Source organism: Polypterus senegalus, chromosome 16, assembly GCF_016835505.1.
Source record: "Polypterus senegalus isolate Bchr_013 chromosome 16, ASM1683550v1, whole genome shotgun sequence".
Taxonomy (NCBI): domain Eukaryota; kingdom Metazoa; phylum Chordata; class Cladistia; order Polypteriformes; family Polypteridae; genus Polypterus; species Polypterus senegalus.
The window spans coordinates 88,898,801-89,042,979 of NC_053169.1; the positions used below are offsets into that span (position 1 = coordinate 88,898,801).

At 41.2% G+C, this 144,179-nt stretch overlaps 1 protein-coding gene across 2 annotated transcripts; it reads right to left on the bottom strand.

The window, feature by feature from the left end:
• Nucleotides 1–16,705: 16,705 nt before the first annotated feature.
• On the bottom strand, nt 16,706–120,623 carry ppm1ba (protein phosphatase, Mg2+/Mn2+ dependent, 1Ba). Of its 2 annotated transcripts, none has more exons than XM_039738345.1 (7): nt 120,250–120,620; nt 83,337–83,450; nt 65,908–66,768; nt 47,500–47,617; nt 37,050–37,161; nt 33,703–33,760; nt 16,706–18,169 (listed from the first exon to the last, which is right to left on the bottom strand). In XM_039738345.1, the coding sequence occupies exons 3-7, from the start codon at nt 66,751–66,753 to the stop codon at nt 18,140–18,142; spliced, it is 1,164 nt and encodes a 387-aa protein (XP_039594279.1). In that variant the 5' UTR covers nt 66,754–66,768; nt 83,337–83,450; nt 120,250–120,620; the 3' UTR covers nt 16,706–18,139. The 2 variants fall into 2 exon arrangements, with proteins under 2 accessions (XP_039594279.1, XP_039594278.1); XM_039738344.1 differs by lacking the exon at nt 16,706–18,169 and adding an exon at nt 20,492–22,153 and having other exon boundaries at nt 120,250–120,623.
• Between the last annotated feature and the right edge of the window lie 23,556 nt (nt 120,624–144,179).

The window sequence follows — 144,179 nt, forward strand, 5'->3', positions numbered from 1 at the left end:
AAGGCCGCGCTTACTGTGATCAAACTGCAGCGAAGCGCGCGTGGCTCGAGTGGCTCTCCTAACGAGGACTTGCTGGCTCAGCCGTCAGTGTTGCACTAAAAGTCGGACGGCCGTGCAAATGTTCACCTTTTATATGCTACATCTGCGTGTTTTTTTTTTTTATGGCTTTTACATTTACATTAACGGTCGCCCGAATACCGTTATGAGTGTTCCCGATCGGGTGGTACTGCATTTGCGCTTGTCGCTACCGCCGTTAACAATATTAATAACTGACTGTTAACGATAATTAAATCCATTGGCTGTGTTGTGCATGGACTGGTTTAAAAGAGCGAGTTCATTGAACGAGCTCATTTTTTAATGAACGGTGAACTTTAACGTCACGTATTTGCAAGTGAAGAACTTGATCGTGAGCTGGTTCAGTTTTAGGTGACAGTCTCGGTCTGGTTTAGCTCCTGATACCCTGTAATGTAGGGATGGAGCCAAATCCCAATAGATTGTGGATTTTTACGAATATTTATTTCATATGAATTTTTTGGACAATTATTTGTATTTGGGGGGAAAAAATAACGTCAATGCTAATCGGCGCTGTCCGTGTCTGCCTGCTTGTGCTTAAGATGCACTCCGGCTGACACGAGCACGCGGTGAAGCTCTGCTTTCGCTTTTAGGAAAACGTTGGACTTCGCGAGGCCACTTTATATATTTTTCTCCGTTGGACATGCAAGATATGACGCGAATTGTGACCGGCAGTGTAATCGGTTAGTTGACCTGCACGCTGGTTACACCGTCACTATTTGTGCCTCACCGTTGGAAATGGAGCGGTAATTTATACGTATACTTGCATCTGTTTCATTTCTTTTTTGACCGGGAGGATATAAGCATGTATGGTTATACGTGTCTGTTGCTGGGTGTAACTCAATGAAGTGTATTTAAATTAAAAAAAAAAACTTCATAATTATTGTATTTTATTCAAGAACACCGAAATTGCCTAATATAAGCCATGTAAAATTGAATAAAAAGTAAACTCATTAGTCATTTGTTTTCACTCCGTAAAAAATACAAAATGAACTGAACACGAACAAGTTCAAATCAAAACGGTGAACTATGAATATGAATGTATTCGTTTTTAATCTGTCTGAGGTGTGAACCTGCGCAATGCTGCCCATCCTGCCCTAAGTAACCCTCACCTGGCCTTTACGAGGTCACGTTAACTTGGTAGCCTTCCGACAGCCCCGTGTTATTCAACCTGTGTTGTCTCGCGAATCAGCAAGAGCGGGGTTTGGGGGTGGCAAGGGGGGCGACCGCCCCAGGCCCCGCGCCTATGGGGGTCCCGCTTTGGAGGTCATGTGTCCCGATCGAACGGATTTGTCAAGTTATATTCTCCAATTATATTTTGATAGAGTCCGCGTGTTATCTTGCGAAAATTTAGCTAAATACTGTAATGAGAAAATCCGATGCATGTTAACTTTATTTTTATTAAATTCGCGCGCAAGTTTATAAGACCCACACATACCGGTAACAGCGTTTGACGTAACCGGCCCCGCGTGTGGTTGGTCAGCCGTAGGCCCCGCACACCCCTAAGGCCGCCTCTGGAATCCGATCCATCTTTTTCGCCTCACCGGTGTCCCACCGACAGCCATTTAAGAGAGCCATGAACCCCCTCCAACCCGCGATTATAAGAGCGATTGCGTATCCCCTCGCGTTTGCGGGTCGCTGTCGATCGTTTCGACGAACTGGGGTGTGTGTTGCGACTGCAGCCCGGGTGGGTGACAAACACTGCGACAGCCGCTCCTCGCTGGCTGCGAAACAGACCTGCAGTGGCCGGCGGTCCGAGCACTTTAAACCATAGCCATACAGGGTGGTCCAGATCGTCTGGATGACTTTAATGTATGCGGGGACGATTCCAGTTCGGTGCAAAGACGATTCTTCATGTCGTCACTTCGCACACTTCTCGATGGTCCGGGGTTTTTCGGATGATTTTCGTAATAAACTTAAGTTATAGCGTAATGAAGACTGCATAATTAGATCTGGACCACCCTATATATTCGAGAGACGCCGCATTCACTGTGTTGCCCAGTCGACACGATACGTCAGCGCGTCCGCCACATTGCGAGTGGTATAAGTGCCATTTAAACTAATATCGGTAGACGTGGAAACTATGGAGGAATATTTCGGACAAAATGAAATAAACAAACAAACAAACAAACAAAAAAAAATAAATAAATAAATAAATGCGTAAATAAATAAAAGTACTGTGAAATGAGAGCCTTAATAAATAAATGTCATTAAATGAGAGCATAAATAAATAAATGCGTCACGAAACATTGTAATTTCTTCCGATAAATCTTCAATTCTCCGAAATACGTAATATCTTCGGCAGAATCCATTTCATCGGCAGTAGTAAGCATTTTCCTAATTAATTCTTGTGCTATCGATTCACCAATCAGTAACTAGAGGGCGTGTTAGAGCCCGCCCTCTCAACTTTGACGAGTGAAAGTGACAGTTTTATTTCAAGCCGTATTTCAGGACGGTTTGCAGGAATGTTACGGACAAAATGAAATAAATAAATAAATAAGCAACGAAAAACATATTTCGTGACACATTTATTTATTTATGCTCTCATTCAGGGCCGTTTCAAGGAATTTGGGGGCCCCAAGCAAAATGGACATGGAGGCCCCCACGCACGCACGCAAAGGAACCACAGCAAAGCCATACAGTTTAAATTCACTCACACTTTATATAAATAAAAAAGGTTTACAGTGCAAATACTGCTGTTGCATATAAAGTGCATAAGATTTGAACATTTTCAACAATTGAACATTGCAAAAAACACCACTGTACCATAAAATCAAATATACATTAAAAAAGTGCACAATAACTAAATCCATGCTATATAAATAAACTTTTTACTGTTAACAATGAAATTATAATTAAATGTTTACTAATTATTAGTAGTGCTGTGAGTCGACTATCAATGCTTAAAAACATCCCAAGCTAATGTTTGATGCACAGAATTTATTTTGTGGTTTTCCTAAATAGATTATCACAGTGGAATAGTTAGTATAGCATGCTATGCCACTTTCATCAAAACCTATTACAAAGCTATAGCAATGTCATGTCATTTATGTATGATACATAAACATATTTCTGCTAGCCTACCTGCTGCAAAATTGCACCATTTGTACCAGACAAGTCGAGCTATTTTATGTGTGTAATTTATCACTTACCACTGTCTTGTTTTTTCTTATCCTCCTCTTCCTTTCTCTTCTTTCTTTTTTGGCTTCCTGAAGCATAATTCCGCTTCATGACTGCCGAGGAAGTTTTGTATTTTGCCGGCAGCAGAGATCGCGTGGTTGGCTGGCTGCTGTCAGCGAGGGGCCCCCTTGAGGGGGATCCCGATAACAGTGTCATTGCACTTTACTGCATTCACTATCAATGGGGCGCTCACACAGTTTGTCGCTGCATTTTATTCTTAACCAGTCGTTGTCTTGGGGCCCCAGGCCAGCTCGGGGCCCCAGCAATTGCTTGGTTTGCCTGCCTTGTCGCGACGGGCCTGCTCTCATTTCATGACATATTTACTTATTAAGGCTCTCATTTCATGACACATTTATTTATTTCTGCTCACATTTCACAGTACTTTTATTTATTTACGCATTTATTTATTTATTTATTTACTTTTGTCCGAAATATTCCTCCATAGGAAACCGGGTTTTCTGATGAAAAATAATAATGTTTATAACAGTATCGTTTACATACAACAGATTTTGGCGAATCGTTTACATATAATTATTTATATCTATTTATACACTAATAATCGCAATTTATTAAATAATAATAATAAATTATTATTAAATAATTCCTCCCATATAAGTAACATTTCTCAGACTGCCTTCTTCCATCTCCGAAACATTTCTAGACTTCATCCTGTTCTTACCCAACACAGTACTAAAGTATCGGTTAATGCCCGAGTCACCTCATGTATAGATTACTGTAATGCTATTCTATCTGGCATCCCACAAAAACGTATCCATCGCTTACAACTTCTTCAAAATTCTGCTGCCAGGATAATAACCTGCTGTTCTAAATCCACTGAACATATCACACCGATTCTCTCTCAACTTCTCTGGCTCCCTTTTAACTACAGAATGCAGTACTAAATACCGCTCTTAACATTTTAAAGCTCTCCACAACCTCACTGAACTCCTACAGACTGACACTCGTCTCGCTCACTCAGATTCTCATCTGCAGCTGGACTTTCTGTACCACACATCAAACTCAGTGCTATGGGAGCTTGAGCGTCTCTCCTTGCGGTCCTCAACTCAGGAATTCTCTTCCCTCTCATATACATCAGCTCGATTCAATAGCACATTTTAAAACTACCCTCAAAACTTATCGTTTCAAACTGGCATACCAATTGTGAATTTTGCAGCGTTACTGTCAGTTATCTTTGTTTGCTATTTATTGATTTATCATTTATCATCCCAAGCTGCACATTATTCATTACACTCCTCAGCAGTGCCACTCGCAACATGGCGGCGACGTTGCCGTACGATGCTACTGGTCATGCGGCGTCTAGTAATTCTATGTCTTTGGTTTAAACAGCCGCAGTGCCCCGCGCACCCGCCCGCTTAGGCCTGCCGTGCAGCGGTTTGTACAAACCTCTACTAAGCGCGTCTCCTTTGGAGGCACCAGCTTTCCGGAAATGTGTTCTTTTGAAATTACGGCATGTTAAGTAACGAGAAATATGATATAAAAGGCGATATCCCTCCCATAGTAATTACGACGGTGCAAAAATCACGAGAGAAAAAGATATACTTTAGCTTTCTTTAATGACAATTTTGCGCAGTATAACAGACGAAAGGAAGCCATAGCAAGACAATATCAAAGTATGATCTTGATCTATAGAGTCTGCCATTTTCGTCACTCCGCTGAAAGGTTTTTCCGGACAGATGACATCATCCATCCATAGGCTCCAAAGTGTATTGGCAGTAGGTCCATCCTTTATATACTGTCTTCTCCACATGCTGGTCCTCTCTGGTCTCCAAACAAGGACAGTAAAAGCTCAAACCCCACCTTCAACAAATACAGGAATAGCACAATGCCTACTTGCAGTTCTCATTCTCCCAACAAGGAGAGAAGATTTTGTGCTGACAGAGGACAGAAGTATACTAGATAGATAGATAGATACTTTATTAATCCCAAGGGGATATTCACATAATCCAGCAGCAATATACTGAAACAAAGAAACAATATTAAATTAAATAGTAATAAAAATAAAAAAGCAGACAATAACTTTGAGTAATGTTAGCATTTACTCCCCCAGGTGGAATTGAAGAGTCGCATAGTGTGGGGTCTCCTCAGTCTGCCACTGAAGCTGCTCCTCTGTCTGGAGATGATCCTGTTCAGTGGATGCAGTGGATTCTTCATGATTGACAGGAGTTTGCTTAGCGCCCGTCACTTTGCCACAGAAGTTAAACTGTCCAACTTTACTCCTACAATAGAGCCTGCCTTCTTAACAAGTTTGTCCAGGCGTGAGGCGTCCTTCATCTTTATGCTGCCACCCCAGCACACCACCGCGTAGAAGAGGGCGCTCGCCACAACCGTCTGGTAGAACATCTGCAGCATCTTATTGCAGATGTTGAAGGATGCCAGTCTTCTAATGAAGTATAGTCGGCTCTGACCTTTCTTACATAGAGCATCAGTATTGGCAGTCCAGTCCAATTGGTCATCCAGCTGCACTCCCAGATATTTATAGGTCTGCACAGTCACCTCTGATGATCACGAGGTCCATGAGGGGCCTGGTCCTCCTAAAATCCACCACCAGTTCCTTAGTTTTGCTGGTGTTCAGATGTAGGTGGTTTGAGTCGCACCATTTAACAAAGTCCTTGATTAGCTTCCTGTACTCCTCCTCCTGCCCACTCCTGATGCAGCCCACGATAGCAGTGTCATCAGTGAACTTTTGCACTTAACAGGACTCCGAGTCATATTGGAAGTCTGATGTATGTTGGCTGAACAGGACCAGAGAAAGTCCAGTCCCCTGCGGCACCCCTGTGCTGCTGACCACAACGTCAGACCTGCAGTTCCCAAGACGCACATACTGAGGTCTGTCTGTAAGATAGACCACGATCCATGCCACCAGGTGTGAGTCTACTCTCATCTCGGTCAGCTTGTCCCTGAGGAGCAGAGGCTGGATGGTGTTGAAGGCGCTAGAGAAGTCCAGAAACATAATTCTTACAGCACCACTGCCTCTGTCCAGGTGGGAGAGAGATCGGTGTAGCATACAGTATAGATGATGGCATCCTCCGCTCCCACCTTCTCCTGGTATGCAAACTGCAGAGGGTGAAAGGTGTGGCGGACCTGTGGTGTCAGGTGGTGAAGCAGCAGCCACTCCGTGGTCTTCATCACATGTGATGTCCAAGCAACAGGCCCGAAGTCGTTCAGCTCACTAGTATTCTGTCTCTTAGGCTGACTAGACAATCCTCCAGTTGTCTTTGGCTATCTAGTGCTATGCTTGGCTGGCAATTCTAAATGCTGAGCCCCTGTGTGCCATACTTGGTCTGCCTGTATGAATGAATCCATAACAGTGTGCACAGACACAGCGACATTAAACTTCATATTATAACAGGCGTCCCATACAACAACAACTGTGAAAATATTTCATAAACGACAGCGATCCATTGCTGCATGCAGCACATTAAAAACATTCACACAAATCAAAAGTTAACTCAGTCCCAGAGCACACCTAAATGTTACACCATGTGTAAGTACCGACAGTACTTACACTCTGTAACCAAAAGTAAGGGGACAACACAAATGACTGAGCTCCTTGTCAGTGGCACCATTGTTAACAGGTGCCTAAAATCAAAGACCTAGCCACGGCATCTCCATTGACAAAGATTGTCGTACTGAAGAGCGCAGTTCCTTTAAACATGGCCCTGTCATGGGATGCCACAATATAGAACATTAGAACACTCTGAACGAGAACAGGCCATTCAGCCCAACAAAGCTCGCCAGTCCTATCCACTTATTTCCTCCAAGAAAACATCAAGTCGAGTTCTGAAAGTCCCTAACGTCTTACTGTCTACCACACTACTTGGTCGCTTATTCCAAGTGTCTATCGTTCTTTGTGTAAAGAAAAACTTCCTAATGTTTGTGCAAAATTTACCCTTAACAAGTTTCCAACTGTGTCCCCGTGTTCTTGATGAACTCAATTTAAAGTCACCATCTTGATCCACTGGACTAATTCCCTTCATAATTTTAAACACTTCAATCATGTCACCTCTTAATCGTCTTTTGCTTAATAAAGGCTCAGCTCTTTTAATCTTTCCTCATAATTCAACCCCTGTAGCCCTGGAATCAGCCTAGTCGCTCTTCTCTGGACCTTTTCTAGCACTGCTATGTCTTTTTTGTAGCCTGGAGACCAAAACTACACACAGTTTTCCAGATGAGGCCTCACCAGTGCATTATAAAGGTTGAGCATAACCTCATGTGACTTGTACTCCACACATCAAGGCGCTATATAACGTAACATTCTGTTAGCCTTCTTAATGGCTTCTGAACACTGTCTGGAAGTTGATAGCTTGGAGTCCACTGCAACTCCTAAATCCTTCTCATAAGGTGGACTCTCGATTTTCCGACCGCCCATTGTGTATTCAAACCTAATATTTTTACTTCCTATGTGTAATACTTTACATTTACTGACATTAAATTTCATTTGCCACAAATCTGCCCAAGCCTGTCTGTTATCCAAGTCCTTCTGTGATGATATAACGGATTCCAAATTATCTGCTAATCCACCTATCTTGGTATCATAATGTGAATCAATATGTGAAATTCCTGTCCTGCTCAACTGTAAGTGTCAGTATTGCGACGTGGCAGTGCCTAGAAGCAACAGCAGCTCAGCCACGAGGTGGACGACCACAGAAACTCGCATTATGAGTAACAATCATCTGCACTCTGGTTTGTCACTCACAACAGCGTTACAAACCGCCTATGAATGCAGCGTCCGCACAAAAACGGTGTGTCGGGAGCTGCTGAGCAGCTGCACACAATCCTAAGATCAACGCCAAGCATCAGCTGGAGTGGAGTAAAGCACGCCGCCATTGGACTCTGGAGTGATGAACTGCACTTCACTACTTTCTGAGCTGCATGACGCCTACTTGTAAGGTTGGAGGAGGAGGGCTACTGGCCTGGGACCGTTTTTACACAGTTTGGCCTTGTGGATCCTTTAGAAGGGCTCTGTTGATGCTACACGGTGCAAAGCCATTTTAGACAATTGCGTGCTTCTAAATTTGGGTCGAGCCCATTACTGTTCCAGCATGATTGTACCGCTGTGAGAGTGTAACGAACTGCTGGCTGGGAGCACAATGATACAGTAATAAAGTGAAGTTCTCCGAGAACCCCGATTAGATGAATGAGTAAAATGCAGAAAACACAGTGACCCGCTGGGCGAGTAGACAGCAGATTGCCCAGTGCTAAGAGGTTCACTATAAAGTCCTCAATTTATGCTGATTTGTGAATGATGGGGGAAAGGTTGGACACTAGAAGATCTGTGCTCTGCTCCCCTTCCAGGGGGACTCCCAGACTGAACTACGAGGGTTCAAAGAACCACCCACTTGGACCAGTTTGATTAAATGGGAGGGGGTCACAGAGATGACGAATAGGACGTTAGGTTGTATATCGCCACGTGGAATACAAGTTGAGGGAAGTTATGCTTTGTGACAGATGGGGGCGCTACTACTCCCTTGAACCCTTGTCCAAGACGCCAGACACCAGATAAAAGTCCAAAAGTAGACTTTATTAAAACACAGTGCACAAAGCACCCTCCTCTCCACAATACTCACTAAATACACAATACAAATACTCAATCCTCCACTCCCAGACGCGTTGCCACCCTTCCTCCCAGCTCAGCTCGTCGTCTGGAGTTCCCCCGAGTCCTTTTATATTTCCTGACCCGGAAGTGTTCCCAATCCTCAGTCCATGCGATTCCTTATCACTTCCGGGTCAGATAAAAAGTTGTCGTCTTCACCTCAGAAGCTCGTCATTCCCCTTGTCCATGCGACTCGGACGTACTTCCGGGGCGTATGGCAAATAAATCATCGTTCCTCCCTGCAGCGTCTCCTAGTAGCCCCCATGGTATCCAGCAGGGCTGTGGATAAAAACTCCATTGTCCAGAATTCCCTGCTGGTCTTTGGGGCATCTCCATGCTGCAGCGAGAGCTCCATCTGGCGGCCTGGGGGTATTGGCTGGGATGAATGGCCGGCCATATTCCACAGCTTATACGGTGGAACCTTGGCTTGCGAGTAACTTGGTCCGCGAGTGTCTTGCAAGACGAGCTAGAATTTTTAATAAATTTTGACTTGCTAAACGAGTAGTACGTATACGCTATGTCTGCCGAGCGTCACGTGATCACAACTGAGTCAATGGTGGTTCTCTCTCACTCACTGCGGGATTGTGGGCAATTGTCAGTTGGCGTGCCTCACTCATATAGTCAACATCTGTACGAGCGTATACTGTTAACTACAGCATTGTGACTGCGTGTGTGTGTGTGCTGTGACGTGTGAGTCCTCATCTTGACCCCCAAAACACGAAGCGGAGTCTCAGTACTTTAGCGACACCATCTTTATTCAGCTTGAAACGGGAACAGCGCGGTTATTTATTGTAGTGGGATCTGCCGCTCTCCTAACACAGACACAGCAGTCGGGCAGGGTCACGGCCAGGTTAGTGCCCAGCAGTACTGTGCCCTGCGCATTTATAATGTTCCTTGTATTACCCATCGACGGCAGGTGCTTATAGCATGTCCGCGATCTTTTCGGATTCGCTTTTACGGCGAACTGCTACAGTGCTGGGAGACTGCGATTGCTTCGGGATGCTCTGCCGCGTGCCCACAAGAGTTTAGAAACTCACTCACACCAGCCATGATTCCTTTTAAAGGTAAATTTGTTTTATGTATTTTTACTTTATATTTTTATATGAATAGTTTTGGCTTGTGGAACGAATCATCCGAGTTTCCATTATTTCTTATGGGGAAGTTCGCTTTGATATACGAGTGCTTTGGATTGTGAGCACATTTCCGGAACAAATTATGTTCGCAAACCGAGGTTCCACTGTATTCCATATCAGACTCGAAAGGCATCACCTGTATGAGGGTGCAGTTTCAGTTTCCGTCTTACGAAACAGAATCCTATCTGTGCTTGGGAATGTCCACAAGAGCGACTGGACTGATTCCAGGACTGAAAGGCAGGGGCTGTTTGGCGGAGTCAGATGACATGATTGAAGTGTGTACGGTTATGAAGTGAATTAGTACAGTAGATCCCAGTTTTTACTTTCATATACAGTGGTGCCTTGGTTTGCGAGCATAATCCGGTCCAGAAACGTGCTTGTAATCCAAGGCACTCGTATATCAAAGCGAATTTCCCACTAAGAAATAATGGAAACTCGGATGATTCGTTCCACAACCCAAAAATATTCATTTAACAAGGATTAATACAAAATATAAAGTAAAAATACAGAAAACCACATGAACCTGCACTTTTACCTTGGAAAAGAATTGTGGCTGGTGTGAGGGAGACGAGTGCGAGGAGAGGAGGAAGAGGAGGGTTATTGTGTAGGACGACTGTCACTCTAACAAACACAATCGCCGCTATCTGTCGGCTCACTGGAATCTTCTTTTTCTTTTGCGACTTTAACAGTGAACCTCTCCAATGACAGTTGCTTTTACCTCCTTTTGAGGATTTCACGGAAATGTGACATTGCATCATCGTTAAACAGATTCATCGCAAACTTATTTGGGTGGTGCTTTTCAAAAAAATATTTTTGTTGCAGTATAACAGTCACTAACTGCACTTGGACACAAAATTAAAAAGTGCTTTCTGCACACAGACGTGTGGTCACAGTGCTGTAGTAAACAGTATACGCTCGTACGGATGTTAACTATACGAGTGAGGCACGCCAACTGAGACCGAGAAGTGGAGACGATTACCCACAATCCCTCAGCAAGAGGGAGAGAAGAACCATTGGCTCAGTTGAGATCACGTGATGCTCGGCAGACAAAGTGTAGCCGTACTACTCGCAATGAAAGTCCTCGCTCGTTTATCAAGTGAAAATTTATAAAAAAATTTTAGCTCGTCTTGCAAAACACTCGCAGACCAAGTTACGTGCAATCGAAGGTTTACTGTCCATGATTTAAACACGTTGGAATGTTGGTATAGGAGCCGATTTGCCCAAATGTTGGAATTTTTTTCTTCAAGCTGAGAGCCACAGACATATGGCATTAAATTATCAAGAACAGTAGGACTTTACGGACCTTCAGATCTCGACTTGATGATATTGCTCTATTGCACTGTCGGGCAAACGGTGCGCCGCGAAACCTTTTTGTAAAATTGCTAGTGTTTTTGAACTTTTGGTTGATTAAAAAGATAATGTTTAAAAAATGTGTATTTTATGTTGGAAAAGCAGATAACGGAACACTTACGGAAATGAAGTCTAAGAAACGCGAGAGACTTCAAATGATCGACAAGGAAGTGCGCGTCTGTCTTTCGAAAATTGATCCTCGCATCAATCTCATATGTGCTGACAAATCAATCTCAACGTTCACATTAATTAAATTTAAGATTTATCCTTCGATTCCTTTATTAATAAAATGTCTTTCAAACTTGTAAAATGAACTGTCTTTATTGGCGATTGTCCATAGATTGTGTCGTCACGACTTTATTTATGGGCAGTCCCTCGGGTGTGCCGCGAAAGAAAATTTTTGGACTGCGGCGCAACTCGAAAAAGGTTGCCTTTCACTGCTCTATTGCCATAAAATACATTTGAGCAAATAAATCCAATAAAGTAAATGAAGCTGGCAAAGAGTCGATGAAATCAAAAAGAATCCTGAAAGAGTGAAGCGAAAATCATTCCCAAAAATGAGCAGCGGGTGAACGTCGGCGCAGAGGTGCACTAAATCTAAAAGAGGGAATGAGGTGATGGCAAGAAAACCAATAAAGTGAGTCCTACAAGGCGTACTTACTGTAGGCGGGCGAAGGACTGACAATGAGGACCAGTGAGGGGTGGGCACATGTCGTGGTTCAACTTAGTAAATGTGTTTGTAAAGAACTTTACAGGACGCAAGACAAAAAATAACTTTGGGATGACAAGTGCATAGAGGAGAGTGTGAGCCAAAATGTGGGATGGTGAGGAATCAAGTCTTGAAATGTTATTGAGGCCGCAAAAGGATGGGAATGAAGAGTCTGACCGATTAGGAAAAACGCCAGTAAAACCAAACAGGTTTTACTTTTCAGTACAGCACCCCTGAACACTAATGCACGCTGTAATATTCACAAAGCCTTTCTATGCCACTCACAATAAAACATCGTCCTGCTTATGCAATCAGTCTTGATGGCCCTCCCAAAATGCAAAAAGCCAATGAGCATACAATGGACCAGTTCAGTGGGGCCTTTAGGGAGGGATCGGTATGGACACCCCCACTGTCATAAAGTGCACATTACTGGGGCTTGGCGGACTTTTTTTTTAGGGAATGTATCCATTGTTTCGACTGTTGTTTGAGGCGCAACATATCAAAAAGTCATCCCAGTGTTCAGACAGTTCTTAAATTTCTCTTAATCCAAAATAATTGGCTTGGGATTCTTCTTGGAACACTGATGACGTTTCACTTAAGGAGTCAACATTTTGGGCACCCAAGTGTTTAATGAAATAAATCAATTCAGTTGATCCATAACTAGCTCCCATAATGTCTGCAGTCTCTCGTTCCTCAAATTTTTTTTTCATTACAAATTACTTTGCTGCGGTGGGCTGGCGCCCCGCCCGGGGTTTGTTTCCTGCCTTGCGCCCTGCGTTGGCTGCCCTTCCTTGGACTATGAAAGGAGCTGGTGCTGGTGAAGTATGTGAACACGAATCTTTAAAGGTGTACTGCCATTTAGGAAATGTAATGATTAGAGATGCACGATATATCGGCAACTGTACCGATGTTCATTAAAAATGACGACATCGAAATCGGTCAGATGTGTACATTTTAACCCATTATAATTCAGGCTTGTCAACAAGAATGCCCTTTATATGACCCAAATCATTCTGCATCAAGCCTTCAACATCACAAGTTTTTATTAATGGCTGTGGTTGGTGCAGGTGGTTGTCCTCTGTTTTTCTTTACCACAAATCTGGTCAACCTAATTATTTTTTTTATTATAAATAAAGGTAAACGTCTTCCAAGCTGAATAACTATCTCGGCGAGCCCCCATCTCCAGAAATAACTGTGCCTCCAGTACTGGAATATGCAATGCAGCCCGTTTCCCAGCCTTGGCCAAGGCAGTGATCGAGTATCTATCGGCACCTTTGTACCAGTGTAGACAGTCGACACCCTTTTTCATTTGTGTCAAATATAGTAAATGAAAAGAGAAACAGACATGCTGGTGAAAAGGCAGAAATGCTTCTTTTTGTTAAGAAAAACCCACCATTTGTACTTTTAAAGAAGCCAGGGTTACTGGCCTCATTGTACCCTTTAAGTTTTACTTCAAGTAATACATAGCACAAAGAATATACATTCATTTTTTTGTTAATATACTCAATGCCATGTTATGTGATGACATGGTGTCTTGATGTGCTCAAGCTACTCAGAAGTGTATGCCAAGCAGATTTCTGTACGAGACCTGGAGTATTTTTTTCTATAGAGATGAACCATATCTTGCTCTCCCCCCCACATAAAGTACTAGCAAAGAAGAGCATAAAAATCAGCAAGTTAATAAAAAGTTAATCTGTTTCACATGCTACTGTTGTTTCTTTAATAATGCATAATATATTTTCAGCATACCTAAAACATTCATACCTGAATTTAAAAAATATATCGGCCACCAGTTATCGGTATTGGCAAAGATGGACAAAAACATATCGGTTGTCGGTATTGCCCAGAATTTCCATATCGGTGCATCACTAGTAATGATCATACAGTTCTTGCTTTTACACTTTTCAGCATCTTCTGGACTTTGTTCTAAAACATACACGACAAAACTGAAATGCCATAAACTTCTGCTCATCATTTGGAAAAGCTGCAGTGTGTAGTACACCTTTTATAGTTTAGGCACACAAAACCTTTGAATCGCCCCTCTTTGACACATCTGCTATTCTCAACAGGTAAACCAGCACTACCGTCTGCTAGATCTGTTTTCACTCCCAGTTTAATGTTTTCCCGGTCACAGCTAGACAGTGGAAATCAGCAATGAGTTAAGAAAAGTTCCGAGAACTGGCATCACAATAATCTGAAAGCTGATCTTGCAGTAGGTATACGCTGACCAGAAGACGTGATGCCAATCAGGAAGTGGTTGTTGTACATGAAAAGTTTTAGGAGGTGGCATTTACTCCCAAGAAATAAACAATTTTCTAACCAGGGTTAATTAAGTTTGTTGAAGTAATCATTTACATGTTAAAAAAAAAAAAATCAGACTTTACACCAGCCCATAAACGCTAGGACGGGGGTCCTCAATCACAGTCCTGGAGGGCCGCAGTGTCCTAATTAGAACTCAGTCCTTGCCAATAATGGTAGTTGGTCTTTAACTCTATACCTTGTTTGTGCTTTCATTCATCAAAGACAAATTTGAGTTCCTTTGTAGATCAGAGGTCCTCACTTACAGCCCTGGAGGTCCGCTATGGCTGCAGGTTTTCACTTTAACCAATTTCTTAATTAGAGTCCTTTTATTTTCTACTAAAGTAATGTTTTTTGGGCTTCATTTTAGTTCTCTTGCCTGTTACCATTCAGACGCCTTAATTGCCCATTTTAGCAGCTGCATTTCAGTTTGAATTGTTGCCCGTTTTCTTAACCACACCGCGGCTCTACGTTTGTCTGTCTACGATTTTAGAATCACCTGAAGCTCACAAACCATTTGACCGACTGACCTGAAATTTGGTAGACATATCGTTACATTACATTAGAACAATCTAGACGAGAACAGGCCATTCAGCCCAACAAAGCTCGCCAGTCCTATCCACTTGTTTCCTCCAAGAAAACATCAAGTCGAGTTTTGAAAGTCCCTAACGTCTTACTGTCTACCACACTACTTGGTCGCTTATTCCAAGTGTCTATCGTTCTTTGTGTAAAGAAAAACTTCCTAATGTTTGTGCGAAATTTACCCTCAACAAGTTTCCAACTGTGTCCCCGTGTTCTTGATGAACTCATTTTAAAATACAAGTCTCGATACACTGGACTAATTCCCTATGCTACGTGACGTCTACTATCTGCTTTCACGGTGATGATTAACCTCCAAGGTTATTCCTTTTTTTATTGTAGAAGGAACTCTTGGCGCAGTTCTCATCCCTGCCACCTTTGCTATCACTTCCCCTACTTCTTCATATCTTAAATCATTCTTGAGGCAGATTGAAGACTTAAGTGCCAGCTTGAGTGAAACATATTAAGAAAAAAAGTCCCAAGTAATTGCAACACAAAAACTGACTTAATCAGTTTGAACACGAAAAGAGGCCAAGGAAAGAAAAGAATCGGGCCGCTAGGGTGGAGTAAAGAGGAGCAGCTCGGGAAGCAGCAAGCGCATCAACCTCTGAGCAAACGAATGGTAAACGTACAGAGAAAGAGAATGAAAACTAGGAATGCTCACGTCAAGTGGATTCACTGCATGTTACTGGTTAGTTAATAATAATAAACCTGCAGCTCTCCAGCTCACCATGAAGAATCTGAGAGGGGAATTTGGAAGGACCATCAAGTTTAAATCTATTCTGGTCCACAGAACTCTTGGAGAACGTTCTCACAGAAGGAAACTCTACAGTGTCATGAAAACTGCTCTTGGATGAATGCAAACATTAACAAGTCAAACGGTTCAAAACCAAGTTTCATTATTGGCACGGACTACTTGGAATAAAAACCTGCAGCCACTGCGGCCTTCCAGGACCGTGACTGCCAAGCTGTGCATGACAGGACAAAACTGGACACTAGTGGTGACGGGCTCTGCACAAGGTGGTGTGGCAGGGAGGTCGAGTGCTGCCCGTTAACACTACCCAATTAAAATCGAGGGTACTTGTGTACTAAATGGACGGCAGTTCCTACCCATTCTAGTGTTGGGCTCCGTGGGGGGAGGCGCCCCCCGGTTGCTTAATTTTTGGAGTTGAAATGATCAGACTGACCTACAAAAGTTAGTGGGGTGGGTGGAGCACAGTTGTCTATAGGTCCCTAATGTTAAAAAACGAAAGTCCGATTTGCATCACGATAATAGAGAAGGGTACTAGCCGTCCATTTCGTACAAAAGTACCAAATAGAGAGCCTTCAAAGACTACACAGGGCATAAACACCACACATTCACAAAAACAGAAGATGGAGCCACTGCAAGCAAAAACCCTCCCAAAAAAAAAGATACACCGGTGACCAGCAGCATTGTATGCAATCCTTTATTGAAGATAACAAGGTGGTTATGTTCACTGCATTGTATGAAACAGTACTGCCACTACAGGGAAGGAGAGTGGCCTGCCCAAAGGACACTTCAGATCACTCTTCTCTGACACCTTCGCCAACCTCAGCTTTTGTTTTTTTTTTTAATACGTTATTCATTTTTGTATTTAGAACATTTTGTCATTTACAAGGCTAAAATCTATGAATAAATAAAATATATTGTGGCAATATTTACTCTATATACCAATAATTATAGACCAAAAAATATTTCTTGGGCTGGAAGGGGGTAAATATCTACACCAGAATGCACATGAAATTAGCTTTTTTTTTTTTTTCCCTCGTCTCATGAATTTTCTTCTTCCCAGGCAGTGTTCACACAATCCTACTGCAATAAGAGGGGTAAGTAAACTTAAAAATAAATAATAAAAATGAATTCCATTTCATACAATCCAATTAAAAACAAACACTCATCTTAAACTAGATACATGGGCAATTAAACATCATTATCAAGTAACAGATTAAACAAAAATAATTCATTACAAGGCATCCACAGCATGTACAGTATTGTGTACAGATGAAATACATTCATTGTTCTCCCCTCATTCCTAGACTCTTTTTCTTTTCCCTTTCGCTACTGTGATTTAACACTAAACCAATTCCGTGCATGTAACCAGGGTTATTGAGGGAGTGGGGTAAAAAGGAAAGAAGAGAGAAAAACACAAAAACACACACAGACATCGTGAACCTCGAAGTACCTTAGGTGTCAATCAGACAAATGTGCTAAGGATGAAAGGAAAAAGAAAAAAAAAAATTAATTTGGCTAATGCAAGTTGCTCACGTGGAAGTGTCATTAGCCGCATTTCTAACAAGGTGACATGTCCCCTGGGATCCATAAGCAACCAAATGATACTCAATGTAAGCCAGTAAAATTCTAATAAAGCAGGGACTAAATAAAGAATAACGCAGAGCGTTAAGTGCACACTGGGGACTACTAGGTGTGATGGCAGATCGTTACACGTGAAACGGAGCGACTGTCAGGGAGGAAACGAGCGAGATGTCAGGGTGAGAAGTGTGTAAAAGTCAATTGGATCCGCCAGATTCCGTTAAACAAGCTGGCAGATGTTCACAGGGCCCGGTGGCGTAAACCGTTCAGTTGCCAGATGAATTATTCCCGTAAGCAAGTGTTAGCCTAACACCTGACAAATATACTGATAAATCTATCACCAGAAACACACGCGCACACACAGAGAAACCGAAGATGCAAGCCCAGGATAGCTGAAGATTAATGAATTAATTTAATAAACAAAACAAAAAAAACTTCAGCAACATGCCGTACGGAGCGATCTGCGGGACCTCCAGGGATGCATGTCATGAAGTCCTTGAATTTTAAGTAGTGCCTCCTCGATGGGCCGCCCAGGTGTACACACGTCACCTGAACCCAGGATCAGATGCCATCAAGTCAAGGATGGGTGACAAATACTGGACACAGTACAAGCAAACGCCAATTTTGTTTTTTTTTTTTTTTAAATCAGAAAACACAAAAATGGAGTAAAACTGGTGTAAAAACATTTTATTCTTTTTTTTTTTCATAAGTTTAAATCCCTTTCAAATGCATACACCTCTCCTTTTAACCCAAAAATGTTAAGCCATCACATTGGGCTTCCCTTGGTACTGAAGAAAAATGGAAAAAAAAAGATTTCATCCGTGTTAATTCACTCCGAACATTGTTTAGTAAGAGACTCCAACTGTAGCAGGCTACCAAGGGTCCTCCAGATCTCCAGCGCTCTGCAGAAGGGGGAAAAAAAAAATACAAAATAAAAGTTGCATTTAACACTGTCAGACCGCACCTGAAACCTGTTAAACTTTATTCACCCAAGCTGGTGCCCAGGACGGGCACGACAGGTGCTGTCCAATTACGATGCTTCAATGGCATTTCCTGGCCCTGATTGTTTTGGATCTCAAGCAAAAGCCTGGGTGAAGATTTGGCCAAATACTTTAAAAATTTAATTCAATGTTCTGCACGTTCTTGACGTTAAAAGTACTCGACTCAATGACGAGAACACTTGCATTGTGGGTAATCCTGAATCCTAGTTCCCCAACAACTGCCCCTGCTATTAAAGTCATTAAATGACTGGGAGAGACGCACCCAACAATACAAAAGAAAAAAGAAATGCAGAAAGGGTGAAGGAAGTCATTTTTGAAATAGAGATAAATGATGTAAAAAGCTACCAAAACTGGGAATGCTTTAACTGCACTAAAATGGGAAATAATGGACTATTAAAAAATAGAACTCATCAACATCGATAGAAACTTAAGAGTCTATGACCCCAGAAATGGGGATGACCGGACTGCTGATGCACAGAGAGAGTTCTGATTAAATCTGAACCAAAAGCAATTCAAATATTTAAAGAGACAGTCCTTACAAAACATGCGGTATACTAGAATACGAAGAAACCACTTTTGTCCGACGTGCTGGTTTAATTTATTAGAAGGTGAAGAGATCACAGAGTTGTCTTTAAAGGCTACAAACAATTGGTCACTGCACTTTTGTAACACAACATGTCTGATCAATGTGTTATGAGATTTCAAGAGAACTCTGAATAGTCAGTTAAACCAATAGACGCAGATGCGACAAAACATTTATTAAGACATTTCATGCCTCACCTTTCACAAAAACACACACACACTTTCATTCCCCCCTCAAAATTGAATGCTACAAAAACAGTAGCAGCTTGGTTTATCTGTGTCTTGCATAGCACAGATGCATTTTCCTTGATCCAACATGCATGACACACTTAATCTGAATAAAAATAGTATTTTTAAGTTGGTGAATGAGGTCAACCAGTGGAAGTGATAAAAACTCTGAAAGAAAAAAAGTACTTGTTTCATTATCCGTTGTGAAAAATCAAGGAAGTCAGAGCAAGTGCTGTTACGCCAAAGCAGATGAGGTTCAAATAATTCCATGTGCTAATTTTGTTTGGTAGCTCAGTAATCAAACAAAATAAAACAAACACATGACACATTTAGCTTGCTAAAAACGGCTTTTATTTGAGCAAAGGCACAAGGAAACTAGCATTCTACACTGCCAAGGTAGTGAAGCAGTTAACTTTTCAGTAATCAATAGGACACTTAAAAACGTTACATAAATTTCTTAGGACTCATGATGTAGGAAAACCACGGCTGCAGAAGTATTAAAAGGTTCAGGATTCGGTGTTGTGTCCCACCCAGCCAGTAATCACATCAAAATAAGAGAAATCTATTTAAATTCAAGGAGGACGCTGCAGAGAGACGAGCCTCGAATCCAAAAAAGCACCACTGGCACCAGTCAGTTCAAGCTGAGTCATTAGAATGGCCGTCGGATGAATCGGGTCTGAGTTTAGGCAGTCTGGCCAGTTGTCTTGCTGCTTCCTTTCAAACCCCATAGGGTAACAGGCCCTGACCAACAGGGAGGCTTAAACTCTAATACAGGATAACAAGAAGCTACCTTAAAGCTAAAGCTGAAGCTAAACTTAAAAGAAGTGGTGAGGCGGGCGGCCTTCTGCTGTTATGCACCTAAAATCTGGAATAGCCTGCCAATAGGAATTCGCCAGGCAAATACAGTAGAGCAGTTTAAAACACTGCTGAAAACACATTACTTTAACATGGCCTTCTCATAACTTCACTTTAACTTAATCCTGATACTCTGTAAGTTCAATTCATCATAATAACTATTCATGGTGGCTCTAAAATCCGTACTGACCCCAACTCTCTCTTCTGTTTCTTTTTCTGGTTTCTTTGTGGTGGCGGCCTGCGCCACCTCCACCTACTCAAAGCATCAGGATGCTCCAACATTGATGGACTGACAGCCAGAAGTCTACGTGACCATCATCATCAGGTCCTTCCATGAAAACCCTAAATACAAAGAGGACTGTTTGACTTATGTTAGGTAGATTGCCCAGAGGGGACTGGGCGGTCTCGTGGTCTGGAACCCCTACAGATTTTATTTTTTTTCTCCAGCTTTTGGAGTTTTTTTTTGTTTTTTCTGTCCACCCTGGCCATCGGACCTTACTCTTATTCTATGTTAATTAATGTTGACTTATGTTTATTTTTTATTGTGTCTTCTATTTTTCTATTCATTTTGTAAAGCACTTTGAGCTACATTTTTTTGTATGCATATGTGCTATATAAATAAATGTTGATTGATATTCACGTGTTTACTTGGTAATAAGTTGTCTTTGTAATTAATCCCTGAGACACTACCAAAAAAACTGAAATAAAACTATGGCTAAAGATTACTTGGCACAATTACTGGCCATTTCAAAACACTTTGGTTAGCTACATGGACCATTACCAACTAATTATCCAAAAGGTGTTAAAAGTAAAATTGACAAAATTAATTTCTTATCATAGCAGCAACTGCACTTCAAAATTAACAGGGGAGGTGGGAGGAACTGCAAACAGAGAAATTCTTATAATGTTTGGAGAGAATTAACCGGCCGGTCTACTTAACATGACCCACGCCCTTTTCAGTCAAGTACATCAACAAATCCACTGACACAGCATACCAGGACTTCAACAGTCAAGGTGCGTTAGGCCCCGAGAACAGAAAAAGTAGCGCTGGCTTTAAAAATCGGATGCCATGCATGCCCTCTTCTACACTCACTAGAAATGGTATCTCTAAAGCAAGACTCGACTCTTCTCTTCAAGGTGAACAACCCTAAGGCCGAAGAGCCCCAAGACTCGCTTGCTGCAGTCACCAGATCCAAAGCTAATCTTAAATAAACTGGGCACTGGGGTGGGAGGTTCATGAGGGTGGCAGTGCTGTTAATGTTGTTGCTGTTGCTGTGGCAACAGCAAGTCAACATTTTCCGGGGCTTTGCAAGGGGCTACGAGAGCAGTTGCAGAAAGGGTCCCTTCCAATCATTTTGACATCATAATTCTTACATATGTGAAGAATGGGGCAGCTGGCACATCTGAAGGGAAGGAGATAGACAGCGAGGACTAGAATATAAAAAAGCAGGTCTTCTGTACATCACGCATGATGAATAGGCATATCAGAGTCACTCCTAGACCATGCTATGATTTGAGAGTCAAGGCTGGGGGGCTGTCAAAAGGCAGGGCCTGTTAAAGCCCATTGCGGCACTTCCTGTGTGATTTTGGGCTATACAAAAATAAACTGTATTGTATTGTATTGATTTCTATGAAGACAAACAAGTGAAAGTTTGTTTAAAGCAAAACAATAAACCACATGTCCTATTTGTCTTCCTGACTGGTTGTAACTCCTGGTGATCTAATTTGCAAAAAAAAAAAACCCAATGTGAGCAGAATCTCTTTTTTGCTTTTAAATTCATCTTGCAGCACATGTCACAAGGTATAATAATAGGAGAACAAAGCGTGGTGGCTAGATTTCTGCGCTAACTGATTTTACACATGCTCTAAAGCCAAACAATCTAGGAGCTTCTAACACGACAACAGACTGGCTCTGGCTGTGCGTCACTCTGTATGATCTACTCCAGGCTCTTCCTGCTTGGTGCTGTAGTCGCTGTGAAGGAACTTGGACGAATGGCTTCTTCTGGTGGATTTTTGAGCAGGGGAGACTGAAACCGAAGTGGTGCCATCTCGAACGGTAATGCTGGGGGAGACTGAAGCGCCTTCCTCCCCAGCTTTCCTGTAAGTAGAAAGCATTTCTTGCAGCACTTGACGATAGTTGCCCCTATGATTGATTCTCATCTGCCGAAGTGTGTGAAGCAACTTTCCCGAGGTTCCTCTGTCTTCTGGTCCATGGCGATCCTTTGTTAAGATTGAAGACCGCAGAATAAGAATGCAAGCAAGTGTACATTAGGAATGTTAACTGAAGAGGTGCCCTGCAAGAATGCAGCAAACTACAAATAAACAATACTACATATGTCCTGGAGAGCCAGAGGACAGCCACACAACGTACATATGGAAAGCTTCAGGGAGGTCAGAGGGCTGACTTACCTGCTGTTGTGTGGCTGCTTCTATAATGTGGTGGTATGCTCCATTCTCAAAGGTGCCACCCCACACAAATTTAAAACATACTCTATGCCCTCAAGCCCAAACCTGAGCTCAATTGAGTCTGGCTTCTAAAAAAAAATAATAAATCACTAATGGAGTGACTAAAATGATTAAAAAGAATTGTGTTTTAGTCTGCTTTTAATATTTAAATTCAGCTATTCTATGAAGCTTTAAAGAATGCAGATGTCCCAGTTCATTCAGGACATAGCTGATGGTAACAACACAATGCAATAAAAAATATTACTTTACAAGAGAACTCACCAGGTTTGTGGGGAGATTAGCTAAAAAAAAAAACCCAAAGAGTGAACATGCTTCACTACATGCAGGTATTTCATCCTGAATGCATATCAATAAGAAACTGTGGTCAGTCAGCACGTGAGGGGAACTGGGGCAGCATTTCACATGTGTTACTGCTGCGTCGCAGGATTGCTGTATAGACACACCAGTGTCCTGTAAGTGTGGAAGTAACGAAGCATCAAGAGACAGTATTGGAATTACACTTGTATTTGACGGTTGAGTACATACAGGCCAGCTTCTTCATTATAAAAGAAAAAACAAACCCCACACACACACTCACATAAAACCCATAAGAAGCACAACGGCAGAAAAATTAATAACCATACATAGGTTAAGATTATGATACGTTGTGATGGGTCGTTCTTGAACGATTCATTCATTTTGAACGAATCTTTAATGTGACTCGAGTCATCTCGTGGGAGTGATTCGTTCAGTCGCGCATGCGCATTTGCGCAACTTCCTATAGTTTCTGTATTGGAATTAATTCACCTGTTTCGAGTCTTCGGGTTTTTCGAGTCGTTCGTTCATCACGTGACAGCCCCATAAGCTTAACCAACTCAGTCAGAGCCGGAAACAGAATTGATTAGTTCATCTCTCGAGTCTTCGGGTTTGAGTCGTTCATTCATCACGTGAGAGCCCCATAAGCTTAACCAATGCAGTCTGAGCCGGAAACAGAATTGAACGAAATGACTCGAAAAATGATTTGTTCATTTTGCTGAACGAGACTCAAAGATCCGAGTCAGTAAAATGATCCGAACTTCCCATCACTAGTTACCCGTGACTCATTATCCACATGTCACTTAATTTGTATGCTCGGAATGCGGCAAATGCATGCATTGCTTCATAAAATATCATTATAATAAATGCTTGCGGAAAATAAGCGCAGTGAATCCAGAGGAAAATGTACGTTTGGCCTGTTGTGAGAATATGACTGGATGACTTGGCACGTGGATTACATGACACAAGTAACATAGGATTTGCTGTATGTAGTCTGGCATTGGTTTTTATAGAAGGCCATTATGTCAGAATATGTGTAATTTCCATTCTCCATGGAGACATTGAGATTAAACATTTTTCTTGCCCATCACCACAAACCACATGGGGGAAGCTCCATATAAAAAAATATTTTTAGGTGGGGTATTCCTTGAATTTCCTGAGCTGCACTGTGGCACAGCAAGTAGCTCTCTTGCCTTAAGGATTCATTGTGCAGAGACTCTTTCTCTGTGCGCTTACATGGAATCTCATCTCACATCGCCATATATGTACAGGTCACCTTAAATACAGTGACCGGATTTTTCTGGGGGCAACCTGGGACACCAGGCGAGGGGTCTGGGGGGTCGGAGCCCCCAAAAGCCAGATAGACTTTAATAATGGAAATGCCTATTTTCGTGTTTCCTGCATCTTATTCTGTACGAGTTTCTTCCATTTGAAACAATCATATTATTAAACCACAAACATATACCCATTTTCAAAGTAGGGTTCTATACCATTGTATGCTATTTTTCGTGAAAGTCCAGGCTAGATCTTGCCAAAAACAGTTTGTGAAAATTGCCTGAAAGACTCGCTTTCCCGAAGAGCAAATAAACTCATTAGTGTACATTATATAGTATAGGCCTACTGCATGTTCTGGACGTACCGAAACCTTAATCAGGAATCGCAGTGAAAGTAGAGAAGTGCCAGAAATGTTTTGTGAATAATTTATTAATACTTTCTGAAATTGAACATGACACTTTTTCGATGTTTATAAAGGAAAAACAGCTTTTCAAGGAGTAACTTTCATAATCATGAAACAGTAATATTTCTGAGATGAGTGGATAGCTCTCAGGACATCAGGATTTTGTAACAACATGTCATAAAAACTTGTCACGTGAATCACTGAAATTGAATTTCACAACCAGCACAAGTTTCAATGTGTCGACTTTAAGTTGCGATTTTTCTGGAGTCCACATGTTAATCAGAGAAAAGACTCTTTCAGTGAGAGCATTTGTCCCTGGAAGACATAATGCAAATTCCAAAGAGGCAAGGGAAGAAGAAATATCAATCTGCACTCTAAACTAAAGGAAAACAAAGTAAAATACAGCTGTAAGTGTAAGGAACAGGATCCGCAAATGTTGTGACTTGTGTCAAATATTCATTCATTATTAAATATATAAATTAATATTATCAGATTCACAACTACGAAGACATTTACAGGGAGTACAGTCTGCAGACTTGAGACTATACAGTAAAGTGTGTATAGCAGTACTTAAAGAATAAAGAGCTAAAATTAAAGTTAAAAAAACTTTGTCAGCACTTCAAATTTTGTCGTACAAAATAAATTGACAAGTTTAACTCTTAAGTTTAAGCTTTAACTTCAGTGAAAACGGTTCACCTCGAACGCCGTACTGACGAGTGAATGACCGAATCAGGCATCAGCTCTTATATCAGGCTCAGAGCAGGAATGATATGATAATTCCTGGCTCAGAGCGTAGCATAGCCAAAACGTGTCGTATCACAAGGCACGGCCGATACCATCTGACGATGCGTCCGCTTCCACCTTCTCGCCTTCCGTGCGTTTCCATACTGCAAACAATGGCCGCCAGCAGGCGTCGGACTCAGAAGAAGGTCGACTAACCGTCTGACGTCATGATGGGTTGAAAGTATGATTTAGAATCAGAAAGGCTGAATGGGGTCTAGGCCTCTAGGGAAAAGTAGGCATTTTGTCGGAAAACGCCACAGGCCTGGGCATTTCCTGATCTTTTGGGGACGCCGGTGACGGGTGATCCAAAAATAGGGACTGTCCTGGGTAAACAGGGACGTCTGGTCACTGTACCTTAAATGGCAACAATAAATGGTCTCCGTGGCCAAACTTCACCCTTTCAAATGGATTAAATGGGTTTAAGCCTGTTAGGTTACATTTTATTTAACATGCCAATGTACAGATATCACTTATTTACCAATAAAGACAATTTGTAAAGACAAATAATTTTATAGGAAGGAGATGTAAATTTATTGACTCAAATATTTAGAAATGGCAAATTTGATTTTACAGAAAATTAGCTGTATTTCATCTTGTATTTATTGGCCTAACAGTCTTTGGATCTGGATACAGAAGTTCTGTCCAAGAATGTGTATCTCTGTTCATAAACTGTAGTTAGGGGAAAGAAGAAATATACTGTACAACTAAGGCTCAGTAAGAAAAGGCCCAGCTGCTGTCATGCTTTTGGCACATGCATACAAAAGAACGAAGACACCTGCACGGCTCCACTTTTCCCACAGGCTTTCTTGTGTGAGGTAATTATGTTAATTGCAAGCATATATTCGTCTGAAACTTTATTCGGAAATGTTTTGACTCATTGCTGTTAAACAGCTATTATTAGAGCAGGCAGCAGTAATAAGCGGATAAACAGTATTTAAAGAATGAAAAAATACTAAATTCTGGGCTATAAACAGACCCACATGCCACGAAGGAATTCAAGGCAATTACTGGTAGCAACTGGCACCATTAAGTACTGCAGTCCACAGAAGGGGGCCAATTGGTAATCATGCCTAGTTTACATACAAGTTACTGGAGAAGCCTTTGTTTGAAAAGCAGTGAATAACAGAAAGAGCTCTTTCTTTGGATTCTGATTAATTATAGACCTATAGGGGCCGCCACTTAGAATTAGAAGGCCTGCAAATAATGACCGTAAAGTTTGGGTGACATCTGGACTGTGCATCCAGTACAGTAACTGCAAGTAATGTATTGGTATTATACTGATACTTTGGAACTAAGATAAAAGCACTTTAGAGTGGGAAATATCAGAGTTTTCATACAATAATATAGTCCCGGAAATTTTAAAATGATGTATTTTACGTTATTATTGACCCTAAGTGGATTTATAAAGCAAATCACAATAACATATATTTCATTAAGAAAAAATAGTTTGATATGCTCCCCTGCCAATACTCCGTACCAGCTCTGGCAGATGCTCCAAGACTCCAGGACACTTTAATGTGCAGTTGTCTTGGAAAGTGCTTACAGCAGGTAGAGACTCCAAAGATAAAGGACAGCAACACACAACTTTTATCAAGTCTGAATAGGTGAGCACACCTCTCTGCATCTGAATGACACTCATCTGCGAATCTGCAAACTCCTCCATCTTAAAGCGTATCAGTTTACTGTGTCAATATTACCTCGAGAGTGATTACTTCAACCTTTATTTTTTTTTTCTTTTACTCATTCGACAGCCATTTCTGTAAAGCAGGGGTCACTGAAACATGTGCATCAAACTGCAAGACATGGGATGGGACAGAGTGAGGCGCAGGCAGGGCTGAATCACCGAATATTAGCATATAAGAAAGGTATGACGGTAGAGGTGTATGTATTTATTTGGTTAGCTAATAATCATATTCTTTTAGTAGTAATGATCTTGTTTATTTAGTTATCACCGTTGGAGATTATCAGATGAGCAGATCCGTTTCAGTACCAGTCGATACCAATGAACCAAAAACAATGTTTTAGCTATTTTCCAGTAGCAGCGGTACTGAAGTAGACAGATTACATCAGAAGACAAAGTAATATATGATGAAAAACGTTAACAAGAACTAAATGTAAATGGCTCATGGTGATGATCATACAGCACCGTGAAAAGGAAACTAAATATTATGTATTCAAGGGAGGAGAATTTGCGGCAATCATTCTTATCTCTCTCTATTATTAAAAAAAAAAATCTTGGAAGGAGACGAGACGTGATGGTCTCAGAGAGACACTTTCACGTCCGCGAGACAAGTCTTAATGCCAAGCGATGTAACCACGCCTGGGGCCGGAAGCCCCATGAGACAAGAGCTTATACAAAGAGATTTGGAAAAGTCCTGAATGGTTATGTCAGACACATTTCTTGTAGAGAGAAAGAAATGATACTCACTCACAGGCAGTTATACGTTGTGCTGTCACGATGCAATTCCAAGCATACAATCAAAATTCAATGCGATACTGATGAAAAGGTAAAAGCGAAAAGAGATTGAAAATATGGACATATGTGATATGACAGAAGTGTGCCGCACAAAATGCAGATCACATGGGAAGCAAGTCAGCAGATGATCGAGCAAAGAGGAGGTAAAGAAAAAAACCCTGTATTTTCCATTGCACCGCCGATAAAGAGGGGCGGTCGGAGGAAGGATCGAATTTCCTTGGGGTGCATTCAAAGACCTCTTCATAACGCAAGCGGCAGAGACGCAAAGTGGTTGGCATGTAGCGTAGGTGGGGGGAGGGGGGTGGTTGGGTGAGTGAAGCCCCCAAGTTATTTATAAACAAAAAAAAAAGCCAGACAACAAACACATGCTTCAGTTATTGCCACTTTTACCACATTACATACCATATATACTAACGTATAAGTCGGGTCTTGAAACCCAAAAAATCGATCATAAAAACAAAAAACGACTTATACGCCCGTTCAAAAATGCGACACATATTTTTCCTACATTTTCTTGCTTTCTCCAATCTCGCTTCAGTTTCTCAGACACATTGAATTTTGTTGCATCAGCGCAGATACCAATTTCTTTCACTACTTCAATGACGTTTAATTTTAAACCAGCTTCATATTTTCTTCTGATTGAATGCTGCATCGGAGATAAGGGATGCTCTTATGATAAAGGTGTCAAAAAAAATCACAAAACAGTGCAAACGTCGCTTTGGAATAGTTTGGGTATTACTGTGTGGTCAATAGGGAGAAAGAGAGGGAGAGAGGTGAGGAGCACCTGCTGATACAGCGCATTGTCACACCCAAATAGGAAAAAAAAAAGGCTGTGTACTCCGTGGTTACTCTCTTAGGTGGCCGTTAGCATATCGTAATCTCTTGGACCAATAGCGCGAGTTTTCCTCGTTTGACTTGTACGATCGAGATTATAAAATACAAGACATTATACAGTAAAAGCAAGTCCCGACTTATCAGCGAGTATATGCGGTAGTCAATTTATACACGTCTTCCTTCATGCGTGCTTTGTGAGAATGATACGACCGTGATAAGAGTTTTAATCACTCATCTTGAAGTGTCACAATGTTGTAAGAGGAGACAAAATGACGGAGTGATGAATTGCTTTTCAATATCATGTCCTATACAAACCCTAGAAAGAAACAGAGGCTTTGCATTTATTCTCTGATTTGGGTTGCCTACTGACCCTGGCTCTAAAAGGAGCTGCTCCAATTGTTAATACCAAAACTAAAATTTATTTAGTGCCTGAAAGCACAAAGCACTGTGATTCTGCCAGCTAGTAGGACAGGCAAAATGAAATACTTCACTATGAAATACAGATATGCAGATGCTAAATTTGTGCAATTGGTTTGGTTTTTGAAACCAAGCTACGATTCAATAATATAATCCTACAATTTATTTGAAAGTTACACTGGCGAGTGGAATTCATTCTACCAGTTAAATTGCATGTCCTGTTAATATTTTACTTCTGAACTAATACACAGGTAAAGCAACAAAAGTCTGATTAATTAGGGATTGGACAAATGTAAAATAAATAATAAAACGGTTTTATAAAATTAAAGTTCCAAGATTTTGTTACATTTGAATCACTGTGACTCATCCGTTATGCTTTCCTTTGTTTTTAACCAGCTAATGTTGCAAATATAAATCTTACAACAGCAAATGTTACAAACAAACAGCTTGTTGTTACAAAAACAGATTTAAAGATTACAATATCCTGAATGATCCTTCAATTCAACAGTACGCATACAATAATGTTTGAATTCTTATGTTTAGTAAGCAGCATTCTTCAAGTACTGCAGAGAAAATATCAAATCATAAATCTGTAATGTGCACATGGTAAGATAAATCAGGTAAGCCAATCGGCCTTTACAAACCCTAAGCAGAAATCCCTCCATGTTATACAATTTGCTGTTTGTTGTTTGACTGGGGGAGGCCCATGTCCATCACTCATAAAAAAATCAAGCACTGCATTATATTTTAATCTTTATGAATTGCGAAATTTCATAATCAGTGTACAATGCATGTAGCCTCCCTTAAAGTGCAGAGTGCACGAGTAGCTCTCGTTATACGATAACATTTAGCTTCTGCCCCATCCCATGCTCATCTCTGCGGCTGCGTGGTATCTCAGTCACAGCAGCTCAATTCTACTGGTCCGTGAAATCAAAGAGGGTAGTTGACGTGATATTCATGTCCGTAAAAGTAGAGTTAAAAGCAACTTCATTTATGTAGGGCTGTGAAAAAGAAGGCTCAGTGATACTTTACAGTGACTAAATGTGTTCTCAGTATTTCTATTATATTAAAAACCTTACAGCTGCATTATCTAAAAATTATAATGACTCAGTATTTCTTAAATACTGAATTTGCAATTCATCGGCAAAGCACCACAACGACCTGCTATCCATCATGTTCAGACATAGCCAACAGTTTTAGCATGAGGCATAAGCAGAGATTTTAAATCTCCATTAGATACTTTTAAAAATTGCACATTTCTTTAGAAAATTCGGATTACAATTAGACACCGAACCTCCACATCCAACAATAACTAAAAACGGAACATGCATCTTTTCATCCATTAAGCTAGGTGGTGCCATCAATGAAAGCAACTTTAGCCACATGATATTGTAAATTGGTACTGAAACATATGTTATATTAACTACTAGTACAGCCAATTACATTCTATTAGCTTTATTTTTGATTACGACTTCTGTTATAAAATATGTAATAAAGTTGTGATAAAAAATTCTGATGATGTGACTAGAAAATGTAAAAATACTCAAAACTTTAAAACCAGCTAAGCAAGTCTCAGAACACACCCAAATGTTATGTCATGCACACAGTTTCTTAGAGACGCATTAGTATTACAGCTAGTGCAGCTTAATGGACTTGGGTGCATGCTCCTCGTTACTCAGAGATGCCTATAATTATGTTTGGTTGTCCAATAACAATCACATGAAATGCTAACCAACAGACAAGCACAATCTATGACTAACAGAATCCTTTTTCACAACAGAAATTTAGTGTCGCCCTTGGGAATGATAAGAGAAATGGTGCTGAAGAAATGCTGCTGTGTACACTGCTTTATAAAAATATGCAACTGTGCCTTAGCTGTCTAATGTGCTCATGGAGACCGCTCTCACAGTACACTGTCTCTTCTACACCAAAAGGTCACAAATAACAGCTATCTAGTTATTCCAATTAATTTGATGTAGTATGGTGACGTAAGGAAGGTGTGGCAGACATGAGATATTTCACATGAATCATGACTGCAGTCACAGCAAAAAATAATAAAGAAGCAACCTTGGGTGCCCTGACAGTCCAGTACTCCACATGTGTTGCTCCATTGGTGTAGTTTTTCTAAAAGGTTCTCAAGTGTAAAAGTGACAGACACTAAACTAACCATTATACAGATACCTTCAGGAAAACAGATTTGTGGCCTTTTTAATCATTTGAACAGACGATCAAAATTGAGAACTGTATTTGCTTGTATCTCTTTTGCAAGAGCATCAAGCTGCTTCAACTAAGCGGAAACAATTTTGCGAAATTCATCTAGAAGAAGAGTAGCAGCGGGCAGATCAGAATACATGAGGTGTTTCTGATTATGTTATGCACATTAGAACCCAAGATATGAACTTTGTAATAAACATACAAATGGTGTCAGGAAAACTTTAACATTAGCTTGCAGGATTGAGAGAATTTAGCACTTGTATGTTGCTTTATGTACACTTCAACAATGACTACTCATTTCTGTGCACCATTTCATAAACTAGATCCTCAAAAACAATTGTCAGGAACAAGCTATGTGGCCCAATACCTCTTCTGTCCATCCACACATAACTGGCAAAATACCATCAGGGTCTCCAGATTACTGCTGTCAATCACTCTACTTCATAATTTAATGAAACTACAGCTCACATTGTGAATATAAACTTGTTAATTTAGACTTAATTAGCTTCCATTAGTGGTCTGATGGTCTACTTTAAAGTAACAGCTGGGGTCCACCAAGCTAATTCCTTCCATAATTTTGAACACTTCTATCAGTTATTCCCTTAAACTAAAAAAGATTAAACTCTTCAAACCTTCCACATAGCTTACTCTATGCAGTCTTGGAATGAGCCTAGTTGCTCTTCTCTAGACCTCCTCCACTTCTGCAACAGTTTTATTGGTGAAATAGGAGGAAAAGTTAATCTTGTGATTAATGCTGTCACACACGTGCGAGTAGGAGGCAGCTAAAGGGTCTGAGTAAGTGTAATAAAACATCCTACCAGGGGGCGGCTGAGTGCGCGGACTGTATTTCTCAGTTTCCTACAGACCTTTCCTGGGAAATCCTGCAAGGTTCTGGCGCCTCAATAGAGTCACTTCCACAGCCGGCCCCTTTGTTGCGTCACTTCCGAAGCCGGCCCCTTTGCTGGCGTCACTTCCAAAGCCGGCCCCTTTGAAGACGTCACTTCCAAAGCCGGCCCCTTTGAAGACGTCACTTCCAAAGCCGGCCCCTTTGAAGACGTCACTTCCAAAGCCGGCCCCTTTGAAGACGTCACTTCCAAAGCCGGCCCCTTTGAAGACGTCACTTCCAAAGCCGGCCCCTTTGCTGACGTCACTTCCAAAGCCGGCCCCTTTGCTGACATCCGCTGCTCTCCAGACCTTTAAAGCCTCCATCTTTGGCTACTATAGTCAGTTCTGTTTTGGACTCCTGTGATATGCACATCGTGCTTCCGATTTAAAAACCGTTTTGCAGCTGGGAAAAACAATATATGGGTGGCTGCCCCAAACCTTTATGACGTTTTGGACTCTTAATTCTTACAAATGCTTACAAACTTTATAAAAAAATCTCTACTAAACCCTTCCATTATACTTGACACAGCTTGCTGTGTAAATCCAGCAGCATCTTATTTCCCTCTTTAATCAGTCCAGCCTACTTTCTCCATTAACAGTCCTATTTTCTAAAGAGTACTTTTGAGTTTCAGAACAGTGATAATGTAATCATGCCTAATATATTTACCACCTACATTTAACACTTTATGTTAATATACATTAAATTGTATCGCTTCTGGTCCATCTATAATGATTCTACCAAGTCTAGCTACCATTTCAATATTCAGCCTTTTCTGCTGAATATAAGAAAACACATAAAGACACCGCTGTAAGTGAGGGGGGATTGAAAAAATGTCCAAGTTAGATATGTTAGGGCAAAATGGATATTATTTATTCTTTATCCAGACAAAATCTCCAAAAATGTATACTTTATAGGTCCTTTAAATTTGGGAAAGATGGTCACTTTGACATGTCGGGAAACAAAAATATAGTAATCTATAATGTAAAAATCACATTCCTGTCTATGTAAGGCTGCAAATCCATAGTTATATGTGTGAAAGTGAGTTTAAAAGGCACAAACGCTAGAGGACTTTATTTGCAGTTGACAGGGTACTAGTTAAATGACAAGGAAATGAAAGAAATGAAGAAATGGCCCTGCTGTTCACCATGAGCTTTGCTACGTTATTTCCCAGTGTGCAGTGGTTTTATTAATGATAAAAACTTGTAGTCACAAAAAGTAAAACACAGATGGTACAGTATTAAGAGTAGAGTGAAAGGAGTATGGGCACGCTATGCTCCATGCAGTCACACAAAACCACTCTTGGCTAAAGGAAGAAAGAAGGTGGTGAGAAATATCATAAGCTATCAAACTAATGCACAAATATATTTAAATGATACTCAATATTTGTAGGAATTTGATTTTACTGAATCACCTAAATTCGTCTCAGATATTTTAACTGGAAGTGCTACCTTACATCTACTCATAACTCCTGAAATCCGTAGGAGGAACGCACCAGCCTTCCCAATCCATAGTCAAGCACTGACCTCAGTAATGGTGTGTTACAATACAGCAGTACCCAAAACGCAGCAGACACCTTAACACAGGGTTCAAGGAGAGTATAATTTATGGTGAATGTATTAAAGTGAGCTAAATGCAAAGCAAATAAACATGTCTAGCAGGAGATGCTTCAAGAGCAGTGCTGCCAAACGGGGTAACAAATGGCAACCTACACAAACACTTACCCCATCATCGTCCCTATGTGGGTGGAGCCGGTTATAGACTGCTTCAATTACACTGCGTCTGCAAAGGAGGCAGGTAGAGAGGGGAGAAAAAGCAAAAAACAAAAAAGAGCACATTGAAAAAGACATAATGTTAACAAATCTTGTAAAACAGAACCTAGGAAAATGATTCATGCTTACAAGGGCAAACTGCAATCAGCCATCAGAATTGTATCTCAATGCATATGCTAAGTAAGAAAGCAAAGAGGCTCTTATCTGTCAAACTAAAACTTCAAGGATTTTACCCCTGAATAAAAAAGTAAGGAAGGCCGCACACTGCTAGAAATTACATAATAATGGACTGGAACAGTGGGTTTATCTGCAGTGTCACAAGATATTTTTTGTGTACAAATTAGAATAACGTTAGTTGCAGAGGCATTACTCCTCTAAAGAATACTCCTCTCTGAACTCTGCAGAAGTTAAGAGTTCACGTTTAAACAGTTAGGAAAACAAAGCCAGTTTCAAGGTGCAACATGATAATCAAGACAGTTAGGAAACACGCTCCTTTCTTATATGACCCTAAATATGCTTCTGAGAATGCGAGAGTGAATGCTATCCTAATTTCCAGGGCCTCAATTTGGGAATACAGTAGTTTATGAGTGAACACCATGAAGTAGAGACCTCCTTTCCAGATGGTGTCTTTGCTTCCTTTATTTATTATTTATAGTCACTACTCTAATACTGTGTTTCTTAAATATCGACAAATCAACTCCACAAAAAATTATGTTGCTTCATTTGTTAATCTGCCTCATTTAGCTGAGCTGAAAAAGGTATGGGGAGCTCAACTTCTAGACTTTTACGCTTGCACCAATAAAATTAAATATCCATACGCCTCAGTGCCTCATATTTTTCACCCTGTCAAAGCTGAAGAACACAAACCTATTGGCAGACACTAACCGCGCCATTCCTGATAGATGATTTTTGTTTTAAATTCAAGCATAATTTACAAAAGAGTACATTTAGAACAACAATTTAAAAACAAAGTGATGTTATCCAGCAATTTCAACTAAAAAAATAAATAAAATATATTTTTTTCAATTGCTGGTTGAAGTTTGGCAGCTTCCACTTCACCGCTGAGCTGATGGGAATAATGAAACATTGGGACTTCGCAGCTGGAACACAAATCCTTTACAGGAAGAAAAATGTACCTAAAATATATCGAATTGTACAAATGCTACCTAAATGCACCAAGCAATCTGCTTTTAAAAAGTTTGATGTTAACTTAAAAAAGTAGAAATCAGTTTACTAAAAAGACATTTGGATAAAAAAAAAATTGTTTTTAAATTTAAGATGAAGTCACACTTGCATGTAGAGTTACTGTGTTAAAGACTTTGATTTGACTGCTCAGTTATTAAAGTTTGAGCTAATGGGATATTTTTCAAAATACCTTACATAATGTTCTGCAATGCTGTATGAACTCCATTTTCCTGAGCTTTTCAGGAGTCAAAAACTAGAAAGATCAACTGTTAAAGGGAAAATTATATATTCAATAGAACTCTAAAGATGTCATAGGGAAAAATTAAATTATCTTAGGGCAAAGAGGTGAAGAGACATAATTTGTATAAACTTGAAGGAAACATCCATCCCAAGAATGAGATACATATAGTTAAGATTATATATATATATATATATATATATATATATATATATATATATATATATATATATACATATGTGTGTGTGTGTGTGTGTATGAGAAGGAGGAGAAACTGTAATGTGATGTTTTCATGGAGAAAAGTAAAAACAAATGGTGACCAGCTCTGGATAACAATAAGAAATGTGAAAAATGCCCATGGAAAAAAGTAAAATCTCACATATCTTGTGTCACATAATCCGCGTCTGTCATCCATTTGTATTCTAAGAATATGCAAAATACATCTATTTTTTTTTTGCTAAATATTAATACTGAACACTTATTTAATAAAGATTCATGTCTCCTCCTTACTCATTGTTCCAAGAATCCAGTCTTCAATAAAAATGCACTGCATTTCCTGATGATCTTTTATGCTGCCTTTTCCAGAAGCATTAACAATATTTTAGCAAAGAAATGAATGTATTTTGCACATTCTGAGAATAAAAATATATATTGAGCACATGGATTATGTGACACAAGTTAGTGAGAATCCCGCCACCCTCCCAACATATGGACGTTTTTCATATTGTCCAGAGTTGGTCAATGTTTAGTCCAATTCAATTTGAATCTTTGTGTTTTTCCATGAAAACATACAAGATCAAAATTTTGTCTTGGCTATCACAACAAACTACATGGGGTAACATAATAAAAAAATCTTTTTTGCATGGAGTATTCCTTTAATAGAGTAGAGAAAAATGAATGTGCTAATAGTTAAAGACAAACCAAAACCGTGCATGGATTTGGATAATTTTTTAAACAGGAATGGAAAGGTCATTAGTGAAGGCAGGGAAGGAGGAGAATAATTTGATGAGAAACATTTCTATATATGACAGGTAGAGTGTAACATCTATAAAAACAAACTATTTCCATATACTACATTTATATAATTGAATCAATATCTTTCAGGAACTAGCAACAGAGTACACGCAAGCAGAAGAAAACTTGAAGCCAGCTAACTATGCCTGCATGTCCTTATACTTTACGCAATGCTGAAAATTAAGCACATGGTATAATTTCATGAGCCTACTAATTTAGCAATTTTTTAAACTGTGATTTTCTCACTGATTAAATTGTAATACATATGGGAGTTCAAATGTTTAACTGTAATGAAAAACCTAACACTCGAACGTTAGCTAAATACAATGAAGTAAAGATTTCAAACACTTGAGGTTTTGAATTTTTACAAATGTAACAATTTACTTTTAAAGAAAAACAAAAAAAGAATAAATACTTAGGGTAGAAAAATGACTGAAAGACTGAATAGAATCTGCTCCTTGTTCCAAACGTAGTAAGAACTAAGTAATAAAATTTCTAAAACATTAAATACACCATTTCATAAATAAATATTTAAGCTGCTCACACATTGACAAAGAGGAGCTGGAAGCAACAAGTGGTACACACACACTTGATCCACTCTAATTAAAAAAAATGGCACAAGTCCTATGGGACACATGTTGTTCTCTATAATTTTAACAGGAATTTAATATTCATAATAAACCAGGAATCACATAAGATGAGAAATAATTTCTAATACAATACAATTATAGCACACTGCAGTTGGCTATGAAGGAAGAACCTTGGTATCCAAAACCCTTACCAATACAAACCTAGCCATGACATTTTCACTCATTTTCACAAATGTAAAAGCAGTAACTGCATCAAAATGCTAGGTTCATACTTGCTAGCCAGGCCACCTCCAGGTGGTAAATTTGGGATGCTTTCTGCTGACAAGTTCCGCATTATATGAACCAGGTCTGGAATTCCTTCTTCACCAGATTTTTCAAAAATTTCTGCAGGAATCATAAGAAGAAGAAAAAAAAAATTTGCATATGATCAATGAATTTTACCAATAATATAAAAACCACACAGAGCTTTGATGTAACCAATTATGCCCAAGAATTAAAACATGTATTTCTTTATTCTGCTTTACTTTATGTAAAGCACAGCTTCAACTTATGTAATGTAACCAATGAATGCAGCACTTGCTCACTGGAAACAGTCAGTTGTGGGAACTACTAATCATGGTTACATGATCATGAAGACACTGCCTTCAAGATAAAGGACCCTAAACACAATCTGCCATTTTTCGGAATAAAAAAAAAGATATATTGTGGAATGGCTTCATCTGGATTACTGTCCTGTGCAAAGTGTCATAATTTTAAAAGCTGAGTAGCCCAGATAAGGTGAAGAGACAGCATCAGGCAGATTAGATCCAGTGCTTCCTATGTACAGCCATAATAACAATGCACTCACATTACTCTATAAATTACAGGATGAGGAGGTAATGCAATCTTTGGACCTTTCATTATTTGCCTGAAAATTGCATGCAAGCAGTTACTAACTTACAGTAATCCTAAGTAAATGCAATATGCAGGCCAAAAGCTGAAGCTAAAATAAATGCAAAATAGACTTCAGAATAAAATGGAAGTTAAAACCAAATTTGAGAGCTTAAGCTAAAAATATGGCTGTTGTTTTCTGTCTGGCATATTTTATATATATATAATTTATATATATTTATAATATATTAATTTATATATATTTTATATATATATAAAACGTTGTAACGAACGGATAGAATCTGAATGCATAGTGTCTTCAGCAAGATAAACAGGGTCCTCTGATAGTCTACCCAGTGACTATTACACTGTGTGCACAATTATTAAACAAGTTGTAATTCTGAGGATTCATTTTAATATGGAACAAACACAGTGCTATCAGTCAATCCAAAATGTTAATAAACCTGAAACCTGAGTGTTTTACAAAGGAAATGTGAGTGTGAGCATTCTCAAGGGAATACATATGTGAGCACAATTATTACGCAACTAAAGGAAAAACGAAAATTTTCCCTTTCTCACTTGCTTGTTTTCATCTGTTAAAGTGAGAATATTAAACAGCTCAAAATTTACAAATAAACATTTATGACATTTCAAAAAAAAAAAAAAAAAAAAAATCAGTGACCAATATAGCCATCCTTCTTTTCAATAATCCCATTCATGGAGTCTGTCAGTTTCTTGATCTGTTGACAACTTTTTGTGCAGCAGCAACCACAGCCTCTCCCAGACACTGTTCAGAGAGGTGTTCTCTTTTACTTCCCCGTAAATCTGCCGTTTAAGAAGGTTTTTAAGGTTAGGTGAGGAAAGGGGGCCATGTCACTTTTCTTTTATCTTTAAGGCCTTTACTGGCTAGCCACGGAGTGGAGTACTTCAATGCATGTGATGGAGGCATTGTCCTGCATAAAAATCATGGTCTTCTAGAAAGATGCAGACTTTTTCTTTTACCACTGCTTGAATAAACGATCTTCGTCTTCTAAAAACTGACAGTAAGTTTGGGAGTTGATTTTGAGTCCATCTTAAACCTGAAAATGTCCAACTAGCTCATCTTTAATAATACGAGACCATACCAGTACCCCACCTTCATCTTACTGGTGTCTGAGTTGAAGTGGAGCTCTGTGTCCATCCATCTGCTCCGTCAAGAGTCACTCTCATCTCATCAGTTCATAAAACCTTTGAAAAATCTGTCTTCAGATATTTCTTGGCCCAGTCTTGACGTTTCAACTTATGTGTCTTGTTCAGTGATGGTTGGGTTTCAGCCTTCCTTACATTGGCCATGTCTCTTGAGCACTGAATACCTTGTACTTCTGGGCACTCCATATAGGTTTGCAGTTCTGGAATATGACAGCACTGGAGGATAATGGCTTTCTGATAACTTCACGTTTGATTCTTCTCAAATCTTTGGCAGTCAATCTGCGTCTTTCCAAACACGTTTCTTGTGGCCCTGTTGAATATTTGCAACAAACACGTTTGATGGTTCTGTGATCACGCCCCAATGTCTGAGCAATTTCAAGAGTGCTGCATCCCCCTGAAAGACTTATTACAATTTTTGACTTTTTAGTGTCGGTTAAATCTCTTTTTTGGCCCATTTTGCCTGAGGAAAACAAGCTGCCTAATAATTCTGCACACCTTCATATAGGGTGTTGATCTCCTTAGGCCACACCCTCCCTCATTACACATCACCTGATATGCTTAAATCCAATAACTATTCAAGTTTGTTCAGCTTAGATTCGGAATACATAAATAAAAATGATGATATGGTTAAAATACTCATTTGCCTAATAATTGTGCACACAGTGTAAAGAGTAGTAAAAAGCAGTGTAACCAAAGTAATTAGCCAGTAAGCATGTAAGTATAAATCTGCACAATTTATGATACTATCCATGTCTGAATTCTTTGAACTTCATAAAATGTTTATTAAGAAGGGGAAGGAAAACAATGAGTGCTGGTAAATTTGAGCTAATGTTGGAGAGCATGTGTGTATTATCAGACATGTAGAAGTGGCCAAGTGGGACTGTAGCTGTAATGGATGTTTACTCAGAAGGACGGTATCTCATCGCTATAAAGATTTAAAAAAAAAAACAAAAACAAACACACCATGTGGCTTTACCTGGACAAACGTTATGTACCTAGGAATGTGGTTTGCATGCAAACCCGGCTGAATCATCTACTTGTTCAAGCAGTACAGTAGCTGTACTCAGTAATGTCACATTTACTGTAAACCACTCTTATTGCAATTGAAGGAATTTCCATTAGCCGACCATTCACTGCATGTCCAAGTATTACAGATGTTCTGTTACATTACTGAATACCTAACTAAGAAAAGTCCCACCATGTACAAATACTGGCTTTAGGTAAGCAAACATTTGTGCATAATTCTCAACCAAAATCTTTTACAAATATTGTTCTGTAGGACCAAATATATTCTTAAAACTTACATTTTAGATGCAACTAACACAAGTCCTATCATATGGCTGCAGCATTATGTTTATACAGTATGCAAATGATGGCCAAGGAGTTTAGTAGTTGTTCAATCAAATATTATTGTGGACAAAGCATATGATCCAGGCCTGGTGGTTTCATCATCTTAGAATCAATAGCTGAAGTGGAATTTTCATGCAAAACAGTTTCTAGGGTTTACACAGACTTGTGCATTAATGAACAAAATCCAGTAAATTAAGTTCTGTTGGTTAAAAAAAATGGCCTGAATCGATCAAGCTGACAAGGTCACCACTGTCTCAGCATCAGCACTTCATAAGAGTGCTCTGAAGAAGGACCCCCTTGAAGCCACAACTAATGGAACATGAACCAGATGTGCTACAGCAGCAGAAAACCATGCTAATTCATCTGTCAGCCAAGGACAGGAAGAAGAGGCCACAATAGGTAGATGATCAGGGTTTAATGAAGACTGAAATAAATATAAAATTAGAATATCACGACAAAGTTGATTTCAGTAATTCCATTCAAAAAGTGAAACTTGTCTATTAGATTCATTCATTACACACAGACTGATGTATTTCAAATGTTTATTTCTTTTAATTTTGATGATTATGACTGACAACTAATGAAAGTCCCAAATTCAGTATCTCGGAAAATTAGAATCTCAATTAAGACCAATGCAAAAAAAGGATTTTTAGAAATGTTGGCCAACTGAAAGGTATGAACATGAAAAGTATGAGCATGTACAGCACTCGATATTTAGTTGGGGCTCCTTTGGCCTGGATTACTGCAGCAATGTGGCGTGGCATGGAGTCGATCAGTCTGTTGCACTGCTCAGGTGTTACGAGAGCCCATGTTGCTCTGATAGTGGCCTTCAGCTCTTCTAAATTGTTGGGTCTGGCGTATCGCATCTTCCTCTTCACAATACCCCATAGATTTTCTATGGGGTTAAGGTCAGGCGAGTTTGCTGGCCAATCAAGAACAGGGATACCATGGTCCTTAAACCAGCTACTGGTAGCTTTGGTACTGTCTGCAGGTGCCAGGTCCTGTTGGAAAATTAAATCTGCATCTCCGTAAAGTTTGTCAGCAGCAGGAAGAATGAAGTGCTCTAAACCTCCCTGGTAGACGGCTGCGTTGACCTTGGACCTTAGAAAATGGACCAACACCAATGGACCAACACCAGCAGATGACATGACACCCCAAACCATCACTGACTGTGGAAAGTTTACACTGGACCTCAAGCACCGTGGATTCTATTCCTCTCCTCTCTTCCTCCAGACTCTGGGACCTTGATTTCCAAAGGAATTGCAAAATTTACTTTCATCAGAGAACATAACATAGACCACTCAGCAGCAGTTTTGTCTTTAGTCCAGTCGAGACGCTTCTGACACTGTCTCTTGTTCAAGAGTGGCTTGACACAAGAAATGCGACAGCTGAAACAAACCCATGTCTTGCATACGTCTGTGCGTGGTGGTTCTTGAAGCACTGACTCCAGCTGCAGTCCACTCTTTGTGAATCTCCCCCACAGTTTTGAATGGGTTTTGTTTCACAATCCTCTCCAGGGTACAAGCGGTTATCCCTATTGTTTGTACACTTTTTTCCACCACATCTTGTCCTTCCCTTCGCCTCTCTATTAATGTGCTTGGACACAGAGCTCTGTGAACAGCCAGCCTCTTCAGCAATGACCTTTTGTGTCTTGCCCTCCTTGTACAAGATGTCAATGGTCGTCTTTTGGACAACTGTCAAGTCAGCAGTCTTCCCCATGATTGTGTAGCCTACAGAAGACACCTGTCCACCCCACAGTCACTCAGACTCCAACTACTACCATGGGCAAGATCACAGAGCTGTCAAAAGACACCAGAGACAAAATTGTGGACCTCCACAAGACTGGAAAGGGCTGTGGGGCAATTGCCAAGCAGCTTGGTGAAAATAGATCAACTGTTGGAGCAATTGTCAGAAAATGGAAGAGGCTAAAGACGACTGTCAAGTCTCCCTCGGACTGGGGCTCCATGCAAGATCTCACCTCGTGGGATATCAAAGATGATAAGAAAGGTGAGGAATCAGCACAGAACTACACGGGAGGAGCTGGTCAATGACATGAAGAGAGCTGGGACCACAGTTTCAAAGGTCACTGTCAGTAGAACACTATGCCGTCATGGTTTCAAATCACGCATTGCATGGAAGGTTACTCTGCTCAAGTCATCACATGTCCAGGCCAGTCTGAAGTTTGCCAGTGACCATCTGGATGATCCAGAGGAGGCATGGGAGAAAGTCATGTGGTCAGATGAGACCAAAATAGAACTTTTTGGGCTAAACGTCACTCGCCGTGTTTGGAGGAAAAAGAAGGAGGAGTTGCATCCTAAGAACACCATCCCTACTGTGAAGCATGGGGGTGGAAACATCATGCTTTGGGGATGTTTTTCTGTGAAGGGGACAGGACGACTGCACTGTATTAAGGAGAGGATGAATGGGGCCATGTATTGTGAGATTTTCAGTAACAACCTCCTTCCCTCAGTCAGAGCACTGAAGATGAGTCGTGGCTGGGTCTTCCAACATGGCAATGACCCGAAGCACACAGCCAGGATAACCAAGGAGTGGCTCCCCAAGAAGCATATCAAGGTTCTGGAGTGGCCTACCCAGTCTCCAGACCTAAATCCAATCGAAAATCTTTGGAGGGAGCTGAAACTCTAGAGGAGATCTGTGTGGAGGAGTGGGCCAAAATCCCTGCTGCAGGGTGTGCAAACCTGGTCAAGAACTACGGGAAACGTTTGACCTCTGTAATTGCAAACAAAGGCTTCTGTACCAAATATTAACACTGATTTTCTCAGGTGTTCAAATACTTATGTGCAGCAGTGCAATACAAAAAAAATCATTACAAATCATACAATGTGATTTCCTGAATTTTTTTTTTTACATTCTGTCTCTCACAGTGGGAATGCACCTACAATGTGAATTTCAGACCCCTCCATGATTTCTAAGTGGGAGAACTTGCAAAATTGCAGGGTGTTCAAATACCTATGTTCCTCACTGTATATCCTTTTTAAGCTACAATCTTCTTCAGGCTGCTCCCATTAAGGGTTATTCTGCTATATCTTCCTGTCCTCGTCATCTTGCTCTGTCACACCCATCATCTGCATGTCCTCTCTCCTCACATCCATAAACCTTCTCTTAGGCCTTCCTCTTTTCCTCTTGCCTGGCAGCTCTATTCTTAACATCCTTCTCCCAATATACCCAGCATCTCTCCTCTGCACATGTCCAAACCAACACAATCTCGCCTCTTTGACTTTGTCTCCAGACCTTCCAACCTGAGCTGACCCTCTAATGTACTCATTTCTAATCCCATCCATTCTCATCACACCCAATACAAATCTTAGCATCTTTAACTCTGTCACCTCCAGTTCTGTCTCCTCTTTCTGGTCAGTAGCACCGTCTCCAACCCATATCTATATATAATCCTCATTTGGATCTTGATCTTTGTTGGTCCGTGAATGAATTAGAAGAAGAAGCACTAGATGGCAGTAGAGAGACAGCTAAAACAGGCATTGCATTAAGAATCTCCTCCAGGCTTATACTACTGAAGACTGTAGTACGCCAGTCACACCTCAAAACACAGACATTCAAACTAAACAAATTGTTGTGCTTTAAATTAACTAAAGAGATCTTCATTTAGATCTTGATTTTTGTTTGTCCGAGAATTTCACGCATGCATAGACCACCTTCCAGTTTAGTATGTTGTTGTTACTCACGGATGTCAACAATGTGCCAAAATAACGAAAAGGGTGGTGGACAGTGTTACACTGGTTAGCTCCTGAGGCCTGGTTAGAGAATGAGATTGCCGAAGATAAAAGGTACGTGCCTACGTAACATATAAATGAAAGAAAGACAGTGGATAAAATGAATGACAAACAAGCACGTTCCAGAAATTATTATTGTTACGTTGTAGCTGGCGAGTGCTGCGCGTCTCCCAGTTGTACCGTGGCTTGCTCACATGTCAGTGAAGTGATCCCTATTTATGCTTTAAAGAGCCTGGATACCCATGTGTCCCCCTTTTATAACCATTGCTCCGTGTATATTGCCTTATTCTTTGGATTGCCACAAAGCAACCTGCGAGATTGGAGAAAGGTTGAGAAGAGATCGTGAGAGGAAACAACAGCGTCGTGAAAATGAGACGGACTGTGAACGGACAGAAGCAGAAATGCTCCTACACCACCACATGATTACTATTCGGACAGTGATTCCGAGTAGGCCGTTCCTATCGAATCAATGTCCAAGGGTTTTCTTTTATAATTTTGTTTCCCTTATAAAAAAAATCATAATGCTGTGCGACGAAGGGCCCAGTTCACGAGTGGCAGCCACGTTTAAACAGGGAGCCCTTTACAGACAACTTTTAACACGCGCAACGTAGTTGGGCGCACATGGCTAGTATAATATAGTTGGTCTCACTACCATCCTGTAGACCTTCCCTTTCACTCTTGCTGATACCCGTCTGTCACAAATCACTCCTGACACTCTTCTCCACCCATTCCACCCTGCCTGCACTCTCTTCTTCAATCCCTATTACTCTGTACTGTTGATCCCAAGTATTTAAATTCATCCAAATTCGCCAACTCTACTCTCTGAATCTTCACCATTCCACTGACCTCCCTCTCATTTACACACATGTATTCTCTGTTGTTCCTACTGACCTTCATTCCTCTCCTCTTTAGAGCAGCTCTCCACCTCTCCAGGGTCTCCCCCACCTGCTCCCTACTCTCGCTACAGATCACAATGTCATCAGCAAACATCACAGTCCACAGGGAAACCTGTCTAATCTCGTCTGTCAACCTGTCCATCACCACTGCAAATAAGAAAGGGCTCAGAGCCGATCCCTGATGTAACCCCACCTGCACATTGAATACATTCGTCACTCCTACCGCAGACCTCACCACGGTCACACTTCCCTTGTACATATCCTGTACAACTCTTACGTACTTCTCTGCCACTCCCGACTTCCTCATACAATACCACAGCTTTATAGCTACATTAAAATTTGTTAAAAACAGTATAAATGCACCATGCCTTAATTTATCTACATGTAGAAAACAGTTAACAGCTTATTCCAAAGTTTCGAACAAGTCTACAAATCCTTGCAAGTACCAAAAGATCTGATACCACCGTGATACTACTGAGCTAACTTTAATCAAAATACTTAAATTATTCTGGTACCCTAGTAAAACCTTGCCTTCAGTAATTTAGCCTCTTCTGTGAGTAAATCAATGTCATACCTGGTGCTAGATAGGCTACATAAAAATGGCCAATGAGTGTACAGTATGTAGCTCCATAACTACTTAAAATTGATGGTTAAGAACTTTGGGGCATATTTCACTTTAACAATACTTAAAATAATAATAATAATAATAATAATGAGTTAGAACAGTTACATAGTTCTTATTTCTTATGTTGAGCGCTAAACTTGGGTGTTTAAAAAAAAAAAAAACAACACAGGGTTATCAAATTATACAGAATGGTCTCAACTCTAATTAGAAAGTAGAAGCCAGCTGTATCAGACCCCCCACACCCTCCCTGATTTTTTTAAAATCCTTTTTTTTAAAGCAAGTACAGTAATCCCTCGCTATATCGTGCTTCGACTTTCGTGGTTTCACTCTATCGCGGATTTTAAATGTAAGCACATCTAAATATATATCACGGATTTTTCGCTGGTTCGCGGATTTCTGCAGACAGTGGGTCTTTTAATTTATGGTACATGCTTCCTCAGTTTGTTTGCCCAGTTGATTTCATACAAGGGACGCTATTGGCGGAGGGCTTAGAAGCTACCCAATCAGAGCATGTATTACATATTAACTAAAACTCCTCAATGCTCTAAGATATGCATCCCACGCGGAGTTTGATTGTTTGCTTGTCTCTGCCTCTATCTCACCCTCTCTGACATTCTCTGCGCCTGACACAGAGAAGCTGTTTGCCTAGTTGATACGGATGCACCTCTAAGAAATGCCGCTTTATCGCGGTGCTGCCAAAAGCACACTTATTGATTTTTTGATGGTTTGCTTTAATCTCGCTCTCTCTCTCTCTCTCTCTCTCTGTGACTTCTCTTCGCCTGACCGAGGAGATGTGAGCAGAGGGGCTGTTTGCACAGAGGCTGTTTGCTTAGAAGATACTGACGCTCATCTAAAAAATGCCGCGGCAAACTTAAAAGCACACGTATTGATTTTTTGATTGTTTGCTTTTCTTTGCGAGCGCTCTGAAATTTTCTGCTCTTGAAGAGAAGATCTTTTTGCATTCTTTTAATTGTGAGAAAGAACTGTCATCTCTGTCTTGTCATGGAGCACAGTTTAAACTTTTGACTAAAGGGTGTTATTTCATGTCTAGAGGGCTCTAATAATGTTAACAGTGTGGAAGAGTTTATAAGGGCTTAAAATATATAAAAATAACTACACAAACATATGGTTTCTACTTCGCAGATTTTCATCTATCGCGGGGGGTTCTGGAACGCAACCCCCGCGATCGAGGAGGGATTACTGTAAATCGCAGTGTATCAAAAATAGCTGCACATACTTTTCAAGAGATTAAGACCAGAAGTGCTGCCTGTGAAGCTCTGTTAAAGAGATCACATTCTATTTGCTTTATTTGTTTGAAGGTTCTCTACTTGGGAGAACAATTGAGATCACTATTATTGTGCTTGGATCATGTAGGCAAAATTTATTTACTATTCTTATGCATTTGTTTTTACACAATGAGAAAAAATCTGAAAAATTTCACATTTGACACTTGCTGGTTTAACTTCACGCATGGCTTTACTGATGTACAGGCAAATATATAGAAACCTACCAGACACAAGAAAGATGAAAAATGGGCCAAGCTTTAGTCTAGGCAAGTAAATGCATTTTTTAAAGATGTATACAGCAGTTTTAAAAGCTAAAAATATTGCACATAATAAACTAGCTTACTGCTGTTTAACTACTGATACTGACACAATGTTGCTGCCTGTAAAAGCAGTCTTGGCCCTTGGGGTGGGGAAAGTATTTTAAAAGTATGGCAGTAAATGCATAAAAATCATATGACGTGACACAATAATCCTGAGCTCCACAATGCCATGGGGACCGTTTGAGGACAGCATAGAATTCCACAGTGTCCAGTCACAGCTGGGTCACAGTTCTCCGATTGTGGTAAAAAGACAACTAAATGGTTTTGGCATCACTAATAGATATCGTATTTCTAATTTGAATACTGGAATTTTTGTAATAACTAAGCACTAACACCATTAAACAGAGCAGTGGAAAGTGCAAAGAAATTTTGGAGGCCTTCTGTAAACCTCAGCAAGTACATCGACAACACAGATTTAGGGTTTATCAAAGTTCTTACCTTCAACGCGTGCCTCCAGGTACTTGTCCAGCTCGGCATCTTTTTTGACAGCATCTTCAGAAACCTTGGGTGCATTCATGAAGCAGACTAGTACAATACTCATGTTATCACGACTTCCCTGAAAGAAGGAAGAGAAAACATGATGTATTTAGCATTTCGTTTTAAGCAGCACACCAGATGCTTATCCAGAGTCACAATGTATTAATATTGATAACACCAGTACCAAAACGTACACAGCCTCCTATTTATAATTTTAGGCATTTCTCTTAGCAGGAGATAACTTGAAAACAATCATCGTTATCAGATTTTCCAGGGATACACTTGCTATGGTCTCAAAAGGTGCTTCTGTGAGTTTTTGGAGACTATTCAGAGGTGGTTTGTGAGCAAGAGATTTTTTCATTACACTTTTAACATTTGTCTGCAGAAGGCTCATATGACCTCTGCACCATCCATGAACATGAGATGATATTTGTTACTGATTAGCAGCCAAGTCAAATGAATCAAAAAGGCTTGAGTTGTACTGAGCTTAACTTGTTCTCTGAGAAACCACAACTCTAATTGTTTTAGTCATAATCAACTCTGTAATAGGCAAGCTTAGTGCTATTCGACATTTGTGCCAGTTCTTGTCATGCTTTACATGGTCCATCTTCATTGTAATCCTTTCTTCAAATATTAATATTATAATAGTGCCCAAGCACATGCCAGTTTTTTTTGTAAATACTAGGAGGCTCTGCCCCCTGCTTGCTTCGCTCGCCCACCCCCGGGTGGTTTACCGGATATACAGTTTAAAGAGATTGTTATTTTCATGGGAATTGTTACATTAGAACAATCTAGACGAGAACAGGCCATTCAGCCCAACAAAGCTCGCCAGTCCTATCCACTTGTTTCCTCCAAGAAAACATCAAGTCGAGTTTTGAAAGTCCCTAACGTCTTACTGTCTACCACACTACTTGGTCGCTTATTCCAAGTGTCTATCGTTCTTTGTGTAAAGAAAAACTTCCTAATGTTTGTGCGAAATTTACCCTTAACAAGTTTCCAACTGTGTCCCCGTGTTCTTGATGAACTCATTTTAAAATTCAAGTCTCGATCCCCTGTACTAATTCCCTTCATAATTTTAAACACTTCAATCATGTCTCCTCTTAATCTTCTTTTGCTTAAACTGTAAAGGCTCAGCTCTTTTAATCTTTCCTCATAATTCAACCCCTGTAGCCCTGGACTCAGCCTAGTCGCTCTTCTCTGGACCTTTTTCTAGTGCTGTTATGTCCTTTTTGTAGCCTGGAGACCAAAACTGCACACAGTACTCCAGATGAGGCCTCACCAGTGCATTATAAAGGTTGAGCAGAACCTCCTTGGACTTGTACTCCACACATCAAGGCGCTATATAACCTGACATTCTGTTAGCCTTCTTAATGGCTTCTGAACACTGTTGGGAAGTTGATAGCTTAGAGTCCACTATGACTCCTAAATCCTTCTCATAAGGTGGACTCTCGATTTTCCGACCGCCCATTGTGTATTCAAACCTAATATTTTTACTTCCTATGTGTAATACTTTACATTTACTGACATTAAATTTCATCTGCCACAAATCTGCCCAAGCCTGTATGTTATCCTAGTCCTTCTGTAATGATATAACGGATTCCAAATGATCTGCTAATCCACCTATCTTGGTATCATCTGCAAACTTAACCAGCTTGTTACTTATATTCCTATCTAAATCATTTATATAAATTAAAAATAGCAACGGCCCTAGCACTGACCCCTGTGGAACACCACTCTTAACATTAGCAAGTTCTGATGAGGTTCCTCGCACCATCACCCTCTGCTTCATGTGTCTCAACCAATTCTGTACCCACCTAAAAACATCACCCTGAACCCCCACTTCTTTTAACTTGATGCCCAACATCTCATGTGGCACCTTATCAAATGCTTTCTGAAAGTCCAGATAAATAACATCATCAGCTCCACTTTAATCGTATGCTTTTGTTGCAACCTCATAGAATTCCAACATGTTAGTAAAACACGACCTCCCTCTTCTGACCCCATGCTGACTGTTCAGAATAACTCCTGTCCTTGCCATGTGTTGCTCAATCTTAACCTTAATAATTCCTTCCATTAAATTTTCCTGTGATGCATGTTAAGCTTACTGGCCTATAGTTGCTTGGATCTGCCCTGTCACCCTTTTTATATAATGGGATGATATTTGCCATTTTCCAGTCCTTTGGAATTTCTCCAGTGCACAGTGACTTCCTAAAAATGTGTGTAAAGGGTTTATATTTGTACTCACTAGCCTCCTTAAGAACAAGAGGATAAATATTATCTGGTCCTGGTGATTTGTTTGATTTCATCTTATTTAATCTGAGCAGCACTTCTCCCTCTACAATTTCCAAATCCCTCAGTACCTCCTTAGTAGTCCCTGTTACCTCTGGGAGGTTATCCACTTGCTCACTTGTAAACACCTCAGAAAAATGTTACATATGCATTATTTTCACTTTTACTTTAAAACTTTTGTAAAAACAATACTTGTCCTTTATTTCCGGCCCCAGACGTGGTTAAATCTCTTTCTCACAGGACGTATAATGCTGTGAAGGGGGTGCGGCTGAACGCACGCTAAGGAGTTGCCGTCAGATCAGCTGCTGTCTTTCTGCTGCCGGCCAGCTGCCTGTTCTGCTTGTCTCGCTGCCCCATCATTTCAAAGCCTGTACAGCAGCTGTCCTTTTGCCACTTCGTGTCTCTGCCTCTCGCGTTGTGAGGGGGGTGGGGTTTTGTGAAGGTGGCTGAACGCACGCCAAGGTGAAGCAGTCGGGTCATCTGCTGGCTTTCTGCGAGTTTTGCTTGTTGTTTTAAGAGCAGGGAGCACATGAAGCGTGTCTGGCAAAAGAAATCCAACAACTGCTAGGTTTGATGTCCATGGACTTGTTTTAAATGATGTCTCGCTGCCTTGTCTTGCATGACGTTGTAAAAACAATACTTGTCCTTTATTTCTGGCCCCGGGCGTGGTTAAATCTCTTTCTTGCAGGATGTATAACGCTGGTCGCGTTGTGAAGGAGGGGCAGCTGAATGCATGCTAAAGAGATGCTGTCGGATCATCTGCTGTCTTTCTGCTGCTATTGTCGCACTGCCCATCGATCATTTTAAAGCCTGTACAGCAGCTCTCCTTTTGTCACTTTGCGTCTCTGCCTCTCGCGTTGTGAAGTGGGGTGGGGTAAGGGTGGCTGAACGCAAGCAAGGAGAAGCAGTCGGATCATCTGCTGGCGAGCTGTGTGCTTTGCTTGTTGCTAGTCTTTTTTTAGAGTGGAGAGCAAGTTAAAGTGTCTCTCGTGGGACTTCAAATTGTCTTCCGAGAAGATCAAGGCCATACACTAATTGTTAGCAGAAACATTCTCTTGTTAACATCTACTACTACAGAAATTTTGCTGCATTAGCAAGAAGGAAAACATTTGTCAAAGTTTACTCCAATTTAAGGGAAAGACTGCATGAGCTGATGTGTATCCTTGATTACCGTTAAAGCAAAACTGTCAACAGTATTTTGTCTGGTTTATCAAAGTATACAAAGCAAGATCAGTTAAAAATGTAGGGTTTACTGAATTGAACAAAACAGACCAATTCATGTAACACGGCAAGTAGCAAAGGCATGTGCTTATTACAACATTAAGTCAACTAGCCTCCTCATGTGCACAACATTACAGCCAGAAAGCAACCACTAACCACAACACTGAAAAAGCTTCACTGACAGCATTCCTAGATCAGCGAGGTAAACATTAAGTTAAAAAAAATGGGGGGTGGGGGCATGGGGCTGCTGTCGCGCTGCCCTTCGACCTTTTTAAAGCCTTTACAGCCGCTGTCCTTTTTCCTACTTTGTGTCTCTGCTGCTCGCATAGTCTCTTTCGTCTCACGGGTCTTTTAAATGTCTTTTGAGAAGATCACGTATCGTAGCCTTGTTTTTGCTTTCCAGGACAGGATTTCTTTTTATAATATATATTTAAAAGTCTTTCTCTTCCACATTATATACAGTAAGTATATTGTCACACATGGAAACATGTCAAGTCTCTCACAGACACCACTTTGTGGGTGCACTGGGGTACAGTAGGGACCTGAAACAGTTATTCACTCAGTATCTGCTTCCATCTTAGAATGGGGTACACCACCCAGATAAGGAACAGTGGTACTTCAGTTCCACACCTTGCAGTCAGGAAAGATAAAAGTCCTTCACATCCACAGTAATAGTAATAATTCTCGCATTTATATAGCACTCTTTTCACTACTTAAAGTGTTACAGTGAGTGAGGAGCCACTTCAACCACCACTAATGTGTAGCATCAACCTGTACGATGTGACGGGAGTCATTTTGCGCCAGAATGCTCACCACACATTAGCTGTTAGGTAGTGAAGTGATGAGAGAGAGAGAGAGAGAGAGAGATGGCAAATTAGAGACAGGGGATGATTAGGGGGGCAGAATGGCTATGCTGTGGTGGGCAATTTAGCCAGGACATCGGGAAACACACTACTCTTTTTGAGAGATGCCCAGGTATCTCTTATGACACAGAGATTCAAAACCTTGGTTTTACATTTCATCTGAAGCGCAGCACCATTTTTACTGCACAGTGTCCCCCACCAACTCCCCCGTCACTGCACTGGGATCCACATTCAGAGTATAGGGTAACACCTCTTCCAGCAATAACCCAAGCTTGCCTGGATGGTCTTCCCCAAACATGCTTAGTTTCCGGTGGATGACCTGTTCCAAAGCGCATGTGGCATGGCTGCTGCTATTACTTCATTTGACCAGCAGACATCACGAAGAAGGGTCCATGCCCCTGCAGCTCCAGTTTTCACTTGTATAGTATTTGTGACATGCAACAATGCTGCATTTCTCTAACTTTGTATTTCACAATTTGTTCGTACAAACTGTTTTCTTTTACTTCATTGTTTATCCTTTACAAAATTATTATTTACAAAAAGAAAAAAAATGCGTAAAAAAAAATTCTGTTCAGTTCAGTTCCTCATCCTAGAAGAAAGTTACTTTAGTAAAAGAAAATGTTCTTTAGGTGAGCAGGAAAACTGGCACAAGTGCTGAAATCGTTGCTGTTGGTTACACAAGAGGGTAGAATGACAGAGACTGATCTGCACGATCAATGTGCCCCTTGTGTTACTGTAGCCCACCAAAGTGCAAGGCCACATTTCCCCTGATGCAAACATTGGCAGTTGCCACATTGTGAACAGTGCTTAGGGTGCCAACGTCTTGCTTTCCCTTGCAGTTGATCACATTATTTTGCCTTTTTGTCATGCAGCTACTGTTGCACCATGGTGGTGAAGATTCACACAACCAAATGCACTGGACATATCCTGGCAGTTAGGTCATACAGTGCCATATTATGCATCAGCTTCACTTTGTGTCAATATCTGATCACCTGTTCACAACAGCATCACTACTGCTCGATTCCAGCAATGGTTCATTCTAAAACTGCCTTTGTCGCTTTTCGTTTCACTTATGGATATTGATGAGTTACCTCAGATTTAATATCAGAAAGCATAGAAATACACTCACCTAAAGGATTATTAGGACCACCATACGAATACGATGTTTGACCCCCTTTCGCCTTCAGAACTGCCTTAATTCTACGTGGCATTAATTCAACAAGGTGCTGAAGGCATTCTTTAGAAATGTTGGCCCATATTGATAGGATAGCATCTTGCAGTTGATGGAGATTTGTGGGATGCACATCCAGGGCACGGCTCCGTTCCACCACATCCCAAAGATGCTCTATTGGGTTGAGATCTGGTGACTGTGGGGGCCATTTTAGGACAGTGAACTCATTGTCATGTTCAAGAAACCAATTTGAAATGATTCGAGCTTTGTGACATGGTGCATTATCCTGCTGGAAGTAGCCATCAGAGGATGGGTACATGGTGGTCATGAAGGGATGGACATGGTCAGAAACAATGCTCAGGTAGCCCGTGGCATTTAAACGATGCCCAATTGGCACTAAGGGGCCTAACGTGTGCCAAGAAAACATCCCCCACACCATTACACCACCACCACCAGCCTGCACAGTGGTAACAAGGCATGATGGATCCATGTTCTCATTCTGTTTACACCAAATTCTGACTCTACCATTTGAATGTCTCAACAGAAATCGAGACTCATCAGACCAGGCAACATTTTTCCAGTCTTCAACTGTCCAATTTTGGTGAGCGCATGCAAATTGTAGCCTCTTTTTCCTATTTGTAGTGGAGATGAGGGGTACCCGGTGGGGTCTTCTGCTGTTGTAGCCCATCCGCCTCAAGGTTGTGCGTGTTGTGGCTTCACAAATGCTTTGCTGCATACGAGTGGTTATTTCAGTCAAAGTTGCTCTTCTATCAGCTTGAATCAGTCGGCCCATTCTCCTCTGACCTCCAGCATCAACAAAGCATTTTCGCCCACAGGACTGCCGCATACTGGATGTTTTTCCCTTTTCACACCATTCTTTGTAAACCCTAGAAATGGTTGTGCGTGAAAATCCCAGTAACTGAGCAGATTGTGAAATACTCAGACCGGCCCGTCTGGCACCAACAACCATTCCACGCTCCAAATTGCTTAAATCACCTTTCTTTCCCATTCTGACATTCAGTTTGGAGTTCAGGAGATTGTCTTGACCAGGACCACACCCCTAAATGCATTAAAGCAACTGCCGTGTGATTGGTTGATTAGATAATCGCATTAATGAGAAATTGAATAGGTGTTCCTAATAATCCTTTATGTGAGTGTATATACATTTTTTGCAGTATGATGTTATTTCCTCCACTAAAATATCATCCTCAGTGTTACCCGGGATTAACAAAATAAAGTGTACCATTACACATCGCCCCAAGCTTGACTCGGGGTTTAAACATAATTGCATAGAATTCCAAGCTCGTGTCATTCGTGTGGTTAATGCCAGGGAAGGTAAATGACAGTGGAATAGCTGTTTTGGATGGATGGGCAAAAGTGATAAGACACCTGAAATATCAATGTATACACAATGAAAACTGCTGACAGAAAGGTCCACAATATATTCATTAGAATATTAAAAACTGTACTGACCCCTACTCTCTCTTCTGTTTCTTTTTCCTACTCAAAGCATCATGATGCTCCAACAATGATGGATGGATTAAAAGGCAGAAGTCTATGTGACCATCATCATCATCATCATCATCAAGTCCTTCCGTGAGAACCCTAAATCCAAAGAAGACTGTTTCATTTATGTTAGGTAGAATGCCCAGAGGGGACTGGGCAGTCTAACAGTCTGGAATCCCTACAGATTTTATTTTTTCTCTCCAGCCGTCTGGAGTATTTTTTGTTTTTTCTGTCCACCGTGGCCATTGGACCTTACTCTTATTCTATGTTAATTAATGTTGACTTATTTTATTTTCTTACTGTGTCTTTTATTTTTCTATTCTTCATTGTGTAAAGCACTTTGAGCTACTTTTTGTATGAAAATGTGCTGTATAAATAAATGTTGTTGTAAAAAAAAAAAATAAAAAAAATTACAGCTACAATTGTGAATAGCTGAATAGTCCAATTGTGAATAGCTAGGAGTATTGCTTTCATTTCACCTGTAAGGTGCAAAACTGTGCTTCATAAGTCTGGTATGAGGAGGAATGGTGAGAGCAGATTGGCAGTATATGTGAGTCTGCATGAATGTGTCCTGCAACAAACAGGCACCATTGTCCACAGCAGCAGCATCATGTACAGTGCTAGCATTGTTGGATGGGAAAAAAATGACTAATGTTTATTCAGCCATCTTTACATTTCAGTAGAGGATGAACACCAATATTCTGAGCAACATGTTAAAACCAAAAACAAAAAAAAACTGCTTCGTAGAAAACAGGATCTGGATTGTTTGAAATAAATGGGTTATGTTGGAGACTTTTATTACAATGGTAGAAAAGCAGAAAATAAATGAACATTTGAATAATAGTATGGTTAACTACAATGTAACTCTTGGCAAGAACAAAACTATATGCTGAGCTTTATGGATCACCCTCAACTAATGAGATTTTGTCCCTAAAACGTTAATAGCAAGATAATAAGCCAGTCAAGCCCTCCACTCGAGATTTACCATTCTTTCAGCATCTTAAACTGGCACAAGCTTCAGGGTAAGCTTTGAACTTAACTTCCCAAAAGAATGAAATATATAATAAAAAAAGGTAGTGATATCACTAATGTTCTCTGGAAATTGTCTGCTCCATGAAGTACACCTTAAGGTAAACTGTACAAAAGGTACAAGCACTACAAGCTTGTTTCATAATCTAATAGAAAAATCACACAGTCCAACATTATGTAAGGAAGAAACTACGTTATATGGGCACTGGGAGAGCATGGGGGGTCATGAGGTCACTGGAAAGCAGTGTGTGGCGCTCCCCATATCTATGCAAAAGGATGAAGGTCCAAGTCTTTAGAGTCCTGGTGCTTCCTGTCTTGCTATATGGCTGTGAGAAATGGATGCTATCCAGTGACCGGAGACGAAGACTGGACGCCTTCTGCACTGTCTCTTTGGAGAATCCTTGGGTACCATTTGACTTTGTGTTGAATGAGCGGTTGCTGACAAGAGTCCTGAATGAGGCACATGACCTGCATTGTGAGGGAGTGTCAGTTACGGCACTACGGCCATGTGGTACGATTCCTAGAGGGTGATCCGGCCTGCAGGATCCTCATTGCCGAGGACCTGAGCAGCTGGACCAGGCCAAGGGGACACAACACCTGGCTGTGGCAGATAAATGGTCATTTCCGGAGGGAGGGACTGGATTGCGGGTCTGCCTGGTGGGATGCCAACCAGGATCTCGAGCTGTTTCATTGTATGGAGGGGACGGCAACGCGCTGTACCAGTGCATGCTCCCCAACCTGACCTGACTAAATATGCTTGCCATTTGAAATTACGTTATAAAGTGAAGGTTATTTTCTACATTTTTAAAAATAAATAGCTATAAAAAAATAATCAACAACCAACTTGCTGTTGCACTTTATAAAGCAGCTGATGAGCATCTCAGTTCCAATTTGGAAAAAAAAAATCCTTAAGAAGTTCTGACGACATGCTCTTTGAAGTAGGAATATTTAGATTTAAGAAAAAATGCCTTCCATGTTCCAAAGGCATGCTTGTCACAGCAAAAGTAAACTGGAAATACATGTTATCACGATTCTTAGTTCATTTTTCTTCAATTAAGGATACATTCTACGCTTGTTTGTTGTTTTGCAGTGGGTGCCACATGTGGACTTACATTTATGTGTGCTTTGTTAAATATATGAAGTACTTCTGTACTTTATATTATGTTTACTTTGTTATTTGTATGGATGTAAAACCATGAGAAAGTCCTGGCAATAGTGTTTAAAGGTCAAGAAACCCCTCCTGTGGGTGAACAATTCTGTAGCTAAAACATTAGAACAATCCAGACAAGAACAGGCCATTCAGCTCAACAAAGCTCGCCAGTCCTATCCAGTCAACTCTTCTAAAATAACATCAAGTCGAGTTTTGAAAGTCCCTAAAGTCCTATGGTCTACCACACTCCTTGGTAAACTTATGTCATGTGCCCATTGGTCTTTGTGTAAAGAAAAACTTCCTAATGTTTAATGTTACCCTTAACAAGTTTCCAGCTGTGTCCCCAAGTTCTTGATGAACTCATTTTAAAGTAACATTCTCAATCCGCTGTACTAATTCTCTTCATTATTTTAAGCGTTTCAATCTTGTCGCTTCTTAAATCTTCTTTTGCTGAGAAGACTCAGCACTTTCAATCTTTCCTCATAACTCATCCCCTTGTAGGACTGGAATCAGCCTAGTCACTCTTCTCTGAACTTATTCCAGCGTTGCCATGTCTTTCCCAGCAGCCTTGGGTTCAAGTTGGTAAACATTTCTGAACTGGACACCAGTCTAGCAGGGCACAAACAGATGCACACCAGGAGAATTTAGAGATATCAATTACTTTCACATGTCTGTCTCTGGGATGTGGGAATAAATCTGGTACAATCAGAAGAAAACTCATGCAGACATGTTTAAAAATGAGAAAACTCCACCCGGGGGGTCTCCAGGCTGGAGCTCCTAATATCTTCAACAACCCACCCACTCCATTAGATGATACAAACTAACAAGGCGACATGCAAAATTTCTACAGTGTCTACATGAAAGTATTAGCAACCTCTGCAACAGTGCAGTTCTGTAACAAAGTATTTTAATAGAATTAGTATATGTATACCTGCGGTGGGCTGGCGGCCTGCCCGGGATTTGTTTCCTGCCTTGCGCCCTGTGTTGGCTGAGATTGGCTCCAGCAGACCCCCGTGACCCTGTAGTTAGGATATAGCAAGTTGGATAATGGATGGATGGATAGTATACACTCACCTAAAGGGTTATTAGGAACACCTGTTCAATTTCTCATGAATGTAATTATCTAATCAACCAATCACATGGCAGTTCCTTCAATGCATTTAGGGGTGTGGTCCTGGTCAAGACAATCTCCTGAACTCCAAACTGAATGTCAGAATGGCAAAGAAAGGTGATTTTAGCAATTTTGAGCGTGGCATGGTTGTTGGTGCCAGATGAGCCGGTTTGAGTATTTCACAATCTGCTCAGTTACTGGGATTTTCACGCACAACCATTTCTAGGGTTTACAAAGAATGGTGTGAAAAGGGAAAAACATCCAGTATGCGGCAGTCCTGTGGGCGAAAATGACTTGTTGATGCTGGAGATCAGAGGAGAATGAATGGGCCGACTGATTCAAGCTGATAGAAGAGCAACTTTGACTGAAATAACCACTCGTTACAACCGAGGTATGCAGCAAAGCATTTGTGAAGCCACAACACGCACAACCTTGAGGCGGATGGGCTACAACAGCAGAAGACCCCACCGGGTACCCCTCATCTCCACTACAAATAGGAAAAAGAGGCTACAATTTGCACGAGCTCACCAAAATTGGACAGTTGAAGACTGGAAAAATGTTGCCTGGTCTGATGAGTCTCGATTTCTGTTGAGACATTCAAATGGTAGAGTCAGAATTTGGCGTAAACAGAATGAGAACGTGGATCCATCATGCCTTGTTACCACTGTGCAGGCTGGTGGTGGTGGTGTAATGGTGTGGGGGATGTTTTCTTGGCACACTTTAGGCCCCTTAGTGCCAATTGGGCATCGTTTAAATTCCACGGGCTACCTGAGCATTGTTTCTGACCATGTCCATCCCTTCATGACCACCATGTACCCATCCTCTGATGGCTACTTCCAGCAGGATAATGCACCATGTCACAAAGCTCGAATCATTTCAAATTGGTTTCTTGAACATGATAATGAGTTCTCTGTCCTAAAATGGCCCCCACGGTCACCAGATCTCAACCCAATAGAGCATCTTTGGGATGTGGTGGAACGGGAGCTTCGTGCCCTGGATGTGCATCCCACAAATCTCCATCAACTGCAAGATGCTATCCTATCAATATGGGCCAACATTTCTAAAGAATGCTTTCAGCACCTTGTTGAATTAATGCCACGTAGAATTAAGGCAGTTCTGAAGGCGAAAGGGGGTCAAACACCGTATTAGTATGGTGGTCCTAATAATCCTTTAGGTGAGGGTATGTATATCAAGAATTCACTTTTTCCAAAACTGTATAATACCTAGATTTCACTGCAGAATTAAACAACAACTTCCAAAATATGGGGGTGCTATTAAAATTAAAGGTATACCAATGTTTTTCTAATTAGATAGGCTTACTTGAAAAATACCAAATACCAACTGCACTCCGAGGCAGTATTCAACCAACAGCAGCATATCAACAGAAGCTTACAAAGAAAGAGTTATTTTAAAACCGGTCCTTCATTGTAAACCAACTGGTATCAAACATGACTCACACTGAGTAACCATCACCAACTAAACCGCTGCCAATCTGTGCTGCTACGAGAGTCACCAGAAAGACAAGCAAGATAGCAAGAGCAACAGTAGAAACGAAAAAAGCAATTAGTCACTGAAAACTAACTAAAACAAACACAACCATTGAGCAGTTTTGTCATAAATATTGGGGGCAAAAAATTATGAACTATGAGAATTATTTTAAAATCAAGGATATGCTGCTGTCATCACAGACAAAGACCTGGAATGGTTGACTCATATCAACTGGCTTTTGGACAAGTTTGGATATTGAAAAGCTGTCATAGGGTGAGCGAAGAGGATCAGGAAAATCTTACGGCTACCTACGTTTGTAACATTAGAAAATGTACGAGACTCAGAGAACATAAAGAGGGTTATTTTAAATGTTCCTGAGCTCCGTTGGTAGCACTGTGATCACCACTGCCTGTTGCAATTTATTTCAGGCAAAGTTTGGAAAGAACACAAAGCAAGGATAAAAGTGAGGCTCAAAGTACTCAGAACTGGCCTGCCTCTCTATACTGTATGTGGACTGTTCAGTTGAGCTTTTAAATGTCATAGCGAGTTTTTTTTTTTTTTTTGTTGCAGTGAACCAGCTTAAACGTTTTATTTTAGGTGCTATTTTAATGCTGGATGGTTTTCAACTAATACAAGCAAACAGAGTGGAAAAGGCAGGAAGGGGACTAGAAACCGTTGAGTAAGCATATTACAATTACAACTAAAATGTGAATCCCGTGACAAAAATAATGACTGAATTTGTCGATGTTACTGCCTAGTGAGATGAAAACATTAATGATGTAACTTAACTCAAGAACAGAAATGATTCACTCTGTACTAATATTAATAATGAGTAAATCATTCTGACATTAGACTGATGTGAACAGCTTAGCTTGTTTGATTTTTAGGCACAACAAGCTGAACTTGCATTACTTGAATGTCAATGTCTGTACTAACCCCTACTCTCTCTTCTGCTTCCTTTTCCGGTGTCCTTTTGGTGGTGGCGCATCTACTCAAAGCACCGTGATGTTCCAACAATGATGGATGGATTAAAAGCCAGAAGTCTTTATGACCATCAACATCAAGTGACTCCATGATAACCCTAACTACAAAGAGGACTATTTCATTTATGTTAGGTAGAATGCCGAGAGGGGACTAGGCGGTCCCGTGGCCTGGAACCCCCGCAGATTTTATTTTTTTCCCCAGCCGTTTGTGGAGTTTTTTTTCTGTTTTTTCTGTCCACCCTGGCCATCGGACCTTACTCCTTTTCTATGTTAACTAATGTGGTCTTATTTTAATTTCTTATTTTGTCTTTTATTTTTCTTTTCATCATTATGTAAAGCACTTTGAGCTACTTTTTGTATGAAAATGTGCAATATAAATAAATGTTGTTGTTTAAATGTAAACCTGCAATACAGCGGAGCAGACTGGACCTCATCTTACTCCCTTCCTACAAGCCTGTGATTGACACCAACAGCTCCCTTATTCAAGCCAGACATTTGTGTGTGTGTTTTTGGGGCTGTTATAATATTTACAGTGGTGTGAAAAACTAACAATTTGCCCCCTTCCTGATTTCTTATTCTTTTGCATGTTTGTCACACAAAATGTTTCTGATCATCAAACACATTTAACCATTAGTCAAATATAACACAAGTAAACACAAAATGCAGTTTTTAAATGATGGTTTTTATTATTTAGGGAGCAAAAAAAATCCAAACCTACATGGCCCTGTGTGAAAAAGTAATTGCCCCCTTGTTAAAAAATCACCTAACTGTGGTGTATCACACCTGAGTTCAATTTCCTGATTACTGCCACACCTGTTTCAATCAAGAAATCACTTAAATAAGAGCTGCCTGACACAGAGAAGTAGACCAAAAGCACCTCAAAAGCTAGACATCATGCCAAGATCCAAAGAAATTCAGGAACAAATGAGAACAGAAGTCATTGAGATCTATCAGTCTGGTAAAGGTTATAAAGCCATTTCTAAAGCTTTGGGACTCCAGTGAACCACAGTGAGAGCCATTATCCACAAATGGCAAAAACATGGAACAGTGATGAACCTTCCCAGGAGTGGCCGGCCGACCAAATTTACCCCAAGAGCGCAGAGACGACTTATCCGAGAGGTCATAAAAGACCCCAGGACAACGTCTAAAGAACTGCAGGCCTCACTTGCCTTAATTAAGGTCAGTGTTCACGACTCCACCATAAGAAAGAGACTGGGCAAAAACAGCCTGCATGGCAGATTTCCATGGCGCAAACCACTGTTAAGCAAAAAGAACATTAGGGCTCGTCTCAATTTTGCTAAGAAACATCTCAATGATTGCCAAGACTTTTGGGAAAATACCTTGTGGACTGATGAGACAAAAGTTGAACTTTTGGAAGGCAAATGTCCGTTACATCTGGCGTAAAAGGAACACAGCATTTCAGAAAAAGAACATCATACCTACAGTAAAATATGGTGGTGGTAGTGTGATGGTCTGGGGTTGTTTTGCTGCTTCAGGACATGGAAGGCTTGCTGTGATAGATGGAACCATGAATTCTACTGTCTACCAAAAAATCCTGAAGGAGAATGTCCAGCCATCTGTTCGTCAACTCAAGCTGAAGCGATCTTGGGTGCTGCAACAGGACAATGACCCAAAACACACCAGCAAATCCACCTCTGAATGGCTGACGAAAAACAAAATGAACACTTTGGAGTGGCCTAGTCAAAGTCCTGACCTGAATCCAATTGAGATGCTATGGCATGACCTTAAAAAGGCGGTTCATGCTAGAAAACCCTCAAATAAGGCTGAAGTACAACAATTCTGCAAAGATGAGTGGGCCAAAATTCCTCCAGAGCGCTGTAAAAGACTCATTGCAAGTTATCGCAAACGCTTAATTGCAGTTACTGCTGCGAAGGGTGGCCCAACCAGTTATTAGGTTCAGGGGGCAATTACTTTTTCACACAGGGCCATGTAGGTTTGGATTTTTTTTCCCCCTAAATAATAAAAACCATCAATTAAAAACTGCATTTTGTGTTTACTTGTGTTATATTTGACTAATGGTTAAATGTGTTTGATGATCAGAAACATTTTGTGTGACAAACATGCAAAAGAATAAGAAATCAGGAAGGGGGCAAATAGTTTTTACCACCACTGTATATTTTCCTTTTTTGCCATGAGCTTCTGTATGTAAAGTTGTAATTTCTCCTTGGATACAACAACAATGATTTTTACACTGCCATAGCATGACAAGCACAGGAACACAAAATAAAATTAAATGATCTAAATAGCAACAAGATTAGAACTCCTGGCTTTTCCATATAAAATGATGGCAGTGCAAGAACTCACTGAGAGAGACTGGGAGATCCACAGAGAGTTGCGCTTGAACATTCTGCAAACCGTTCGAGATGCCATCGTCATGTGCAGTGATGAGGCACATTTCTATTTGAATGCTTGTGTAAATAAGCCAAATTTGCTACTGAGCTGAAATCAACCCTCATGAACTTCAGAGACCCCTGCACAGTGAGCGCGTTACAGTGTGTTGTGGCATTGTAGGCCCTTACTTACTTTTTTGAGGAGGGTGAAGCAGCGGTCACCGTCACTTCAGAAGTTACACTGAAATGCTAGAGAACATTCTGCAGCCCCAAGCTGGAAGAATTGGATGTACAGTAATCCCTCCTCGATCGCGGGGGTTGCGTTCCAGACCCCCCCGCGATAGGTGAAAATCCGCGAAGTAGAAACCAAACGTTTGTATAGTTATTTTTATATATTTTAGGTCCTTATAAACTCTCCCACACTGTTTATAAATATTCCCCGCAGAGTTATACAGCATAATCCCTTTGTATTCTCTTAGATATTAGGTAAGATTCATTGAAATTATGTATATAAACACACTGTTTATATACAGTAAAACCTAAATATTATTTTAAAGGTATTGAGTGTCTCCGATATCACATGTTACAGCCATTACGATAGACATGCCACCAGCAATAAATACGTACAATGCAACAAAAATAGTATACAGTAAATGTGTGTACAGTGACACTAAACGTATGTACATGTACTAAGTACTGTAAGTAGAAAATTAATTATGGTTACTCACCAACAATGACACGATGACTTGTCCGATAACAATGAGTTTTATTTTACTGCACAACAAAGGAGAGCGTTACAGCCCTTAAAGTAGCCACTTCAGGTGATTGTGTGGCACCGCCGTTGTTCTTCTTCAATCCAAATCCCTAAAGCAGATTCCATCCAGACTACTGCCTTATTACATCCACTTACAACTCGTTTTGCACCCTGGTTAAAAGGACACTGCGGCCGTAGATCTTATATTCCTTTCCTACTTTTTAAATAAAAGAATCGTAGCCTTCAACAAATCCAAAACGTTTACCTTTTCGGCAATCGTTAACATCTTCCGTTTGCGCTTGGGCACGGCCCCTGAAGCAGTAGCAGATCGTTTTGGAGCCATAATGAAGGGCTTGACTATGCACAAAGATAAACACAAAAGAGCACAACTCTTTACACAGCGAAACACGTTGATGCTGAATGAGCGAGACGAGACTTCCTGTTTAACACTGCATTCAGCAAGCAGGAACTTAACTGCGTGCTCTGATTGGTTAGCTTCTCAGTCAGGAGAACTTAACTGCGTGCTCTGATTGGTTAGCTTCTCAGTCATCCGCCAATAGCGTCCCTTGTATGAAATCAACTGGGCAAACCAACTGAGGAAGCATGTACAGGAAGTAAAGAGACACATTGTCCGCAGAACCCGCGAAGCATCGAAAAATCTGCGTTATATATTTAGTTATGCTTTCATATAAAATCCGCGATAGAGCGAAACCGCGAAAGTCAAAGCGCGATATAGCGAGGGATTACTGTAGTGGATGCCTGATTTCAACAGGATGGAGCAACAGCCGATACAGTGCAGAGGATCCATGGCAAGTTGAACTCCCCTGCACAGCGATGTCAGGTTGCCTTCACATTTGCCTGATCTCTCTGCATGCGATTTCTTCTTGTGGGACTCTCTCAATTCGATGGTATAAACACACTGACCTCAAAATCTTGAAGCCCTCAAGGATGCTAAACGCCACAAAAATCAATGCTATTGCCCTTGAACTGGACGAACGAGTCGAAGAGTGTATCATTAAGGATGGCCATCACCTTGAAGACATCATTTTTAAAACACAGTGAAAAAAATCAATTTTGTATACCCTTTCTTGTGTCGTAATGAAATTTATTTCATCTTGTAGCTTTTTTGTAGAATAAACGTTTGAAATTGGGTACTTCCTTTTGGCTCACCCTGTACTACTGTTAAAAAGTCATTTCTTTTTCAATTATGTGACAAAAATTCAATCTTTTTTAGAGAATTGTGAAATGCAAAGATGAAAGAAAGCCTGACAATAAATCCCATTCTCAGTTTTCTGAAATTGTGTCTTTTCCCAAGACAGCCTTGCTAAGTGGTTCCTCTCTCCTGTCCACAAGTTTCTATATGCAAATACGGCAGTGATGATTCCATTCAAAGCATCTCGGACCACTTACCATTGTGAGTGGACAAATTCATGTACATCCTGGACTGCAGACAGTTTACAATCTGCATGCAGCTGATGCTCACGGTTGCCCATTAGGTCACATCTATTTGATGAATTAATTTTGCCGATTCAGGAGGTGTATTAGTACAGTTATTGTGGATATGAACCAGTGTCAAAATCAATTTGAACAGTCAAAAAAAAAAAAAAGATATGAGCCAAAAATCAGAATCGAGTCACTTTTACCTGCACTCTGAATGCAGCTTTAGTAGCCTGTAGCAATATGTGGACACAGTGGCAGTTGGTATGGACTTGAAATTAACTTTTAACATTGAAATTTTTCTCTAGCATTGCTCAAGAGATTTAGATTGCAGGGCAGCTGCCCCTTTTGCCCCTCCAGAGATGGCATCTATGAATGCAACAACATAATATTTAATGAAAAAAACATATTACTAATAGGAAAATCCAAATAGGATTAAAAGCAAGAGCCTGAAGCATATTTCTTAATTGGGATGTGCGATAACTTGTCATTAGATAAAATTCCAACACAAATAGCTGAAGTAAAGTGCCAAGTTCTGATTCAAACCAATTCATAAATTGGCTCAAGCAAACTTTCTACTGAATGGCAGGAGTTGGAAATACGGCACATCATCAGTACTACAGCAAACTGTTAGTCAATTATGTTTACTCTGAAATTTTATTTATGTGCTGTATAAAAAACATATTCCCTGCCTTTGTGCGGACATAAATCCCCAATTTTCCACATTTCAACTACTCTAAACCATTCAGCCACAAAAACGTTTTTTCATGACAACTCATCTGAAGTCTACGACGTTGTTTTTTCTTGCATGTAGTAAAAGTTTCCCAATACATAGTAGTTTTTAACATGTTTGCTTTGACAGCTATTTGGCCAGTGATCATAATTCAATCACTTCCATAATATGAAACGAGATAGGGATAAAATCTGACAATTATTGAGCTAAGTAAAATACAAGGAGATGTAAAACCACCACCTTACCCCACACCCCGGCCCAGTTTTTTGAGCTGATCACTCACCTTGTGCAGGCAGGTATCAACAACCGAGTCGCATACTTTCTCCAGGTCGTCTGTCACTTCCAACCTAGACTTGACAAACTCGCAGAGCTCCTCATTGCTCATGACATCCCAGATCCCGTCACATGCCAGTACCACAAACTCATCCTCCTCAGCCCTCAGAATCTCATAAACCTCGGGCTCTGGAGAAACTAGCTGTTCGGTGGGACCCTTGCCATCTACACATTTATAGTCATAGTCCCCAAGGGCACGGGAGACTGCTAATGAGCCATTAACTCGTTGAATCATTACACTGCCCCCTGCATTCTGGATGCGCTCTTTCTCACGTGGATTGCAGGGTTTGTGGTCCTGTGTGGAGAAGCAAACCTGTGCATTGCGGTACAACACTGCTCTGGAGTCTCCACAATTAATAAAGTACATATGCTCAGGTGACAGCAGGACTGCCACTGCTGTTGAGCCACTGCGGTCCATGCCATTGCGCAGATCTGAGAAGTTGCGCATGTACTCATCAATTTTTAAAAAGCCAGTTCTGATACCACTCTTGACACTTTCTACTGTGGGCTCCACAGATGATCCAGGTTTCTCTGCACCCCTGAAGTCTTCATTATTGGTGATGTGCTCCAGCAGGTGCTTGGAGCAGTAATTAGCCACTCTGGATCCAGCATGCCCATCATATACTGCAAAAAAGGACCAATCATCGAGGCCATGAGGTATGCCCACCACAGCTGTGTGGGCATCTTCCATTTCAACCCTCCATCCTTGCATACTGCTCAGCCCAAAGCGGAGACCATTGCCTTCGCCATGTGCATTATGTTTTTCAGTCTTTGGCTTGTCCAGAAATGCCCCCATGACTCGATTCAGCACCTGCAGTGAAGAGAGAGAGCAACAGAGGTCAGTTAAAAAGCAACGAATACAAAATGCTAATTGGTAAAAACCACTGCATATCAATTCCATAGTAGTTGGAAACATCCTATTCAAGTACAGAAAATATAGGAGGGTAAAATTAATTGGTACACATTAGATAATAAACCGAGACTAATAAGGTCTGTCTGTTATGCTCTGCCATGATATAGCCATGTGATGCTACATATTGTTTTGAAAACCACTCTATACTCTTTATCAAACGTTTCAGAATAGGAAAATGCCAGGATGTTGAAAATATTTAAAAGAAGAATTTATTTAAATAAAAAAAAAAGATTACTTGCATCACATAAACATAATATTGTATATTTCTGTATACGTATCAAGTCATGTCTTCCTCTTAAAGATATACTCCTACATTCCAACAGCAAATACAAAGGTCATCAGCAAAGCTGCATTTCTTATGAACTTTTTCTCCTAGCTTTTCAGGTCTTTCAAGGCACATCCGGAATATCATCACAGTGCACAACCTGTGACAAACTAATTATCCACAGCGCTTTTTTTTTTTTCGGCCTCTTGTGTCTCAGTAAAGATGTATTTAAACCCCACTCAAGGCATGGTCTGCTTGGAAGAGTACATCGTGCATACAAGAGTAATTAAATTATACGATTCCAGACATTACTCTGCTATAGAAAATTCTTGGTTATCTAAAAACAATGGACTATTTTATTATTTTACACATTTTGAGTGTTCTCTGTCCTGATCATATTTCCGCTTTTCATCATAGAAAGATTTGGTTCCTTATCAATTTTAGTGCTTTCACTACATTGCTGAAATTCAACGGACAGACGGATGGACAGACAGAAATTAGTCAAGTTGTTCTTTTATTCTTCTTCTTCTAGTACTTTGAATATTCTTATTATTGTTGTCTCCTACACCTCACTGGGACTAGAACGCTTTATAGATATTTTATGTCCTACTCAAGGGCAGAACAAATTTTTATCCGAGGCAGGCAAGACTTTTACTGCAATTCCCAAGAGTAATTCTGAGATGCTTAAATATGGCCGTTTTTTTCCCCAGTCCTGATCCTGGCAGCAAACCAACATAAAATAGGGTGTCTGTCATAAACGTATATGATCTTGAATGGAGCCTTGGTTATACAAATGTTCTAACAAAGAAACAAAATGTAATGTAAGCAAATCTTTGTGTAGGCAGCAATAGCAATGATAAATATTAAATTAAAAGAAAAAAGCTCTATTACACCATCCATTTTTTTTTATGTAAATGCTGCCGTTATATACAGTTTGATAAAACTCAAATCTGGATTGTACAGTTGTGCTTGAAAGTTTGAACGCTTTAGAATTGTCTATATTTCTGCATAAATATGACCTAAAACATCATCAGATTTTCACTGAAGTCCTAAAAGTAGATAAAGAGAAAGCAGTTAAACAAATGAGACAAAAATATTATACTTGGTCATTTATTTATTAAGGAAAATGATCGAATATTACATATTTGTGAGCGGCAAAAGTATGTGAACCTCATGGATGATCAGTTAGTTTGAAGGTGAAATTCGAGTCAGGTGTTTTCAATCAATGGGATGCCAATCAGGTGTGAGTGGGCACCCTGTGGTATTTAAAGACCAGGATCTATCAAAGTCTGCTCTTCACAACACATGTTTGTGGAAGTGTATCATGGCACGATTAAAGGAGATTTCTGAGGACCTCACAAAAAGAATTGTTGCTGCTCATCAGGCTGGAAAAAGTTACAAAACCATCTCTAAAGAGTTTGGACTCCACCAATCCACAGTCAGACAGACTGTGTACAAATGGAGGAATTTCAAGACCATTGTTACCCTCCCCAGGAGTGGTCGACCAACAAAGATCACTCCAAGAGCAGGGCGTGTGATAGTCGGCGAGGTCACAAAGGACCCCTGGGTAACTTCTAAGCAACTGAAGGCATCTCTCACATTGGCTAATGTTCATGTTCATGAGTCCACCATCAGGAGAACACTGAACAACAATGGTGTGCATGGCAGGGTTGCAAGGAGAAAGCCACTGCTCTCCAAATAAAAACTTTGCTGCTCGTCTGCAGTTTGCTAAAGATCACGTGGACAAACCAGAAGGCTATTGGAAGAATGTTTTGTGGATGGATGAGACCAAAATTCATTTAAACCAAAACCTCTTTGGTTTAAATGAAAAGCGTTATGTTTGGAGAAAGGAAAACACTGCATTCCAGCGTAAGATCCTCATCCCATCTGTGAAACATGGTGGTGGTAGTATCACGGTTTGGGTCTGTTTAGCTGCATCTGGGCCAGGACGGCTTGCCTTCATTGATGGAACAATGAATTCTGAATTATATCAGAGAATTCTAAAGGAAATGTCAGGACATCTGTCCATGAACAATCTGAAGAGAAGGTGGGTCATGCAGCAAGACAAAGACCCTAAGCACACAAGTCGTTCTACCAAAGAATGGTTAAAAAGAATAAAGTTCATGTTTTGGAATGGCCAAGTCAAAGTCCTGACCTTAATCCAATCGAAATGTTGTGGAAGGACCTGAAGTGAGCAGTTCATGTGAGGAAACCCACCAACATCCCAGAGTTGAAGCTGTTCTGTATGGAGGAATGGGCTAAAATTCCTCCAAGCTGGTGTGCAGGAATGAAAAGTTACCAGAAACGTTTAGTTTTAGTTATTGCTACAAAGGGGGGTCACACCAGATACTGAAAGCAAAGGTTTACATACTTTTGCCACTCACAAATATGTAATATTCAATCATTTTTTGAGATACGAGCCGTCATTAAGTAGATTTTTTGCTTCGAGTTACGAGCCAAAATTCGAAATACGAGCCATCAAAGAGCTTGTCGCCACAAATTCCGAGGAACTGATGAAAAAGGAGTTGACGGAACTACAGACGTAGGTTCTGCAGGAGATTGGTATCGCGGAGGAGGTTATCTCTTAAAGTGAGATAAAGGAAGTGTTTGCAATGTGGGAAAATGTTTCCAACTTTATTGAAAAGAAACACCCTGAAAAAGTTGCAACTGATCGCGCACCAGCGCTATTTAATGACACTCGCCTAACTCATTTCAGAAACATTCTTAAAGGGGAGGACTAAACAAAGCTCCTTGGACAGGTTTCTATTGAAACGCCTTGAGAATGAAAGTGATGAAAGCGTGGCAAAAAATTAAAAAATAAATAAATAATAATAATAAAAAAAAAAACAACTAGTGAAGAAAATTAAATTAAGCAAAAGTGAAGTGAAAGAAAAAAACATTACAATATGCTAATCAGCTCCACCAACATCTGTTTATTTCTTTACATTCTCTTTTATGTATGAGGTTTTATTTTGTTTGTATACAATATTTGTTCATTATAAATAAATTTTTCTTATGTTGAAAACATGTAACAAAAAACTGGGGTGGTTTTTTGGGGGCTGGCACAAATTAATCTCATTTCAATTAATTTCAATGGGGAAAACTGATTTGAGATACGAGCATTTTGACTTACGAGCCCAGTCACGGAACGAATTAAACTCGTATCTCAAGGTACCACTGTATAATATTTTGGTCTCATTTGTTTAACTGGTTTCTCTTTATCTACTTTTAGGACTTGAGTGAAAATCTGATGCTGTTTTAGGTCATATTTATGCAGAAATATAGAAAATTCTAAAGGGTTCACAAACTTTCAAGCACAACTGTAGCTGACCCTATCTTTAAGCAGTAGATACAAATAATTCATTTTAAACCAGCCATTTTGCAACACTGTTTTTAGATATGCAGTGTAGTAATTACCAAGAATTTAAGTATTACAGAGCTGTGGTTGCATGAAACAAACAACAAAATACATTTTTTAAAGCCTATTTAAGACATTATTCATTAACCCAGTTGAGTATGGAAAAAAGAAAGCCAATGTCTGGATAACTACAGGTGGTGGGGTTGTCTTGATAGAGAAGGTTGTTTTGAAACACAAATTAAAAAAAAATTACCAGTTATATAAGAAGGGAAGCCATCCAATGAGAAAAACTAGGGTAAACTAGGGGCTTTCGGTTCTAGGGTGTTGTACCGTGTTAGGGGCCGGAGTTGCCTCGAAAGCTTGCATTTAGTAATCTCTTTAGTTAGCCAATAAAAGGGGTCATTTTGCTTGACTTCTCACTAGAGGCTTTCAAAAATCTTTTTAGGAAAAGTTATTTTTCCTTCCTGTAAATGAACACACTTCTTCAAACCAGTGTATTGAAAAGTACTATGCAACAAATGTTTACATATTTAAATTATATTGAAATGTAGTTGCAGCAAAACACTAGTAATTTAGATTTCAAGGTACGTATGAAGAGATAACTTCATCTTTATCTGAACAAAGTACTAGACAGGTTTGGGATGAAACCATTTAGAAATCCCAATACAAGTCACTCCATAGCTGCCCAGCTACATACCAATACGTATTTCTTTAAAGATGGAATGGGACCAAATGTACTCAAGCTGGAGGTGTTGTATCCAAGAACCTATGAACGTGAATCTGATCAAGGCTTCAACGACAGAGAGTATTACAACAGTTAGTGGCAAAGAGGACTGATTGCCAGACATGCACCCCATTTTAATCACATTAGCAGGAGCAGGATGAACACCGCACTGACTGTGTTAAACAAAGACACCAAACCAGTTCATTTCATTTTTCAGGAGATTTGGGGTATGGCTGCTCAACTATCAGGATATGAATTCACAAACAAAAGAGGGATTTTTCCCAGGCAAAAAGTATTTATACAAAATTAAAGAATTACTGGATATGTTCTAGACACAAAATTATTGGTGTGGAGGATCTTTTACTTCAACATTGAACTTGCTACGTCTTTCTCTTGATAATTTTACAGCCAGCCGGACTGTGTTGAGTCTCAGATATTTCAGGGATGTTGGAGCCTTGGGGAAAGTGCAAACTAGTTTGAAGACTTAAAATGTTGACAAAGATATGGAAATGGACAGTCTTTGTCAAACATATTCATATTTGTGTATTTTATGGACATCATTAATGGTGTTTTGTGTAACTTGTTTTATTTGCTTGGCATCCTCAGGTAAGCACGTGGGTGTTTTACTGCATTTTCGGTTATGTTCTTCCTCTAAGAATGTAGGAGGAAGGATGCATTGGGTGTTTCACCCCATCTATCGCTAGAATGTGCCGGGTGTTTAATGTTGCCCTGTCCTACTGCAAATTAAGATAAGGCAGGATATTCTGTTAAAAGTATACAGCAATCTGAACTTGTCAATGCAAAGCACATTATAAAAACTGAAATGAGCTGATAATTACTTCATCAAGTCTCTAAATCACAGAGTATGACCAATCATATGCTAACTATAACACTTACTGATCTGGAAAACAAACCAAAAAAATTCTGTAAATCTTTTTGTACCATAACTGATAGTTGTAAATAAGCATTTCTCTGCAAAGTGGTCAAATGATCAAAATAGTATCCAGTATGGTCAATGGCCATCTTTCAACAGATCGAGGTGGCAAATAGCAGAATTCACTCATGAAAGAGAGTCAAGGAAAACGTTTTGAATAAACATCAAATAAAGGGGGCATTTTGGAGCAGTAAGACCCGGAATCTTTGAGTTAATTAAGTTGGGTTAATGGTGTCCAGTACCTGGTTTCAGACTAAAAAAGCAGCACTTCATCAAAAATGGGTCTGAACACAAAACTACAAAGCCATAACTCGGCTCAAGTTACAGATGATAGGCCTGTGTTAGTCCTACTGGACTGTGACATTGCTCTCCGCTTGTACGCTAGGCCCGACTCATTCTCTGAATGACACTCATTGCGCACATGCTCGGTATTCCAAGCTCAAACCAATAAATGCGGCAGAACGCAATGTTCTTTTAGGGAAATCACAGGCAGATTTGCACATGAATCAGAACTGCCACACAATTTGACAACACCATCTGTAGACACTGGCATGTCTGGAACGACACCATCTTGCCAGCTTACTTTCAATTAGGGCTGCTGACCATGGAAACCCAACCCCTCGTGTTACAGTAGTTTCTCTGCAATTCCAGAAATGAATGACTCTTCTAAATGCCTAACACAACTGTTAGAACTGACAGGTTTCAACACAAACAAATGTTTGCTGACAGATTCTCTGAACGTTTCACCCAGTAATTATAAAGTCAATCAGCACTGTGCAAATGTGGGAGGCTTCATTGGGCAAACAAAAGCCTAAAAAGTCTCAACTGGAATCTCAGCTTAGCAACCAACATCCTGACTATATTCCTAAGCAAAATTATCATAGTTTTATTTATTTACACAAAGAATTATCTAGGACAGGAATGGTAAACATAAATGAAATGAAAATAAACATAGAAGTAAGTAATGTGAAAAACATAAAGCAAGCATTTTTTCCCCCCATAAGTTGCTTGAAATTGGTGTTTTCACTATAGCAGGTTCACTGGCATCAACTGCTGTAGGGAAAAAGAAAAAGACAAAAAAACAAACAAAAGCCCTCAGAACAGAGTCAAACCTGATAGGAAGCAACAAGGAATTTTATTTCATGACATCTGCTCCTTGATAATTTTACTCTTACAATTTCTGCTCTTATTTCTATACACACAGCAATTCTCCAAATAAAATGTTGTCCTACTGGAATAAGATGTTAATCTCCCACTCCTATTCAGATGACATAACTATCAAACCATGAAGCCAGGCATTGACCACAGTGCATGAAAGAACTCCTGTAGATTATTAAAATGTCTTGCACATGGTTGGTCTGGGATTCTCCGGGGAGAACTTCAAACCCGTCCACCAGAGGAGAACAAAAGTGAAGACCTACAAACACATTACCTTTCCGAAACATTTAGTGGTGTCTTTTTACCAAAAAAGTAAAGTAAAAAAAAAAAAAAAAAAGAGGGTTGTTCTAGCAACGCATGGAAGTAAACAGACCGAGCTACCTGGATGTTGTGATGCAGTGCATGTGGAAAAGGAGCACACCAGAGAGAACGCCCAAATAAAGATATTTGAAAATTAAATAAATACGGTAGTTCATGATTGTTATAGCTCTCTATTATAAAAAAAAAAAAAAATCCTGGGAGGGAGACTAGGGAGACGAGACGTGATCTTCTCGCAAGACAATTTGACGTCCCGCGAGACAAGGCAGTGAGACAACATTTAGAACAAGTTCATGGACAGCCAACAACCAAGCAGTTGTTGGAATGCTTTTGGCATTATTATTAATTATATTTGAATACTAACCCTCACCTATTCTGTTTCTTTTCTCGGTACCCAAATGTGGCAATTGGTGCCACGGCCCACTTGCCAAGTTGTTTGCCTGCCTATGGTAAAGTCATCCCTGATGGAGGATCACAGGAATCATGGGAAAGAGGGGTCCATTCATCGGAGCAACGTTTCAGCCGTGGCATGGCCAAATGGGGAGGCAGCTAGATGGATGAGGTCTCCAGGACTCTAAAAATATCCAAACCTAATTATGTCATATCATCTACTGTTAAACCGTACTTCTAAAATTTTTATTATTATGCTGTATTAAGGAATTGTTCTGTTCTGTGTATTGTATTGTATTGACCCCCTACTTTTTTTTTTTTTTTTTGGACACATCATGTGCTCCCAGCTCTTAAAACAACGACAAGCAACAAGCAGAACACACAGCTTGCCAGCAGCAGAAAGCCAGCAGATGATCCGAACACTTCTCCTTAGCGTGCGTTCAGCCCCCCACCCCCTTTCACAACGCGAGCGGCAGTGATGCCAAGTGGCAAAAGGACAGCTGCTGTTACAGGTGTTGAAATGATCGACACAAAGTGCGACAAGCAGAAAACGCAGTTTGCCAGCAGCAACGAGGCAGCAGATGATCCGACTGCAACTCCTTAGCGTGCGTTCAGCCATTTTCACAACGTGAGCAGCGGAGACACGAAGTGGCAAAAGGACAGCTGCTGTACAGGCTTTTAAATAATCGACATGCAGCGTGACAAAAAGAACACGCAGCTCGCCAGAAGCAGCAGCAGAAAGACAGCAGATGATCCGACGGCATCACCTTAGTGTGCGTTCAGCAGAGCTAGTGTGCAGAGCCCCCTAGTTAATTAAAACCATTCACAAATAAGATATTTATTCCAGTACATGCCGAGCGGAATCATTCACCGACACTCTAACCTTGTGTTCTTTCTAGGATGGCACTCTGGTACCTACGACAGTGTTTCACATGGGTTCAGACAGGCAGCCAACCAACAGATCTCTTCTGTTCTTCTTTGGGTGAGCAAAGTGAGCAGGGGGGGGGCACAGCCCCCCCAAGTCTTTCTTTATTAATTCTATGCTGCAGTCACCATCTAGAAAGTAGGGTCTGCATTAGGTCTCCCCTTCAAAAAAGCAAGCCACACTCAAAATCAGCACTCAGTTCAAAAGAGGCAAGTGCTCAGTAAAACTATATAATTGAAGACAACCACTATGGATTTTATCTTGGAGAAAATTTGAAGTTAAATGACTGAACTTGGGAGTTTGGGGCAGTACCTTTGTTATGATGAGGTCTGGCTCAAACACGGTTTGCTCCGCAAGAATCTGGCCCAGACGAAATCCATCTCATGACCCTTGCGCCACAGACCAAGCTTCATAATGCACTGCTACGTTCAACATCACCAATGTAAAATGAAATGGAAATATTTCCAATCTTAAATCCATTTTATAGACAATGACAACAGCAGCAGTTCTTAGCATATATCAAGCAGTGTGCGAGTGTCAAGTTATTATACACTAACACTTATGAGGGCGCAGCTTGAAATAATTGACCAAGGGGTCTGTCAAACAAACTTTCATGTATAGCCCATCTACAAGGAGCAGTGAACCACAACTCTGGAAGAATACATTTTAATAGAACATCTTAGTAATGCACCAAACAGAACTAAATTTCACCACAGGACTTCACCCACATCCCTTTAAATCAGGTGTGGCATTTCACTGCTTGAACTTAAAGGGTTCTTCTCCCAACTCCACCAAAACAACTGTCTTAGTATGAGATGTGCTTGCAGTCTACAGCTAATCGACGGTAGACCTGGACTTGTCACATTTGCATCGGTCTGGGCAAGTGTTTACATTTACTACTATGCACACATTATCTCGCATGCCAAAGAAACAACATAAGGCTAAAAATAAAGACAACAAGCTTGTGTTGCCGGGATACCCCAAGTGCCTTCATCTTAACAGGTTTACTTAAAAAAAAAGTCTGTGCCCAGTTGGCAGCTTATACAGTTTATCTTAGCTGCACTGCTTTATTTAGATAGCCTCCACTTTCTACACTCTTGACCAACAAAATCTTACAAATCAGAGCCCACTGTTTGCCAGCTCAATTAAGCCTTCGGTACAGTTCTCACAGTTAATACAGAGGTGATTATTCTAAAGAATTAAAAAGATGAAAGCAGCTTATGCCAACATCATCTTGTCATTTTCATTCAGCATTCACCAATGAAAGCTGTAATATATAAAATAACCATTACAAAGCCTTTTTAATATTTACCAGTATCATTAAATTTTAAATTGATATGGAAAACAAATCTTATTTCCGTTGCAAATTTTTGTTTAATGAATCCCGACCTTAATTGTAAATTTGCATCTGCATACTGGTCAAGGACTGCTTAATTTTCATTTTCTCAGCATTATGTTCATTCTATTCGGTATCCTTTGATTGAAGCACATTGGGTAAAGTGATGTGTACTTTTACCTCAGGTTTCTTTGATGCACACTATGACGTTTTAAACAAATTAACAAAAAAAAAACTAATACCCTGATTTGTTCTAAATTATTGTATGTAAAAAGTTATATTTCTATAAGTTGCTTGATTATTATATCACCATTTCCTTCTAACCACTCCAGGAAAGCGGCAACTTGTGCAGCTCTTTACACGTTCCTTTAAACCTCGATAACACAGCCACACTTTTACCCATCATACATGCACACACAGCAACACAATAACACGTCTTAACCACTATACATTTTTTTTTTTTTTTTTAATTACTCTTCTGTACCCAAAGTTTGGTTATGCTTGGTTCCGAAACGGATACTCCGGTTTCCTCCCACAGTCCAAAGACATGCAGGTTAGGTGCATTGGCGATTCTAAATTGTCCCTAGTCTATGTGTGTGTGTGTGTGTGTGTGTGCACCCTGCGGTGGGCTGGCGCCGTGCCCGGGGTTTGTTTCCTGCCTTGCGCCCTGTGTTGGCTGGGATTGGCTCCAGCAGACCCCTTGTCCCTGTAGTTAGGATATAGCGGGTTGGGTAATGGATGGATGGATGGATGGATGCTTGGTTCCTAAACCCATGGTGCCCATGTTCTGTTATTGTTATAAAGAAATAACACGAGATATGCATTTCTTCTCAGTTTGCACTGCCTTCTGGAAGCGCAGAATCCAAGGCTACCATCTGTGAAACTGCATTTTCAAGTGATGCTTGTCACATTCATCTAAAATCTGCAGTTTTCATACGTCCGTTAAGAGGAAAGTCCGCCTGTCATAACCAGTACATCCTCTGTGTGCAGTCTCAAAAAGGGAGCATACAGAGAATCGCAAGGTTCCCCACCTCTCATTGGCTAGTTAATATTAAAATCTGTATGCATTTAACATTTAAGTGAAATGTCTAAAATAAAAAATGTTGCACAATAGTAACCTGGACCTGGCAAATCAATTTAGGTGCCAAAAATCTGAAAATAAACAGCACAATAATTGCATTCATGCCAGGTGTAGCAGAACGTAAATAGAATTTTAACATGCACATTTGAACCTTCAGTACTTCCTAACTTAAAAGCACTTAGTGGTAGACCAATTGTTTGTATTAATGCATTCGATTTAAAGTAAGTCAAGTTGGGGGGCCTGCACTGGTACAGTGCGTTGCCGCACCCACCACATGACGAAATAACTCGGGATCCTGGTTGGCAACCCCCCAGGCAGACACGCGGTCAAGTCCCACCCCCTGGAAATGACCCTCTATCTGCCGCAGCCAGGTATTACATCATGGGCATCCCCTTGGCCTGGTCCAGCCAAATGGGTCCCCAAAAATGAGGATCTTACGAGACGGATCACATGGCCGTAGTGCTGTAACTGACGCTCCCTCACAATGCAGGTCATGTGCCTCATTCAGGACTTCATGAGCAACACAAAGTCAAACCAACGGTACCCACGGAAGAGACATAGTACCGATGGAGTCCAGTCTTCGTCTCAGGTCACTGGACAGCGTCCATGTCTCTCAGCAGCAAGACAGGAAGCACCAGGACTCTAAAGACTTTGTCCTTTTGCAGATATCGGGAGCGCCACACACCCCTTTCAGGCAACCTCATGATCCCCCCCATGCTCTCCCAATCTAATGACTTCATATAAAGTCAGATTTAAAGTAAGATGGTTCTGAAATACTGTATAACACAAAAACTGTCAAAATAAGCAAATCTAAAAACAATTCAATTAGAAACACGCAAAAAAAAAAAAACAAGACAGCAAATACAAAAAGAGAAGCAAAAGAAAATAAAATGAGAATACCACTAATAAAAACAGGCAAAAAAATGCAAAACACAAAAATACTACATAAAATACACTACAGCGCACAAATACTACAAGGAAGCAAGAACTAGGCAGAATTAAATCATTGTCCTGATGCTTGATATATTTTTGCTTTGCAACATTGCTATCATTAATCAAGTGTTTGTTTAAGGCAAAAGCATTTTACAGGAGTGATGAAAAGTTCCATCCTTCCAGGTTTATAAACCCACTTATCAATTTTTGGCTGACGGGGAGATACTGACACAGCTGGTTTCAACAGAAGGCCAGTCAAAAGCAGGATTTTTTTTTTTTTTTTATTTTTATTTAGATTTTCGCTTCCCGGGTCCGCCCTGCGTGGAGTTTGCATGTTCTCCCCGTGTCTGCGTGGGTGTTCTCCGGGCACTCCGGTTTCCTCCCACAATCCCAAGACATGCAGGTTAGGTGGATTGGCGATTCTAAATTGGCCCTAGTGTGTGCTTGGTGTGTGGGTTTGTGTGTGTCCTACGGTGGGTTGGCACCCTGCCCAGGATTGGTTCCTGCCTTGTGCCCTGTGTTGGCTGGGATTGGCTCCAGCAGACCCCCCGTGACCCTGTATTCGGATTCAGCGGGTTAGAAAATGGATGGATGGATAGATTTTTAATCTTTTATACTTTTTTGCATACCCAACTTACTTTCCAGAGACATACAGAGTTTTGGAGTCAGAGTGCAAGGTCAGGTATTTGTACGGTGCCCCCTGGAGCAATTGCAGGTTTCGGTCCTTGCTCAAAGGGCCCAATGGATCAGCATTCCTTCTGTCATTGCCAGGATTCAAACTGGCAACCTTCGAGTTGCCAGCCTTGACTCTTAAGCCAGAGAGCCATCATGCTGCCCTAGGCCTAGAAGTACAGTTCTTCCACTTTAAAATGGCCCACTTACATTTATCAAAAACCTGCTTGGAGTTTGCTTTCAAATGTCATGGTATGTCATTTAAAAAAACTGTTACGTTTAAAAACTGTTAAGTTTAAAAATGAAAGACAAGAAATAATGTAAAAATGTCAATATTCATTTCATTTAATTTTCTGTAGTGTCTACTTTCATGTGATAAAGCTCAGAAATTTCCTGTTCCAATTCAAAACAATACATTAGTTAAAATAAGGATATATGGAGTGAAGACTTGAGGCATGATTTTTTTTGTCTTTAAGCATTCATTTATTATAACATTTTAAATTATTTTAGCCAGTGTTGCTTAGGTTTTTCTAAACTCAAATTATCTGACCCCAACTTTAAAGACTATCAAACTCAAAATCATTTCAGTTCTTTGGCACGAGGCCCTGCAATGCAAACAAAGCACACGAGTCAGATCAAGGATCACATTCTATGTAGAAGATAACCTTGCAAACCTGCATCAACTTGGGCAGCAAATGAGCAATCATTAGAATTCCTGCTAAGTAAAAACCAAGAGTGTTTTAGCACGGACACATATGCCAACCACCAGGCACAGAGCTGGAGGGGTGATGGGTTAATGATAGTTTTGGAATGACAAAATCAAAAACAACCTGAGTGAGATGCTAAGAGAGCTAACTATTCAGAAAGCTATGCATAAATAAATGCGTACCAAATGCGAGTAAATGAAGTGAGACACAATTCCAGATTAAAAGATGCAGTAAACTGTTAAATGAAGATGTAATGATAAGATGTAATAAACACATAAAAATATTTGTTCTATGTATTGCTTCCAAATGTGGTACCACAAGCTACTGACTGATGGCGTGAACTTGCTTCTCCCAAGAATTTATTTTATGTTGAATAAATATGATAAAATAAAATCTGGTGTGTACTGTTAGTCACTTATGGCGCTTTTCCACTGCATAGTACGGCACAGCACGGTTCAGTACAGCTCACCTTGGTTCGGCTCAGTTCGGCTCGGTTTGCGTTTCCACTGCAGTTTAGTACCGCTTTAGAGTGGGCGGGATCATTCACGTGTTGTTATAGTTGCGCCACCTCTACTGCTCGCTCTTCATTTTTTTTAACTTGTTCCTACACTGTTTGTAAGTCCGATGGTAGCCGTGTGCGCCCAAGAGCTTAGCGACCTCCTGAAAAATGTTTTCATTCTGCGTCGCCCCATCCAACTCTCGCTGGATCCGCTCCTCGGCTACCAACGAGAGGAACGTCTGTACTTCCTCAATAGACCATGAAACAGCCGCTTTTGGTTAAAACAAAATGGTGCGTCCGAACCTTCGCTGGCTGTGCTAAAAATCTAGCGGGTCTGTTGGGTCTCGTGTCGCAAGTTCAGTGACGCAGTAATGACGATTTTCTCCGGCCAATCAGTGACCAGCAGAGTTTACACGCCACGCTTTTGGTAACGGTTCAGCGCTTGGAACCTCGGCTGAGGTGGTACTAAAAAAAGGACCAGGTACTGTTCCCAGTGGAAAACCCCCCAAAAGTGAGCTGAACTGAACCGTGTCGTGCCGTACTATGCAGTGGAAAAGCGCCTTTAGACTGAAATTTATCTGATGTGGCAACTGGGTAATAAGAAACATGGAAATCCATGTCATTTTCCCCAGATTATAATTACTATAATCTATAAGACACCAAAACCCAAAGTTACTTTTTCCACTGTGATATTTAACTTGCCAAATACTTCATCATCTTATAAAGTACCCACAATTAAAAAATTACTACAGGAAAATCTATATCTATATACAGTATCTTTCTATCTATATAGTGTGGCAGGCGGCCGGGTCCCATGCCCGGCTGGGATGCCCCTTCTACTTGTATTTCGGGGGAGCAACCATGGGTCTCTCAGTACCTCCCCCACAGGACGCTTGGTGGCAGCCTCCTTGGCTGACGATGGTGTCTCAGTTTCCTGCAGGGTTCCATGGGAGATGGAGTTCTCCACAGTCCTTTTGGGATCTGGGGTGGCCGCCAGGGGGTGCTGCATGGATCCAGGAGCCAACCTGGACAACTACTTTACAGTCCCGGCCGGAAGTGCAATCAGGAACAGGTGCTCAAGCACCTGAAGCACTTCTGGGTGGGCTATAAAAAAGGACCGGCAACCACCACTTAGGGCCAGAATCGGGAGGAAGAGGACAAGGTTGCCAGGGAGGAGTGGTGGTGCCAGAAGAAAGGGTTGTGTTTTGTGTTTGGAGTGCTTTTGGGACGGTGTTGTGGCTGGTGGGGTTCACGGGGAAGATGTGCCCTCCAGCTGAAGAAAAATAAAGTCTTTTAGTGTTTTTACACGTTCCTCAGTGCGAGTCTGTGCCGGGTCGGGCGCTATACAGTGTCCAATTCACAATAGATATATCAAAGTTGGTCATCTAATTACTCACTAAAAGAGTTGGCGTAATAGGGGTATAATTTTAAGAGTACAGTGGAACCTCGGTTCACGACCATAATTCGTTCCAAAACTCTGGTCGTAAACCGAAGTAATGTCCCCCATAGGATTGTATGTAAATATAATTAATCCATTCCAGACTGTACAAACTGTATGTAAATATATTTTTTAAAGATTTTAAAGCACGCATATAGTTAATTATACCATAGAATGCACAGTGTAATAGTAAACTAAATGTAAAAACAGAGAAAACCTTGAACAACAAGGAAAACTAACACTACAAGAGTTCGCACTGTAGCGCTACGAACCGCTTACTAAAAACACTTTTTTTTTTTAATGAGTTTTAAGGACAGGGAAATAATGAACATTTCTCTCACACGTGCGTGCGTGCGTGTCTGTCTGTCTCTCCCTCTCTCGCTGCACAGGGAGAGACTGAACACGTGCGGAAATCATCTGCGTGCACAAACCGAAAGAGAAACTGGCTTGTTCGTATACGGAGTCTGTGGTCATGAACAGATACAAAAGTTTGATGAACTTTTTGGTCGTAAACCGATTTGTACGTGTTCCGAGACGTTCGTGAACCGAGGTTTCACTGTATTAGGATGATACAGGAGAAAGTAGAGTGAAATGACACCTTTTACTGGCTAACTAAATAGATTTGTGTAATGGAAGGATTTTTCTAAAGAGAGGGGGGGATCAAGAGAGCAGATGGGCGTTGGTCGCTCAGCGCGGAACCCAGCTGCATTACTAATGTTTTGGGAGAAACAGCCGAGAATGTTCTAAAGATACAGCCAAGGTTATGCTAACTTGTTTTTCACTTCGAGGCTTCACTACGCAATTCTTATTTTTGTGTGCCTTTTGGTACCAGACGCCGTCTCCGTCAGGATAAAGGGGCATGCTGACTTGTTTTTCACTTCGAGGGCTTTACTGTACACAGCTCTTATTTTTGTGTGCCTTTTGGTACCAGGTGTCGTCATCATCAGGACCAAGTGCAAAACAACACCGCGTCCCGTGGAAAGGTGTGTGTGCTGAAACTAATCACTTCTGTATACACTGCTTGCACGTAAGCCGCTTTGGGCAAGGACGCTCAATTAGTATATAAGGGAAGGCTTCGCCCTCAGTTTCTTCGGAGGCTCAACCGTGGGGACTGCGCGCACCGCCTGGTATTTAAAAAAGGCAAATGAGTTGGTCCTCTGACAAGACTGACAAGCGGGCCCCCTCAGTCTACTGGTCTGGGATGATGGCTCTGGGTCTTTTAATATGTCTGTAAGTGTTGTTTTGTATGTCTGCATTATATGTGTTTGATTATTATAGTTGATTAAGTAAATAAAATAGAAGTATTGGACCTCTTCTCTCTGATTCTTTGCCTACTTATGTTCTAATCCCTTGAACCATTTTCCCAAATCAAAACAATTTGAAAGCTTGCATTTGTGGTTACACCTTGCCTGATGAAGGGGCCTTAGCTGCCACGAAAGCTTGCATTTGTAATCCGTTTAGTTCGTCGATAAAAGGTGTCATTTCACCCTACTTCCTCCTGTATCAATCTATGACTAACACGGTACAACACTCTACTGCTAAGAGTATTAGAAGGCAGACAACCAGCACCAGCACACACTAAACTGTGTCCCACGTTACAAAAAAATCTATTTACCGCTTCCTACAGCAAAATGCAATGCAACAAAAACACAAGGTAGAATGCATTTTTTTGCCATATGCCAACTCTCAATGAGATGCCAAAGTAAAGTGCATGTCTAAGCCACTCACAGGTTTAGAGACAAAGGAGGCAATTCCAGGCAATTAAGCTTCAGTCAATCCAAGAGGAATTTCTTCAGCGCTAACTTCCACATAAAGCAATTTTCTCAGGGGCCTTTACAGCATCTGCATGAAGGAGTACAAATAAATAGATAAGTAAACAAACAAACAAACAAACAAAGAGATCACAAGGTAAAGCTTTCTATAGGCTAGATTTCAACAGTCAACACACACAGGCAAAATTATAGATGGGTAAACCTGTTACAAAAGTTAACCATAGTTTTTATAAATAAATATTTAGTGCCTAAAACTAGTATGCAAATCGAAAAAAATTACAATTCATCTAACACCATTACTGACGATGTACTTTCCTTTAAATTTAATATTACTGTTCATTGGGCATTTTCATACTGTCAATGAAAAGAGCTTAGGCCATGTAGAAGATTTATAGTTCATTGCACCCTAGTACATCTCATGCACTACATACACCATGAACAAAATCACTGTCCTTTCATTTTCATCTTCATCTCTTAAAAAGGCTCCTAGATAATACACCAATTTCAAAAGAAGCTATTGCATTTTTAAACACGTTCAGTTTTCAAGTACACAGCACAGAAAGGGAGAGCCGTTAAGTTGTGTGTGCAAAACAAGTCACCGTTACTCGTACAGAAACCACATTTGAAGGTTCAGTGAAGCAGAAATGTTGAACATACCAATGAAAACTATAAGCAATAAAAGATGTATCAGAAAACAATTTGTCAGGAAAACGACCTGTACGTTAAATTCCATACAAGCCACTAAAGCAACCACTTGGCAAAGCATCATAAACCCACTGTTGATACTGGAATACAAGTCGCCTTTGATTGCAGGGCAATGCCTGCGCACTTTTGCTTTTTTCAAATCGGTCTCCAGTTTTTCTCAAGTTTTATAAGTTTCCATCATGTTAGTAATATCCATGTAAAATGTGTTCCCGTGGTAACTAAACCTTTAAACCAAGTTCCATCACAGCAAACACCTAACAGTACTTGCTTCAAAGTAAAATGATCCTCAATAAAGATTTCGGAATTTAGTTGATTTAATTTATTACGTAACCAAGCCGAAACAAAAATGTAAAATGGTAAGGAACGGAAGAATATTTTCTTTAACTGCAGCAGGTTAAAAAATAAATAAATAAATAAATAAATAAACTCACACAATTTCAACTTGTGTTCTTTAAACTCTGAACAGTAGCAAAAAAGCTACTCCAATAATACATTGTATGACAACTAAAATGTGACTTTACTGCTTCTTGAATTTATAATGAAAGCTGATCACTATCATAATCTAATATACTGTTCATCCCAAAACATGGTTACACATAGCAAGGAATGTTGAAGACTTTATAAAGACAGAAAATATCTTTACTAGTTTGTGATGGACAGGCACCCCCTTCATTGTTGGCCTATAGCTTGCAATAACTAATGCTGCCGGGACAGACTGAATTCCATGACACTAAATTACACAGAGAAGGTTTAAAAATAGATAGTTGGAAGGAGATTTTCCAGTTTAGACTGTAATTGTTTCAATTTACCAAACCACCAACCTCCTTTTTTATATTTATTAGGGAGAGACAGACAGACAGAATTTTATTCAATCTAGCCATCTATTTTAGAAATAGTGCATACACTGGAAACCAACATAATAAATAATTATAGTGGTAATGGGCTCAGCTCAAGAAGTATGTGCCAGCAGGTCTGTCAATTTCTGTCTTTGGCAAGTGATCAGAAGTATTATTGGATTAATAAAAAAAAAAAAAAGAAAGAATGATATGCAACTTTCTTTTAAAATGTCAGTTAAAATAGACAAAAAAAATGATCTAATAAAAACATCAGAAAATAAAGAGGCACATGACCCTGTCATTAATGGCAGTATGTACATGCCAGAATTGTTTGTTTATTCCTTTCCTCCATTCAGAAACATGTCTCTCACAGATGTATGAAGTTTTCAATTGCCACTGCATAAGCAACTATTCTTAAGACTAGATCGCTAACCCTTTTGTGGTTTGTGCTTTTCATAATGTACACCGTACCTCATAGCTGCCGGTACCATACTTAAACAGCTTCCAAATACTTGACCCTTTCCTTAGTCGATTCATTTTTCCTAATATACAATGCATGTGAAGCCCACCCTATCTTCCAAAAAGATTTATAATCAACCTGTAATAAGATGCTTTCACATCTTTACTTAAGTGTAATTAAGCATCAAGCTCCATCCTGTCAAAACCACCTTTTGAACTACAGTGAGATTCTAAGGATTAATAGCATTACTAATTTGCTGCACAAGGAGATATAATTCAAAATCACATGATAACTTTAAAATCCCGCAATAACTGAAAGATTATAAAACACATAAGTTCTATGGTATCTTAGGTGCAGTCAAGTTAAGGGAAATGCTGCCATAAGGCAGTGCAATTGCAATTGTTTTTTCAGAAAGATTGATAATGCTTTTGTAACCATTTAAGGACCGAGACAAAAATGGTACAAACAACTATGAAAGCAACACAAAAAAGCTATTCAGGCACCTCAGCAAGTAAGACTTGACAGGGAGGTATATAATTCAAAGTAACATGAATTAAGGTATATAAAATGTCCAAAATTCTGCAGAAAACCTCTTGGTCTTCTTTTTAATGGTCTGTTTCTGACCACAAAAGTACTATGGGCAGAATGGCTTTATGGGCCTCCTTCCAAATGTTCCTGTTGAGCAAAATGTGCAGCAGGTTTTCAGCTCCTGATATATGCTGTGTGACATCCACAAAAGTGATGTGTAAATGGCTACTTACACCTTTAGTTATGTCCTTACATACTTACGAGCACACATGCACGTCTTTGGCCTATCAGTTTATGCTATCCTGTTCTAAACTGCACTGCCAGCCATCAAAACACTATTGTTTCCATCAAAGATTTAAATATGAATAATGCCATTCCACATAAAAAAAGGGAAAATCGCCACTAAACCTGTAGAAACACACAAAATGTTTATACGCTCGACTCAATTGCATTATTTGTTATCCAAAAAAAGCTTTATTGATAAGTCACTTTTTACTGAATAAACAATAGGATTGTGTGTAGTAGTTTAAAGTTATTTTGTCTATATAAGCTTCTCAGAAATGTCTATATCACATACCAAGAAAGAAATCAATTGTACCAAATGCTTTAAACTAACCAAGACAGATATGCCTTAAATCAAATTTTGATCATAAAAAAAAAAAAAAATCACACATTTGGCTCCATATTTCCTATACCTGGCAGTAAATAAAAGGGATGGCTATTTCACACATATAATCACTAACCCAGCACAGCCTTTTTTGGGTTACTTTAAATGTGCAGAGTACTAAAAATGTTGTGCAGATGTATTGACAGTTACAGTATAATATACTAGCAAAATACCCACACTTTGCAGTGAAGTAGTGTGTTAAAGAAGTTATGACAAAGAAAAGGAAACATTTTAAAAACAACGTAACATGATTGTCAATGTAATTGTTTTGTGACTGTTATGAGTGTTGCTGTCATCAAGGATATGATTATCATTATTTCTTTCAATCAGGTTCGTATTTGTAGGATGTGTTGTGTTCAAGTTACATTCCGCGTTTGTCTAGTCTATCCCTGACCATCTCATCTTCGTTGTCTACCATTGTAAAGATAACAGGTTTCATTCATCGAAGTGATCACTACCCAAATCGGTACTCGTGAATCCAAGATGTTCAACAGGCATTCCCGGTATTAAGTTGTGGATTTGCCTGCGAATATTTAGCGGCAACGTGTCTATGAACGTAAAAACGTTTCTCTCGCACTTTTGCTGAGTTTGTGCCAAACACTAGTCTATCCCTGACCGTCTCATCTTCGTTTGCATAAGCACAGTCCTTCACCAGCAATTTTAACTCCGCTACAAAGTGATCAAAAGTCTCGTTTATACCCTGCGTCTTCTCATTAAACTTGTATCTCGCGAATATGGTATGCGTCGTGGGCATGACAAACGCCAGCGACAGCGTGTTTACATCGGGCTTTGTTTCCACAGTAGCTGCACTTATGAATATGCTTGTATGCGTCACTCGCTTCATATTCTTTTGCTGCCTTCTCAATTGTGTAATGCGTTTTTTGTTCAGCGCTCTTTGGAGCTCCTGCTTTTTCTCTGCGTACTGCGTTCACAGTCAGTTCACGTGGGCCGCTCGGATTACATGCATCCAAAGTTCTCAGCTGTGATTGTGCTATCTCGTGCGATCTTGCGATGTCCACGACTTTATTTAATGTTAGCTAAGACCTGGCACTTGATAGTTTCTCTCGCACTTTCGCCGAGTTTGTGTCAAACACTAGTCTATCCCTGACCATCTCATCTTCGTTTGCATAAGCACAGTCCTTCACCCGCGAATATTTAGCAGCAGCGTGTCTACTGGATTGCTGCTGACGGACGGCCTTTTATGGGCAGGCACTCAATTACGTGGGAGGTGTGACGATGGGGAACGCAACTCCGCCTGACATGGCGACCGAGCTGCAGGCTATGGCCTAATATACGTACGTAAGTAGGTTCCAGTTATGACCGTTACATGTAGAATTTCGAAATGAAACCTGCCTAACTGCCAAGTTTCAGCCTTCTACCTACACGGGAAGTTGGAGAATTAGTGATGAGTCAGTCAGTGAGGGCTTTGCCTTTTAGATAGATAGATAGATAGATAGATAGATAGATAGATAGATAGATAGATAGATAGATAGATAGATAGATAGATAGATAGATAGATAGATAGATAGATAGATAGATAGATAGATAGATAGATAGATAGATAGATAGATAGATAGATAGATAGATAGATAGATAGATAGATAGATAGATAGATAGATAGATAGATAGATAGATAGGTGAGTGAAACACCATTCCAAGGTATGTAACAATCTAGAGTACAATTGTTAACAAGTATTTTAAATAGTTAGAGCACTTACAAGTTTAGTAATTTGCTCAGAATCATACAGGGTTAGGAACCAGTAGCCAGCCTTAATCACTACATACATCACACTTTTACTCATTAGCATTTCCTATAAAATGATTTGCAGTCAGGATTGACATATGCCTTAAATAGTTATTTTCATGAATATGTACTTACACATGGTCAAACTTTCACTGGCTCAAAAAACTGACCTGTGAAGCATTCCTTTCTCTATTAACTAGATTTACTCCTTATGCTCATTTTTAGTGTATTAAGCTTTAAATATTTGCAGACTTCTGTGTATATTGAATGGATATTATACGTGGGAAGGATACTTGCACACTGGGATAGCTAAACAAGTCTTGTAACGCTCACATAAAATTAAACTGTCACACACTCATCAATTTGTCTCATTAATGCCTGGTCTTCAATCAACTATGTAAGGAAAGAGCCATGATGCTCGACATGCATTTCCCAAAACATTGTAAAATGGACACCAAGCAGTACCAGTAATTTTGTAATGTCTAAATATAACTTAATTGACAATGTAAAAGAATAATTTTATATAATAAAAATCTAATTCAAAACTATCGATCTTCAGGCAGCAACAATAATCATTAATTTTCTTAACTTTAAGCCACCGTAATGCAAAAAAATGGTGTTTCAAGGGCAATACTGTAGACTTTAGAATTCAAAACAGGACTTGGCCTCCGTGCGAAAAGAAGGGGGACAACTACGGGCTGTCTGAGGTTTTACCAGGAACTAGTTCTTTTAATATTAAGCTTACAAATCTGTTGTTAAAATGCATGTGATCCAAGCCAACAAATCACAACCAGATGTAACTGCTTTCAGTCTGAAGAAACAGCTGCTCATTTACATCTCCAGACAAGAACAGGGACAACATGTAAATAGGGAGTATACAATAACATGTTTACAAAGGTGGATGAAGTAACACCTGGCTGTGGCAGATAGATGGTCATTTCTGGGGAGATGGACTGAACCGAGCGTCTGCCTAGGGGGATGCCATCCAGGATCTTGAGTTATTACGATGTGCGGTGGGTGTAGCAACGTGCTGTACCAGTGCTCCCCAACCTGACCTGATGGAAGCATCTTAAATCAGTGCTCAAGTAAAAGTATCATTACTTTATAAAATAATTACTTGACTAAAAGTACTCATACAAAGAAATTTTTTTCTTTTAACATCTTGTAAAGCAATTGTACCTACACATTTTGTATGAAGATGTGCAATAGAAATAAATTGTTGTTTCAGGAAAAGCAAACCAAATACATCACTTCCAGACTGTGCACAAGTCACACATATTACAAGCCCTTATAAACATCTACTATGGACAGCAGAAAACAGAGTCTCTCCAAGAACAAAGTTCATAACCATGTGCTAGATTTAATTTAAATGACAGCTGTAATTAAAAATGACTGTCACAGTACTAAAAGCAAGGAAAAATACCTATGCACACTAGTGAACCGGTATTAGCAAAGCAAGCAAAACAAACAGAAATGTACTCCAACTGCAGTGAGCAATGCTATTTCTAGTATCCATTCAGCAGTTATCTAACGTAAAACCAACAGCATTTTTAAATCAGTTCCATAATGCCAAAAACAAATAAAAACCATGCAACATTAAAAATCTCTCTTTGCGATCATTATTTACAATGTTACTGGTTTGTGTCCTGTATTAAATAAACCAGTGAAATTATTAGAAAGAAAACACTACAGAATCGAGCGTGAGATCGACAGGCGGATCGGTGCGGCATTCGCAGTGATGCGGGCTCTGCATCGGTCTGTCGTGGTGAAAAAGCTGAGCCGTAAGGCAAAGCTCTCAATTTACCAGTCGATCTACGTTCCTACCCTCACCTATGGTCATGAGCTATGGGTAATGACCGAAAGAACGAGATCGCGAATACAAGTGGCTGAAATGAGTTTCCTCCGCAGGGTGTCTGGGCTTTCCCTTAAAGATAGGGTGAGGAGCTCAGTCATCCGGGAGGGGCTCAGAGTAGAGAAGAGGAGTCAGATGAGGTGGCTCGGGCATCTGATCAGGATGCCTCCTGGACGCCTCCCTGGTGAGGTGTTCCGGGCACGTCCAACCGGGAGGAGGCCCCGGGGAAGACCCAGGACACGCTGGAGGGACTATGTCTCCGGCTGGCCTGGGAACGCCTTGGGATTCTCCCGGAAGAGCTGGAAGAAGTGGCCGGGGAGAGGGAAGTCTGGGCCTCTCTGCTTAAGCTGCTGCCCCCGCGACCCGACCTCGGATAAGCGGAAGAGAATAGATGGATGGATGGAAACACTACAGAGCTGCATTTTTGGTACACCCAGAGATTCTCTGCAACTTCATTGTAAAGCACTGTAAGCAAATGGCCATATTGCACCGTTAGGTACAAGCTGCATAAACAATTTAATAAAAACCAATTTAGCAAGCACAGAAAGAAACAAGCCTTGGTACCCAAATCAGGTACAGAATAAAAGCAATGCTCTTAAAAAATTCTTTAATGCTTTATAGGAATCAATTGAAACAAGAATAAGAGGTTAAGGGCTGACTTTTACACAGAATTTTAAAAGCAGCAGTAACAAGCTTGGCTGTACAATAAAATTCAATCAGTATATGTTTATATGAACGCTCTTATTCAACTACACTTCAATGCTTCCCACATACTCTTTCCCTCACACAGTGTAAAGTGACCTTTCATTCCACCCTTGGGTCCTAATTAGTTTCACATCCTAGACTTAATTTATGACTCATCAAGTTTCGTTTGAGGTTCTGCAAGTTTCAACCACTAGAACCACAAAGTTGATATACAGAGAACATTCTCTAAAGCAGAGCACAGCTGCAAATTATAGAAAATTCAAAATCAAAAAAATAACAAAAGAAAAAAGTTAAGGACACAGTGCTATGAAAAAGTATGTGCCCCATCCTGATTTAATTTTTTTTAATATGTTTTGTCACACTTAAATGTTTCAGATCATCAAACAAATTAAAATATTAACCAAAGATAATCCACATAAACACAAAATGCAGTTTTTAAGTAATGATTTTATTTATTAAGGAAAGAAAATTATCCAAACCTACATGGCCCTATGTGAAAAAGTAAATACCCCCTTGTTAAATCATAAAGTAACTGTGGTTAATCACATTATTTGGAAAGCTGAATTCAATTTCACTAGCCACAGCCGGACCTAACATAAATTTGGCTATTTCTGAAATATTGAGACAGATTATTTCTGCCAGGAGAAGGAGTAATATGATCACCTATTTGCTTCTGGAAATTTATTTTGTGGGCACTTCTACCTGTGGCTTCTGTAAGCGGGTACAAAGCAAATACTTGCGCAGGCTGACAAAATGCAAATGGACATACACAGACTGCAAAATCCTTAATAGTAACCTAGCTAAAGGTTTTACGTGGCCACATAATCAGTTAATTCACGGAGAAATCCACCCGTTTACCAGGTTTCTCAGAGGCCAAACCCCAATTGTTCTAATCAGCATATGGGTCTACACGGCATTTTAGAAAAGCGGGTTTCTGTGAATAATCCGGTAATTGAAGTAACTGTACTTGCACTAAATGAGCTTCATAATGGTATGCTCTGTGAAAAGCAACATTTAATTGTCTGGCCAACATATATTACAGTTAGTATTTTCAGAAATGTTTAAGTGGACAAATGGATTGAAATCAAACTTTGTAATTAGTGTATGAAAGCAGGCACAAGCATAGGGTATGGAATGGCACTTGTATATTGGCGCTTTTCCACTGCATAGTACGACACGACACGGTTCAGCTCAGCTCACTTTTGGGGGGTTTTCCACTGGGAACAGTACCTGGTCCTTTTTTTAGTACCACCTCAGCCGAGGTTCCAAGCGCGCCGAACCGTTACCAAAATGTGACGTGTAAACTCTGCTGGTCAGTGATTGGCCGGAGAAAATCGTCATTACTGCATCACTGAACTTGCGACACGAGACACAACAGACCCGCTAGATTTTTAGCACAGCCAGCGAATGTTCGGACGCACCATTTTGTTTTAACCAAAAATGGCTGTTTCGTGGTCTATTGAGGAAGTACAGACGTTCCTCTCGTTGGTAGCCGAGGATGGGGCGATGCGGAATGAAAAAGTTTTTCAGGAGGTCGCTAAGCTCTTGGGCGCACATGGCTACCATCGGACTTACAAACAGTGTAGGGACAAGTTAAAAAAAATGAAGAGCGAGCAGTAGAGGCGGCGCAACTGTAACAACACGTGAATAATCCCGCCCACTCTAAAGCGGTGCTAAACTGCAGTCGAAACGCGAACTGAGCCGAACCGAACCAAGGTGAGCTGTACTGAACCGTGCTGTGCCATACTATGCAGTGGAAAAGCGCCATATGAAGCTTTTCATAAGGTCATAAAAAAAAAAGATCAAACAAGGGATGAATGCAGGACCAGTTGTTAGAAAATGACGTACTGTTTATTAATTATCATTATTACTTTTTTCCCCACTTACAGTGTGTTGAAAAAGGATTTTGTGGGTACGAAACATGTAATAAGGACCTTGCAAATTACAGTGCTTAGCAAGCATGCACAATGGTTAAACATCTTTAAAAATCAAACGTGTAGCCACGTTTCAGACAAAAAAAGGTACTGAGGTTAGCTGGGACACTTATGCCAGTGGTCACATCTTCAGTTTTTAGGTTAAAGTATGTCTTCAGGTTCTATAACATAAATACACATAGTCCTATTGAAACTGTTATTAAAATAAGAAATTCCTTTTAGTTACTAAGGGGCTTTGCGTCTCTGCCGATCGTGTATATGGATTTCACTGTCACCAAACAAAATTTTCAATTCTCGCGGATACGCCTCTTCATTGGAAAGTAACCCTACTTTCCCCTGATGGCAACACGAATTAAACGATCTACAAGTCTCCGACTTAAAGTTTAAAGTCAAACAATATCTACATACTTCTGTCATATCACCTATGTCCATATATTCAATCTCTTTTTGCTTTTACCTTGTCGTCAATATCACATTGAATTTTGATTCCGTGTTTGGAATTACATCGTGACCACGCAATGTGTAACTGCCCGTGAGTGAATACTGTTTGTTTCTCTCTACACGAACTATATCTGACATTAGGATTCACGTGGATAAGCCTCTTCATTGGGACGAAACACTACTTTTCCCTGTTGACAAACCAAATTAGATCTACAAGTCTCCGATTTAAAGATCTCTTTTCGCTGTTCCATTATTTCACCGAGTAATAACTTCCATTTGTTTGCGCGAATGCGATCTTTACTATCATTTTTTTGAGACTTTCGAATTTTCGTACTTCCATTATCTCTAACCTGCTCTGCATGTGTATCGTACCAACGTTTTTTAATTCTTTACGACGTTCTTACTTTGTCAATTACTGTTTGTCTTTTATTTATTTCCGGCCCTGGGCGTGGTTAAATCTCTTGGCACAAAGTCTCTGAGAAAGTCACGTCTCATCTCTCTTCCCAAGATTTTTTTTATTATAACAGAGAGACATCTGTGTTTGTAAAAATAAAATATTTTAACATACTTGTACTTGGTAGGCAGCTCCGGGGCAGAAGTGTGATAGAGTATATGGCAGGGATAAGGAATTCATAGGAAGTATCCGAGTGTTAGAAGGCGAAACATTTCTACAGGCCTTGAACAACTTGAGTATTAAAGTATTGAGTATTAAGATGCTGCAGATGTTCTATCAGACGGTTGTAGCGAGCGCCCTCTTCTACGTGGTGGTGAGCATGGGAAAGGCCTATATAAATTAAATCTATTAATATTAGTATTATTAACAATTTACAAATTGTATTCATCATTACACAGATTTAAGTAACTACAATATCCAAAGCCCAAAGTAGAAACCAAACATGGGTTAGAAACTAGTCCATCACAGGACAGAGTACAGTAATGGTAGGGTGTGGGAGGAAATCTGTGTTATCAGAAAGAAAATCACACACAAGCCACAAATTAGACCCATGACTATGGCACCTCTGAATCTACAACATATAAACCAGCCTGTATTTAAAGAAACTAATACAAGAAAACAATATACGCTATATCCAAAACACGATTTAAACCTTCCACAGACTGAGAAGCAAAATGTGGTGTTGTACAAGAATATGATCGGATTCCATGGCAAGCAGTAACATGTACAGTAATCTAGACTGCATGTTTAAGTAGGAAGTATCTGTAAATACGCCTAAGACAAGTCTCTAAAGAGGCTATCATAAAAGGCAGGCCCTTCCCAAGTCTGAAAAAGAAAGAAACATGACTCCAAGGCTCTTCTCTCCCAGCGAAAGAATGCAATCCCAGCAACGCTGCAGAGTATCCTCATTTTAGCTGCCTGTATCACGGGCTTTGTCCTTGCATGTATGAATACAAAAAATATTCTTATCCAAGCTAAACTACCTTTGGCAAAAAAGCAAGAATAGCAAAGTCTAAAGAGTTAGCAGGACAACTAAGGGGTAAACTGCCTTCATAACTTCCAACAATGTTAGTTTTGTCAATATCACATAGAAAACTGTACCTATATTTCCCATTGTGAAAGCACAGCATGCACATCCTTCTTGATATAAACAGTAATGATTGACATGGTTTACTTAAAAAAAAAAATAAAATCACTAGAAATGTACATTAAAAACTCCATGATACAACTTGGCAAAATGCATCATTCCTAAAAATGTGTTCTTTAGAATATTTTGTTCCTTTGTCTTACTGACGTGCTTCAGACTTTAATGCTATAAGTGTTATAATGGACTATACCAACAAAGTCAACCTTAAAAGGAAAGCTTATCCTTTTAAGACAAAGTATATAGACATATCAGTGCTTAGTTCTAGTGCCAACACTACAAACATTTTTGTATCTCATGCTTGACCCAAAACACACCAAGAGAGAGTGCTCTCTCCCTCTCACCCAAGAAACTCATTTAAATTCAAGACCCACTTAACATATGCACCCTTAACATGGCCGTATTACTTACTCCTTAAAACACTGAACTTTAAAAATGCAGAAGTAGCATTTTCTATTTTCACTCTAAAATATATGGGTAATAAAACATCTAAGAGTAAATTCCAAAACAAGGGTGTTACGCAGATGTGATGAAGCAGTCAGATTGCATTTAAAAGCTATCACTTCATTTCCTGCCTTAAAGACCAAAAGTGAAAGAGATTGCTTCATTTCATCTTCTGTGAATGCCAAACAAAAACACTTAGAAATTGTTCTTGTGCTGACAAGAATGCCATCTTTGTCTTTAAGTCAACATTAAAATAAAAAAAATAAAAAAAAATCTAGCTGTAATGCCAACATTCAGTATAGTTAATAGAGCTGCAAATTAATATTTTAAGCAGCGTATATGTAGGTCACTTCCAAAAATCATCATTTTATAGGAAAAATTCAAATTAAAACTTTGGGGCATAAAAGAATCACTAATACACACTAATCTTCCATCACACTAGACTGCTGCTGCAAGAAAAGAAGAAAGTGTTTGGATAACAGGAGAGACCAGTCTGATGTACGTCAGTCATAACATGGGGGCCTGCTGGAGCCAATCCCAGCCAACACAGGGCACATGGCAGGAAATAAACCCCGGGCAGAGCACCAGCCCACTGCAGGGCGCACACACACGGGACAATTTTGGATCGCCAATGCACCTAACCTTCTTGTCTTTGGTCTGTGGGAGGAGAGCCACGTAGACATGGGGAAAACATGCAAACTCCACGCAGGGAGGACCCGGGAAGCGAACCCAGGTCTCCTTACTGCGAGGCAGCATCGCTACCACTGTGCCGCCACATATATATATTTATCTGGAAACATAATATCTGGGTGGGAAAAATTAGACGGCTCATTGAGAGTCACATTTCTAAACCAATCCAACGCCTCTTGATGGCGGTACTCAAAGTAGGGTGGTGATTTTGAACTGCAAAGATCAGAGGTGCTGTTGTTAACCTGGTCCAACAGAGAGCAAGCTTCTGTTTAGGAAGAATGGCCCGGAGTCGAAAAAAGTCTCCTAAAAACACTATTAGACATAAATGTGTTTTGCATGGACAGACAGCACATTGCACATTTTAAAAATAAACAATCTGATGGAAGGGACAAACCCCTTTCATCAGATCATACATTGAAATTCGATGGCATCAATGGAAAAATGGTAAACGTGAACAATAAGTTCATGTTCATGTCAGCTCATCCCACTTTGGATCAGTGTCATGCTGGAAGAATCAAACACAGTCCAACTTAGGGATTCTGCCAGAAGCAGTACGTTTTGATATCTGCAGATCCTTGATGTAATCTGATACCATATATCCAAACAAGCAATCCAGGACCTTTGGCAGAGAAACAAATACAACATTAGAAAAGAGCCACCACCATACTTCATGGTCTTGAAGTCTGTTCTGTATGCCTCTATGCCAAACCCATCTCTGGTATTTGTTGCTAAAAATCTCAGTTTTGTCTAATCTGACCACAGAACTCATTCCTATTAAAAGTTCCAGTAGTATGTGGCAAACTGTCTGTAATTTCAGCTTGATGTTAGCATACGTTTTTATTCTATCAGCCCTCCCTCCCATCTACATAACCAAAAGTTCATAGTTTTGAAGACTTTCTAACCTCAAAATCCACCGATATGTCTTGGAGATTCTTTGGCCACTTAAACTATCCTCCTCGTTTTATACTGGGTCAATTTGGATACATATGCTCTTTTATGATGATTGAGGTTGCTTTTAAACATATTAATTATGGCCGCAGTAGTAGAAATGGGAAATTACAACCATTGACATTTCCTGACTGTGCAGTTCAACATCCTTTTGTTGCACCTTTTTGTTCATGGGTCTTTTCCCATTGTGATGGATGACTAAGGGAATTTGACCTGCGTGCCACCTAATTTTTACTCCCTGGTAAAACAGGAAATCCTGGCTGACCACTTAAGAGTTCCTACACGGTTGAACTTAAAAATGAAAAATACCAATGGGGACCATATTTGTTAAAGAGTTTACTCATATGACTTTTTAAGGGGTGCCAGTACTTGAAGTACAGATATTTTTTAAGTTTACATAAATAATAAATATTTTATCGCAGAAAATGTAGTCTTTATTTACCAAGGGTGCCAATATTAGAGGAGGGCAGTGTTCATATATGATTCAGACATTTTACATTGACAGACAGACAGACAGACAGACAGACAGACATAAGGCACAGATAGATATAGATAGACAGATAGATAGATAGAAGGCACAGATAGATATAGATAGACAGATAGATAGAAGGCACAGATAGATGTAGATAGACAGACAGATAGAGAGATAGAAGGCACAGATAGATATAGATAGACAGATAGATAGATAGATAGATAGAAGGCACAGATAGATAGATAGATATAAGGAACAGATAGATAGATAGATAGATAGATAGATAGATAGATAGATAGATAGATAGATAGATAGATAGATAGATAGATATAATGCACAGATAGATAGATAGATATAATGCACAGATAGATAGATAGATAGAAGGCACTATATGATAGATAGATATAATGCACAGATAGATAGATAGATAGATATAATGCACAGATAGATAGATAGATAGATATAATGCACAGATAGATAGATAGATATAAGGAACAGATAGATAGATAGATAGATAGATAGATAGATAGATAGATAGATAGATAGATACTTTATTAATCCCAAAGGTAAATTCACAAGATTTGGATTATAAAAAGAAAATAGAAGATTGAAAAATGATAAATGCACACTACAGTAGTCATTAAAAGCATTCACAGCCTAAGACTTCCATATTAAACTGGGTTGTTTTTGTCAGTTACAAAAAAAAACTACTATTTAGTTGAAATAATTCTGTAAATTGATTCCTGACTACAGTACATCAAGTTACAACAAATGGACAATTAAAAACAAGCAAGTTAAACCATGTACTTCTGAAACCACACCTGCAAACGACTGCTATATTAAAAATGTAAATACTGAAAAAAAAAGTTCAAATCAAAAACCACTGTAGCTTAAGTGAATGCAGATGTGCTACACTCTGAATTGGAAATAACATGGAACCAGCTACTTGGGAGTGTAGTAGCACCCTTAGTAACCTTTAAACTTTACCATTATTGTGCAGCAACTTTGTAATTTGGAAAGATAGATTTAAATTAGATGAAATGCATAATTTCAGCAAAATTGTCCAAGTCAGAGAATTTATTGTTCTTTAAGAAACTTCACACTAAGAGAGTTAGAATGCAATGCAGAGCCCAGGTTGAGTGTTGGGTTATGAGCTGCCTATTTTGCTAAAGGAACTGTACACATTAGCAAGAAATACATACATACCAAAAGCAGAAACAACTAGAAAAGAGATAACTAAAAAGTTCAAAACTTTCTTTAGCTGATAAGGAAACAGAAATACAATAGTGTATATTGTTCCTGCTTTTCAAAATGTCATCACAACTAAACTTTACCCTTTACCTAGCAGCCACGTTCTTGTTGCACACTCTTTAAAATGTACCGGTATTTTCAAATTTAAAAATAAATTGGAATTATACAAGTAAGTAATAATGAAACTTAGCTGCACACAACGGGTGCTCTACTGTACTGAAACTTTCCAGAAAATTCAGCTCTTTAAGTTTAAAATTTAAAAAGGCAGGGGGAATGGAGAAGAAATAATCAGGTTAGGGGCTGAGATTGACAGACAAACTTATTATAGTAATCAGCCACAATAAACATTTAAACATTATAACCACCATTCCAGCCGACTTCTACAGTTCAGGCAGGGTCCTTGGCACCTACAGGCATTTCATCAGCACTGGACTCAAGTCAGTTATTGTGCAATGTCTACAGTACATTGTTTTTAAATCCTGCATAAGTTCGCAAGTCTACTTTGCAAACACACTTTTGGGTGTTGGATTTTTAACATCTGTTAAGAATGCATGGGATGTTTTGCTGCTTGTACTAACTCGATAACTAGGCAGTGTATGTACCTGAGCACTTGTATTTAGCAATTGTTACTTTCACAGAAATGCAAGTCATGCATACACAATGATATAACAATGTGACATGATACATGCAAGTCATCTTTAAATTATTCTTGTGCAAGTTTAAAAACAAAAAGAACTGCGCGCACACACGCAAAAATCAAATATGGAAATCCAGGGCTTCTACAATAAATTTAAGACAATAGGCAATTTTTTTTTTTAAATGAATAGTATCATTTCACAGGGGCAGTGCGTTCCAGGATGAAATTATAAATATTTAATTCAAAAGTTGACAGTTCTGGAGTTATGCACATATTAAGGTAGATACTAAACATTGAAAGGAAGCAGTAGGATTCAGGAAAACAAAGAATCCCTATTTTGTGCAGTGTTCCACTTTCTGGAGCAAAGCATTATTTTCTAATAGCAAATTGTGGCTAGCAAGGAAAATTGAGAAAGTTTACAAAACATTTACGCTTAATTAAAAAAATTCTGAATGTATATGTAGTCACTATTGTATAAAAATCATATTACAAAGAAAATTCCTTCCTTAACCTCCATGTCTTTGGACAGTGTAAGTGTTCTGGCAATGCTAAAATGGCCCTAGTGTATGTGTGTGTGTGTGTGTGTGTGTGTGTCTGAACTTATCATGACTTACAAACCTGAGCGCACATTAAGATCTCAAGATGCCGGTCTGCTTAGGATTCCAAGGATTAATAAAATAACAGTGGGAGGTCGAGCTTTTAGTTACAGGGCCCCTAAACTGTGGAATGGTCTTCCTGCTTCCATAAGAGATGCCCCCTCGGTCTCAGCCTTTAAATCCCGGCTGAAGACTCACTACTTCAGTTTAGCATATCCTGACTAGAGCTGCTGATTAACTGTACATACTGCATCTCTGTTGTTAGTCATTAGCACTATAACATAAGTAACATGATAGTTATAACTGGATACTAACCCTCACCTATTCTGTTTCTTTTCTCGGTACCCAAATGTGGCAATTGGTGCCACGGCCCACCTGCCAAGTTGTTTGCCTGCCTATGGTAAAGTCATCCCTGATGGAGGATCACAGGAATCATGGGAAAGAGGGGTCCTTTCATCGGAGCAACGTTTCAGCCGTGGCATGGCCAAATGGGGAGGCAGCTGATGGATGAGGTCTCCAGGACTCTAAAAATATCCAAACCTAATTATGTCATATCATCTACTGTTAAACCGTACTTCTAAAATGTTTATTATTATGCTGTATTAAGGAATTGTTCTGTTCTGTGTATTGTATTGACCCCCTACTTTTGACACCCACTGCACGCCCAACCTACCTGGAAAGGGGTCTCTCTTTGAACTGCCTTTCCCGAGGTTTCTTCCATTTTTCCCTACAAGGTTTTTATTGGGAGTTTTTTCTGTGTCTTCTCAGAGAGTCAAGGCTGGGGGGCTGTCAAAAGGCCGGGTCTGTTAAAGCCCATTGCGGCACTTCCTGTGTGATTTTGGGCTATACAAAAATAAACTGTATTGTATGTATGTGTGTGTGATGTATGTATGTGTGTGTGTGTGTGTGTGTGTGTGTATGTGTGTTCACCCTACACTGGACAGGTGTATGACAGACACCAGCAGACTGGTGCAACGCTCTTCAGAACTAAGCGAATGAGTGACTATTTTCATGGACATGATTGTATCCCGTCTGGTTTTCATTTTTTAAAATGCTTACAAAATCCACCATATGTTTATGCTATAATCACAAAAATGTATATAAGCATGTTAGACATCACTAGAAAGCTGTTTATCTTTGCTAGCATTATAGATATATAACATGTTATTTATCCCATCTAGTTTGGAATGGGGACGAGGAGGAAATAAAACAAAGGGATCCTTTTATAAGCGACGGACCGACATTATTTTCATTTAACAACTCAGTTTTTAAATAAAAACGTGGTGGTGTGGACAAAGGCTTAGGGATGGTGAACATGACTTTCTCATGGCTTTGTCTTAGTTTAATCCTGATGCTCTGTATATTCAATTAATTATCATTATTATTCATGGTGGCTTGAACTGAGGGAAGGGAAATGAAAAAGCTAATTTTCCCTTTACAAATAGTTTGAGAACATTTACTTTCAAATGAACACCCACTTGACCGCTCACCTTGTTCACTAAAATGAACTTCATTGAAAAAGTACACGAGTGCTGCTTTGAAGCTGGACCAGTGCAGTGGGCTCCTGGTTTTACATATCAGTTAATGTCTGGGTGTTTAGTGACAGTTGCACTCCATGCAGTAAGTTTCTGTATTTATTTAGCAAGCAGTCGCATGAACACTTACTTGGTTGCTAAATTACAGTTTTCCACAACCTGCTCCTCATAATATTTTCATTGCTTTTTAAATCTGAATTTAAGGACCATATATTTAACCACCTGTCCTTAGACCTGATGTTTATTATGCTCAACTAAGGGTATGTTACCCTCTCTCGAACTTAATATATATATTACAGATTTTTACATCAAGTAATTTGCCATTCTATGACAATTTAGGACAATCAGCGTTTTATGAAAAAGCAAAAAGAGACATACAGAAAAAAAAAAAACATGCATTAGTGGAGCATGCAATTTACTTGAGGTTCAATTACCTCAAAGATTACATTTGTCCAGTACAAACCTGTTCGATGAATGGTTGAGGTGGTGGAAATGTCGGGTATAACAGGCAAGATCACTTTTGAAGTTCTCAATACACTATTACTGTGAACCAAGATAACTTTTAGCATCAGCTTGCATTTGGCACACTTTGGGTATGTGACTATCAACTAAAGAACTTAAAGTCTACATTCATATATTTTTTTCAAAACATAAACTTCATGCTTTTTAGCTATCAAAATAATTTTTTCTGAATATATTCAGCTTGACACGCAACACTACAAATTACACAGTTTTCAACAACATACTCAAATTTCCATATACATCACACCTTTAAAGTGCAGTACTCATAAAGAATCTTTATACACAGAAATTTGCATTCACATATTTACTACAAGGGTGTACATTTTCAACTTACAAGTTTGAGCACTTTAAATATATATTGTACAGAATCAAGCCCAGTTGAGGTCCTAGATGGCCACAGCAGTTGCACACGTTCCTCCTAAAATGTTTATTAATTAGGAAACCATTCTTTAGGTTAACGGAAAATGCCAGTTCCATGCTCTGTTCTTTTCCTTCCATCTCTCAGCAATGTCAGAAATTCCAACTAAAGGGGCATCACATGACTCTTGGTGGAGGATGAAAATTCATTTGGGTAGTTCGCCAGCGCCACTCATTTTATCCCTGCACCCTTTTTCTTCATATATCTCCTCCCAAAATACTTAGTGAAATGTAAATCTTACTTACCTTTCCTTAGAGATTCTACAGATGGATGCCAGAAGCTCTCAGTACTGAGACCTTCCTGAATGAAAATGCTTCCAAGAATAATATAGCCATCTTCCACAAGAACATAAAGCAGTTTGTGGTAGACCAGCTCAATGTCATGAGAGACTCCTTGCACCTTGACTTTCATAAACGGCAGCAATATAATGGAGGTTAAAGTAAAATAAAAATAAATAAAAACTAGGGAAGAATTTTGGGAGTCGTCAAACAAGGTTTGTCATCTTGATGGTATAATTCAGAAACTAATCAAAGAAAATACAGAGAATAAACGCTAAATACAGTACTATTTTTGAAAAACTTATGTCTGGACACATTTCCGACATTGCATGATATTGCACCGTTTACCAAAGAATGCCACTGAATGAATTTATATAGCAAATATAGATCTCCATGTGTTATGCAATTCCTTGCAAACTATTGATTCCAGAACCTTAATCTTGGTCTTAATCAAAAGCTTATGACGTGATACTAGCTAGTAAAGCAAACAATTTGGGCAGTGTTAACAGCAAGGACGTTATCAGTTATTATTCTTAACGGCAAAGTGATTGAGAAGGTAAAATGACAGCATGAAGCAAACTGAAGAAAACAAATATGGGATAGGAAAAAAGAAGAATGACAGCTGCAGCATATACTGACCATCAAGCACTTACGGCGTGGCAACTTACTGGTACTCGCAAACTGCTGGGGCTAGACCCTTGCCTATGGTCTTAACGGAAAACCTATGACCTGATAGGTTCTGGAAAATCAAAAAAATTCAGCTCATGACAACCCCAGAAAAGTAAACCTCAAAAGTAACATTGCAGAATTCTTGCAGGCCTGTCTATTGATAATCCCCCCGGACACACTACATTTATCTCTTCCGAATTCATAAATCAGGTGTAACTATTGTGTTTACAGATCATTGACCGTGACAAAGAACTCTGTAACAGGAATGAGAAGAAAGGAGATTACTGATATGTGTGAAGCCTTTATTTTTCATGATCAAAACACAACACTGCCCTGCCAAAATGGAAAAGATCAGCTTTCTATATATGAACCCCATTTAATTGAGGGCTGGAGGTCTCTGTGTGTGAGTGTGTGTGTGTATGTATGGTGGTCCAGATCTAATTATTCAATTTTCATTACGCTATAACTTACGTTTATTACATAGAAAATGACCCGTAAAATCCCGGACCATCGAGAAGTGTGTGAACTGACGACATGAAGAATCGTCTTCGTGCCAAACAGGAATCGTCCCTATATTATGCCTGCCTGGAAAATGTTTGGCGTAGTATTAAAAAAGAAATGGTTGTGATAGTAAATACTCTATAGATATGAATAATATACATATACACACACAGTATATATATATTTTTATTATACATTATATCTATCTATATATCTATATCTATATCTATATCTATATATATATAGTCACGCATGTGCGATTAGGAGACCGCGGATGGATCTTAAAACTCGCCAAAGGACGTTCGCCGGCGGGGAATGGCGGGGTACTAACCTTATTTCTTTGTTTTACAGAACCAAAGACACTCCGCCATAAAGACCTTGCCCGCAGTACGAACACTTCTGCCCTTCCTCCACCATCTTCAATGACGTCACCAGTCCCATCATCCATCACGACTCCTTCCCAGCATTCCTGCACTTCTGGCTCCTCCCATATAAAAATGGCTTGTTTATGTAAAAAAAACTTGTTATGTTTATGTATGACCGTTTATTTTTCTTTCTTCTGGAGTGTCGACAATATAAGGGCCGGAAAGCCCCAAACCTTTTTGTGGCCTCCTTTACTATATATATATATATATATATATATATATATTAGCCGCCGGCCGGGGCTGGAGCCCGGCCGGGACGCCCAGGAGGACGTGAAGAGGGCTTGTGCCTCCTCCAGACCGCGAGGGGGCGTCCGTCCTGGTTCTATTGGGAGCCACGGGTCGAGGGCATGGAAGCCCTACCCTGTAGGGGCCCGTGGTTACCGCCAGGCGGCGCCCCGATGCCGGTTCGTCCCGTGTGGCCCTCGGCCGGGATGGAGCCCGGCCGGGCGCTTGGAGGACCGGAGGAGGCGTGTGCCTCCTCCAGAACGAGTGGGGCGTCCGTCCTGGTTAGACAGGGGCCTCGGTACAGGGCTTGGAAGCCCAGCCTTGTAGGGACCCGTGGCCACCGCCAGGCGGCGCCCCAGTGCCTGTTTATTCCGGGAGCCCGGCACTTCCGCCACACCAGGAAGTGCCGGGGAAGACGACCGCGAGACACAGATGGCTTCGGGTGCACGGCCGGCACTTCCGCCACACAGGGGTGTGGCCGCTGTTAAGTGCCGGGAAGCAGCTGGAGCCCATCCGGCTCCCCATAAAAGGGGCCGCCTCCCTCCAGTCGGTGGGGAAGTCGGGAGGCAGAAAGACTGAACTGGAGAGAGAGGACGGGAGGCGGCCAGGAAGGCAAAGAGACTGTGGGCCCTGGACTTTGGGGGAATCAGTGCAAGAGGCACTGGGGTTCGTGAGTGTGCACTGGACTTCTGTATTTGTAAATAGTGTAAATAAACAGTGTGATGGGTGACAAATTGATGTCCGTCTGTCTGTGCCGGGGCCAGCGTTCACAGTGGCGTAGTCGGCAGGATGCTCCGCCTGGGACAAGGCGGGGACCTGTGTTCAAACAATTATTATCTGTGAACGGCCCGGCGCAGCAGCGGACCCCACACACTGGCGCGGGCGCCGCACGCACTCCAGCTGGGCGCTTCGCCCAGAAACCGCCTCCGGACAGCGGAATGGCTTTCCCCGAGTGCGGAGGAGAACCCGACCTCGGGCGCAGCAGGCTCCAGTCGCGCTGTCGAGACGGACAGCCAGGCCGGCGTGGCAGCACAGAAGGCCACACCGAGGCGGGGGCCTCGGCATGACGGGATCCGGGAGGTAAGTGCCCTGCCCTGCAATCATCGGCCCTTCGGGGTCGGTCTTACCTCTATTCTTACAGGGAGGGACGAACCGGATCCGCGTCCGTGGCAGGAGCACGCCGGCCACGGGCTGTCGGCAGCGCGGCGGCGGCGGCAGCAGAGAAGGCTGCGGAAACGGAGCCGCTGCGGCTCAAGGAATCGCCGCAGCCACAACGCGGCGAAGAGGCACGTCTCCGCACTCGGAGCAGGGAAGGCAAGATGGCGCGGGCCGGATGTCCCGCCCGCTGACAGGCACGGGATTGGCCGGTGTGTCTTGCGTGCCCGCCGATGATTGGATAGAGGCGGGGCCAAGGAATGCCAGTCTCGTGCCAAACCGAGACCCGATTGGGCCAGAGGGAGTGGCCCAGAGGAGGCAGGCGTCGCGTGGAGCTGATGGACAGGTAAGCCCACCGGCGTCTCTCTCTCTCTCCACCAGCGGCTCGGCGTCGTCGGAGGAGTCCCTTCGCCCGCCAAGCCGTCCTTAGAGGAGCTGCTACGTGTTCTCGCCGGTCAGTGTGAGCAGCTGACGGGAAAGGCGGTCGCGTCGGGAGAGACGCCGCGTGAGACGGAGGATCGGGCGCGCGCTGGAACCGAGGCCGGCAGAACACGGCGGGGTGGTGAGTATTACCGTCCCGTAAAGCAAGTGGGGAGGTTTGCGAACATGGCTGTGACCTTTAGGGGCGATCAGCTCCGAGTAGGCACTCCCCGACAGCGGACGCGGCGGTGCAGACGGCTGAAGAGGCTGGGAGATCGAACACGCAGGGGCTGGTAGGATCGGGGCTGCTGAGTGCCCTGGGTCCTAGCGCCCTGCGCTTCAAGCCCGCAGCTGTCTCCTGCCGCTCTGCCTGGACGCAGACGGGGCTGGATTTGAGCTTTTGCTGTGCTCAGACCCAGACCGTCGGGGCGTCCAAGAGAAGAAGGAGGAACCGAAGGGTGAATGCCGGTTCCTCCGATAGGAAAGGGCGCGGCGCTGGGTGCGCGCGTCCGGAGAAGGGCCGTCCTCTGTGCGGGCAGAGGAGATCCCCTGGGCGGCTGGGCGAGCCGCCTGCGAGCGTGCCGCGGACAACAGGCGGACGGGCATGGAACCTGCGACGGAGGACTTCAGCAGGCAAGTCAGGGGCTGTCGGAGGGGCAGGAGCACTGCGGTACGGAGACCGGCAGGGCACTCGGGCTGAGTGTCCTGGCAGTGCTTCTGGCCCTCTTTTCCTTTTCCACAGGCCCGAAGCCCCGCGAGTGCTGGGGCGGCGTCGCCAGGGACCGCCCTCCTGAAACGGGCGCTCGCGGGGCTCCATGCCGAGAGGCCAATAGTGTCCCAACTGCGGGAACTGCGGGGCGAGCGCGCGCAGACCACAGGGCGCGCTTTGTGCGGGCGGGGTGCGAGCGGATGTCCCAGGGTGCCGTGTTGGACCCTGGGGCATAGTAGGACCCTCACCGGGGCGTGCTGCCCTTCGGGTTGTGCCGTTCGACCCACGTGTCCTCGCTAGCGGTGGGGCACTGTGGCCGCCGGCGGGCTGGAGCCCGGCGGGGCGCAGGAGGGCGTGAGGAGGGCTTGTGCCTCCTCCAGACCGCGAGGGGGCGTCCGTCCTGGTTCTATTGGGAGCCACGGGTCGAGGGCATGGAAGCCCTACCCTGTAGGGGCCCGTGGTTACCGGCAGGCGGCGCCGATGCGGTTCGTCCGTGTGGCCCTCGGCCGGGATGGAGCCCGCCGGGGCGCTTGAGGACCGGAGGAGGCGCGTGCCTCCTCCAGAGCGAGTGGGGCGTCCGTCCTGGTTAGACAGGGGCCTGGGTACAGGGCTTGGAAGCCCAGCCTTGTAGGGACCCGTGGCCACCGCCAGGCGGCGGCCCAGTGCCTGTTTATTCCGGGAGCCCGGCACTTCCGCCACACCAGGAAGTGCCGGGGAAGACGACCGGCGAGACACAGATGGCTTCGGGTGCGGCGGCACTTCCGCCACACAGGGGTGTGGCGCTGTTAAGTGCGGGAAGCAGCTGGAGCCCATCCGCTCCCCATAAAGGGCGCCTCCCTCCAGTCGGTGGGGAAGTCGGGAGGCAGAAAGACTGAACTGGAGAGAGAGGACGGGAGGCGGCCAGGAAGGCAAAGAGACTGTGGGCCCTGGACTTTGGGGGAATCAGTGCAAGAGGCACTGGGGTTCGTGAGTGTGCACTGGACTTCTGTATTTGTAAATAGTGTAAATAAACAGTGTGATGGGTGACAAATTGATGTCCGTCTGTCTGTGCGGGCCAGCGTTCACAATATATATATATATATATATATATATATATATATAATACAGAATATATATATTACACAATATATATATTACACATTATATATATATATTATACATATATTTATATATAATACATTACACATATATATTATACATATATATATATTTATTTATATCTATAGAGTATTTACTATCACAACCATTTCTTTTTTAATACTACGCCAAACATTTTCCAGGCAGCATAAATTTTTTATTATTTGAGTCTGGTGCTTATATCTCTTTGGGTGAACTTTTCTAACCTACTCACGCTAATTAGGATATTTTCCAGATCTCCTCTGCACATGTCATCTATCTTGGGATCCATCTATCTATCAGTCTGTCTCTCTTTCTCTCTCTCCTCTGTGATGCAGGCTGAAAATTTAACCCAGAGGATTTTCCTCTCCTCTGCTCAAGGAGTGCTAATCTCTCTAGTTTATCTAATGTATTAACACACAGATAGTTTTACCTGCTTCTGTGGTGAGCTGTTTTAGTTTCATCATGACTTAAATTGGTTGCTATTATGTTTACATTAATGTGGTATCTGAAGATAACTTGGTGTTACTAATTACTATATACTTAATCGTAAGATAAATTATATTACAGATCTAAGTAAGTAGTAAGTTTAGCCAAGACTGGAACCTCCACATCTCTCCCTAAATATATATGTGCACCATTCAGGGATAAGCATGTCCCAAAACACTTGCATGTCAATAACTGTTCTTCAGGGAAACATCAGGAGCAAAACAAAAAAACGTCCACGAAGGACTCGAAGACAACAGACTATAATGTAATGGAGGGCGGTACAGCCTCAAACTGAGATCACAATATTTTCCACAACCCCGACAATACCAGATACCATATTGCGATATCAAAAAATAATTAACCCATTTATGCCTAAGGAGTTTGTGCATGAAATTCACATATGTTGCGTAGAAAAATATAAGGAACAAGAATTTGAAGAGAAAAAAATGTATTACATTCCATTGTTGAGTTATGTGGCATTCCAAAATTGGAACACTAGGCAAATCCACTTCTTACATTATACAGAACATATAAAAATGACCTGACTGTCGTTCCAATAATGGAACATGAGGCATTAATGGGTTAAGCCCGTCAAAGTTAATAAAATTATAGAAATAAACAAGGTGAGCCACTGTTTACAGCTCAATTTTCTTTATTATGGAAATGCTTTTGTGATACACCTGCAGTGGAACAGTATGAACATGAATCATAAATTAACTATATTTTAAAAAAATAACTAAAAAATACTCTATACGTCTGACTTCAGGTACAGGTCTCAGTCATGTCATCTGCAGAAATTCTCTGATGACTCTGCCATTGTGGCCTGTATCAGGGAAGGACAGGAGGATGAATACAGGAGGGTGGTGGACAGCTTTGTGGAGTGGTGTGAGCTAAATTTTTTACAGATAAACATCACAAAGACAAAGGAACTGGTTGTGGACTTTAGAAAACAGGCTCCTTTTCCCACCCCTGTCACCATCAGAGGAACTGATGTTGAGGTGGTTGAGGACTACAGGTACCTGGGGGTACACACTGACTGTAAACTGGACTGGTCCAAGAACACCAACACGGTTTTCAAGAAAGGGCAGAGCCGACTTTACCTATTGAGGAGGCTCAGGTCTTTCAATGTCTGTAGGAAAATGCTGACTATGTTCTATCACTCTGTGGTAGAGAGTGTGGTGTTTTTTGCAGCTGTGTGTTGGGGCAGTGGGCTGAAGACAGCCGAGGTCAACAGGCTGAACAAACTGATTAAAAAGGCTGGTTCTGTTCTGGGTGTCAGACTGGAGAACCTGGCGGAGGTGTCTGAGAGGAGAATGCTGAAAAAGATTCTCGGTATCATGGACAACCCCTCTCACCCCATGCATGCCTCCTTGATGGGTCATCGGAGCACGCATAGCAAAAGACTCATTGCCTCCAAGTGTAGAACCGAACGCCACAGGAAATCTTTTCTACCTGTGGCAATAAGACTGTATAATTCTTCCTCATTCTGTAGGTGATCCTTCCCATAATCACATGCACCACTTGCACTAATAATCTGTAATTTATTATATCTGTTATAGTTTTTTGTTATAGTTGTTTGTTGCTTTGCATAAAAGGAGTTATATAGTTATAATACAAACTATTAGTTATAGTTATTTGATATTTTGTTGAGAGTTATGTTGTTATTCTGTTTATTTAGTTATTCTGTTTGCACTATTACTACTGATCTTCTTAACTCTTTATTACCTTATCTTTATTCCTCTTGTTGCACTTAGCATGTATATCACAAAAGAATTTCCCTCGGGATAAATAAAGTTCTTATCTAATCTATCTAAGACCTCGAGATGATCTAAATAACTACAGCTAAACTTTTTTCTTCATTACAAAAAGTTTACAAAGACCCCTTTTTAAAAGTACTGCTGCTAATTATAATACATACAGAGCTATTCATTTCTAAAATGCTACTAAAAACTGGAACTTCTTTATTTTTTCTCAATTTGTGTTCAAGAGATGGAGATTTTTAAAGTTTTGTATCGTTTAAAAAGTCGCCATTATGTTCTTCACAAGTTCTTTGCTAGAAATGCCATTCTGTTACCAGTTTCTGGCTTTAGTGCTGCCTTGTGTCATGTGACCACATTTCTCCCAACATTAAATGCCCTTTAAGAGGGTGAAATTGTGACAAGAATTATCACAAGTTCAAAATAACTCATTTAGTACTACTTGCAGTATTTACACGTTAATTTTACCTACATCTGTTAGGTTATGAAAACAACTTGCTTCTTTTAATTGGTGGATTGTTTAAAGAATAACTTACTAACTTTAAAATGCCAAAAGGCATATCTCGGTACCAATGATACTGTAAAATTCAGGTTGCAGCACAGTGATATGGGTACACCGCCCACCTCTACTATATAACATATCATTTATCAGATACAGTTAACTTTAGCAAAGACATTGTATCGATGTCCAAACTTGGAATCACACTATACATAGAACCTTACAGATCAAGAGGTTTTCATATCCATTTCAAAGAATACTTTTTTTTTTAAGGCAATACGAGAACTCTTCAATCTAAATTTATTAAACCAGCTATGAGGCACTACTCTCCTATTACAAGTATTAACAGACGGCAGGTTCAGAACACAATTAGACTAGACTAGGCTAGGCTTGCAAGAAGCAAGAAATATCATGAAAGTGTCTTTGTTGGTTTGACCACATTTGATGTAATACTAATAAACTTACCAAAAAACAGACCTGAAATATTCTACATTGTCTTCCTGTTTGCACCGTTTTCTTATATAATGATCTTTTTCAAAATACAGCTGATCTAGGACTATAGGAATTTAGAATTTTACAATGCTGTATATATGCATATTTAAGTACCGTATTTACTAGTGTACCATGCGCACATTTTTTCCCGAAAATGAGCATTAGAAAATCAGGTGCGTGTCATACACAAGGAATACGGGAGGGGTAGGTTTGTTTTTGAATCAGTTTGACGTCGTCATTCAGCATGGATAGTAGCAAGCGTTTACGCTCCTTCACGGCGGGAGAGAAACTAAAAGTGATTTTGGAAGCAGAGAGAATAGAAAAATCGGGCAGCAGGTCACAAGTACGGTGTTCCAGAGTCATGTGTTCGAGATTGGCAACAGAAGAAAGAAAAACCATCGTCATGCAACATAAACAGACGAGCATTTCGCGGAAAACGTGCCCAGTTCCCACAAGTTGAAGTTGCACTCGCTGATTACATTCAAGGCAGGCGTCAGCTTGGATATGCATTGTCCACGGAAATGATTCACAAGAAAGCTCGGGATATAGCGAAAGAACGTGGAATACCAATCACTTAGGTTAAAGCAAGCCGCGGACGGGTTATGCGCTTCATGGGCTACAATAGCGGTACACGAAAAAACACCAGCTGGCAAAATGAAGGACCCAACATTGGCGCAGGTGTGTGCCTGGATCATCACTGCTTGGAAGCTTATTCCAGAGGATTTGGTTGTGAAAAGCTTCAAAAAGTGCAGCATATCCAACAGCATCGATGGAAGCGAAGACGACACCTTATGGGGAAGCGACGATGACACCGTATGGGATGTCAGTAGCGGTGGAAAATCGGAAGAGGATGATTAAACTGGAATATTCTGGTAAGCACGATAATTTTCCACTTGCTGTTACAGTCCTTTACCGATTGTCTCTATACGGTTCTTTCTTTTCTCATTTCACAGGGCCATTTGTCATTCCCACCTTTCGCAGCATGGTGTGACAAACTCTGAACGTTCTGCAGTAGGGGTACTGCTTACAGTTAGTACTATATACTGTATCATGTGCAGAAAGAATTAAACCAGACATAATTATTCTCCATTACAGTTATTCACGTAGGTGTCTTACTCCAACCTCACTCGTTTCCTATACAATCACAATGTGTGTCGTACACGGGGCAAAAGATTTTTCCCCCGATTTTCTTTGTAAAAATTAGGGTGCGCGTCTTACACGAGGTCGTGTGGTACAGGAGTAAATAATTCCTTTGTGCTTGTTGCACTTCATTTTCATAATATACTTGTAGTTAGTGTATATAGCACAAGACTCATAAGTGGAAGCACTTAATATGAATACAAAGAAATGAACTGCAGCAAACTGAAGGATTGTTTTGCTTACTCTTTATAAATTTTCACCAGAAATGACAAGTTCATTTCAAGATAGACTAGGGGGTTTCGCCCCCGCTTGCTTCGCTCACCAACCCTAAGCCAGCACTACGCGCCATTGTGAAGAGAGGGACTGAACGCACATCGAGATGCAGCCGCTCCTCTGAAACCCCTCTTATACGATGATACCATAGGAAACAAGTAACATTTGTTTTTTTTTTTCGCCTCCTCTTTGCTCAATCAGCTGCTGGCTTGCAGCTTCTGCAGTGCCGCATGATCTGCATTTCGTGTGGCGCTTCGAACGTTTAAAAGCCTGTACTGCACCTGAATATTCCATCTCTTTTCGCTGTTCCATTATTTCACCGAGTAATATTTTTCATTTGTTTGCGCTAATGCGATCTTAACTCTCATTTTTTTTGAGACTTTCGAATTTTCCTACTTCCATTATCTCTAACCTGCTCTGCGTGTGTATCACGGGACCTGCTTCCAAAGGTTGCAAGTATGACGTGACTTGTCCTTCTCGCGGGAAGTCAAAGTGGCTCTCTTGTCTCTTTTCAAAAGATCGGGTCTCATTGCAAGTTTTTTTATGATAGATAGATAGATAGATAGATAGATAGATAGATAGATAGATAGATAGATAGATAGATAGATAGATAGATAGATAGATAGATAGATAGATAGATAGAGATAGATAGATAGATAGATAGATAGATAGATAGATAGATAGATAGATAGATAGATAGATAGATAGATAGATTTATTAATCCCAAGGGGAAATTCACAAAGCCCTTCTCTGTTCTTAACATAATTCTTTTTTTTTTGTAAAAACTTGATTGCTATGTATGGATTGTAATAAAATTAATAATAAAAAAAAAAAGATATGCAGCCCTTCGACACCTTGGTGTACCATTTTCTGGAGTGCTAGTTCAATTAAAAATATAAAAACGGAGGTGTCAAAGTTAACTCCCATTGGGTTTGTTTTTACCTTATTTTTGAATTTGCTTGTTAACAAAACCAAAACTTCAGTATAAGTGGTGACTGTAAGGCTAAGGATCTGCGCTGGTATCCCGAAGGTTGCCGGTTCAAAACCCCATCACTGCCAAAGGAGATCCTAATCTGCTGGGCCCTTAACCTGTAATTGCTCCAGGGGCGCTGTACAATGGCTGACCCTGCGCTCTGACTCCAAGGGGTATGCGAAAACTAACAAATTCCTAATACGAGAAATTGTATAAGGCGAAAAAACAACCAAAATAATGTGATCAGACATTTTTTTTAAAACACAAAAATGCAAACTGCTAATGGCACGTTCAAGAGAAAAGATTCTGTGGGATTTTATAATGTTGCATTTAAAAACAGAACAAAGCGATTATTTAATATATCAAAATGTCACACCTAGCAATATTTTCCTTAAAACATTTATAGTTTTAGAACATGGCACAGTCAGACCTCTACAGTATTTTTGGGAGGGAAGAATTCAAATGGAGATGTTGCAGAGTTCTAAGGAGGAAAGGGACGTCAGTTGAAGTTAAGCTTTTAGAATTGGGAATTCAATCGAGAACTTTCAAGATGGCTATTTTATATACAGTGCTGTACACATCTGGAAGGGGTGGTACAGCTCATCAGTTAAGGCATGGGAAAAGCACCCCTGAGTGGCGGTGGGGTTGGTACATGTGCTATTATATTTAAAGTTTAGTAGCTATTTAGTAACTTCTGTTTGTGGGAATCTGGAACAAACTATTGAGCTGTGCAGGTGAAGCAAAATCCTTGACAACTTTACTGAATGATGCATTCAGACATCTTAGCTATTAGCTAACCAGCTGAACCAGTGATGGACTGAAAGATTCCCCCCGCCCCGGTTTCAAAAATAAGTTCTTATACTCATCTTGGCCATGCCTTTTAATGACTTCGAGTGTCAGCATAAATGCAACTTAGACAAAGGGTTATTCGTGAAATAGACCCCTCACTCAATTGTAAACTAAGTATTTCTGTAACATGTTGCTATTTTCTCTTCCATTAAACACTGTGGGAAATTAAACTTGAAAGCTTAAAAACTGAGATGAAAATATGCACTGCATGCTCAGCAAATGACATTGCAATGAATAAATTTGGCAGATGCTAAATATAAATTAGCACTTCACATGCCAATTCTAAGATGACGATGATCATGTTGCCTAGGCACAGAGAGAAAATCTGGCTACATTTTAGGAAATATCAGTTGCGATACATATTGATGTCAAATGACACACTTAAGGGAAAGTTTACTTTTTAACCAAGTGTAAAAGTGTGAGGTAAATGTTAAGTTTTTAATTGATTGAGCCTAACATAATATAATCCAATTTTAGTTTAGGTTTGACTCTGCTGGCTAAGTACTTAAGTTAATTCAGAGCCACAAAGGATGTCAGAGAAGGATCTAGTTCAGGGGTCCTCAATCCCAGTCCTGGAGAGCCGCAGTGGCTGCAGGTTTTTGTTCTGACCTGGCTGCTTAATTAGAAAGCAATTCTTGCCAATAAAGCACTAACAAGCTATGAAATTAAATTAACTCTGCTATGTCAGGTCATTCTCATATCCTAGATTTTCTTTCCCTTTCTATCATGCAAATGATTTGAAGGCTAAAATGGACGAGTAATTCTCAGTCCTTCACTTTTTTCTCTTCATTTTTCTTCCAAGTATTTAATTAAACCCAATAGTGCAGATAAATACACACAGGTGTAAATGTAAATAAGCAAAATGGAGAAATGCTGCTCTCTCTTGTCATTTGTATGTTATTGATAATAAGGAGCAATTAAAATAGCTGTTTAAGACAAAATGAAGCAATAAGGGCTCAAAATCACTAAAGTGAAGCAGAAGTGTTACTTTAGCAATAAGTGCTTTTTATTAAGCAACTGGGTTGGAGCAAAAACCTGCAGCCACTGCGGCTCTCCAGGACCGTGATTGAGGACCCCTGATCTAGTTTAATGTAGGAAAAAAAAAAAAATTTGACAGTTCATCATAGGACACGCTCTCTCGTATCGGTCCAAATTAAATCCCTTAAACCACCTACAACTAAACACCAGCAAAACCAAGGAGCTGGTGGTGGATTTTAGGAGGCCCAGGCCCCTCGTGGACCCCGTGATCATCAGAGGTGACTGTGCAGAGGGTACAGACCTATAAATACCTGGGAGTGCAGCTGGATGATAAACTGGACTGGACTGCCAACACTGATACTCTGTGCAAGAGAGGACAGAGCCGACTATACTTCCTTAGAAGGCTGGCATCCTTCAACATCTACAATAAGATGCTGCAGATGTTCTACCAGATGGTTGTGGTGAGTGCCCTCTTCTACGTGGTGGTGTGCTGGGGAGACAGCATAAAGAAGAAGGACGCCTCACGCCTGGACAAACTTGTTAAGAAGGCAGGCTCTATTGTATGCATGGAGCTGGACAGTTTGACATCCGTGGCAGAGCGACGGGCACTGAGCAGGCAACTGTCAATCATGGAGAATCCACTGAACAGGATCATCTCAGACAGAGGAGCAGCTTCAGCGACACACTGCTGTCACCGTCCTGCTCCACTGACAGACTGAGGAGACCCCACACTATAGGCGCTTTTCCACTGCATAGTACGACACAGCACGGTTCAGTACAGCTCACCTTGGTTCAGCTCAGTTCGGCTCGGTTTGCGTTTCGACTGCAGTTTAGTACCGCTTTAGAGCGGGCGGGATTATTCACGTGGTGTTATAGTTGCGCCGCCTCTACAGCCGTGTTCGCTGATCTAGCTCCGTAGATTGCGTCCATTTGGTCGAACCACTTCCACGAGCGCCTGTTTGAACCACTCCGGCTGTTGTGGTAATTTATACTCCTGTAGTCGCTCTTCATTTTTTTTTAAACTTGTCCCTACACTGTTTGTAAGTCCGATGGTAGCCGTGTGCGCCCAAGAGCTTAGCGACCTCCTGAAAAACTTTTACATTCCGCGTCGCCCCATCCAGCTCTCGCTGGATCCGCTCCTCGGCTACCAACGAGAGGAACGTCTGTACTTCCTCAGTAGACCACGAAACAGCCATTTTTGGTTAAAACAAAATGGTGCGTCCGAACCTTCGCTGGCTGTGCTAAAAATCTAGCGGGTCAGTTGTGTCTCGTGTCGCAAGTTCAGTGACGCAGTAATGACGATTTTCTCCGGCCAATCAGTGACTAGCAGAGTTTACACGTCACGTTTTGGTAACGGTTCGGCGCGCTTGGAACCTCGGCTGAGGTGGTACTAAAAAAAGGACCAGGTACCAGTGGAAAACCCCCCAAAAGTGAGCTGAACTGAACCGTGTCGTGCCGTACTATGCAGTGGAAAAGCTCCATAGGCGACTCTTCAATTCCACCCGGTGGGGGTGTGGGGGTTAAACATTAATAGTATACAAAATTATTGTCTGTTATACTTTCATAGTTATCACTCTTTAATTTAATATTGTTATTTATCAGTATGATGCTGCTGGAGTAGGTGAATTTCCCCTTGGGATTAATAAAGTGTCTATCTATGTAAATTAGTTCCAGTTAACCCAGAATTCATGTGGTGGCTGGCTTATTGGTAAGGCAACTAGCTGGACCCTGTTTTTCAAATAGCTTATACTACTCATCATAATAGCAATCATATCATTACCTATGCCAGGCAATAGCAGCTATGCGCTCAACAGCCGGTGCCTTACGTCTTTCCCCGACCCCCAGAATGCAGACAAGTGCTGTAATGCCACGTAGGACACTGTGCCGTCAGTTATGGAGCACAGCTAGATACTCGTCAATACAGGTGACAGTGTCTTGATGCACCAGGTGGGAGGCTGCTCTACCAACCAATAAAGTTCTGCAGCATTGAGACTGCATACATAAGAGGTAGATTGGCGTGCTCCACGTGGGTGGAATATCAGGCACTTCCTTCCACTCGTGCAGATTTTCAAAGGGATTGCGATTTATAAATGGTAAATTTCATAGAAACTTCCATGTGTCAGGTTTTATAAATCTCATTTTTGCTTTGCGTCCTCTCCCACCAAAACCAATTGTCTATGGGGGGGAAGCGAAAGCTTCAGATCTCCGGTGTTTGACGGATCTTGATGTTTTAGGGTCCCCCGATACTGAAACATTGATATCACAATGATGGGTGTGTTTGTCTGCCTGTCACAGTTTCTTGAGGAAGGTCTAGCTAGAGCTAAAACGGCTGGATGGAAAAATAAACTGGAAGCTGAATCCTGTTATGAGAGGACGAGGTGCTGATAGTTTTTGAGCCAAAGAGAAACAGGAACTCTACAGGCACCGTAATTATACCAAAATTAATTATGAATTCTTCTCATCAATTGCTATCGTAATGACCTATTTTATGTCAGAGTGGCAAATAATTACTGAAATGTTATGGAATGGTTGGGTAACTTGGTTCCTTGAGCTGAAAACCTACTGACGTTCACAGTTCAATTTTTTTTTTTTTTGGGTGGCACGTATATTTTCACGCTTCAATACATGAAAGGTTTTATAAATGAAGCCTCGATCGCAGATGGAAAACACTCAAAAACAAACACACACACACACTTCAAACAGTTTAGCAACACCAATTCAACTAACTTGTCAACCTTTGGACTGTGGGAAGAAAATAACCCCAAGGTGGATGAGACTCTGACTCACTCTCCTAAAGCTGTAAGGCAGCAACCATTACACTAAATTGCCATCACAAATTAACAATATGTTTACAGTAGTTTGTCTTGAAAACAAAAGTGCTATCAGCTTCACACTCGTAACCCTGGACTTTCAAAACTAAACACTACATATTGTATCAAGTCAGCTATCAAACACTAGTCAAGTCTGGAGTTTACTTTTTTTTTGTTGTTCTCAACTTTTGGACAGTGATTTTCAAATCTTTTCCTCAGACTCGGTGTGGTTTATGGATTTTAAATTTGGACATAGCCTTGATTCAGAAGCCGGTTCTTGCTGCCTACACCTTAGAACAGGTAATCCGCCTATAGCTAAGCATATTTAGGCCTGGATGTGAGGAAAAGCTTGAATTGCTGCTGCAAAGGGGTTAGTGAGACCATCAGGAGTGCTTACTCTGTGGTCTGTGTGTAGATCCCAATGACCCAGTGCAGTAAAAGTGACACTGGGTTGTACAAAAAATTAAAACATTAGCGTAGTCCTTTAGATATATATAACCAAGGTCCTGACTCCCCATGATCAAAACACATCCCGTGGCATCTTTGGAAAAAGAGCAGGGTGTTTACCAGTTGTCCATACTAAATTTCTCTTAATGGTCCTGTTAAGTCCCCAAGTCTACCCATCGTCTCAAATTGGCTCTCTTGTTCACCACTTCACCTCCTAATTTATAATGTGTGGTGAGCATACTGGCAGAAGAGTGGCTGCCATCTCATCATCCATGTGGATGCTGCACCTTGTTGGTGACTGAAGCGACTCCCTACTATCTATGTAAAGTGCTTTGAAAAGCTAGACAAGCACAAAATTCAATTAATGAACTCTCTCCGTAGTTAAAATTGTTGCTGTGCTCTTGAACTGTAGCATCTACATGGCTGTGTAAACAACACTTTGATTCTTCTGCCTCAGCCGCCACATTTAAATCTCGCCTAAAAACGCACTTCTTCACATTGGCTTTTAATTCTTAACCTGTCTCATTTCCACTTGCTTCTTCCTATTTCTCAATTTTATTGGGTCCTCTGACCTGTTTTAGTATCTCTGTTTTAATTTCTCTCTTAATGTTTGTGTTTAATATTTTGTTTTTTGTCCTGCTTCTTTTTTTTCTTTTTTTTAAACTGTACAGCGCTTCGGTCAGTTGTAATGCTGCGCTTTTAAGCGCTCAACAAATAAAATGGTATGGTATCTTTCTACTCATTTCATTAAGACACATTCTACATGACAAACAGAATAGACCAACTGTCACTGGATCCACTGCAGCATTTGCTTGAAAAATAACTAGTGAATAAATCAAAATTATTGAGAACCTGAAGTACCGGGATAAAAAAATGGGGGTATTCTAGTTTATAAGGACTGATTTTTTTTTTCCCAGATTACTACTTAAAATACAGGTTGGTTGCATGACAAAACCATCCGATTAACTGCAGGAAATTGCCTATCATTAAGAAAATCTGTTAGAACGACAACCTACAGCCACAAGCACCCCCACTGACAACGACATTTTTAAGTTAACATGACAATGTGAGGCCACAGCTGACAGTTAAAAACTGCAGCAAGATGGCGTATCAAATACGCAAGGGCTGGCGGGTAATGGGAGGCCGCTTAAGCCGCTCTAGCAGTTACAATGGTATCAGTGGCTGTGTTGTTGTTGCTGCGTGACGTTAACAAGAGGGGAAAGAAGAGGGGGGCGACCCAGTACATCCCATAAACAGACTCGGGTGCGAAAACGCTATTTAATCAAAAGGGCAAACCGTGGCTTCCAACGGCAGGGGCACGGGTGAGCAAGCGCCCCACAAGCCCCCCGATATTCGCTAATGAAATTATATAACTTGACGTCTTAGAACGCAAAACGCAGAATTATATAACGCCTCCGCCTTCCCCCTCCCCAGGCCCCCACTCGCTCGCTCCAGTATTTAAATAAAGGTTGCATTGGTGCAGCACTTCGCCGTCCGAATCCACACGCACACTCGTGCACATACATATACGCACACACACATATGCACACACACGCTCGCCCGCCCCAGGGTATGTTCTGCACTTCGTGGGCGAGCTCGTTTCTCACGTAGCCAACATACAGAACACATGACCCCTTATTTCACAAGACAAACGGAGTAAGGAGCTGTGTCGAGTACTCACGTCTTTGGGGCACAATTGAAACAGAGTCCCGAACAACAGTGCCAAGTGCGTCCACTAAGGGCCCGAGCCCGGGCCCAGCTTCACTCGGAGGCCGCTGTGTATGGCGATCCCCTTTCCAGCGGCTGTCGGTGGATCAGCTCGTGCTGATCGTAGCGTTTAATCATTCTGTCCTAGGGTCACAGCCGACTGGGGGTCAAAGAAGTGGTTAGTGGTTAATACTTGCTCAGCGATGGGCACATATGAAAAGAAAGAAACACGCAGTATATATAACACAAAAAGAACGAAGTTGAACTACAGAGGAACTGCAGATGACGCGCTCGCCTCCATTGAAGGACTCCGGCTCTGCCTCAGCTCGCGCGAGAGGCGGGACTTCAGCAGACCCTTCTCGCTGTTCATTGGCAAACAGTTAATTCAGAATTAAATTCTGATTGGTTACTCTGTCTGTCCTTCGAAAATGATCCACATTGCCCCTCCCCCACATGCGCCACGGTGATAGGCGAACGACTTGTCAAAAATACTGGAAGCACTGTTTGTCCAGACATGGCTTACGAATGACACCTTGTAGAGCATTCCAGCCGACAGCTAAAACACTCGAGCCTGTCCCCGCCTTCCTTGCCTTTTTACTGTGCGCATTCCTCTCTGCTTAGCATCATTTATATGATAGATACGTGCCATTCAGGTAAAGTGTCCTAAATGTGGAAACATGTTTTTCAATGCGACTGAGTGTGCGATTTTTAATTATAACGAACACATTTTGTTTTGATATGTATTTACAGTAAATTCAAATATTCACGTAGCACGTAAAATCGTTACTTTGTACACAATCCATTAACTGTATGTCGTTTTTGTATCATTAAATCTGCTCTGACGTTCCGTGCTAGAACTGCTTGAGGTGCTGAAAACACACAAACTTGTGATTTTTAGCATCTTTAAATGTGCAGAATACATTAAAGTCAACATGGTGGACTCCGTGGTTGCTTTCTACCAAGACCAACTGCTGCCTGTAATATGTCAGAAATACGTTTTCTCGCGGTTGGTCGCATAGGCATTAGCCGCAGAAAAAGCCCCCCACTTTTAGCTGGTGCGGTAATGACCGTTAAAACAGGTCCTAGGATTTCTAACGTGGCTGTCAAGAAGTTGAGGGGCGGGGCATAGAATCCCCGTATGCGGTTTCCAATGAAGTCACCTTTAACCAATCAGAATTCGAGCATTACGTCATCTTCTGAACCAAAATATTTTGTTTGCGCTGCATTGCCGAGGAGCCACTTCCCATCGGCATGCAGTGTGGCGCATTGCCAATAGAAGCTGTTCGCCCGGAAACCAATGCTTGTGACGGTACATCCGGGAATCGCGTGCTGAATGAGCGTTTCGGTAAAATAAAAGTTGAGCATTACGTTGTTTCTATGTTTTCCAGAACGCAGTGATGCAGGTATGCCTTAAATATACACACTGTTCACATTTAAAACATTCTAAAAAAAGGTAACACACTGCTAGTTTCATCCATTCAATGCAATATAATGATTAAAAGCACATTTAGCCACTCTTTACAAGGTAGTAGGCAGTTATCCCAATCCAGCCTTAGCAGCGTTGTGCAGTTCTACCAGTTTTAGTTCATGTATTTAAAATGACTTCTTACTCGAGCTGCTTATTTCATAGGTCAGCTTCTAATGTTACTGCGTGCCAGGCGACAGCTCCATTAAACGAGTTATACAGCCTGCTTTTCCAGAAATATTTAACCAAATTGCATGTTTCTAATCGCGAAAGAATCCATCCATCCATCCATTTTCCAACCCGCTGAATCCGAATACAGGGTCACGGGGGTCTGCTGGAGCCAATCCCAAGCAACACAGGGCACAAGGCAGGAACCAATCCTGGGCAGGGTGCCAACCCACCACAGGACACACACAAACACACCCACCACACACTAGGGCCAATGTAGAATCGCCAATCCACCTAACTGGCATGTCTTTGGATCGTGGGAGGAAACTGGAGCGCCCGGAGGAAACCCATGCAGACACGGGGAGAACATGCAAACTTCACACAGGGAGGGACCCAGGAAGCGAACCCGGATCTCCTAACTGCGAGGCAGCAGTGCTACCACTGCGCCACCGTGCCACCCTCGCGAAAAAATGTTGCTGGGAACTACGTATAGGAGCCAGACAATTCTAGAAAACATTAGTGGTGTATTAGGGGTACAACTGTAATAATAAAATCATTTCAATGTCTGATTCTTCTGTCACAAATTCTCTCCTTCACTCACTATAGTCTGTCAACAGGTCAGTTGAGGATGCAGTGAACATGGCTCTCCACTTACTTCTTTATGTACTTATGCCAGGATTTCATTTATGGATTTTTTGATAATAATTCTTTGTCACATTCATAGTTATACAGGACAACACTGTGACGATGTGGGTTCTGGCTCCACGCTCCCATTGCTGTTTGGGAACCCTTGAACCCAACACCGTCGATAATGAAACCGAGTGAGCTAGTCAATGGAGGCAATAATTGAGCAAAAGGGGATGGTGCAAAAAGTGAATAGTGCTTTTATTTAAAACAGGTGTTCCAATAAATAGTGCAGTAGTTTCAAAATTCAATAAATAAATAATCCTTAAAATGAAAATGTGGAGGTTAAAACAATAAATAGAAAAAAAAACACAATCCTTAAAAACCAGAGGTTAAAATCTTCTTTAGGAAGCAGTTCTTAAAAGAACAAGTCCGGTGCTTTTCTGGTAGCGTCTCACCTGCTTATCCTGTTAGGGCTTAGCAGCAGGCAAGACGTTCTCTGCAGCTGCCCTCTTCTACACACACACACACACGAGACTGGAGACCTCCTGATCCCTGGCTTCGGTCTGGCACTCATCCCAGTCCCCGAGACTTATGTGAAATGCATCTTTTCGCATACCTCTTGGGTTCAGAGCACAGGGTCAGCCATTGTACAGCGCCCCTGGAGCAACTGAAGGTTAAGGGCCTTTCTCAAGGGGCCAGCATTTCAGTTCTGAATTTAATACAATCGCACCAGAGCTTCTCCTTAGCGAACGTTTCTGTCTGAGTGTGGACTGTGGCACATTGTCTTTGGATCTCTGACTTTCTAAGGAGCAGACAGACATCAGTCAGGCCACCTGATCCTGAGCACAGGGTCCCCTCAGGGTCTCTCCTTTTCTCTCTGTACACCAGTGACTACACCTACAGTAACCCATATCTTAAATTGTTAAAAGTTTTGTGATGATACCGCCCTGTTTGGCCTGATCACAGATGGGGATGATGTGCCAGATCAGAGGTAGCTGGATCTGTTGGCCAGTTCTTAATTATCTTAACTCGAATTTTTTGACTGGGCTGGCATCCTGCCCAGGGTTTGTTTCCTCCCTTGCGCCCTGTGTTGGCTGGAATTGGCTCCAGCAGACCCCCGTGACCCTGTGTTAGGATGGAGAATGACTGTCTGACTGAATTATTTGAAAATAGTAGAAATGACTGTGGATTTTAGGAGACACTCTTCACCTCCTACACCACCCCTAGTTATAAATGATGTCATTGGCAACAGGGTGAACTAATTTAAATTTTCGGCACAGCTATCACTCACAATCTGAACTGGGATGAAACCATAACTGTACTTATCAAAAACGCTCAGCACTGGATGTGTTTTCTCCAATAGCTTAAAATATTATCCTGTTCCAACCAGTGCTTATTACCATTGAGAAAATGCTACCAGTCACTAATGGCAAGAACTACTGGACATACCGTATAAATGGTTTCTTTTCTACTATAATCAGCCTGGTCATGCATAGCTTCTGATTCATCTCTTTCTTTTTCTCCTCCATCCAGTCTAAATTATTTTCTGTTCATATCATGAAGACTAGCTGTGTTACATGGCTTTTCCTGGAAAATTGTAAGACAATGGGCATCAGTTGTGGTGCTGTTGGTTTATCAGAAGTATCAGAACTTCTTTTTTTTTTTTAAACCGTGGGCTAATGTGTTTGGTCGGCGGTGTGCCGTTATGGTTAAGGCTTTGGACCTCGGACTTTAAACCCTGGGTTTGTGGGTTCACATCCCGCTACTGATACTGTACACTGAAACAAGTATAACATTGGTGTTGTTCATTCAACGTAAATGTTCTCTTTCAAGCAACCTAAGATTAGTCATTTAGTGTTGTAGCTTGAAATATTTAATTTCAGATCTCAATCAAGGGCGGCACGGTGGCGCAGTGGTAGCGCTGCTGCCTTGCAGTTAGGAGACCTGGGTTCGCTTCCCGGGTCCTCCCTGCATGGAGTTTGCATGTTCTCCCCGTGTCTGCGTGGGTTTCCTCTCACGGTCCAAAGACATGCCGGTTAGGTGGACTGGTGATTCTAAATTGGCCCTAGTGTGTGTTTGTGTGTGTCCTGCGGTGGGTTAGCACCCTGCTCAGGATTGGTTCCTGCCTTGTGCCCTGTGTTAGCTGGGATTGGCTCCAGCAGACCCCCGTGACCCTGTGTTCGGATTCAGCGGGTTAGAAAAGTAAAAAAATGTGTTGGTACCAAAGTAAGTTATGGCGGAGGGAATAAACGTAAAAATCCTATTTCAGTTAACTTAATATTTGAGGTTGTTCGTGTGCTGTGTTTGAGGGGCCGTTTGTATATCCTTCCGGTCGAACTTTCCAGCGTGATGGCTTTCCAACTGCCAAAAAAGAAGAACAACTTCAAAAATAGATTAACTTCAGTGTAAAACAAGTGAATTGCACCCAATCACTCTAAATGATTTGCCATAACTTAAAAATTGTGGGATTAATAAGCTAAAAAGAATTATATTGGTTCAGACTGAAAATATTAAGTGTGAATCAGTACCAAACTTTTTTCAGTGCATGTGACCATGAACAAGTCAATTCACTTGTCAGTTTCTCCAATTGAAAAAACAAATATTATCTAAAATGTTGTGAGTCATCTTAAAGGCCTCAGTCAAATAATAGAAAAGTATATTGATACTGAAGCTGCTTACTCTTCAATATGCTATAAACAGTCCATGAGGAAAACATTCTTGCCTTAGATAAATTCCGGCTTTTTTTTTGCTTCTTCTAGTGATTTGAATTCTGTTGAGGTTCATTCCAAAACACTTTTTGTAGGAAAGTGCATTCTTTTGAATTAAAACGCGTGATCAATAGGAATAATGTGAAATTATATTGAGTATACATCGTAATGACGTGTCATTGTTGAGTAAAGGAAATAAACACAGCGTAAAAATGTATTGGAGTTTGAACCAATGCCCGTACATTAAAAATCAAAACACTAGAAAACCTGTAACGGGCTGAGAACTGTTTACGTCAAGTTGTTACTTTCCATTGGGGGGGTTACAACTTAAAAGTTTTTTTTATCGGGCTCGGGACACACCCAGGGCCGCTGCTGGCCAAATGGGTGCCCTAAGCAGAAATTTACTTTTGTGCCCCCTCCCCAAAAATATTACGGAAGTTAAAATAAAATAATAAAAAAAAAAAAAAACACCTACTATAGGGGCCAAAATAGAACTTTATTCAAATAAAAGTAAATACATGAGGTCGCGCGCGTCATCACGTGTGCTTAGCCTACTCTGCATTCACCGTAAAATGCAATATATACGTTTATATTTTTGTATACCCATCCATCCATTTTCCAACCCGCTGAATCCGAACACAGTGTCACGGGGGTCTGCTGGAGCCAATCCCAGCCAACACAGGGCACAAGGCAGGAACCAATCCTGGGCAGGGTGCCAACCCACCGCAGGACACACACAAACCAAGCACACACTAGGGCCAATTTAGGATCACCAATCCACCTAACCGGCATGTCTTTGGACTGTGGGAGAACATGCAAACTCCACGCAGGGAGGACCCGGGAAGTGAACCCAGGTCTCCTAACTGCGAGGCAGCAGCGCTACCACTGCGCCACCCTTATTTGTATATGTATATTATTAATATTAATTTATTATTATAATATGTAAAAACGATTTTTTTGAGCAGCTGGGATGGTGCCCCCCTGGGAGTTGGTGCCCTACGCAGACTGCGTACCCTGCGTATAGGGAGCGGCGGTACTGGACACACCACCGGTGTCTATGTAACCTGCTCTGGTGTCCCGGCCCCGTAGCGTGTCTTGAATGTCTTCGCACCCCGCTCTGCGCTTCTGATTCCTGATCCACCAAGTCCGCTCCGAGCACGCCTGGTTCCACCTGAAAATCCCGCTGCACAGCGATCCTTGTCCGTTCTCCAATATGCGCATAAATTACGTTCACCAGATCATTCCTGTTAACACTCACTCCAACCCCGCAGTGTTGCTGGCCGGCATCTGTTAATAGTGTCTCTGAAGTGCAGGTTCGCTTGTTATCATTATTGGATGTTTGCAATTTTCTTTTGTTTACGCCGCTCAGTCAAGTACAGCATGTCTTCCTTGAGCTCTGCCGAACTTTCTCTTTCCAGTTTGTTACGTGATCACGTCTCTTTGTTCCTGTCCAGGACCCCGCCTTTTCTTCAGAACTCCGTCTACCCTTTTGCCCAGCGGGGCTGTTCTCGTGGCCCGTCAATCACTTCTGCTCCGTCTTCATTTACTTGAAGCGCATTCTCAGCGCAGTGCAGAGCGTAGATCGTAACATTAATAAATAGCGAAAAATAAAAATATATATATATGTTAAAAAAAAAACTCGTGTAGGCTAATTTTCTTTTTTTTTTCATAACGTCACCAAATTTCAGTTAAATCTGCCAAGGCATTTTTGAGATACAGTACTGGGGTATTCAGTTTTTTTATTTTCTCATCACCTTTAAACATTGAAATTTAATCTTTTAGCTAAACGTGAAATAGTTTAGATGATGAGTGAGTGAGTTAGTCTAGATAGATAGATAGGTAGGTAGATAGAGAGATAGATAGATACCGTGTTTATGTACCACCTTGGCAAAGCTTTTTAAATAAACAAGAAATAATGTTTCTGTTGATGACTGAGTGATTCAATGAGTCAGTCCATTTTTCATTATATAAAACATAAAACTTTATATAAACTGTATATAATGTAGTGATGGTGTCATATTGTGTTTAATTAAATGTGTAAGGTTGTAATACCATACACATGTAATAATGGATGTAATAAAATTCCTGTCAACTATGTTGCCTGGCGATAAAGTTCAAAGTTCAAAAATTAATCCTTCAAGCATTATTGCAATATATTGAAAATGACTGTTAATACTGCAATGCAATATAAAGTGCAGTATAAAGACTGACCATCCCAGATGGATGAGTGACTGATGGCAGACTATTATCAAGTTTGAACTGTAGCTATGTCTTGTTATGTATTATGTTTTCCTTTAATATTTCCACCTTTATCCATTGTTATATATGCAGATGCTCTCTGGAGGTTTCATCAAACCTTTTGAAGGCAGGTTATGTCTATCGTTTGTACATTCTTACCCCTGAAGATCAGTCATTTCAATTTGAGCTTAATGTAATTTTATAATTTTGTTTAATTTCTGGTTCCTGAGTTTTTCTACTATTTTGTATTATTAGTATCTTTAGTAAGACTAGAATTAACACATACTGAGTACAGAGAAATACTTACTATTAATAATAATAATTCATTACATTTATACAGCACTTTTCTCAGTACTCAAAGCACTATCCACACAGGGAGGAACTGGGAAGCAAACCCACAATCTTCCACAGTCTCCTTACTACAAAGCAGCAGCACTACCACTGCGCCACCTGTCTGTGAGACATGTAACCTGTTGCCAATCTCTAGCACTATGATAGACAAGAGTGTTTTAAAATACATAACTTTGTTTAATAAAAAACACAAAACGGCTTACCTTATGTAGCCCTATTGCCATACTCATCCAGCTATGCCACCAAGTCCTGAAACTTTATGGAAAAAACTCTAAGCAGGGGTCCAGTTTTTCTGATTAATGCTCTGTACTTCATGAAAAGCTTATCTGTACTTTCACATCATTATTCTCAATTGCTCTCTTGGTTCCGTTCCTTATAAGTTGTCCTGAGTAGACTTTTTCATCTTAGAATATGAGCTGGTAGCATCACTTCAAGAGAGAGCCAATAAATTAACAAGCTGAGCAAGAAAAAGCCGACTTAGTTTTGGGGTGTAAGCTTGATCCGCTGGAGACAGTATAGGATTAGAGAATGAAGACAAAACTGGAGGCGATTGATGAACAAAGCTGCACATCTTCTCACACACACTAGCATTAAGTTCTTTTAGCCAATTAATTTTTCAACAGAAGTGCATCAGGGAAAGCTGCCTATGGCGATACACCTTTATAATGTCTCACTGTGACAGCCTTCTTATCTTTAGCCAAGTCAGGAGGTTTCTTCTTTTTTGTAATTGTTTGTGTGTTTCTTGAGCTTCTGTAAAAAAGCTGAATCCCCCCTTGCAACAAATAAAGTACTATCTATCTATCTATCTATCTATCTATCTATCTATCTATATATCTATCTATCTATCTATCTATCCATCTATATCTATCTATCTATCTATCTATCTATCTATCCATCCCTCTATCTATCTATCTATCTATCTATCTATCTATCTATCTATCTATCTATCTATCTTATAGCACGTTACATCCATCCCTCTATCTATTTATCTATCTATCTATCCTTTCTGCCTGTGGAATCTCTGTCTGTCGATTACTCTGGTCTGGGTGGGCGTGGTTGTTGGTCGCAGGTCCGCCTCCGTTCGTTTGGGTATCTGTGAGTATTTCTCGTTTTCTTTTTCTAACTTTCTTTACTATTAGTTTTATGTATAAAGATTTTTTTACTGATTTGCCATTTATTTGAAAGTATATAGTTTATTGTCAGTGGTTGTTGTAATAGTCGGACGCGGCTGCGGCTTGCCGCCATGGCCGCGTCCCGAGCAAGGCCTCCAGGGCTTAACCCGCGAAATTTTGAACATCTTTCCAGAAAAAATGGAATTAAAGTAGTTGTGGACCCGATGGTCTCTGTTGAGGCGTGTGTTGTTGAGGTGGCGAAAAGAGTTGGCTGTAAGAATGTGAAGTCAGCATCCCGAATGAACAAAACTATTGTACTGTTTTTAAGCGACGAGGCTATTGTACATACACTAGTACAGGAGGGCCTGGTGATAAACGGCTCGCTAGTCCCGGTTCTGCCTTTATCGACTCCTGCTAAACGAGTTATCATTTCAAATGTTCCACCTTTTTTGAAAAATGATAACGCTTGGCTGCTGCTCTCCGGATTTAAAACATGTTGTGTCTTTCAGGAGACAGGTGTACATGGTACTAAATAACTCGCGTGAGGAGCTTGATGTGGCATTAAAATTTAAAGTAGAGGGTTTTGAATATATTGTTTTTATCTCTACAGAACTAATGAAATGTTTTAAGTGTGGTCAGACAGGGCATAAAGCTAGTCAGTGTAAGCGGGGTGTTATGGCAGACAGCTCGGATAAACCGGGACCATCTGATGAGCACAAAGAGCCCAGTAATAGAATATCGGACAACGAAGAGAATGATTCTTTACTTAGTGACTCAGAAATGGAAGATCAGAGTTACGATTCTGATGAAGAGGCTGAAGATCAGGGTGAAATTACAATAGTTCAAAGTATCACAGCAGACCCGGCACATGAAGCAGATGAGCCGGAAGTTTCCAGCGGAGAGCCTGCGATAGAAAATAAACAGATGGCTGAAATGGTTACGGGCGCAGAGGAAACTACTGAACAGACTTTTGAAATAAATCAGAATAAGAAGGCTGATGTCGGCCATGAAAAGGAGGTGAGGGAGGTAACTAAGGTGGTACCAGGGGCTGAATGTTGTACAGAGAACTCTGCTGCGCATCTCCGCAAGACACCCGCCGAGAGTGCTACCGCTCCAGAGACGGCCTCGGGCGCAGCGCCTTCTCAAGGGAGGGCGGAGGAGAGCGCGCTGGATGTGCAGTCTTTACCTGATGAAATAACACAAGAGACGGGGGCCGATGGAGAAATGCTTTTTGAAGAAGGAAACGGTTTTATTAAGCCGGTAACCAGGAAGAGAAAGGAGCAATCAACCAGTGGTGGACGTGCCAAGAAGAGCACGAAAACTGAAAGTGCAGAGGCCGCCACTAGTGATCAGCAGCAGACAGACGCCACTGAAATCAAAGTGAGAGAGGAAGGAGGGGAGGACGGCAATGAATCTGACCCGTCGATCAGAGTTGATCTGTCATCTCACTCGAGCTTACACGAGGCTTACAGCACAGAAAGCATTTTGCGCTTTTTAGAGTTTTTAGAAGGGAAGAGGGGGGTCAGTATAGTCGAACACTTTCCTGATCTCCATCAGTTTCTGAGCTCGGCGAAGCAAGTGCGGCGGCGGGCTGCTGAATTAGGTATGACCTCCAAAGAGAGAGTCCGCTTAAAGAATATCATAAGCAAAGTGAAACGTTCACTAGAAGCACAATCATGATGGCAGTTTTAAAGCGTTTCCCCGTTTCTTGGGTTAATGTAGTGTTGTTGACCGCCACCTTATTTTCTTTTAAAATGCCTGTTTATTCCCTGTGCTCTTTCAATATAAACGGCTGCAGAGATTTAGTAAAAAGAACGGCGCTATTTGAGCACTTAGCGCAAAAAAGAATTAACGTGGCTTTCCTTCAGGAGACCCATACTGACGAGGCTAATCAGTCTGACTGGCACAGAGAGTGGCACATCTTAGTCATGGCTCAAATCTCAGTGCAGGTGTTGCCATCCTATTTTCTAAAAGTTTTGTACCTGACAGTGTTGTTTCTACTGAGTTAATTCAGGGGAGGCTGCTGAAGGTAGAAGCACAGCTGGGAGATAAGAAGTGGGTGTTTATTAACGTTTACGCCCCAAATGTAGGGATTGAGAGAACTCACTGCTTCTCAGTTTTAAATGATGTCCTGGGGACATGTGACAATGATGAGCTGGTGTTTGTTGGGGGCGACTTTAACTGCACAGAAAATGCGCAGCTGGACAGGAATGGGCTAGAATCGCACCCGGGGTCCGTCCAATCACTGAGGTCTGTGGTCACCAATAATAATCTCCTTGATATTTGGAGGGATTTTCATCCGGGGGTCCGGCAGTATACGTGGGTGAAGGGTTCAGCTGGGCTGCTGTCTATGGCTCGACTTGACAGAATTTACATCCAGAAAATCACAGGAACCTCATAGCTAACTGCTCCATTCTTCCAACTAGTTTATCTGATCACTGTCTTGTTTCCTTCAAATCTCTTTTCTCTCTGCTCCTTCTGTTAAATCCTACTGGCACTTTAATAATAATCTACTGAAAGACCCCCACTTCATCAACTGTTTCAAATACTTCTGGACACAATGGAGATACAAAAAGAAGACCTTCTCTTCACTGAGGCAATGGTGGGATTGCTCAAAAACTGAGATACGCGTATTGTGCCAACAATACACCGAGCACACCACCAGGGATGTGAATGCGCCATTTCTGAACTGGAGAAGGATATTGAGGAACTTCATTCAGTTTTATGTAATAACTTTGACGGCAGCACTTTTGAGTCCCTCAAAACTAAGAAACAATTATTGATGGACCTTATAGACAAGAGAGTCAACGGCGCACTCGTCCGCTCGAGAATGCAGTCGCTCACCCAGATGGACGCTCCCACGCAATTTTTTTTTAAACTGGAAAAAACAATTGGCCAAAGTAAGACCATCAACTGTTTAAAAAATGACAAAGGTCAAGACCTGCTGGAGCCTGAAGCCCTTCGATCCTGGGCACACCAATTTTACCAGCGACTGTTTTCTGCAGACATTGAAGAGGTACATTTAGAGTCGTCAGTTTTCTCCAGGACTTACCTCAGGTTCTAGATGGAGAGAAAGACTTCATGGAAACTACGATCTCTCTAGATGAGTTGACCACAGCGTTGAATGGGCTGAACATTGGGAAGTCCCCAGGAATTGACGGTTTGCCTGTTGAGTTTTTTAAAGCTTTTTGGTGTCACCTTGGCGCTGATCTGGCAGAGGTTTTCTGTGAAAGTCTGCGAGTGGGTGAACTGCCCCTTTCCTGTCGAAGGCGGTTATCACACTACTCCCAAAGAAAGGAGACCTCACGGAGCTAAAGAACTGGCGCCAGTAAGCCTGCTGTGTGCGGATTACAAAATCTTTCCAAGGCCCTGGCTAACCGGTTAGGAAGAGTCATGGCGGTATCGTGAACCCGAGCAGACATACTGTGTCCCCAGCAGGTGTATTCTGGACAACATCTTCCTGGTTCGGGATGTGATTGATGCTGCCAGGCTCTTTGGGTTTGATGCTGGTCTTTTATCACTGGATCAGGAGAAGGCGTTTGACAGGGTGGACCACAATTACCTTTTAGCAGTGCTGAAGGCCTTTGGCTTTGGACCTTCATTCATTAAACACATTGGACTTTTATATCACAACGCTTTTAGTGTCGTGAAACTCAATGGAACACTAACCGCCCTTCAAGGTCACCAGAGGGATACGTCAGGGCTGCTCTCTGTCCGGTATGCTCTTCTCGCTCTCCATCGAGCCGCTACTACAACAACTCGCATCCGCCTTCAAGGTCTGAACATCCCTCAGTGCCCGAATTTACAGCTCAAGGTGGTCGCGTATGCTGATGATTTAACCGTGTTCATCTGTCATCCTGGAGACATCACGGAGCTGAAACATTGCCTGGATGAATTTGAAAAACTGTCATCGGCAAAAATTAACTGGGAAAAAGTACCGCATTTTTAATTGGCAACTGGAGGGATGGAGACCCACCGGGCCTACCTGGTGGCCTTAAGTGGAACAGAAGAGTCTTCAGATACCTGGGGTGTTTTAGGACAAGGAGGAGTAGCTGAGAAAACTGGGCAGACTGGGCGGAAAAGTTCAAGCCAGACTGAAGAAATGGAAATATCTTCAAAAGGAGATCTCCTGTCGAGGCAGGGTCCTCATTATTAATAACTTAATAGCCTCCATGTTCTGGCATAAGTTACAGTGTATAGACCCCCAATATCGGTCATCAAGAACATCCAGGCAATACTTTTAGATTTCTTTTGGGATGGCCTGCATTGGGTGAAGCGCAGTGTCCTGTATCTGCCTGTAGAGGAGGGCGGTCAGGGACTCATTGACTTGGTGAGCAAGATGGAGGCCTTTAGGTTACAGGCATTACATCGGCTCTATACGGCCCTGAGCACCTACCATGGAGACAGCTGGCCTTTACCTTATTTCGTGGGGTAAGGAATTTAAATTTTGCTGAACATTATTTTTATTACATTCTGCCAATTGTTGGGTCTGACCTGCCAGAATTTTATAAATCTGCACTTCAGGTTTGGCACAGAAAGTTCAGGAGGACCAGGCTAAATCTGAAAAGTATGTTTTGGTTCTTGGAAGAACCTTTAGTCTGGAATCCTCTTTTAGATTGTTTGTTATTATTTTCTGACTCATTCGTATCAATTCTTTTAAACAAAAGAATTTTAAAAATAAAACATTTATTTAATACAAATATGAGGTGCTGGCACACCCTGCCCACCTAGCGACAGTCCTGGGGATCAGATCAGTACGCCTGGTTGACATTTTTCTTAGTCAAGTACAAACAGCACTGCGGAGGTCAGGAGCGAGTTCACTGTGTGACGAGTACTTCACAGGTGAGGGACACCAGAGGTAGAGATGACATCACCCACCATCATTGTAAGACCACACGTCACTGACCACACTGACAGACCTGGACACCTTCTCAGATTTGGGACTCTGGTCGAGAAAGACTTTGAACTGTTTAACAAAAAAGAACTTTATAAACTGTGTGTCAAAGTGACATTTTATAACCAACTGAAAGATTGCCAGATACTTTGTGGAGGAAAGAACTGCAGGTCTCAGAGAACATAACACCTTCATGGAGAGCTTTTTATAAACTTCCGTTACAGAAAAGACTTGGGGATCTGCAGTGGAGGATAATGCATTCGGCCTTAGCCACAACCTCATTTCTGAATATAATTAACGCTTCAGAGACTGACCAGTGCCCGTTCTGTGACACGAGGGAGACCATCTTTCATCTGTTCATTCACTGTGAACGGCTGAGGCCTTTGTTTATTTCTTGGATTTTATTCTTAGTGGTTTTGGTTTTGGTCTCTCAAAATTAACTTTATCTTTGGTATTAACTATAATCAAAAAATAGGAATAAGTCTGTACTTGGGAATTTCCTCTTAGGACAGGCCAAGTTGGCAATCCTAAAAACAAGGAGAAATAAAGAGAAAAACATCATGGGAACCGACGCTCTGCTGCTGTTCAAAGTTTTAATTAAGAGTCGACTGAAACTTGAATTCATGTACCATAAACTAACAAACAATTTAGAAATGTTCAGCGACATGTGGGGGACACGACAGGTACTGTGTGCTGTGGAGGGGTGCGAACTGGTGATCAACTGGGAATGAAAAGTATTAGTGGGCTTCAACAATATGCTATAATTAATGTGCGGAGTAGGAGGAGTGTAAAGGGGGGGCAGTGGTGGTCTTTGTATCATAATGAACTGTCAATTTCTTTGATTTTCTTATTAATGTGCAGAGTAGGAGGAGTGTAAAGGGGGAGAAGTGGTAGTTGTCTGATATATACCTTTTTGTTTTATCTTGAAGATTGGGACTGTTTGTCTTATGACTGTGTATATTGTTAATGTTCATAATAAAGGTCATTTTAAAAATAAAAAATATCTATCTATCTATCATATAGTGCCTTACATCCATCTATCTATCTATCTATCTATCTATCTATCTATCTATCTATCTATCTATCTATCTATCTATCTATCTATCTATCTATCTATCTATCTATCTATCTATCTATCCCTCTATCTATCTATCTATCTATCTATCTATCTATCTATCTATCTATCTTATAGCACGTTACATCCATCCATCCCTCTATTCTATCTATCTATCTATCTATCATCTTTGGTTGCAACTCAAAAAAATCGTCTGGTCCATAATCTCATCAAGGCTCAAAATATTGGAAGAGAGCACCCAGCTGGTAAGAAATAAGTATCTCATATTCTGCTTCATCATGAGTAATAACTGGGGACGATGCTGTAGATACAAAATCAGGATGGGGAAAAATCGCAGAGAGAGAGTCCTGTGCACACATGGCTGTCAAAGTTGTCTCTACTAAACACTGATACTTATGTAATTAATAATTTTGTATTTTATGTTTGTAATTAATTTAGCCCACTTTATAGAGATCTGTTTGCTCTTTGCTATTAAATAGTCTTTTTCTGTTAATCAGTGTCAAAATTCATTCGGCTGCGCCCGTTTGGGGTCTCCACAGCGGATCATCTTTTTCCATATCGTCCTGTCCTCGTCATCTTGCTCTGTTACACCCATTACTTGCATGTCCTCTCTCACCACCTCCATAAGCCTATGAAGGCAGTGAATACTTTTTATGGGCGCAGTATGTGAGTTTCATGATATTTGACAACAGCTAAAATCCCCTGTATAGATGCAGAGTTGATCAAATGCACACAACGCTGATATGGTGAAAGAAGTTTTAAGTTGCTATGCAAAAACAAAGAAAAGGTGGTGGAGTTGCTGAGGCATGTACGATCGTCAGGCAATTGTGCCGTGAGAAGCGATAAAGTTTTGGCAGAGGACTGCCTGTCCCTCTGTTCTTTCGTCTAAATAGAGCAGATTTCATGTCACTTGCCATTGACTCCGCTTGTGACAAGACGAACACACAGCAGCTGTGTTTGTGAGATTTTTGAACAGGGTGGCTTTGAAGAAAGAGCTGCATTACTTGCACGCCATACATGATTAAACTGTCCAGATCATTTTTAATGAACTGACCCAGGGAGATTGTACAAAGTATTAAATGCAGACGTGCCAACAATTGTGGAACTTGTGTTTTTGTTAAAAATATGTATTTCTTGATGAGGACTTTGTTTTTCTTTGAATGAACTTGTTTCAATTAAAAGTCAGATGTTTCTCATTTTTTCAGTGGAAGATGACGGTTCTTCAGCAAACTGCGGACAACATTTTGTCTTCTCATCACCGACGGAGCTCCATCCCTGGTCCTGGTAAGCTGGACAGCTGCTGTGAAGCCTATGCTAATGGCATTTCACCGAACCATTCACAAGACAATGCTCTGTGCCAGATATTGTGAGATAATGAAAGACACCGTCGATACAGTGACGAGGTGTGTAAACTTAATTTGTGAGAATTCCAGTCCACAGCATCAAGTTAACAGAATTCTACTGGAGAAAATATCCAAAGAATATCACACACTGCCGCTGCATAATGATGTGCACTGGTATAGAAAGAGCCAAAGAGTGTAGCGCAGAGAGGGCAAATTACAAAATGGGGTTTATTCTTTTTTTCAGGCAGCCTGTTAAGCCAAAATAAATGGCAGCAAAGAAATGTGTGATATCATGGCTCTCACCAAAATCTTTTTCATTTTTTTCATTGCCAGGCTAGAGCCAAACTATTGAGGACATGTGTGAGACTGCTACAGCTTTCTATTTAAAGATGTCCCCTTTCTGAATTAGAAGAAGTGAAGGAAGAAAGTTGCACTTTCCACAGCTGCAGGGACATTTTCTTCATGGCAAGACTGATAAAGAATTGCAAGAAGTGGTTTGAGAGCTTTGACCTCTCAAATGAAATCCCCCGGTTTCTATAACAGCTGTCCTCCGTTTCTGCAGATGGCTGGTGGGCTGCCGAGGCCAACAGGCTACTTTCATCCCTGGATGGAGCATCTGTTCACCAGAGAACTTTGAAATATCTCAATTAGTTTTGCTTAGGGGTGGCACGGTGGCGCAGTGGGTAGCGCTGCTGCCTCGTAGTTAGGTGACCCGGGTTCACTTCCCAGGTCCTCCCTGCGTGGAGTCTCCCCGTGTCTGCGTGGGTTTCCTCCCACAGTCCGAAGACATGCAGGTTAGGTGCATTGGCGATCCTAAATTGTGTGGGTGTGCCATGCGGTGGGTTTGTTTCCTGCCTTGCACCCTGTGATTGGCTCCAGCAGACCCCTGTGGTTAGGATATGGCGGGTTGGATAATGGATGGATAGTTTTGCTTAAAGAGCAACACAAGGATAGTAGCGTGAGTGACTTCTGGAGAAACTTCCCCGTTTCAGAAGCACAAATGTGATTGCAGTGGAGCGCCTCCCAATATTTCCCTCCTCTTCTCTCTGTGTATCATTATTTTCATCAATGGCTGGCTACTTATTCACTGTAACCTAATTATTTGCTTATAGCCAGCCACACCTGAACACCAGCAAGACCAAGGAGCTGGTTAGTGGATTTTAGGAGGTCCAGGCCCCTCATGGACCCCGTGATCATCAGAGGTGACTGTGCGGAGGGTGCAGACCTTTAAATACCTGGGAGTGCAGCTGGATGATAAACTGGACTGGACTGCCAATACTGATGCTCTGTGCAAGAGAGGACAGAGCCGACTATACACTGAAAAAATTGTCCATTCAATGTAAATTTTCTCTTTCAAGCAACTTGATTAGATTAGTCATTTAGTGTTGCAGCTTGAAATATTTGGTTTCAGATCTCAGTCGTAAAATCACTTTAAATGCCATATTTGGGTTCGCTTCCCGGGTCCTCCCTGCGTTGTTCTCCCCATGTCTGCGTGAGTTTCCTCCTGGCACTCCAGTTTCCTCCCACAGTCCAAAGACATGCAGGTCAACCGCTCTGGATCTGGAGAGGACCACGGGAGAGGAGCAAGGAGGCTCAAGCCCATTGGGGCCCGTGGCCGCCGCCAGGGGGCGCCCCGAGTCTCAGAGAGCCCGGGGAAACATTTACTTCCGCCACACCCGGGAACATGGAGGATGATCCTTCCAGGGATGCCCGGAGTGCTTCCGGGTGCTCTCCTGACACTTCCGCCACACCAGGAAGTGTCGTCAAACAGAGCACCTGGAGCCCATCCGGGTCACTATAAAAGGGGCCGCCTTCCTACAATCAAGGAGCTAGAGTCGGGAGTGGGAGCAGGACGAAACTCCCGTGGAGAGAGGAAAGGCGGTCCGAGGACATTGGAGAAAGAAGCCTGGAGTAGGCCAGTGTGCTGCGCGGGACTGTGTTATTGGTTAATAATAAAATGTGTGCTTTTGATAAAGATAGAAACGTATAAACTCATAAGTAAGGCCAACCTTAACCTTCAAATTAAAAGAGAATATACTGTACATAAAGTCAAATGCTGCCAGTCAAGCGCTCTTGTTAAACGCTGCCACTGCGATATAGAAGCAGAAGCTTTGACGGTTAAAACGGAAACATTTAGCTTTGTCATGACACAATGCCTGGTGTCTGCAATAATCTTAGAGAAATGATTTCTGTTGTTTATCAGTGCAGGAAAGATTTATAACCATCAACGTCCAAAAGGAAAACATTCAAGAGATGTGTGTGTCTCAGTAAATTCACCCAAATCATCATCTAATATAATCAGATTATTATAACAGCATGCCTAGTGCCCATTAGTTATCATAGTTTTGTGCCACATTTGATAATCAATTTGCTCACAATGTACCATCACTGGCTGGGCAACACTCAACTGCAGTTTAACAAAATTATCGTTCTTGTCTCAAAAATGTGAAAAACTAGGGGGCTTCGCTTGCCATCCCCCTGTCTGTGCTACGCGGCAGCAACTTCGCATCTCTGCTGCTCGCTTAAGTAGATTTCACTTTCACTAAACAACAAATCTTTTAATTCTCGTGGATACGCCTCTTCACTGGGAAGAAACACTACTTTTCCCTGATAGCCGCATGAATTAGACGAAGTTTAGATCTGAACAACATATTCGATCTCTTTTCGCTGTTCCGTTATTTCACCGAGTAATAATTTCCATTTGTTTGTGCTAATGTGATCTTAGACTTTGAGACTTTCTAATTTTAGTACCTGCTCCGCCAACGTTTTTGAATTCTTTACAACATTCTTCTTTGTCATCTACTCTTTGTCTTTTATTTCCGATTCAATCTCTTGGCACAAAATCTCGTCTCGTGGGACGTGAAAGTATCTCTCTGAAAAGTCACGCCCAGGCTAAAAAGTCACGTCTCGTCCCAGGCTAAAAAGTCACATCTCGTCCCAGGCTAAAAAGTCACGTCTCCTCCCAGGCTAAAAAGTCACGTCACCTCCCAGGATTTTTTTTATTATAATAGAAAGATAAGGTGGCTCGAAGTGATGTAACCATTGTCAGGAATGCCAGGGGCGACGACCTGGCCGGGACGCCCGGAAGGGGGTCTACGCCTGCCCTGGATCACGTGGGGGCCGCCACCCTGGTTGCTTTGGGGGCCACGGGTAGAGGGCATGGAAGCCCTACCCTGTAGGGGCCCGTGGTCACTGCCAGGGGGCGCCCCAATGCCTTGGGAACCCTGGACCTCAGCACTTCCGCCACACCAGGAAGTGCTGGGTGGAAGAAGACAGGAGACACCCGGAGGACAAGGGACACACCTGGAGCCCATCCGGGGTGGAATAAAAGGGGCCACCTCCCTTCATTCGAGGCTGGAGTCGTGTGGAGGCAGGACAAGGCAGGAGAAGAGAGAGTGGAGGTGGCCCGAAGAAGAAGGCATTGTGTGGCCAGGACTTTGTGGGGTTTGTCTGACACTGAAAAACTGTGTAAATATTGTAAATAAACGTGTGGTGGTGGAAAAACAACATGTCTGCCTGTCTGTATCCGGGCCGCGTTTACACTATTTACAGTGACCAGTAAAAATCATTCATTAGACATGGGAGTCTACCAAGTTTGGCAGGAAATTAGGCTGTTGTACATGTATTGACCTGGGCAAAATTCAAATGTACCTTTACTGTCTATTTTGACATGATCTTCAGATGGTTAATTAGAAAACAATTTCCCAAAGCAGTTATAACAGGCAATACTCTTCCCTCCAGTCCCCATGTTTGGCACCGTTTGAATTACATTTCAGCCCATTTGGCCAGACACTTCACCTATGTATATTTGTATGGATCCTCTTTATTGAGTATAGCACTTACTTTACCATAAATATAGAATTTTAAGCTTCTACTCGATTCCATTTCATAGATCTGACATGGCATTTCAAGAGATCTGTTACAGTCAAGAAAAGATACCAGAGGTGAGTTAATGATGTATCCTTCCTAAAGGTCTACTGCTAACAAAGTCCTTCTATGTCCACTCTCCTTCCACAGGCTGCAGTGAGGACCTTCTCATCTGGGAAGGAAAGAGCCACTAGAGGGCAGTAGACCCAGTCACGCATAGAACCTTGGACATGACATGTTCAGGGTTACTAATAAACATACAGTGTTCCCCCAGAATGCTAGAGGGGTTGACTCAGAAAATGCCACAGCCGCATCTCCCTTTTCAGAGAGTGGAATACGTATAGAATTGCAAGAAATGCTTGGACAATCTTTCTCTGTTAAGAGTGAGGACAAAGAGAACTGACAAGAGAAAAGTGCTGCCTCTCCCAGCTTACTAGAATAAACAGGGCTAGGAGCCGAATTGGACTGTGTAGCTCCTTTAGCATATATAGCTGGGAAATTGACTTGTAAAGCCAGCCCTTTAAGGGGTACCGAGGGCGCAGGAGTGCAGGGAAGATGTGGAACTGCTCAAGGAAACTGTAATCTGGAGTACCTGTAGCTGCATGACCCTCAAAGTGTTTATGGAGTCTTGATCTTTGGTTCGGTCTCAGGTTTTAAGCATACGCAAACTGCGCCGGAGCAAAGAAATTGCGAGGGATGCCCAAAAAGTTTCTGCCCTTTTTTTTTTTTTAACTCGTATTTATTAAGAATTTCAAAAACAAATGACATCACTTTTCTCCATAGTCACCTTTGTTTGCGATGCGATCTTCCCAGCGTCATACCGACTTTTTAATGTCCAAGTATTATTCCTCCGTTTCCAACGAAAATATAAAAGTGCAGGAACTTTTTGAACGTCCCTCGTAAAAATTGTCAAAGACATTGCTTAGATGAAGGTTCGGTTACAGTACAAGAGGGCAGACATCTGGAGGAAACAGAGGCATTGTTGGGAAGAAAAGGGAACAGCACAGCAAAATGAGAATGTGAGGACGTACTGTACTTGGCACTAGGCAAAGTTAGGCTCAAATTAGGGAATCAATGCCAAGGAGGTAAGGAGTAAGGTAGGATCAGTTTTGTGAATATCCCTTGGAACGTAATGTCTGTATTGCTGTGTCTCTGTGTGGTTGTACTGTATTTTTTTTGCTAAAATGTATACAATTGTGTTTGTGTTTTGTTTTTTTTTAACAATGCAAAAGCACACAAAAGTGATAGTCCAAAAATACGGAAATTTCAAGACAATACCAGTTGTGGAATCTAAGAAAGAGTCTTACGAAGGAATGTTGGCACAGTGCAGAATTGATGTCTATATAGCAAGCTCACTGTCTCCTTGTGACTCCGACTTAGTAAGCCAGATAATCATTGGACGGATGGGTGGAAAATTCTGATTGAAGAAATGAGCACTCTTAGAGGAAGCACGCAGTTCACAAATGTGATTGTGTCCTTCCCCAAAACACGCTGTCTGATTACCATGACTTCTACACTTTTCCACCTTTTCAGTCCAGTTCGTTGCTCGCTGCCTCCTCGACTCCTGTAGCCTGCTCTTGATCCCCTTTATTAATCCCTTTTGTCTCTTTGCATCAAAATCACACTGTGCCTTCTCCCGGGAACCTCATTGGTTGTGTGGAACCCTGTAAGATCTGCTCACGGTTCTTCTTTCAGAAGTTTTAATCAGTATAAATTGAAGCCGGCTGACCTCTGACCTCTATAACACCCAGTACCAAAAAAAAAATGCTGCGTCAGCCACTTATGGTTATAGAAATGTCACTGCATAGCCGAGACGTTACAATATGTAATCAATTTCAGAGAGGGGGTTAGTGGGGAGATTGGTGGAGAAGGTGGGTGAGTGGGGCATCCCCTGTCAAAGTCCACAGACCTGCATGTACTGTAGATGTAAACCATTTTGATCCATGTTTAAAGTCATTAGATGCGAATGTGTATTAGAATGACTTTGAGGGGACGGGGGTCCTGGAGGAGGGAGACAGGCTTTGTAATAAATGCCCATAAGCAATGGTTCTCAGACCTTTAGACACCACTTCCACCTACATCTCTCTAGCTGTCCATTTTTGATTCTGGCTAAAGGAACACCTTCGCTCACAGTCGTAGCGTCTGGCAACCTCACTGGAGCGTTATAGTGCTTGCTAACTATGTCTTTGCTGAACTTTCTCTTGTCACTTCGTAGCTCACAGTACACGCCAGATGTTTTCCTGTCCAGGACACCTCCTCTTCTTCTTCACTCATCTGTCCACCCTATTGGTCGTCTGGCTTGCCCATGGCTGCTGTGTCTTTCATTTGCATAAGCCATCAAGCACCCATCAAGAAGAGTATCATACCTTTGTTAGTTGTATTATGGGTTATTCTCATCTATCTTATATTATGCAGGGGGCTCAGAATTATTCCAGGTAGAAAAGTTTGAGAACCGCTGCCATAGGGTATCCCATGGGCAACAAGAATACACGTTACTGGATCTCTAGCAGCATGACGTCTTGGTAGTGTCACACTGCTATAAAGAGATGTCACCCCTCATGTGTTTTTTTTTTTTCTTTTCTTTCTGTTCATTTGAGCTTCGTAGTTTAAGCAAATTTACAATTATTTCCCTCACCCTGGACAGTTCAAAGTGATACTGAAGATGTCATGGTATCGTTAAGGCTTTTTCTAAATAAACAGGGTTCTGAGAAATTAATTCATGCATTTATTATCCTGGGATAAGCTCCAGCAGACCCCTGCGACCCTCTTCAGGACTAAGCAGGTTGGGAAATGACTGACGTAATCACTTGTAGTTTATTTGAGATTGTGTTTTTTATTAGTTTTTCTGTCTTCCTGGTGTCATGATTTTGCACAACAGTATTTTGACTACGTCTTTGTTTAGTTATAGGACAGATTCGTAGACCTTAGTTTATTTTGTAAATTTGGAACTTAAACATTTTATCTTCTGCCTTGTCTCTTTGTGGGCATTGCAATTTTTAGTAAAGAAACATCAGTATTAACCTTATTGATAGTCTTCAGCTGTTCCTGTAGTGAAATGTCAGACTGTTTAAATCAACGTGACAACCGTGTGTAATACTACATGTTTCTTTATGTCACTTTATCTGGACAATACTGTTATGAGTTTTATTCACATGTGCATGTTAACTGTGGCACACAGGGGCTCAGCAGTTAGAATTGCTAGCCAAGCATTGGATTAAATAGCCAAAGACAACTGGAGGCTTGTATAGTCAGCTTAAACAAAGGTTAGGGTATTTCTGTCCTCTGTCAGCACAAATCTTCTCTCCTTATTGGGAGAATGAGAATCGGCATGTAAGCACTTGTGATAAAGGCGCTATATAGCGCCCGACCCGGCACAGACTACGCAGAGGCACGTGTTCACACTCCATACTTTTTTTTTATTTTCTTTCTTCCCCGTGTCCCACCGGCCCAACACAGTCCCAAGCACAAAACACACAAAAACCAAACACTTTCCTGTTCCACCACTCCTCCCAGGCAACCTCGTCTTCTTCCTCCCGATTCTGGCCTTGATTGCTGGGAGGCAGGCCCTTTTATACCCCACCCGGAAGTGTTCCAGGTGCCTGACCATCTGGTTTTAATTGCACCTCCGGGTGGGGCTGATAAACCGTCCAGCGTGGTGGCTGGTTGTCCGCAGCACCCCCTAGCGGCCACCCCATCTCCCAACCGGGCTGCTGTGGTGGACTCCATGTCCCATGGAGCCACGGGGGAGATTGAGGAGGGATCCACGGCCAGGGATGCTGCCCCCAATCGCCCCGGGGAAGGTACTGCAATGTCCATGATGGCTCCCCCGGGACGTATGCAGCAGAGGCGTCCCGGCTGTCCGTCACACACTATGATATTTCTGTATTTTGTGGAAGAGGAATTCAGCCCTTGTTTGGAGACAGAAAGGACCAGCAAGTTGAAGAAGAACCGTATAAAAGGCCTGGACAGTAGCCAGACCCTTCCAGGCTGTGTCGACGAAGTTCGAAAAACCTCCCAGCGTGGGGACGAAAAAAATGGCTGACTGTGTTGATCCAG

Coding starts and splice junctions, on each gene's coding strand:
- ppm1ba (XM_039738344.1), bottom strand. CDS start 66,753: ATGGGGGCATTTCTGGACAAGCCAAAGACTGAAAAACATAATGCACAT. Junction 47,618..65,907: donor TTGATACCTGCCTGCACAAG/GTGAGTGATCAG, acceptor TCCTTCTTTCAG/GGAAGTCGTGATAACATGAG. Junction 37,162..47,499: donor CCTGGAGGCACGCGTTGAAG/GTAAGAACTTTG, acceptor TGATTCCTGCAG/AAATTTTTGAAAAATCTGGT.